Source organism: Engystomops pustulosus, chromosome 7 (assembly GCF_040894005.1).
Source record: "Engystomops pustulosus chromosome 7, aEngPut4.maternal, whole genome shotgun sequence".
Taxonomy (NCBI): Eukaryota; Metazoa; Chordata; class Amphibia; order Anura; family Leptodactylidae; genus Engystomops; species Engystomops pustulosus.
Genome location: NC_092417.1, coordinates 96,954,576 through 97,074,724, shown reverse-complemented (window position 1 = coordinate 97,074,724; position 120,149 = coordinate 96,954,576). Strand labels below are relative to the sequence as shown.

General features: G+C 43.7%; 2 protein-coding genes across 7 annotated transcripts; both read left to right on the top strand.

Annotated features, from left to right (window-relative positions):
- The first annotated feature begins 11,006 nt into the window (after positions 1-11,006).
- LOC140068899 (IST1 homolog) lies at positions 11,007-51,393 on the top strand. Its single transcript, XM_072114257.1, has 11 exons — positions 11,007-11,096; positions 11,882-11,972; positions 13,870-14,050; positions 23,284-23,375; positions 24,842-24,921; positions 27,323-27,397; positions 29,125-29,214; positions 37,149-37,238; positions 40,237-40,329; positions 50,265-50,298; positions 51,217-51,393. The coding sequence occupies exons 2-11, from the start codon at positions 11,891-11,893 to the stop codon at positions 51,333-51,335; spliced, it is 936 nt and encodes a 311-aa protein (XP_071970358.1). The 5' UTR covers positions 11,007-11,096; positions 11,882-11,890; the 3' UTR covers positions 51,336-51,393.
- Positions 51,394-67,633: 16,240 nt separating this feature from the next.
- LOC140070616 (IST1 homolog) lies at positions 67,634-90,619 on the top strand. 6 transcript variants are annotated; one of them, XM_072117319.1, is made up of 11 exons: positions 67,634-67,738; positions 71,263-71,363; positions 75,226-75,406; positions 76,411-76,495; positions 77,761-77,844; positions 79,759-79,869; positions 80,006-80,152; positions 81,414-81,515; positions 82,106-82,154; positions 82,535-82,604; positions 88,309-88,445. In XM_072117319.1, exons 2-10 carry the CDS (start codon positions 71,276-71,278, stop codon positions 82,555-82,557), a joined length of 870 nt encoding a protein of 289 aa, XP_071973420.1. In that variant the 5' UTR covers positions 67,634-67,738; positions 71,263-71,275; the 3' UTR covers positions 82,558-82,604; positions 88,309-88,445. The 6 variants fall into 6 exon arrangements, with proteins under 6 accessions (XP_071973420.1, XP_071973419.1, XP_071973417.1 ...); XM_072117318.1 differs by having other exon boundaries at positions 81,414-81,530; XM_072117316.1 differs by lacking the exon at positions 82,535-82,604 and having other exon boundaries at positions 88,309-90,619.
- Positions 90,620-120,149: the final 29,530 nt, after the last annotated feature.

The window sequence follows — 120,149 nt, the reverse complement described above, 5'->3', positions numbered from 1 at the left end:
AGTGTATACATACGGCAGAGTGTGCACTGGAGCATACCACAAATTTTTCTAGCCATATTCTAGTTACAAAATTGTGAGGAGTATAAATCAAGAGATATAAAATGAGGATTACTTACAGTTCGGTGGACTCCTCTTTTTCAAAATCCGCTTGTCTTATGTTCACAAGCCACTTGGAAACACAAGCTCAAAACTGAGTTGCAATCCCTTAATTTATCACCTGTGCACACTAATCCCTCCTCCCAATTAGCAGACCAGGCAAAGAAAGGAAAAAAAAAAACCCCAGGAACTTATAAATAAAGACCCAGGATGAGTATCTCCAATGACTCACTGCTAGCTTTAGATTCAAAAATTGCTTAAGGCTGCAAAGAGTTTGTATGTTCTCTCCGTGTTTGCGTGGGTTTCCTCCGGGTCCTTCGTTTTCCTCCCACACTCCAAAACATACTGTTAGGTTGTTTAGATTGTGAGCCCCATTGGGGACAGGGAACAATTTGCCATGCTTTGTGCAGCGATGCGTAATCTGTAGGCACTATATAAATAAAGAATTATTATTATTATTCACACAATGCATTTGAGTTACGTTCAGGATTGCAATTCAAACACAGAGGGGAGGAGTTTCTCACAATCGCATCTGCGGTTACACTGAAACACTTGCGGGAACATGTAATGTTCACCGCCTGTTTTGCATTGTGCACATGCGATCAGGACAAACTCCTTCCCACTGTTATGGAATTGTGTTTCTAAATGTAATTCAAGCGCAGTGTGTGAATATAAACACATACCTCCCAGCTGTCCCAGTCCCAGATTTTGGTCTCCGTATCACCGTCGGGTCTCTGCAGTATTAGTACACAGCAGAGCCTCGCAAGTGCAGTGACATCATCACAGTGTGCCGGCCGGGCAGTACTGTAGTACAGACGCGGTGCAGGAAGAGACAGGACGGCAACATGGAAACGAGGAAAGATGAGTACAGTTTATTTATTTTTATTAAACAAAAGATGGGTAGCAGAGAAGGGGGCATAATAAGGAAGGGGAGCACAATAAGAAGGGGAGCAGAGAGGGGGGCATAATAAGGAAGGGAGCAGAAAGGGGGAGCGCAATAAGAAAGGGAGCAGAGAGAGGGGCACAATAGAGAAGGAGCAGATAAGGGGCATAATAAGGAAGGGGAGCAGAGAAATGGGGACCATGAAAGGGCATGGGAAGCTGCGCAAGGAAACGGACCACAATAAGAGGGAATGGGGAATGGGGCATTGTACAAGGGCAGAATATTTGGTGTAAGAACCATTATTCTAGCTATTATACTGTGTGGACATACTAGGTGGGTGGGATAAGGGAAGGGTGGGGCAAGGGGCATGGTTTATTATGCAACAAATATTTCTGGGGCACTATCCTATTTTTTTGTCCCTCTTTCTTCAGACCAGAGGTTGGGAGGTATGGTAACCACAGGGAAACCTAAATGTGCCCACTAACCCTAAGCCAACTAAACCTAGCCCCACCAAGTACTGCCCCTAATAGTAATTGTGGTGCCCCAAGTAGCAAATGCTGCCTCCAGTAGAGAGGGCTTCACCCAGCAGTCACAGTGCTTCCCCGAGTAGCCAGTGCTGTGCCAGTACACAAAAAAACCCCTTGTTCCTCTTGGTGCCTTCTTCTTTCTCTCGCAGAAGAAACATGTGATGACATCAGCTTGCAAAGTAATCTCCGACTTTTGACCCAGCACAATGGACGTATCATTATACATCTCCTGAATCTCTCAGGTTCCTGGCATGCTGCCACTGTGTAGCAGTGGGGGGGAGGGGAGGGAAGCAAATACGCCCAGTACCTGCCCTATCAACACCTGACTCCCCCCTATCAAACAAAAGAGAGGGTTTTGGAGTAGCACTTGTGAATAAATATTAGCTGGTGCAGGTCTCCCAATGGACTAGACCAACAGCAATCTACAAAGAAAAAGTTTATGAAGCAGCACTATGTTATAAATGGTGATTTCTTTATTCCACCATTACTTTTGTACAGCCTGTCAAGTTGAAAAATGGCACCTACAAAGACTGACAAAGGGGGTTTCTTGGACTTGCCAATTTAAACCCATTAAGTTTTCGCACCCACACCATGACTGTGATGTCACTGAGATGAGGAGGTTTACCTGCTACTTCTTTCCTTAAGTAAGGTACCTTTTTGCAGAATTTTTTAAAATTAACCTCCATAACTCCTAATAGGGGGATAGAATAATTGGGTTTATGTCAAGAAACAGGAGTCTTAGGTGATTTAGTGGGGTTTTTTGAGTCCTATCTACTCCAAATTTGCAAGGATGATAGAGCTATCCACCCTGACCCTACCCTGGTAGTGGACTTATTATGGTTTATGTCCATTTTATTTGATAGATATTATTTTCCTTTGTCTGTTGTTGCACAGAATGATGACTAGAAAAGGTGGTTTATGACTGAATCTTATTCTGATCCTAAAAATAATTAACAGTGGAGGGAGGACTTTAACAATATGTTATGGTCTCATTTTGTATTATTACTACAAACTTTAAAATTTATTTAAGTACAGTGCGTTCTTAAGGCTAAGCAACTGTGAATAATGGCATCCTAATCTAGGAATTGAACCAAGAAAAATCTGATAGGGACTCAATCCTGTCTTTTTTACTGGACAATATCTGAGAGAAAAGAGGGCTAATGGTAGACACTCAGGCTATGGTTTCCCCGACTCCACCATTGCTTTTTAGCTACCACTACATTGTGGATGGTATGGTGTGACTATCCCTACAACTTAATGGGTCATAAATTCTCCCATGAAATGAGTACCTGTATATTTTTTTTTATTGCTATAGGTACTTAATGCAGACCACTTCTGAAAAATCTTTGTTGTATAGGTGACATTCTACCTGGATTCTGGGAAAGTTTCTGGCAAACCTGAAAATTAGCCAATGAACTACAAAACATACACTCCCATATTTGGCAATTAAATATAGTCAATAAAGTCAATGGAGAGCATACATTGGTCTTAGGTTCAGGGCACAGTTCATATATTCTCGAGTGTAGTTTTAGGCTGCCACACATGTGGTTGCACATCATCTCTGTTGGCTATAACCAAGTGTTATCTGGGCCATCATAAATTCCTGTAAAATCCTTGGTAAGCAAATTCCATTGAATGGCACTAGAGATGAGCGAGCACTAAAATGCTCGGGTGCTCGTTACTCGAGCCGAACATTTCCAGATGCTCGAGTGCTCGTTTCGAGTAACGAGCCCCATTGAAGTCAATGGGAGACCCGAGCATTTTTCAAAGGGACCATGGTTCAGGAATAAAATGTGTTATTTAATTGAAAAATAATGTCTTCTGATAATTTGCAAACATCTGCGATCTATTCTTCACTGTTCCGCGCGTATATTATCTCCCGACAAGTTAGCAGATGTAAAGAACAGTGAAGAATAGAATAAAAACAGTGAACACAGTGAACACAGTGAACACAGGATCATTTAAGATAAAAACACAGTGCAGAACACAGTGCAGAATAGATTACAGATGTTCGGCACATCTGCTTACTTGTCGGGAGATACGCGCGGAACGGCGCGAACAAAATAGCATGTGAAGAACAATATATATGTGTGTGAAGAACACATTGCAGATGTTTAAATACATCTGCAATGTGTTCTTCACACATATATATTGTTCTTCACATGCTATTTTGTTCGCGCCGTTCCGCGCGTATCTCCCGACAAGTAAGCAGATGTGCCGAACATCTGTAATCTATTCTGCACTGTGTTCTGCACTGTGTTTTTATCTTAAATGATCCTGTGTTCACTGTTTTTATTCTATTCTTCATTGTTCTTCACTGTGTTTTTTTTAATTAAATGCTCGATCTCGAGCAGGGGAAATACTCGTCCGAGCAACGAGCCGTCTCGAGTACCCTAATGCTCGACCGAGCATCAAGCTCGGACGAGCATGTTCGCTCATCTCTAAATGGCACCATTTTCTGGCTACATCTTCTGTTGTTGCTGGTCCTTGTAGAACTGTAACATCATGAGCTATTCCAAGAGCATACCTTGAATCTGTGTAAATGCTATCTGTCTTACCTTAAGCTAAGTGACATACTTCTACCAAAACTTTCAGTTCTGTTCTGCTTCTTGTGCAAACGTGTGGTGGAAGTGCTTCTGTTTTGACACATGGTAACTTGGTGTGTATCATTGATTGCATCTCTTATTTAAAATGTACCTTCATAGTAATAATAATAATAATAATGCCTAATACCAACCACAAAGAATATAAGGGAGGGCTCTGAATCTTGCTGTGTCTTTTCAACAGCTAGGGTGCCATGTCCTTTCTATGGATAAACTCTCTGCCCAGAGCTAAACTTCATTTGAGATCTCTTTCTAAATAATTGGTGTTAGGGTCTCTATCTATGACACACTTGTAACTAATAATATAGCAATCAGAATAAAAGACAAGAAAGGAGATGTATCATGGACCATGATAAAGCTATAAAGCAAAACAGCAGGTCTATTGTACCTGGAATACGTTTTGTGTCTCTATGCACACCGCTATGCTATATGCTTTTGTTGGAATAAGGAATTGAATTCGTAAATCTCCCGTGAGTGCCGGAATTTTTGCTTTCATGTTGTGCCGGAAGTCCTCAAGGTGCTTTTTCCAAGCATCGAGAGTTATTGCAAGGGGAGATGAGCTGAATTTTATTTTATTTTTTTATGCTGTAAACAAACAGAATAACAACCTTTACATAAAAGTAGCATTTCCAAAACTTGAACCTCATATCCTCCTTTACACATAGAGAAGAAACACCAATACAGCAATCAGGCACTTATTCTGGGTAGTAAAGTTCATGGACTGGCATGTGTACAAAGTTTCTGTCACTGTATACTTATATATATACCCAAAGTTACGGCATATGACAAATAAAGGTACATAGCTATTTAGTAAGAATAAATTTCTTACCTTATGCACATTTATCTGCCAGTCTAAAAAACAAAGAATCATTCAGTACAAATCACATACTTATATCATTGAATTAGAAGGATATTTAAAACAATAGGATGGTGTCTCAATCTTTGAAAAAATCCCCACCTATTTTACTTTCAATGGTTCATATAAACATAGGGGCATATTTATCTGGACCTCTGCGGCACGTCATTGGAGCAGAGGCCCTGAAATAATCGCAAATGCTGGCCGATTGCTAGCACTGCGGACTATTTAGTCCTCTCCACCACCTTCATGCCAATAAGGTGTGAAGGGGCGTGAGGGGGGGCGCGGCCGGCTGCGCAGAGTGGGCTGGCATGGGGCGTTACTGTCCCATACATATAGTATTCACCAGCTAAACAGCTTCTAACCTTACAGCTAGTACAAACATGGAAAAGTAAATGATTCTACAGTTAGAATGAATGTAATAAAATTCTACAGTACAAAGGAATGCAATGCAATTCTAGCAGTTTAAAATGACACAAACAATTTAGTTTTAAGTTTTAAAATAATAACTTCTTAACAGTGGCATTCCAATTCTCCAGTAAAATTTTGTACCCATTACGGAATGTCTTAAACACTGGAAACCCATCCTCATCCTGTATATATTTACGATATCGATTTATAAGTCGATATAACCATGTTCTATTAATGATTAAGTTTTACAGGTAAATGAATATACACTAAAATGCAATTTACCATTACAAGTATAATAAATTGGATTATATGCCCCACTATTAAGTATTGCAGTTTTTACTACATATGTACTATGACCTTAATAAAAATAAATGCCAGTGTGTAATCTCACTCAGTTTGAATGATTCAGCTAATATTGAACCGAACAATGATAGTGTCAAAGCAAACAGAAAAAAATAGTGAGGGAGATTTATCAAAATGCTAGTGAATAGAATAGTCCACATGGCCATCTGCTCACCCGGACCAGATCCCGGGCTTAGCACATGGCTGAGTGGAAAAGGTACAGAGAATGACTGCTCCTAACCCCTCCCCTTCCTATCGAAAGCCGTGACCGAGTGCCATAGACCTGTAGCCACAAATTCTGCAACCGGATCATGGGCCATCATATGGTCGTGTGTATGGGGCCTAAAACTCCATAAAATGTGTCACTGGCACATTATAAAAAATGGCCAGAAAACATACAAACTCTGGTCTTTCGCTCCCTGATGATGGGGACATCACTAGGGGCATTACTGGAGGGACTGTAAGGATACTAGGGGATGTCAGGGTTCAGGGTCAGTGGACACTCTGGACCACAGCGGAAGATGGTACTAGCTGACACCTGGGACCAGAATCTACGTGGCACCTGGTCTTCACCAGAGCCCGCCGCAAAGCGGGATGGACTTGTTGTGGGAGGGTAACACCAGGTCGTTCCACAGGTGCGACCAGCTCGCGGTGGCAGCCAAGGATGAGGTAAAGATACAAAGGGCAGTCTCGTAGAAGGCATTCTTTAAGGAAACCCAGAAGTGCCAGCGCCAATCAGCAGTGCGCTGACCCTTTAGATCTTTGAGCGTCGCTCCCTAGGGTGCGCGCGGGGTCCAGGCCAGACGGGAGCAGGAGCGTGGAGAGGTGAGTTTGGACCGGGGGCCATCCGTGACAGTACCCCCCTTCCGCCTTCCCCTCATCTTGGTTCCAAGAAACCTCTGGAGAAGGCTACGGTACAGAATATCAAAATCTGATTCACCCTCTCTACTTGACCATTCGACTGAGTGTGGTAAGCAGAAGAAAAGTCCAGATTAACTTGTAGCTGGTTACACAAGAAACGCCAGAACTTGGACACAAACTGGACCCCTCGGTCAGACACAATGGGGCAGATTTACTTACCCGGTCCATTCGCGATCCAGCGGCGCTTTCTCTGCGGTGGATTCGGGTCCGGCCGGGATTGTTTAAGGCAGTTCCTCCGACGTCCACCAGGTGGCGCTGCTGGAACGCACTGGAATACACCGAGCCGGGCTGAGTGAAGGTAAATGCAAGCTCCTCTTGCCGGGAGGTGGCTGTTGAAGATCCTCCAGAGCTGCATCAACAAGTCGTTCAGGAGAGATGATATGCCGAGGGACTAGGTCTTCACCAACAACATCCAAGGCACGGGACAGTGCATAAGCCTTGATATTCTTGTCCGCAGGACATCAGTAAATCAACAGTTTAAAGCGGGAGGAAAACAAGGACCAATGGGCTTGCCAGGGCTGTCTGGAGGTGCAAGAGGTTTTTGTGGTCAGTGTACACACACACACGGGGTGGAGAGCTCCCTACAGTAGATATTGCCATTCCAACAGAGCAAGCTTGATCACTAACAGTTCTCAGTCACCAATAAAATAATTTCTCTCCGCTGGAGAAAAAGTCCTAGAGAAGAAGCCACTTGTGAGAGTTTGGCCCTTAGGCCCTTTCTGGGTGAGCATAGCTCCAGCTCCTATGGAGGATGCATCCACCTCAAGATGAAAGGGTTTCTCTCTGTCAGGCCTAGTGAGAACTGAAGCTGAGGCAAAAGCGGACTTCAACCTGGAGAACGCCTCTTCAACCGCAGGGGGCCAGGTACGGGGGTTAGCTCCCTTCTTGGTAAGTGCCACGATGGGAGACACCAGAGTGGAAAAATGCGGAATAAACTTCCGATAATAGTTTGTGAAACCCAGGAGCCTCTGTATGGCTTGTAGAACTTTTGGGTGTGGCCACTGTAGAACTGCAAACAGCTTATCAGGATCCATCTGGAGGCCTCTGTCAGAAATTATATAGCAGAGGAATGGAAGGCTGCGTTGGTGAAACTGACATTTCTCCAAATCACTGTAGAGATGATTGGCCCGGAGGCGGCCAAGAACTTGCTGTAAGTGTGACTGATGGGTCTCGAGGTCTGGAGAGCAGGAGCTTACCATAGTCCAAATGGCATCACCAGATATTCAAAGTGGCCATCACGGGTGTTAAACGCTGTCTTCCACTTGTCACCCTTGCGGATCCGGATGAGATTTATAAGCACCACGGAGGTCCAGTTTGGAGAACACCCTGGAACCGTGCAGCCGTTCAAAGAGTTCAGTAATCAACGGCAGGAGATAACGGTTTTTAACCATGACATTGCAGAGACTCAGGGAGCTGTCCATTTTGGTGACAAAATAGAATGCTGCAGCAGCCTAAGAATAGGACTTGCGTATGAAACCTCTTTGCAGGTTCTCTTTGATGTACTCGGACATGGCAGCCGTCTCAGGAACAGAGAGAGGATAAACACGGCCTCTAAGGGGCGAGGTTCCATGCAGCAATTCCACAGGGTACAGGGCAATTCCACAAGGCAATTCTCGAGAGTAACCACCGGAATGTAATACTGGGAGACCAGAGCGGCATTCACAAAGTTCCCAGCAGAACTAGAGTCCAAGAAGGCTGAGAGTTGAACAGGAGTGCGGGTACCGACACCGTCACAGGAACTGTCAGGCATGAAGAAATTGTATTCACACCTAGGGATGCTTCTTCCAGGAGCCTTAGGTGCTGGCGTCTCCTGGACGTGGGGGAACGGACAGGACAAGCTCCAATGAAGTGCTTTGGACTGGCACAGTCCTTCTGACACAGGATCTTCTGACAACGTTTGGGATGTTGCTTGATGGTGAGTCGGGCTTTGTCGACTTGCGTAGGCTCCACTTCTGACTGTGCATCCGGAGGCTGGAGCAGCCTTTGTGAGACCGGAGCCAAACGAGGCAGATGTGGAAGTCGGGCCTGAGGTTGCTCGTGATGCAACTCTTCAGCACATTCCATGAACAGCACATCTATTTGAGTGGCCAGGGTGATGAGACCACTCAGAGTAGCCAGCAGGTCACGGGCGGGCAATGCGGCCAAAGGGACAGTCCCTTTTTGAATGTTGCGGACAGGTCTGCGTCATCCCAGGAGAGATCGGAAGCCAGGGTACGGAACTTGACAGCGTATTCGCCTACGGACGAGTCCCCTTGATGTAAGCTCAGCAGCCCCATTTCAGCTGAGGAGGCTCGTGCGCGTTCCTCAAATACGGACCGGAATTCAGCCAAGAATGCAGTATAGGTATCTGTGACTGGATCGCCATTGTCCCATAGAGGGGTAGCCCAGGCCAGGGCTTTCCCGTAGCGTAATCTGACAATGAGTGCCACCTTGGACCACTCAGTGACAAACTGGGATGGCATCAGTTCTATGTGCAGCGAGCACTGTGTAACGAAGCCAGTGAACAGCTTGGTATCGTCATCATACTTGTAAGGCATAGAGAGTCTGAGCCTTGGTTCTGCCGCTGGTAGACAAGAAGGAGTGCTGGTGCACAGAGGTAAACAGCTGTTGCAGTGCGGCAGTAACTTGACCAAGCAGTTCTCCATGTGAAGCAATCTGCCAAGACAACTCTGGAAATATCAGCCAGTATCGGAAGCGCCACCTCGGCGGGGTCCATGGCGGGATCTTAATGTCAGGGTTCAGGAACAGTGGACCCCCTGGACCACCACGGGAGATGGTACTAGCCGACACTTGGGACCAGAATTTAAGTGGCACCGGTCTTCACCAGAGCTCGCCGCAAAGTGGGATGGACTTGCTGTGGCCAAGGTCTAGGTAAAGATACATTGGGCAGTCTCGTAGAAGGGTACAGGCACATATACAGGGTAGGCGACAGAGACACATGGTCAAAGTTCAAGTCTGAGGTCAGCAACAGGAGATCAGCAGAAACGGGAACAAGGTGTCAAGGTTCTGAGGCTGTGGACCACCGCGGGAGATGGTATTAGCCGACACCTGGGACCGGAGTCTAAGTGGCACCAGGTCGTTCCACAGGTGTGACTAGGACACGGTGGCAGCTAAGGTAGCAATGCAGAAGACAGTCCGTACCCGGGGTGACAGCGGGAGAACAACACAGGAACGGACTGGCACACGGGACAGGAACCCAGGAGCAGGACCACGGATACACAGGAGCAGGAACTGGAAAGCAGGATACACGGGAACACACAGGAACCCTGGAGACACAGGAACGCTGGAGACACAGGAGGGCTTTCTCTTCACAGGGGGACATTACTGGGGGAAATATGTGGTACATTATATACTCGGTCTTCTGGTGACATTACTCAGTGTGGGCTGTGGGGGCATTACTAGGGGCTATGTGGGACATTATACACTGTGGGCTGTGGGGGACATTATATACTGCGGGCTGTGTGTGACATTAGTGGTGACTGTGGGAGGCATTACCGAGGGGGCTATGGGGATATTACTTAATGGGAGCTGTGGGCAACATTACTTAATGGGGGCTGTGGGAGAGACATTATTGCAGGGGCTATACGGGACAATTATACTCTATACCAGGGACTGTGGGGAACATTACTTACCGGGAACTGTGGGGACATTACTCACAGGGGTCTGTAAGAGACATGACTTACTGGGGGCTGTGAGGATCATGATTTCCTGGGAACTGTGGGGACATTACTTACTGGGGGCTGTGAGGGACATTACTTACTACTGGATGTGAGGGACATTACTTACTGGGGGCTGTGAGGGACATGACTTCCCAGGAACTGTGGGGACATTACTTACTGGGGAGCTGTGAAGGACATTACTTATTACTGGCTGCGAGGGACATTACTTACTGGGGGCTGTGAGGGACATTACTTACTGTTGACTATGAGGAACATGACTTACAAGGGGTTGTGAGGGACATTGTATATTAAAAAAGTTATTAGTGCCAGAAGATGGCAAAATGGTTTTATTTTTGTGCAGGAGGTTTTAATTTTTGTAAATGTATGAAAACATTATAAAAGCCCAATCACAGAAGAAAATGCATTTGGAATTTTTTTCCCACTTCCCAGTACAGGGCATTGAATATTAAATACCAGCTATGACGTGCAATTTGTTCCACAGAAAACAAGCCCTCACACAGTTCTTTACATGAAAAAAAGCTATAGATTTTTGAAGGTGGGGAGTTCAAAATGGAGATGCAAAAACAAAAAAGGGCCTGGTCGTTAAGTGGTTAAAACATTCTATTTTTCACTGGGTGATTTCCTTGTCAGGTTAATATTTGTATGTATAATAAACACACACATGGCAGACCTTTGCACTTATAACATTGCATATCTACAATTTCTCTATGCTCTATACCTGGACTACACCTTGCCCATCTTCTTGCATGCTACTAGGATCTTTTACAAGTTACTTGAGTAAGTTTGCATTGTTTCTAATCGGAGTATCTCCTTTTATAATTAGAATTGTGATTTTTAGTTTATTTTTAGTATATTTTAGAAAGAAAAATACCCAGTTTACATAATTTGATGTGATGATTTGTCACCAAAAATGTATTCACATTGGTGATGGGGTCTACAAAGGTGACACCTATTTGGACACAAAGCTCTACAAGAGTGAAGGGCTTCTTAAAACAAAATATGTGTCACTGACAAACACACCTGTATCCAGTTAGCTAAGCATATGTTACTGAAGAATTTATCTCGCAGAATGTTGTCTAGAATGGATGAAATTGTAACAATCTGGCAGCATTAATGGCTCGCTTTAATAATTTAGCCTTTGGATATAAACAATTTTTCATTCACTGACATAAAGCAGATATCTTACAAATGGAAAGGTTATAAGGTATCTTTCTATGGTCTATATTACAATCTATAGCAAGTAAAAATTTTCTATGTCATTGCATTTTATTGTATGGCATTCCTGAAACGTATCCAGAAATTGAACAACCTCTTTCATACAGAAAATACAAATTAAACAGTCTCATATTTGAGGGATACTTGCTCATATTTTATAAAATGATGCATAGTTAATGAGAAGTATTTTTGATTGGTTTAACTACTGTAGGTTAACAGAATTATGAGCATGAAGGCGCAGAATCCATTTTAATAGCCAATTGATTCGCCAGTCAGTCTGGCTTTAAAGTTAAAGAAACAGCAATTTAAAAGAAGATCAAGAGTATAAGATGTGTTATATTTTTCAGGTTTTAACCATGTGGAAATTTAAACCTCAGCATCTGTCTAGCAGCCTGAGAGACACTATAAACCAGATAGACAGACTAAAAGCTATCAAAAGTAAGTACAATTGTCTCCTATTATTAAAATTAAAGAGGTGTCTAGGAACGTCCTTTTTGAGCTATTTAGGTGATGAATAATATTGGCAATATATCACTCCCAGTACCCTTGCCATTGATCTAGAACTAGCACAGCTTTGTACACAGGATAAGTACAGCAAACCCAGACTGACCACTAAACACTGTATGGATAAGAATTGTCACAATGCCAAAACATGGAATTTGATAATAATACTAATTGTTGTATCACAATATTCAATATTAAAATGATACTTTACCTGAAAAATGTATATTGAACACCAACATATTAGTTCACCATTTTTCTGGATGTGTAGGGGACTATCAGAGCCACAGTGACCTAAGATGAATTCCTTATCCTTTGTACATTCCCAGCCACACAGGAAACATGGACAAAGACTCCCAGAATTTGCAGGCTGGAATTATGGGATATCAGGAGACAATATAGATATAGTGGTATTACAGGGAGAAATGGACTACTTGTCCCAGCATGCTAGGAGACAATACAGAGAAGGGTACAACACAGGAAGGAGACTACAACTTGAGCAAGACCAGGATGAAATAATGAACAGGGCACCGAAGGGACATAACAAGGGGAACTACAACTTCCATAAGGATTACAATGTGAGGTGGGAGACCAATGTCAGAAGGTTGGGTGAACAATGGGAACTGGAGTTGGGTCACAGTGACAGGAGGAAGTGGGGGGCACAATGTGAGGGGGCTACAATCTGAGGGAGGTGGGAAGCACAGTGAACAGTAAAGGGGGGGGGGGCACAGTGTCAAGAAGCCACAATGTAAGGGGGAGGCGAGAGGATACAAGGTGAGGGGCCACAATGTGAGGGGTTTATATAATGGCATTATAAATGGTGGCAGGAATTAATGGGGAATTATATGTGAGGGGGCAAAAGAAAATAGGGTATTATGAATGGGGAGCTACAAAAAAGAGGCATAGGTGGGGGGACTAGAGAACATGGGGTATTTTAGGTGAGGGCTAAAATGGAGGGGTGCATTTTATTTGATGATGGCCCACATTGGGGGTATTTTATAGGGGTCCACAGTATAGGAGCATTATATAGGATGGGGTTTCACAGAAAGGGGACATGATGCTATGTGGGGACGACTTAGAGGGGCAAATGTGGGAATAATAAGGATGAGATAAGGGACCAGGGAGAAGGGCATGCCTTAGGGCAGCATGTCCCTCACAGTCCACATATCACTGAGCTGTGATTGACTGCTGTATGTAATGCCTGATCATATCACCAGACAGTGACAGTGTTTCAATCCACAGAAAAGGCAGAACTGAATAACTCACAACAAAAGCTCCATAAAAGGATGTGCCTTATGAGGCAAGACAGTGTGCAAGAACTTGTTTGGTGGGCTCTGTTTACATCATGTTATGACTTGCTGTTTGATATGTTTGCTAGGAAAATGTCTTGAAATATACCATACCACCATGTAAGGTTGGACACATACAGTGGGACACACTTTGAAGCTTTTATTCCATGTCCTTAGTTGTGATTTAAAGAGGGACAAAGGGGAGCCTTACATGGAGGGTACAGGATAAAGGTGCTCCCTGGTATACATTTTCTAATGTATGATACATGATAAAAGTAACATAATGTAAAATTTGATGTATCAAATAAATCTTAGTAATTGTCATGTTTTATTGGGAACCATTGTATGTTTGCTCTGGTATAGTGCACATGGTTCTGTATTACCTGATTCAATCTACATTCCAGGTATATTGGGCTCTACGGAAGTGCCACGTGCTGGAAGAGGCACAGCTAGAGCAAAGTAAAGTGTACTTACTTATGTATAATCAGTATGTGATCTTCAGTGGTAGAGTAGACCACCATGTCACATTTCTTCTACCTTTACAGGTGAGATGGAGCATAATGCTAAGCAAGAAATTGTACAGCACTTAAATTCAAACAAGAAATCTAGAGCCAGAATCCAGGTGGAAAAAATTATTCAGGAGGAGAATCATGTGGAAGCCCTGGAGATCATTCAGATGTATTGTGATACATTGCATAAAAAGAGTGGATTAATCCAATCTATGGAGTAAGAAATCAACTACTTTATCCTTCACTTGCAAATTCCCCTTCCCCTGCCACAAAACAGATAACTATAGTACTACTGTAAGAATGCTGTTGTCTATTGCAAGTATAGAATTCACTGTGCTCATATATAGATTCACTATATTAGCAAGTTATTGCACATGTGGGCGGGTGCTCCCACAGAGTCATGCAGAAGTTTCATTTAGTGGGAAAGGGACCCACGGATTTTAGGAGGTAGTTGATACAGTCAGGGCAGTCGTTAAGGGGGTGGCAAACTGGGCAACCCTGCATGTGAACTTTTGTGGGAAGATAATGTATTGCTCTTTTAATACACCTTGGTTGATGCTTATCATCTATCTCCTGTCTATATATCTATCCCCTATAATTTGTCTATTTCCTATCTTAATATCTGTCTATCTAACTATTTACCTGTCTAGCTTTTTGTCTATCTACCTATCTATTATCTATCCATCTATTAATCAATCGAGCTTCTATCTCTCTTCTACTGTATTTATCTCTATGTAATCTACTTTATATTTATGCATCTATAAATCTATCTATTTATATAATCTTTCATATCTTCTATGATCAATATACCTATCATATTTCTATCTCCTTTAAAACTTTCCTAAAGTCCCATGTTACAGATTGCCTTACCATACTACTGTGTGTAAACAGTGTTATTATTGTGCGGGCCTAATGGGAGCCCCTTATTGACTGTGACTGTTCCTAAAATAGTTTTATTTTGGGGCTCCACCGTGCTGCCAGGAGGAGAAGAAGATGGAGCTGTGGGGAGAAGAAGCTGGAGGTAAGTATACAATTGTTTTTTTTAAGTTTAAGTTCTTTGGCAGCGGCCCGGGACTGGATGTTCAATGTCCTGCTCTTGGGCTTCAGTGCTTTACCAACAGAGGGAGGGCTGCAGCACTGTCTCAAGATGCCGCCCCCCCATCATCCAGAAGGGTTTTATCTCAAATTGATAAAACTTTCATCTCTATGCAAATTATCTTCTTGGTGAACCAGGGCAGAACCCTGCCTGCTGGTGCACCTTTTATTACTAATGGACGTCAACTATTTTGTAAAGATTTCTTGCCTAGATTTTTACATCAAATTGATATATGAAGCAAATGCTTTCATGTAAATTTAGCACATAATTATACTTGCTAACCTTTAAGAAGGAAAATGAGGGATTAAAATTAAAAAGGGGACACCTTTCCTTTTTGCCTGCTTATTGGTATGGCCAGGGGTTGGATTTTTATTTTTAACCCCATAGCGCAATAAGACGTAACCTCACGTCTTGCTGTGCATGGGGGAGTATGAAGAGGGCTCACGGGCTGAGCCCTCTTCATACTCACCGGGCACTTGCTTCATAATGAAGCAAATGCCCGTCACTAGCACCCTTAACCCTTTGATCGCCGCCGGCAAAGCTGCCAGCGGCATCTTGGCTCCGATCGTCGCTCCCCGTGACTTCATTGGGGATCGGCGATCCATTGCCATGACAGCCTCGGATCACACAAAGATCCAAGGCTATCATGATCTAGGCTATCTATTACAATGTGCGATTTGCACATTATAATAGATGGTATGCAAAATCCCCATATACTGCCATACTGTAGTATGGCAGTATATGATAGGATCAATCAGACAACCTAGGGTTAAAGTACCCTAGGGAGTCTGAAAAACAGTAAAAAAAAAAAAATATATATTAAAAAAACATAAAAATTCGAATCACCCCCCCTATCCCTAGAACTGATATAAATATAAATAAACAGTAAAAATCATACACACATTAGGTATCACCGCGTCCGAAAATGCCCGATCTATCAAAATATAATAACCGTTTTTCACTGCGTTTAACCTCGTAACGGAAAATAACGCCCGCAGTCGCAAATGGCATTTTTTTGCCATTTTGAAAAATAGAAAAAATTCTATAAAAATTGAAAACGTCATCAAAAGTCGCAAAAAATGATACCACCCACAGCTCAGTACACCAAAGTATGAAAAAGTTATTAGCACAAGAAGATGGCAAAATGAAGAATTTTTTTTCTGTACAGGAGGTTTTAGTTTTTGTAAATGTATGAAAACATTTTAAAACCTATACAAATTTGGTATCCCTGTGATCGTACTGACCCAATGAATGAAATAGACCTGTCATTTGGGGCGCACAGTGAAAGCTGTAAAAACCAAGCCCACAAGAAATGGTGCAAATGTGTTTTTTCATCATTTTCACTGCATTGTCCGGATATTGTGATGTTATAACTGCTATACTATGTATGTTATAGAAGTTCACTAGAGAATTTACAATCGCTGAGTGTTAGTGCCATATGTTGGGCGCATTACCCAATATTGACACTGCAGTAAATTGTACTATCTATCGTACCAAACTTGCAGGTGTTGCTATGGGGTTGCCGGCTAAATATCCGGACATAGCGCTGTTCGACTGATCACGCAGGCGCACTGACATATAGTCTAGGTTGGCTGACCACGCATGCTCATTGACGATCTGCCGGAGTTGGCTGCTCGCGCATGCGCATTACCACACTGCCTTTCGGCGCGCGAACCGGAAGTCGGCATCTCGCAGCATACACGTGTAAGTGACACATCGGCTGCCTGTGTACCTATTAAGATTACCATATAAAAGTGACTATATATATTGTCTCTTTATTGTCCTATGTTTGAAAAAGGGCGTAACGCCCGAAACGCGTCACGTTTGGACATCTAAGGTTTTTTAACATTTTATTAATTTATAGTTCTCTTTATTGTGCATTTTTATTAGATTCTTAAAGATTGTCTACAATTTTGCTTAATATTGTTGTATTTGAATTTTTTGGGGTAGTATATGTTTAGCGCCCCACGATAGCCCTGTTGTTTTTTCTTCCTAATCAAAATTCTGCATACCGGACCCCTAGTGGTGTTCCGGGGTACGAGGGCTGTGGGAGCTGTTCCAACTTTAATACTCCCCACAAATACACTTGGCCTAGTAGACCCACCCTATTTTCCCTTTGTCATCGGACTGGCTACAAAAGGGGTCCGGATTGAGACCTGATCAAGCAGGTGAGCACCCCTGATCTCTCTTCTACATCTTTATTGGACCACCAAACGATATCACCCGAGGCACCGTCCTCTGTTGTTTCTTTTTTGTTCACCTTGTTCCTAAAAAGTAATGAAACAATGATAAATTGAACAAGTGAATTACCGTAAAAAGTTTAGAGAAGGTTACATGAAGTTCATCTGTAAAGGTTGGAGTACATTTTTAGGTTCATCCTTAATTTTTACCAACAAGCCAAATATCCCCAACTTTTTGTGAGTACTATATATAGAACTCCCATTAAGTACCCAGAAAAAGTACCCTTTCACAATAATCAATTCTCTCTAACATTAAAAATCAAGCACAATACAGTACCAAAACCGAGCTTACTACATAGATTTAATACCAAAACTGAGCTCACATCAAACATATGTACTCACATGGAGACTTGGTACAGCCTAGTGTGAAAATGTGGGTAAAGAGTAGAGAGACCTCTGGGCATTGACATTTTGTGCAGCTGGAATTACAATGACTATGAAATTGTGTGTTGGAAGCTAAACCCAGCCTTTCCCCCAATCTTCTATATAGGTTGTAATTATGGAAGCAATATACTGTATACCCTGTTTACATACATAAATCCATACTTCAAAGCAAAAATGAGAAATGAATTCTGCTGGATGGTGGAGCGGATAGGTAGCAGCCAGAGACAGACCATTGTCCACACTAGGAGACAGAGTGAGAAACAACAGAGAGAGACAAACAAGCAGAGTCAAAACTAAGATGGCGGTGAAGAACAGAATCGAATAACTAGACACTGAGTAAACTATGCAGATTGTGTCGGATACACAAAATAGCAAAGTAATAGGCAGTAGTAAGGAAAAGGTGAAAAGGTATGAGGAGACTAGTAGAACCAGCAAGGTGTAATGAAACTATGAAGCTATATAAAGGAGTTCCTGGACGCTGACCCCAGCAGCTGACTAGACCGGCCAACCATCATTCAAGTTAACTGTTTGCTGGACAGAGCTAAGCTGCAGAGAAGCCAGGTATAGCTCAATCAATACCAACACAGCAGCAACCTTAGACCCAGTTCACAAGGAAAATACAGAGGAAAATTAACGCCACCTAAGCTGCACTCGCAGATATAGACTTTGTGGCAGACAGAACTTTCTTTAAGGGGGGGGGGGCATAAATCAGTTGCTTGGAGTCTTTGTTCATCTCCCTCCTCTACCTGGTATTGTCGGATCTTGATGGAGGAGAAAGGGTCATCGTACAAGCACCTTGTAATGCAAGTCCAGAGCAGGAAGCTGCATGTACTGCATTTTTTCCTAATTCCTCCTCTTCTACATTTCGGCTGCAGCCGCTTATTAGCTGTATTGTTACTATTGTTCTCTTCCCATGAGTGTCATGAGATGTAAGTCTGCATAACACATGATATCCAAAATGTGTCGCTCAATGTGTAATTGCGACCTTCCCGCTTCTTTCATTTCCCTGCTGGTCCTGACAGTCATGGACGCAGGGCCGGATTAAGGTTGGTGGGGGCCCTTGGGCGCAAAATCTGGTGGAGGCCCCCACTAAGTGTAGCGTACACACACGTCCTCCTGCTTCCTTTCCACTATCCCAGCAGTAACACAGCTACATACAGCCGCCTCACCCCAGTAACACTGCTACATACAGCCGCCTCACCCCAGTAACACAGCTACATACAGCCGCCTCGCCCCCAGTAACACAGCTACATACATCCGCCTCGCCCCCAGTAACACAGCTACATACAGCCGCTTCATCTCCAGTAACACAGCTACATACAGCCGCCTCCCCCCCAGTAACACAGCTACATACAGCCGCCTCGCCCCCAGTAACACAGCTACATACATCCGCCTCGCCCCCAGTAACACAGCTACATACAGCCGCTTCATCTCCAGTAACACAGCTACATACAGCCGCCTCCCCCCCAGTAACACAGCTACATACAGCCGCCTCGCCCCCAGTAACACAGCTACATACAGCCGCCTCATCCCCAGTAACACAGCTACATACAGCGGCGACAGCACAAAACATATATATATGTATATACACTCACCGGCCACTTTATTAGGTACACCTGTCCAACTGCTTGTTAACACTTAATTTCTAATCAGCCAATCACATGGCGGCAACTCAGTGCATTTAGGCATGTAGACATGGTCAAGACAATCTCCTGCAGTTCAAACCGAGCATCAGTATGGGGAAGAAAGGTGATTTGAGTGCCTTTGAACGTGGCATGGTTGTTGGTGCCAGAAAGGCTGGTCTGAGTATTTCAGAAACTGCTGATCAACTGGGATTTTCACGCACAACCATCTCTAGGGTTTACAGAGAATGGTCCGAAAAAGAAAAAACATCCAGTGAGCGGCAGTTCTGTGGGCGGAAATGCCTTGTTGATTGATGCCAGAGGAGAATTGGCAGACTGGTTCGAGCTGATAGAAAGGCAACAGTGACTCGAATCGCCACCCGTTACAACCAAGGTAGGCAGAAGAGCATCTCTGAACGCATAGTACGTTGAACTTTGAGGCAGATGGGCTACAGCAGCAGAAGACCACACTGGGTGCCACTCCTTTCAGCTAAGAACAGGAAACTGAGGCTACAATTTGCACAAGCTCATCGAAATTGGACAGTAGAAGATTGGAAAAACGTTGCCTGGTCTGATGAGTCTCGATTTCTGCTGCGACATTCGGATGGTAGGGTCAGAATTTGGCGTCAACAACATGAAAGCATGGATCCATCCTGCCTTGTATCAGCGGTTCAGGCTGGTGGTGGTGGTGTCATGGCATGGGGAATATTTTCTTGGCACTCTTTGGGCCCCTTGGTACCAATTGAGCATCGTTGCAATGCCACAGCCTACCTGAGTATTGTTGCTGACCATGTCCATCCCTTTATGACCACATTGTACCCAACATCTGATGGCTACTTTCAGCAGGATAATGCGCCATGTCATAAAGCTGGAATAATCTCAGACTGGTTTCTAGAACATGACAATGAGTTCACTGTACTCAAATGGCCTCCACAGTCACCAGATCTCAATCCAATAGAGCATCTTTGGGATGTGGTGGAACGGGAGATGCGCATCATGGATGTGCAGCCGACAAATCTGCGGCAACTGTGTGATGCCATCATGTCCATATGGACCAAAATCTCTGAGGGATGCTTCCAGCACCTTGTTGAATCTATGCCACGAAGAATTGAGGCAGTTCTGAAGGCAAAAGGGGGTCCAACCCGGTACTAGCATGGTGTACCTAATAAAGTGGCCGGTGAGTGTATATAGAGTATATACATACATTCCAAATACACAGTATATACAAAAACCACATCATTCACATATATATAAATGTACACACATATATGCGTGTATAAACACAGTAGATGCATAAATACACAGTATATGCGTGTATAAACACAGTAGATGCATAAATACACAGTATATGCGTGTATAAACACAGTAGATGCATAAATACACAGTATATGCGTGTATAAACACAGTAGATGCATAAATACACAGTATATGCGTGTATAAACACAGTAGATGCATAAATACACAGTATATGCGTGTATAAACACAGTAGATGCATAAATACACAGTATATACGTGTATATACACAGTAGATGCATAAATACACAGTATATACATATATATATATACAGTAGATGCATAAATACACAGTATATACATATATATATACACAGTAGATGCATAAATACACAGTATATACATATATATATACACAGTAGATGCATAAATACACAGTATATACATATATATATACACAGTAGATGCATAAATACACAGTATATACATATATATATACACAGTAGATGCATAAATACACAGTATATACATATATATATACACAGTAGATGCATAAATACACAGTATATACATATATATATACACAGTAGATGCATAAATACACAGTATATACATATATATATACACAGTAGATGCATAAATACACAGTATATACATATATATATATACACAGTAGATGCATAAATACACAGTATATACATATATATATATACACAGTAGATGCATAAATACACAGTATATACATATATATATACACAGTAGATGCATAAATACACAGTATATACATATATATATATACACAGTAGATGCATAAATACACAGTATATACATATATATATACACAGTAGATGCATAAATACACAGTATATACATATATATATACACAGTAGATGCATAAATACACAGTATATACATATATATATATACACAGTAGATGCATAAATACACAGTATATACATATATATATACACAGTAGATGCATAAATACACAGTATATACATATATATATACACAGTAGATGCATAAATACACAGTATATACATATATATATATACACAGTAGATGCATAAATACACAGTATATACATATATATATACACAGTAGATGCATAAATACACAGTATATACATATATATATATACACAGTAGATGCATAAATACACAGTATATACATATATATATATACACAGTAGATGCATAAATACACAGTATATACATATATATATACACAGTAGATGCATAAATACACAGTATATACATATATATATATACACAGTAGATGCATAAATACACAGTATATACATATATATATATACACAGTAGATGCATAAATACACAGTATATACATATATATATATACACAGTAGATGCATAAATACACAGTATATACATATATATATACACAGTAGATGCATAAATACACAGTATATACATATATATATACACAGTAGATGCATAAATACACAGTATATACATATATATATACACAGTAGATGCATAAATACACAGTATATACATATATATATACACAGTAGATGCATAAATACACAGTATATACATATATATATATACACAGTAGATGCATAAATACACAGTATATACATATATATATACACAGTAGATGCATAAATACACAGTATATACATATATATATACACAGTAGATGCATAAATACACAGTATATACATATATATATACACAGGATGCATGTTTCGTGCGGGGGACGGGGGGGGGTGAGCGAGCTGAGCGGGGAGCAAGGGGTGGTGAGCGAGCTGAGCGGGGAGCAAGGGGTGGTGGTTAGCGAGCGGAGCGGGGGTGGTGAGCGAGCGGGGGGTGGTGAGCGAGCTGAGCGGGGAGCAAGGGGTGGTGAGCGAGCGGAGCGGGGAGCGGGGGGTGGTGAGCGAGCGGAGCGGGGAGCAAGGGGTGGTGAGCGAGCGGAGCGGGGAGCGGGGGGTGGTGAGCGAGCGGAGCGGGGAGCGGGGGGTGGTGAGTGAGCGGAGCGGGGGGTGGTGAGCGAGCTGAGCGGGGAGCAAGGGGTGGTGAGCGAGCGGGGGGTGGTGAGCGAGCGGAGCGGGGAGCGGGGGGTGGTGAGCGAGAGGAGCGGGGGTTGTTGAGCGAGAGGAGAGCGAGCCGGGCGGGGAGCCGGGGGCGGTGTTTAGCTGGGATTAAGCGGAGCGGGAGCGGAGAGCGAGTGAGCGGACCAGGGGGCGGGGAGCCGGGGGCGGTGTTTGGCCGGGATTGAGCGGAGCGGGAGCGAGCAGGGTTGCTTGTCAACTGTGCCGGAGGGGGGGAGGCGCGGAGTGGCGGCTCCCCATGCAGCAGGATGAGTGGGCGGGCAGTTTATGCAGGGGCTGGATCGCCAGGGAGGCGCTCACCAATGCCCGGAGGCGGAGGGCGGCGTTCGGCTCATGAGGGGGGGGCACGGGAGGTGCGATCTGGTGGGGGCCCCTAGGGGGGGCAAGATGGTGGGGGCCCCGGGGCTAGAGCCCCGGGAGCCCCGCCTATAATCCGGCCCTGCATGGACGGGGTCTGTTTCTGTGGAATAAACCAATGTTATACATTCTGGTGCTAGGCTACAACAACAGCCAGCCACTCTGGTTCCTGGGAATCCAGCTGCCCCCACACTCTGGTCAGACCCCGGGGGATAACATTGCAAGTGCAGCTGTGTAAAGGACCGGCTGCAGTGAGTAGCAGGAATTTAATGAAGACAGCCCTGGGGTAGTGCTTTGTAGATGTTAATTAAAGTGGTAGAATTCTTTTAATCCTCCCCTGTGTACTATAGTGCAGCAACCGAGTATATGGTACAAAAACTTTATTCAGCTGTAATAACATTGCATTTTCCATAATTGTTACTGTCTTGTGTTCCTTACATGTAGGAGCCTTGACCCAAGCCTCTCAGAAGTTGTTTCGACTGTCATCTGGGCTTCCCCACATCTTGAGACTGAGGTCTCTGAGCTGAAGAAAGTAGGTAGAAATAATTTACTTTATAGCAGCGCAACAATAATAATGTGTTCTAATATTTTAATCCTACATCTTACCAATTATTAAATGAATACCTATTCTAAGGCAGGGCAACTAAAGAGAACATGTCCCCAGTTTTTACACCGTAAAACTATCATCCCCATCAGGTCTTATGCAAATCAGCTGAGATAGGTCACTTTTTGGGCTGCTATAACATGTTTTTCCAGTAGGCTGCTCTGCTACCAAATTATTTATTTTTACAAAGGGTTAAAGAAGAAAATGCATGTGCAACATCCCCCACCGGGGCCTAGCCTTTCTCGTGGCCTAGCCACGGAATGGGGGCTTTGTCCAGAGCTTGGCAGGTCTCCAGCAGGTGGTGTGTGCAAGAAAATGGAGGGAGAGGCTGATAGAATAGGCTTCTACCTGGGTCAACCCCGATGTGTAGGGATCCCTGATGGATCCCTAATGGTGGAGGATGGGGAGCTCGTGATTGTGAACAGCCTAATCCAGGGATCAGTGCAAAATAACTTACAGTTCTTTAACTGTAAGTTAACTGCAACAGAAATGGCTTTAACATCAGCAGAACTTCAGCTGGAAGGAGATAGCTGGCCGGAGTGCAGATCCGCAGGAAGATGGATCCTCACAGCCTGGATAATGACTTACCAGGCTTGGGTGGTAGAGATGGTGGATCTCTGTCTTTAGTCTCTTGGGACAGGCTAAAGTGTCAGGCAGCTTGCCTGTGACATCTCTGTTTCCTCGGCTGAGACAAACTCCTCTGAGACAAACTCCTCAGAGCATTTCATTGGTTGTAACAATTAAGCTGTAATCACTAAGTCTCCCATTTTAAAGACCTCCTTGTAAGGTGATCAGTCTCACCAGGTAGCTACTGACATGGACAGGGACACTTTCACACCCCTACCTATCGGCAGGGGTGTTGCAACATGCTTTATTTTGTTAGACGATTGGCTTTTGGAGAGCAGATTTTTCAGAAACAAATTTCAGGGGCTCTGTTGCATTTGCAGAGCAACTGATACTGCAGACAGCACTGGGTACTTCATTGGACCCCAGAGCTGACAGCAATCGCTAGCTATGGGCATCCTATGATGTAAATTTATATCCAAATGCATAAATGGGTTAATGACACTGTTCAGCACTATTACAATGTGTGTCATTAAGGGGTTCATTTTCATCAAAAATTGTCTAACATGCCTTGTGCCACAAGTGTTTTAGATTTTTTTTTAATTCAATTTTGGATTTAGAATGAAATGGAAAGAGAGCATGGCTTCCTTGCAAATGGCTTAGCGTATAGTGGGAGTGGTTAAAGTGGCAATCCTTTTTTGTAAACTAAGAATAACAACAGAGATGCAAGGTTGGTTGCTAGGAATAATGGAGAACATCATCCAATTTTATATCCTTTTTTGTTGTCACCACAATAATATTAAAAATTATTTGAAAAAATTAATCTACAGGTAGTTCATCAACTTTGCCTTAGATACAGCAAAGAATATGGTAATCTCTGCCGGGCAAACAATCTTGGCACCGTCAATCAAAAGGTAAGTAAAATATGGATAAAATGTGTCGAGTTATTTAATTGGGAATTTGCAAAATAGGAATCCTGTTGTCAGCTTAAAGGGATTAACCATCAATGCACACTATTAAAATAAAATCCCCATTACTAAAAACTTCCAAAAATATTTTCCATATTAATGAGGGCTGTGAGGGGGTTCTGCTGTACTATACATTCCTGGGGTACAACCATTGTAGGCTTGTAAGTGTTTACAAAAATTGTGTGTGTTTTGACAGAGAGCATAATTTATGTTCAAACATTGGGGCACATTAACTTACCTGTCCCGTCGCGATCCCCGTTGTGCATTGTCTGACGAGGATTCGGATCTTCCACGATTCACTAAGATTGTGCGCCCGATTTCCTGCATCTGTCGCTTCCCCCGCTGAGGTCCGCCTGAGTTCACCTTCTTCCTCCCTGTGCATGTGAGTGCTGATCTTGCAACACAATTTAGTTTGTCTGCGGTTTGTCCGAATCAGTCGGGTTGTCTGAGGTCCACGCCCCCCGATTGTTGTCGCATGCAAGCCGGCGCCAATACACCACAATCAGATAGGGTGCGCTAAAAACCCGGGGCAATTTAGGGCAAAACGATAAAAAATCGGGAAACCCAACTAAAATCCGCTGTTTGGATCCTTAATAAATATGCCCCATTAACTTGCATTCACAGACTTATGGGTATTTAAGACATGGGTCTGGCCTTCCCTTAGGAACTGCATACCCCTACAAACCTCCAATGAAAGCAGGCTATCCCATTTATATATTTATATTTTTATCACCTATGCACAAGCAGGGATCTATTTTAAGTTGATGTCACCCTAGTCACTAACAGTGCTTAGAGCCCCTATTGCTGCCATTAATCAAATGCCTCTGAATCAAACATTTTAAAGCATTAACCTCCATACAGCCGATTTGCAGCAATTTGCACTGTTAGCACCCATGATCCCTTTAACCACCACTGTGGGCGCTGCCATGTTGGTATGGATCGTCGGTCCCCGTGATGTCATCAGGGAGCGATGATCTATTCGCTAATGATCTTTCTAAGACCCGAGGCTGTCTCGTTTTAACCCTTTCATTACAATGTGCTACCAGCACATTGTAAAGAATGAGGAGGAAAATCTCCATATACACAGTAGTATGGCAGTATATGATAGGATCGATCAGACAACCTAGGATTAACATTAGGTATCGCCGCGTCCGAAAATGACCGATCTATCAAAATACAATAACGTTTTTTTCACTGCGTTTTACCCCGTAACGGAAAATAGCGTGTAAAGCCGAAAATGGCACTTTTTTGGCATTTTCAAAAATATTTAAAAAAAACAATAAAAAGTGATCAAAAGGTTGCACAGTCCTAAAAATGATAGCAATGAAAACGTGATCAAAAGTCGCAAAAAATTACACCACCCACAGATGATGGGAAGATGGGAATTTTTTTTTTTTTTGTACAGGAGCTTTTAATTTTTATAAATATATTAAAACATTATAAAACCTATACAAATTTGGTATCCCTATGATTACACCGCCCACAAGAAAATGCTGAAAATGCGTTTTTTCACCATTTTCACTGCATTTGGAATTTTTTTTCCCGCTTTCCAGTACACTGCATGGAATATTAAATACTGTTACTATGAAGTGCAATTTGTTACGCAAAAAATAAGCCATCACAGAGCTCTTTATGTTGAAAAATGGTGAGTGAAAAATGAAAGTGAAAAAAACTAAAAAGGGCCCAGTCGTTAAGGGGTTAAAGTACCCTAGAGGTCTATAGAAAATTGAAAGGGGATGGAAAAAGATTTTCATACAAATGTTATAATTTTGTTAAAAAGTATTAGAACAAAATAAGACATTTATAAATATGGTTTCCTTGTGATTGTACCGGCCCAAATAATAAAGGAGATGTGTCATTTGGAGCGTAGTGTGAAAGCCATAAAAACCAAGTCCACAAGAAAATGTGCATTTTTTCAAATTTCACTGCATTTAGAATATTTTTTTCCTGCTTCGCAGTACACAGCATAGAATATTAAATACTGTCAATATAAAGTAATATTTGCCACACAGAAAACAAGCCCTCATACAGCTCAATACATAGATTTTTGAAAATGGAGGAGGGAAGGGGTTTTTTTAATTTCTGTGAATGTACATATGGATTTTGTATGTGTTCTATGGTATATGTTTGCTTGTATAAAATATGTTTAATAAAGAATTTGAAATTATAGAAACAAAACAAAAAAGGGCCTATTCGTTAAGGGGTTAAAAATGTCCCCATAAGTCTCTTATATACATACATGCTTTGCCCACTTTCCTAAGGATAGGGAATAACCATAAAACTTGGGATAGCACCTTGGCAGTCATGGACAACCCCTTTAATCAACCCCTTTAATTTATTTCAACAGGTGATAGAGTTGCTCACTAGCAATAAGCCTACCCCAGATGTCATTGAGAAATACCTGTTCCAGATTGCCAAAGAGGTTAGTATTGGCATGGTTTGCCTTAAAGGGGTATTCTTACGAAGACAAAATTCTTAAATATACTCAGGATAACAAAATAATTTTATGATTCACTGTTATTTACAAAAATACAGCATTTCACAGTTAAAAATTATCTTTATTAATCATCACTAGGGGATTAAAATTTGAGAACTTTATATCCTCCCCACTGGGTCACATGTATCATAGTTTTTTGGCTGCCACTTTTTCGATATTCCTGAAGTTGGCCTACCTAATCATTGCAATGTATCTTAATGTTTTCCACTTTGTGATACATGTGATGAGTTCCCTGTTTAGTATCAGTTTTGCGACTTTTTGTGGTGTGCAACTTTTTGGTCCCAATAGTAGCTCCCAAAAGTAAGTCTGGGTCTAGCATGCTTTGTTTTGGGATTTATTAGGTGCAAGAATGGGACAATTTCAGAACCCAAAAGTCTCACAAGTTCAACAAACATCTGCGCTACAAAGATAAAAACAGCACTAAATTAAATCCTGGAGGCAGATAACTTTATTACACTGCTTGATTCTGCACCTAAAAAATTTCAAACTGTGAAAAGCCTCACAAAATGTCACCAAAAAAAGAAAAAGAAAGCAATAGGAGTGATACATGTCTCCCAATGAACATCTAGGTTGATATATGTCTGTTACTATCACTAATATGAACTACAAGGCCACAGTAAACTTTTTTAAAGGAAACCTGTCAGCAGAAATAGACCTAGTAAAACCTAATAAACCGTATAAAACAGATTATAAGGAAATTTACCATTTTATTTCATGCATTATAAACCAAACATTGCTTGAGAACGCTGTAGCTACACTGATTCTGAAACATATCTTATTTAATCCCCAAGTTGAGTGGTTTTCCCGAAAAAACTATTATAACATTCAGGACCTTGAGAAAACTGGATTGCATTCAGCCTCCCGTTCATAAACACATTACACAGTGCTGCCTGAAGTGTCCAGACACATCTAATCAAACTGAGCTGGATCACTCATACACAGCAGTTGGGGGATGTGCAGCGATTGATTACTTCTGCATGTCAAGCACAACACAGCGATTACATCATTCTCTGGAGCAGTGCATACTTAATGTAAGAGGAGAAGCACCGAGCCCCTGCACAGAAGCGACAGTTCCTCATTATCATAATTGTATAATTGTTTTTTTCAGCAAAACCAGCTTCAGCTCAGGGATTAAACAAGATATGTGCCTGCATCGGTGTAGTTACAGCATTCTCAAGGTATTTTTGGTTCATAATGCATGAAATCAAATGGTAGGTTTCCTTTTAATCTTCTAGATCGTGTTCCTTTTATAGACCAGCATGGTATTTGTAAGTTTAAGAGGGGATAAACCCAGGACTTAAGTCAAGCTCTCCCTGCCACCTCCACAGTGCTTGACATCCCTAAATTCTTCAGGTGACCTGGCTAATGACTTACTGGAAGCAAGGACATCAGGGAGAAGTGGCGTTATAAAGCAGGTAGTTCTTGACTTTAGTGCTGAGCTCTCTGTATCCATGATTTTATGCAACCAATTTGCAAGTTTCTACTAACAAGTTTATACTAAGTTTCTACTAACAGGGCTTAACATGAATAACTGTGTTATTAACTATGCTCTTATTTGAATACAATATAAAAGCAAAGTTCAAACTTTTCATTAAAAATGTAATGACTTTGTGTCCAATATATGAATTCATAGTTGTTTTTTTCCCCTTCAGGCTGGTGTCAAGATGGAGTACCCTGACCCTGGTGTGGATTCTAATACTTTTCAACAATCTAATGCATCTTGTCCATATCCGCAAAGCAAGGTGAGCATCAATTAGTAATTCTGTTAACCATCTTGTGGGTTCGTGAGTTTAAAGTATAAAACTGTAATGTCAGGGGACAAGAAAATAGTGCAGATTAAGTAATGTAACTGTAATACTAGCCTACATGCTTTATATTACATTTATTTTGGTGTTTTAGAAACTTCAGTTGTCTCCTCCATAAAAAAATCTATCTAGCATGAAAAACCAGGAACACTTAGATGATAAATCCAGGCACTGTGACTGTGGTAATCTTCATATATTCATCCATGGCCTCAGCGTTGGACTGGCCCACCGGAGAACCGGAGAAACCGGTGGGCCCCGACTAGGTGGTCACGTGGAAGGTAGGGCTGCTCACTGCTCGCAGCATGTGGAAAAAGTCTCCTTTCAATGGGGCCGGGAGCGACCATCAGGTGGTGAGAGAATCACATGGTACCGCAGCTCTGCTGCTGCGTATGAATACTGTTACTACTGCCAGCGTCACTGTGCTGGGGAGGAAAAGAAGGAGTGAGGTAGCTTTGGAGCAGGCTGCTACTTTTATTTATTTATTGCATGCAAGTAAGCTGGGGGCTGGGCTACTATGAAGGTATTTGAAAGGGTAATGGAGGCTTAGAAGCTGCAGGTCAGGACTCATTATTAGGCTCCTAGGGGAAGTGGGGTTCTGTGCTGTGAACCAAAGTGTACAGGCTACTGGCTGCAGCAGCACCTCACTATCCACAGACACATTGTCAGGGAAATATCCCCATATCTTGATGTAATGTGTGGTTCCAAATCATTGTATAGTACGAGCTGCTCAGTGAATCACTCAGACCTTCACATGTTTGAGAGAATTCCAATTTATTTAGGTTGCAGACAGTTTTTATAGGTTCTTGAGACAAAGGAACCTACTGACCATACCCACATTCCAATAGCCTCTGAAAGATGATCTGTGTACTGGGGGGATGGTACATAGGGGTCTTTTCTATCAATAGTGCGAAAGAAGAAGACACATAGAGGGAGAACACAATAGAAAATGGATTCTATTCCCTCACAATTCCTCCCTTTTGTGAATAATTTCAGGTACTGCTCAGGTGGTACATTGACATATGCTAATCACACATCCAGGACTTATCTAACCCTTCACCTGCTTCCCTCCTGAGCATCCTGAACATTACATCACAACACAATTCATGTAAATCCATTGTAAAGGGTAGAATCTGTACATCCTATTGGTGTATATACTTATACATGTCAGCCTACCAACCCCTGAGTACTATTAGACATGGTACAGCGCACACACTGTAGTAGGAGTGGTAGGAGTGATAATGTCCATAGCAGCATCAAGCTACACAGATTCATGTTCTGTAGTCTCTGGGTCCAGCACCATTCTTCTTCAGCTGTCGCAGTCTCGTTGTAGTTTCTACACGCTGATGTGTCAGAGGTACTTGGAATGACCCTTCAAAAGACTCTCAGGTGTCACATCAGGACCATCTCATCACCTGGGTGCAGGTCCTCTGCTCTAGCTACTTTAGGTTCTGGAACTGAAACAGATACTTGGTTATGCACCTAAGAAAAAAATGTATCTGCAGGTTTTGGACATCCCACCAATTCTCCATGACACCTCTGAACAACCTTAGGGAAGTATTTGTTCATCCATGGGGCAATTCTAAAAACAACCTCAGTAGGTGAAAAGCCTTTTTAATCCCTAGAGCTCTCGTCAACTATATTACTACCCCAATAGGGATTATTACTTTAGTCTCTAGAATAAGTGGAATAACATATTCCCCGATCCCTGGCTGTGGTCTTTACAGTTGCTTTAGTTACAGGATAGGGTTCAGATTACCCAGAAAAGAGGTCCACACACATAAGTACATTTTCGTAGCTACTTACCTTTGGTAGCTGTACTTAGCCAATCTGCAGCCTCTGGAAAGGGTAAAGCGGCTTCGGAGTATATATATGAGGGTCTTCACTACTCTCCTTACATTGTACTAAGCATATATAAACATACTTGTGTAAATGGACAGTAGCAAAAGTGAATCTAAGTGATACTCCATACTTATCCACCATGGAGCATATAGAGTCTTAGCCTGGTGCCTCACCCTGTGGGTGCACTGAACCATCATAGGGTAAAGGGCCCTTGGCAGACATTGCTTGTCACCTTTTTGCCATAGTCCACCCTCCATCCATGGGGTCCCAGTGTTACTCCAGTCTTGCTTCCTCACCTGTGAAGCCTGTTTCTATATAGACAGGAGTATAGATAAACCTACTGGGCCAGCGAGGGTCACGGACTGTACTGATCCAGGCTCCTTTCCCCTAGGCTTTCTAGTAACCAGTAACCGGTCACTTCATGTATTAGAGCTTTATAGGTTTTTCCTTCTAGGATGGACCTTTATTGTAACACTAAGGCCTCTATCAGCTATTTCAAAGCCTCATAGTTGTTGATAAACTTACTATATGAAGTTAGAAATCATAAGGAATCCCAAAAGACTCACATTCTTCCCCTCTGCCACTTTACACCCCTCCATCAGTGCCTTCACCTCCGCCTCCTGTACAGACAGGTAGGTCAGGAGCGGTTCTGCTGCTGTTACCTCATGTTGTGTGACCTCTGCACATCTGATGTAGAATTAACCTCATTCCTGGTTTCTAAAGCAATCTACAAAATACTCTAAATGCAGATGAATGATATATTCAGTTTTGACATATTAAAAGGTAACTGATTCATTTATCATTAAATTAATAGAAAATTTTAAATATAACCATACAACCTCATGTCTCCCCCCTTTGAATGTAGCGAAAATAGTGGAGCTGGATTCAATGTAATACATCATAAAGAGGGCATGTTATAACCAAGGTTTCTAGTCATGAAGAGATGAAATAGTAACAGGATAATCCAAAACTACTACAGACACAGGCAGCAGTAGGATACAAAACCAAGAAGGATCCAGGTTGTCATGTGACACACGATCCGCAGCTTCCGGCCTGTTTCCTCTCCTCTGAGGTGCTTGGCTTAAACTTAAATGAGAACAATAGAAAAAGCACAATATACTCCAGAAAAAACACAGTTTTGTGACCAATGCCGATGTATCAATGCTGTATAATAGGAGACATACAGCATACAAATTCCTTAGATCTTATTATAAAGCTATACAGTCATACTGGGGGCACATGCTGGGGGCACATGCTGGGGGCACATACTGGGGGCACATGCTGGGGGCACATACTGGGGACACATACTGGGGGACAGTGTTACTTAGCAGAAGCATCACTAGAGCCAGTGACGTAGAAGGCTTCTAGGGGTGTTATAACTTCTGCCTAAAAAGCTCCTAATAATAATCACCGTCATAGCTGCTGAATAGGACTAATAGTATGGGATCATAGGGAGCTTTTACTCCTGGTTAAAACAATAAAATTACAGATGTTGCACCGAATCAATCCCAAAATCTGCTTAGGGCCATGAGGGTTATCTTGAACACACATTCTCATTGTTTCTTTCTTCTATTAACATTCCAACATGTGCTCCCCCTCCCCCTCCTGTGTTCACTGAGACAAGGGGGGGAGGCAGCCCCCTCCTTCTCCCTGTGGTGTCTGTAGTACTAGGTGTCCCAGCATACCAAGAGAACAAAGAAAGAATCCAACACACCATTGTAACATCTAAGTTCGCTGTATCATCCTACACAAATTGCAAAAACTTTTGACCACACCCTACAAACTTTTAGGTGTATTATAAAGTTTTACACTACATGTCTGTTGTTTTTAAACATAAATCACAGGATTTCTCAGGTCCAAGCCTACAATGAACAATGTCCACAATTGTGTGCTGTGCTTTCCTCACATCTGGTAACTCTGATGAAATACCACTAGCACTATACATGATATAGACAAAACACATATTTATATCTTTGCCATAATCTGCAGGACTGTATGATGGAATAAACTCATAGAACATCTACAGTATCTGGCAAGGGTCAGCTCAGGGAATCCAATTGGGACTGCACAACCATCCAGGAGCTCTCCCCACAGAAGACTAAAATCCGTAACAAATATGTTACTAGCCGGGTTTTTGGACTTTGAAGTTCTGAGAGGTGACTCTTAGATAAGCAGGCACAGTCTCCTACATTTATTCCCTGGGTACTATATCTTAGTTGTCTTCTAAAGTTACAACAATAGCCAAATACAGCTGAGCGGACTGTGGGTGCAAATCCAAGGATCTTTAGGCAATGCATCATTCCCCATACCACTGCTCTATTAAAGTATATCAAATTGAGAAACATCTGCCCCCTACAGGAGAAACATCTGAAGACTATTTCTTTGTTCTGTGCAGAGCCCGCACTTTTTCTAATCTAGTCTTGACCGGATATATTCCAGTGTGGGGGTTGGGTCTAGGTGCCACATTGCATTCACATGTCTCCGCCAGTCTGTTTCTTTGTTTCCATACATCAATTCATCCACCATTTTAGGGTGGAGGCAGAACCTTTCCTGAATTTTGTCTTTTGTCTGTCCAACGTTTTTGTTCGTCATCGTCATAACACTCATACAACACACAATTTCCTATGGCTGTTTCTTTATAACCTCCTCTGGTCACTTCCTCTGTAACTTTCTTCTATCCACTTGCAATTTCCATCATATCATTATCATGCAACCAGCCTTTGTTCTTTTAAGAACCTTTCCATTTACCAACATACAAACAACCATCTTGTGATATACTTGTCCTTTTCCACATTCTCTGACATCCTTTTACAGCCTTTTTCTCATTCAAGATCCGTAATACTGGTTTCCCTCTGAATTGCCTCTCATCCTACCTAGCAATTTTTTCCCATAATTTTCTATATATCTCTAGTGCCGGCACACACTCGCAGTCACTCACTCTTCCATAGGGCAGTTTTAACCACTTCTAATTCTAAAATTTTTTATTCTTTTTTTTTTTTTTTTAAACGTTTGCCCGTCAAGAAATGACTGCAGTCCCCTTCCTTGAAGCAGCTCTGGATCCTACCACACAAAATAAATTTATAAAGTCCGACTGTCCAAACTCAGTCTACTTTGTCTCAAGCGAATTACGATCCAAAAACAGCTCTTCTAGGAGACTCTTTAGGTAGGGGCGATTCCAGGATGTTACTCTCTTAAAACCAGTACAGTACAGTATCACAATAGCGCTATCAAACACACATGTTTAAACTCACACAATACCCATATACACTACCACACATCACATGGATTTTCAAATAAACTAACAAGATTCTTTGGACTGGGCAATATAGGCATGCAACTCACCAGACGTGGAACAATCCAAACAAGGAGAGACAGAGCAAATTTGTAAGAAAAAGCTTCTTACCTTTTTGTGCAGCTGCATGGTCTGTCTGTCCTGAAAGGATGATCCCTAAATTCTCCGGTAGGCGTCATGCAAACTCATGTCGCTGTTCGAGCGCCAAGTTTTGTCAGGGAAATATCCCCATATCTCGATGTGTGTGGTTGTATAGTACGAGCTGCTCGGTGAATCACTCAGACCTTCACATGTTTAGAGAATTCCAATTTATTTAGGTTGCAGACAGTTTTTATAGGTTCTTGAGACAAAGGAACCTACTGACCATACCCACATTCCAATAGCCTCTGAAAGATGATCTGTGTACTGGGGGGATGGTACATAGGGGTCTTTTCTATCAATAGAGCCAAAGAAGAAGACACATAGAGGGAGAACACAATAGAAAATGGATTCTATTCCCTCACAACATTCACTGACACATAGCTGCTGCTCATGTCACTAGGACCCTGCTGGAGGTCTCTCCCGGGCTCCTATGGACCAGGAAGTGGCTGATAGACGGGGCAGAGGGGGAGGGAGGACAGAGTGTGCAGGCAAAATGTCTGGCCTGGGTAATGACTGTGTCTCCAGCTGCTTTAATGTTCCCCTCTTCTGCTATTGTCTTGCCTAAAATGTAAGTGTGCAGCTAATGCAATCAATGTAGAGTGCGTGTATATTGCGTATAATGGAAGTGTTCATGTGTATACTATGTCTTCACTATGTGTTCAGGTGTATACTATGTCTTCACTATGTGTTCAGGTGTATACTATGTCTTCACTATGTGTTCAGGTGTATACTGCATTTTTCTATTCTCACATGTCTACACTGTGTGTTCTGCATATGTGTTTATGTGTATAATGTGAATTTATACATGTATGTGTACATATGCATATAAATAAAGCATGTGTCACTATATATTTCTTTATATTGATGTACACCAACATATACATATATATATATATATATATATATATATATATATATATATATATATATATATAAAAATAGCAATACACTTTCAATATTCATGCTATTTCATATACATCTGCTTATATGTCTGAAATAATGACAGTAATGAATGCTATAAATGAAAAAATCATCATGTTATTGTTTAATATAATCATTATGGCAGTGTGGCAGAGCATAACCTTTGCATTGCGTCACACATTGTATTTTAATTCTGTTTTTTAAAAGCAACTGGAAGGGGCTTGACCAGAACACATATGCATATCCACTGAAAGGCATGCGTTCTGAAATGTACATTTTTAGTTGACAAATGTGTGGTGCTCAGTGGAAATTCATTTATGTTGTGGGTAATCCCCTTCCCTTTGTGTTGGAGGTGTGTGTTAAAACACAATGGCAGTAGTATTGGAAATGGGATCCAGTAAAGTGGCCCACTCAGAGTGGCATTAACAAGTGGAAATTTTTAATATAGGTCTAAAAATACAACGCATTTCGTGGTTAGGGAAACCCCTTTATCAAGTGAACAGAGACTATGGCGGAGAAGTGAATCGGGTGTTCGATTTCTTATGGCGGAGAAGTGAATCGGATGTTCTGATTTCTTGAAATCGGAACATCCGATTCACTTCTCTGCCATAGTCTCTGTTCACTTGATAAAGGGGTTTCCCTAACCCTGAAACGCGTTATGTTTTTAGACTTATATTAAAAATTTCCACTTGTTAATCCCACTCTGAGTGGGCCACTTTACTGGATCCCATTTCCAATACTACTGCCAAGCAAATCCTGAGTAGTGCGGCTACACCACACAGGAGTTTATCCACCAGGAGGCGGCACCAGACCATCTGTAACCATAATAACGTTATTTCATAGTCTTGTGCCTATCCCAGCACAACAACACACGGTGAGCTTAAAATTCACTATAATCCCAATGCTATCTCTAAGGGTGTTACACTATTAGCTCTTTCTTTCCCTGTCCACTCTTGCCACACTCTGTTAAAACACATTGGGGCAGATTTATCAAGCTGTCTGAAAGTCAGAATATTTCTAGTTGCTCATGGCAACCATTCACAGCTCAGCTTTCATTTTACCATTGCTCATGAATATTTTAAAGGGGAGCTGTGATTGGTTTCCATGGGCAACAATTACCTGACATAAATATATAAGTTTTCTAAAATAAGTCTAATGTACAATTTTTTAAAAAGGTTTTCTTATGATGACATTTGCAAATGGGAAAATACCCCTTACTAGCTTGTTAGCGTTCCATAATGATATATAGATATATATATATATATATATATTTATAAAGATCATGCAGAGTCCAATAGAATTGTGTTGCACAGCCCATTTCAAAGGTGTACCAAAAAATGTTGGTGCACTCTGTTGGAGCAGTGCATGGCGCGCCAAAAATCCTGAATCTGGTGCCCTCTGCACACTACACAGGCAAACTGCAACTAGTACAGACTGCAATATTTTTAGTAAATGTGGGGCATTGTATTTAGCCTTTTACTTATTGCTGCTTCCTATATGGGCAATGTAGACTTTTACCCATTTCCAATAGCGTAACTAGAGTCCTGTGGGCAATGTTTCTGATGGGGTCCCCCGCCATTTAGAATAAACTTGTATGCATGAAAACTTTTTGTCATACTTCTGATGTAATGAATTTGTGTCCAATATATGAATTCATAGTTGTGTTTTTCCCCTTCAGGCTGGTGTCAACATGGAGTACCCTGACCCTGGTGTGGATTCTAATACTTTTCAACAATCTAATGCATCTTGTCCATATCCGCAAAGCAATGTGAGCATCAATTAGTAATTCTGTTAACCGTGAGTTTAGAGTATAGAACTGTCATGTCAGGGGACAAGAAAATAGTGCAGATTAAGTAATGTAACTGTAATACTAGCCTACATGCTTTATATTACATTTATTTTGGTGTTTTAGAAACTTCAGTTGTCTCCTCCATAAAAAATCTATCTAGCATGAAAAACCAGGAACACTTAGATGATAAATCCAGGCACTGTGACTGTGGTAATCTTCATATATTTATCCATGGCCTCATTCCTTCTAAAATCAACTTTTAAAATGATTCTACTGAGCCACAATGGTGCCTGGGGGTGTTACAGGAGTCCCTCTGTGCTGCAGATTTACAGGCTGTTACTCACACTCACCCTTCCCCTGCTTGCCTCAGCACTTCCCCATGGCTCTGCCTAATATAATATCAACACAGTTGAGGAAGTTTCAGTACACAGTAAGAGGGGGAAGTGCACCGCCTGTGAATCAGCAGCATGGAGCGGCTCTGCTAACATCCTTATGAGCCCTTCTGACTCATTAGCATAATTTTTATTTTACAAGGACGGAGGCCATGGATAACATGGTCTTTGGAGCTATGAGTAAGTGTCCCTGGCTTGCTTCATTTTGATGATGGGTTTCCTTTAATCTACTGCCATGCACAAAAACAATTGTCTGACATAAATATATGTTTTCTAAAATAAGTCTAATGTACAATGATGATATTTGCAAATGGGAAAATACCCCTAACTAGCTTGTAAGCGTTCCATAATGATATATATATATTATATTTGTTTTATAATTTCTGCACCAAAAGGGGTGTTCCGGTGCTCAGTTGGATTGTGCGACACATTTATCATGCAGAGTCCAATAGAATTGTGTTGCACAGCCCATTTCAAAAGCGCACCAAAAAATGTTGGTGCACTCTGTTGGCGCAGTGCAGGGTGCGGCAGAAATCCTGAATCTGGTGCCCTCTGCACACTACACAGGCAAACTGCAACTCGTACAGACTGCACTGTTTTTAGTGGGGCATTGTATTTAACCTTTTACTTATTGCTGCTTCCTGTATGGGCAATGTTGACTTTTGACCGCGCTGCCGCTCTGATTTTATTCTCAGCTGTACTGGTACATATAGTACTCAGTGCTGCAGCATGGAGTACCACAGTGACGAGTGATGGGACCGGGCCTCCTTTTCCTAGCTATGCATGTACGGCACTGTTAGCGGGTGCAGGCCTGTCTCTGGGCACGTTTGCGGTCGCATCCCCTGTTACGCTCCTGCCCATGTCTTGAATTGGTAACTTTATTGTATCAGTCCATTCTGAATTTAATAACTGTGAAGATGACAAATGCTACATAATGCTTCACCATAAAAAAGAAAGACTTTGATGACTTTAGTTGTCACCGCAAAACGTTTTTTATGCTTTTATTACAGTTTATTTCTATAAACAAAATTTCATGAATGAATAGAACAGGTAAATAAAATAAATTTGTCCTATGTCTTATTAAAACAACTATGCTTCCTCCTTCCCTTCTTTGGTTACATTCTTAACTTGGCTTCTTGTCTCTAATGGCACCTCTGTCAATATTCTGCTTCACAAACAGAGGTCTATGGAGAGGGAAGGGGGAGAAGAAGGCTATTATCATATAGTATGCGATTTATTACCTTCTTTCTCTGAACAATACTAGAGTGCTATAAAAAATTCTAAGTATATAGCAAGGCTGAGAAACTGCAGTTCTCTATTTCAGCAACCCCAGTTCTTTTACTGTCTCGCCATAGACAGTAAAAAGAAAGCGAAAAGCAGACTAGTCAAACCTTATTGAAGAAGGATTCTTTAATTACCGTATATTCCGGCGTATAAGACGACCTGGTGTATAAGACGACCCCCCTACTTTCCTGTTAAAATATAGAGTTTAAGATATAGTCGCCGTATAAGACTACCCCTTTTCCAACGCATACAAAACACCGGTAAAAATTAAAATTATGCCCCCCTCCCAGAAGCCATAATTAATGTCCTGCCCCCCCTCAGTAGCTATAATTAATGTCCTGCCCCCCCAGTAGCCATAATTAATGTCCTGCCCCCCCAGTAGCCATAATTAATGTCCTGCCCCCCCCAGTAGCTATAATTAATGTCCTGCCCCCCAGTAGCTATAATTACTGTCCTCCCCCCCCCCCAGTAGCTATAATTACTGTCCTGCCCCCCAGTAGCCCTAATTAATGCCCCCCCCAGTAGCTATAATTACTGTCCTGCACCCCCAGTAGCCATACATAATGTCCCCCACCACCAAACAGGGCCCTATATATTTAAGCTAAATAAAAAACATAATTCTTACCTTATCCCGCTCCTCTTCGTGCTGCCTCTCATCAGGGGATCCGGCGCAGGCGACGGCTGATAACGCGTCTGCAGGTCAGGTGCCGGGTCATAGACCTCAGCAGACCTGGCGCAGGCAGGCGCGTCACATAGCCTGCGTCAGCGAAAGTGATGGTTGTCGACGGTGGGTAAGTAGTGTGAGGTGGGTGGGACGGGGGCGGATCGGGGGCCCGTTCTAATTTTGAATTATGACAGCTCCGGGCCCTCCCTGATCCAGCGCATGGACCAGATGCAGAACAGTCCGTGTGTTGTAACAGGCAGGCCCGCGGCTGTCACAATTCAAAACATCTGCTCGCTGTGCTGCGCCGAGTTATCAGCGCAGGGGTCAGGTGCGGGCCTCTGACTGACCGGCAGCGGAGCTTCGGTGGATCGCGGGAAAGGTGAGAAACATTACCAGCGTATAAGACGACCCCAGACTGGACAGAAGATTTTTAAGTCTTCAAAAGTCGTCTTATACGCCGGTATATACGGTAGATGTACTATTTTTGCATGAAAACGTGTTTTATAATTGGAGGTACGCTGTGAGCAAATGATTACAAATATTTTTACATAGCCTTATGGACTTTACACTATTGTAATATAGAACCCTGCACTATTTATGTGCCTGCTTCATGATATATTTGTGGGCTCCCTTACAGAAACATTTTCCAGATGTAAACGCGATTATAAGAGATGTTTGTGGGAACTCTCCTCCTAAGCCAACATTTGATGAGACTCCAGCAAGTAATTTGGTAAGTTCCAAACAGAAGCTTATGAACCACTTTCTTTTAGTATAGAAAATATTTTATTATTTTAAGTATAAAGTCGCATGCTGTTATATTCAGAATATATCAGACTTCGAAACTCCCATATTATTTCTATAAAAGAGATTATAAAATTCCTGTAGTCTGCAGCCAGGAGTAACAGTAGAATAAATAATGGAGAGTAACTTTAAAGAGGCTACCCCAAGAGGTAGTATTATATTATATGATCTTAGATGAGGAAAATATAATTATTTTTGTATTCAATTTTTTTAAAGGGAATTTGTCCGTTGGATTTGAGGTATCAGGGTTATGTCTTGCTGCTGCAGGGCACATTATACAAATAACATAAATGTATTTGTCTACTGGCTAGGTTTTGAGAAATTAGATGAAGAAAAGGCGATATCTCAGTCAAATGCAAGTTTATGTTGTGTAGAATGGGACATGCATGGCATTTTATTGACATGGGAAATCCTTCTGTCAGGTTCCCTTTAAATCCTATGTGTATCTTTTACTGTTAGGGCACCACTTGGTTCTTTTGATTCCATTTCATTTATGGTTTAATTTTGTCAATCAATTTGATTACTCAGAAAAAAAAGAAAGAAAAAAATACAATGCCTGTTGAGTATCATAGTTAAATACTCCCGTCTCTGCTCCGCCTCTTATTTTGCCCCATCTCTGCTCTCCCTTTTATTGTCTACCCCCTTCTCTGCTCCCCTTCTTATTATGGCTCCCTCCTTTGATCCCCTCTTACTGTGTCCCCATCCTCTGCTCCCTACTCTTATGTGCCCCCTATTATTATGGTCCCCTCTTTTGCTCCCTCTCTTATTGTGCTCCCCATCTCTGCTATGCCTCTTATTGTGCTTCTATGCTGTGCTCTCCCTATTATTGTGCCCCTCTTCTCTGCTTCTCCTCTTATTGTGCCCAGTCTATGCTGCACTCTTATTGTGCCCCCGTCCCTGCTACCACTCTTATTATCCCCCCTTTCTCTGCTCCCCTTCTTTTTATGGCTCCCTTCCCTGATCCCCGTATTATTGTGGCCCCACTATTGTAGTGCCCCCTGTCTCTGCTCTCCCTCTTATTGGGCACCCTATATCTGCTCTCCCTCTTATTGTGCCCCCCTGCATGCTCTCCCTCTTATTGTGCCCTCCTTCTCTGCTCCCCTTCTTATTATGGCTCCCTCCTCTGTTTCCCTCTTATGGTGGCCCCATCCTCTGATTCCCTCTTATTGTGGCCACATCCTCTGCTCCCCCCTTTTATTGTGCCCCCCTCTCATTATGGCCCCCTCCTCTGCTCCCCTTCTTATTGTGTCCCCCTATTATTATGGTCCCCTCTTTTGCTCTCTCTTATTGTGTTAACTGTCTCCGCTATACCTTTTATTGTGCTTCACTTCTGTGCTCTCTCTCTTATTGTACCCTGTCTCTGCTGCACTCTTATTGTGCCCTCCATCTCTGCTACCTCTCTTATTGCCTCTCCCTTCTATGCTCCTTTTCTTTTTATGGATTTCTCATCTGATCCCCCTCTTATTGTAGCCCCATCCTTTTCTCCCGCCACTTATTGTGCCTCCCCTCTCATTAAGCCGCCCTCCTCTGCTCCCCTTCTTATTATTGCCCCCTCCTCTGCTCCCCTTCTTATTGTGCCCCCACCTCTTCTCCCAGTCGTATTATGGCCCCTTCCTTTGCTCCCTCTCGTATTATGGCCCCTCCTATCTTCCCTTTCTTATTGTACCCCCTTTTCTGCTTCCCTCTTAGTATCCGAGGTTTAGGAGAAAAATTCTGTGGTCCCTTTTTACCTAGCTATGCTCCTGGTTAAAACAAACACTTAACATTTAGGGCACATTTACTTACCCATCCCCGAAAGTGCATTGTCTGACGATAATGCACTGTACCATGATTCACTCGTGCCTCCGATATCCTGCATTTGTTGCTTCCCAGCTCAGGTCCGCCGTAGTTCACCTTCTTCTTTGTGGTGCATGTAAGTGCATTGTCTTGCAACACAATTTGAAAGTTAAATCCTGCACTTAGTCGGAATCACTCCGACTGTCCAATGCCAGGGCAGACCCCTGTTAAATACCTGTCAAAGACAAGCAATCCCCAAAAAAGTCAGAAAGTCTGACGAAAGTGCGCACACGGACCCTTAGTAAATAAGCCCCATAGTATTGAGAGATTGACACATGGCTCCCCTAGACCCTTGTAAAATTGCATTCTTGGCTGGGCCAGATCTATCAATTCATTCTACAATTGCACAATGTATGGTAAAACTGGCTGCTCAGAATGGTGGTGCTTATTTGTAAAAGGAGGATAATAAAACATTTAGGACTAACAGATTTCATTGAAATAACAAGACAATAATGCATCTACAAGTATAAAGTATTGTACATACATAAAATAAGAGTTGGTCAAAAACCCAACAAAGTGATGGGAAAGATTGGAAAACATATGTATAGACTATTGTGTGAAAAATAAGTTTAAGCATACGCAGGACTGGTAATAGAGTGCCTGTTAAAAATCATAAGTTAACATTGCAAGTCCACAGAAAACAATTACGAAAGTAAAATATAGCCAAATTTCCTATAGCGGAGGCAAGATGAGGTGTGGGCGAGGGTAGATGACTGTCTAGGGCTCCCCCCACCCCTCAGACAGGGGGTGCAATTTCATGGCGTTTTTGCCACGATTTGTAGTGATTTCTGCTGGTACTAGGACCTGAGATTACATAATTATCCAGGTCCTTAAAGGGAACCTGTCATCAGAAATTGGACTCATGAACCATTACCAGTGTGTAGTCAGGCAGTTGAACCGCTTCTAGATCATCTTTCTTACATGAACAAGCTTGGTGGGATCATCCTGAAAATCAACTTTGAAGTTAGATGTACCGCATATACTCAAGTATAAGAAGACTGAATATAAGACGGGGTACCCACTTTTACAACAAAAAACTGGGAAAACTTAGTGACTCGAGTCTAAGCCGAGGGTGAGAAATTCCACAGTTACTGGTATCTAGTGGAGGTGTTTTATGGCAACAGTAGTGGTCCAATGTCCTACTTCTGCATCAATAAATATAATCCCCTTTCTCATCTAATAGATCAGCTTTCCTAGACTGTCACAGTCATATATACTGTGACAGTCTAGGAAAGATGATCTATTAGATGAGAAAGGGGACTATGCCTACTATGTAGAGTGATGCAGAAGCAGGAGATTAAACACCTCCACCAGACATATACCTATACAGTATGCAGCTGTGTGACTAAGCGCCATAGTCTCCATAGTCTCCACCTCCTCCCAACCCGCGGTGCATACCTACAGTATCAGGGGCGTAACTAGGAGAGGCAGTGCCCCATAGCAGACTTCTTAATGGGGCCCCCTTACTGCTTAAAAATATTACACTGATATATACACATATATATACAAGCATTGGACTAGGTCCTTTAAAATTTAACTTTTACTCAATCACTCTAAAAACAACAACAAACACTAAATGCAAAAAAAAAAAAAACAAATATTAAAAATCGAGCATTCTTACCAGGTGGAGTATCGGGCTGCAGGATAGGTATCCTTGAGAGACCTAAAGGGGAATCGTTTTTCTCCCTATATACTTAGTTGTCCCTATTGCCCCAATTGCTCCCGTCCTGACAAGGACAGTACCCAAGTCGTCCCTAGACCGGTGTACTATTATGCCCTAAAGGTATAGCCAAACAAGTGTGCTCCCCGTCCCTCCCTACCCTACGCGTTTCATCACCGTTCGCGGTGAATCATCAGGGGGATTGCTGAGGACTGACAAAAAAGTCCAGGAGGGGGAGAAGATAACAATCAAATCTGGGATTCCAGGAATCCTGGATATAGGTCACGCACAGGCCTTCCTGGAAAATTCCCCAGAAGAGGGGTCGGGTCCACCTACAATAAGTGGTATACCTTGGCTAGTGAGCATTAGCCAAATGAACACTCTTCCCTTATATCTGTGTCAAGTCCCACCCACCTGTCAACAAAAGGGGTGGTAGTCTCTTACCTCATTGGAGTTACTCGCCGCCCTGTTTCCGGGTGTGTTTAAGGAGTATGATCCACAGGTATGATCCGAGATGCGCGCCGTTTTCCATGTATCGCGCGTCATCCGCTGAACCGGAAGTTTATCCCGTGCGCCAAATGTCAAAATAAGTGGCGCATGCGTAATAGGGTGCTTTGTATCATCCACTGAACCGGAGGTTCACCCCGTGCGCCAAAAGTGGCGCATGCGTTCTGAGGTGCCTTGCGTTTCAGTACATGGCGCGCACTATGTTCATCCATTGTGCGCATGCGTGCCACTAGCATATTTTATAAGTTAATCAAAAATATGTGAAATGTCATTTTCAAGAGAAGACCACCCTGGTGGAGATTGATGGTTAAAAAGGAAGAAATCATTCTCATTTGTGTCACAAATACACTGTAGGCCAATCTGTAATTAAAGTGATTAATAATTCGATGTATCCCTTATTCTTCCATGGGTTAAATGGTATATCAACTAATCTCGCTGGAAGGTGGTATATCTTTTGAGGAATATATCTATACAGAACCTATCTATTTAGGGTATATGTATATAGTGTCAACTTTAGTGAAAGATGGCATTTGGTTGGACTTCGTATGTCCTAATTTTTAGCCCCTAATGACAACAAAGATTATTATCGATTAATCCAAATGTTGTTATAATTTTTGGGCATAAAAAGGGGGGAGATATGGATTATTTTGGCTGGTCCGTCTGAAGGGAGTCCCAAAAAGGGGGGGGGGGGCCTTCTAGTGTGTTTTACAGAAAGCATTTAAAATTCAGTTGTTCATTAAGCCCAGTAGGGCTCATTGTTTTTAATTCAAATATCCAAAATGTCTCTTTTTTTAGAGTCATTTGTTCCCAATTTCCCCCTCTCAGGGGTTGCTTCACTATGTCGATGCCTGTAAACGAGACCATCGAGAGGTCACCCGCATGATCTTGATTTATATGTCTTGCTATGGAAGTGTCATTATTCTTCTCAATGTCCAATAGGTGTTCCCCTATGCGTCTCCTCAGTTCCCTGTTTGTTTTTCCTATATATTCCAAACCGCATCCACATGTCATCTTGTAGATAACCCCTTTGGTTCTACAATTAATGAAATGTTTGATGCGGTAGTTGTGTCCTGTGTTCGTAGAGATGAAATCCTTACATGTTTGCATGTATGGACAAGCAATACACCCACTGCATCTAAAGTTGCCAGTGGGTGTATTTTTGTTCAACCATGTTGTCCTTTGGGGGAGGTGGAAGTGACTTTGTACTAGACGGTCCTTTAGGGATCTGCCTTTTCTAAAAGTGATTTGTGGGGTCTCACTCAATACATCTTGTATATCTGGGTCCATCAGTAAGATGTTCCAGTGTTTTTGGATGATTTGAGAGGCTTCTTTTGCCCCATTGTCAAAGGTCGTGATTAATCTGACCTTGTTGTCCTGTCTCAATTCATCTTTCTTTTTTAGTAGATCCCCGCGGTCTTTATTGCATGCTGCTTTAAATGCTTTTCTCAAGACATGGTCGGGGTATCCCCTTTCTTTAAATCTTGTCCTGAGATCCTTAGCCTGAATTTTGAATTCATCATACGTGGAGCAGTTCCTCCTCAGTCTATAGTATTGACCCTTAGGAATTCCGCTTTTTAAACGTATTGGGTGGTGGCTCTCCCATCTTAGAAGTGCATTTGTGGAGGTCGGTTTCCTATAGACCTTTGTATTTACTTCTCCACTCGTTTCCCTACTGATCTCTAGGTCGAGGAATGGGAGAGTCCCTCTTCCGACCTCAAATGTAAAGCCTAGATTAATCTCATTCTTGTTGAGATCTCTAACAAAGTCACTGAAAGATTCTTCATCACCCCTCCATATTACCAGGATATCATCGATATATCTGACCCACAACTCAATCCTGTTGTTGTTGGTTGTTCGTTGTTCGTTGAAGACCATCGTTTCCTCCCACCAGCCCAGGAGCAAGTTGGCATATGTTGGTGCACAGGGATTGCCCATGGCAGTGCCCCTGAGCTGGTGGTAGTATTTGTGGTCGAACAGGAAGAAGTTGTGGGTCAGAAGAAAGCCAAGAAGTTCCAAGATGAACTTATTGTCTGGAGTGAACTGATTGCCCCTGGAGTCCAAAAAATGTTTTACCCCCATCAGTCCAGCAGTATGGGGAATTGACGAGTAGAGTGCTTCCACATCAATTGAGCAGAGGATACAGTCCTCATCTATAGTGATCCCATCAATCCTACGAATTAGATCTGCAGTGTCCTGTATATAGGACGGGAGATAGAGTACACAAGGACGCAGGACTCTATCAAGGTATACACCAATGTTCTGGGACAGGCTGTCTATCCCAGAAACAATTGGCCTACCTTTCAATGGATTTAGGCCCTTGTGTATCTTCGGCAGACAATAAAATGTGGCCCTTCGGGGGAATTTTGGTAAGAGGAATCCCAGCTCCTCATCACTAATGAGATTGTCTTTCCTAGCCTGGACAATAATGTTTTTTAACTCTTTTTCATATTTTGATGTAGGGTCCCTTTCTAGGATCTCATAGCTGGTGGTGTCTTTAAGAATATCAGTACAGAGTTTCCTGTATGAATCAACATCTAAAACTACTGTGTTGCCTCCTTTATCTGAAGGTTTTATAATTAATTGTTTATTGTTCTCCAGATTATTGAGGGCTTCCATCTCTTGTTTTCTGAGGTTGTGTCTATAGTGACAGGGTACCATATTGGTCAAATCTTCAGTTACCAAGTTGAGGAACACATCTACCGGGGAGGTATCACCAATTGGTGGCATCATGGTACTTTTGTTCCTCAGATTAGTAAATGGTCCTACTCCTAATTCTGGTTGGGGTTCCTCATTGAGACTGAACAATAGTCTCACATCATTCAAGAGATCAGAGGGAATTCCTAATTCTCTACAAGTTTTCATTTCTTGTTTTTTAAAAAATTTGTGCCATTTAAGTTTTCTTATAAAGAGATGTATATCCTTCATCCAAGTAAAGTTATTAAAATCGGATGTAGGGACAAATGATAAACCTTTGTTGAGAATCTTTTCCTCAAATTCGCTTAGTGCGTATGTGGAGAGGTTAATTACCTGACTTGCCATTGTGGGTTGGGGTTTTGAGGTGGTGTAGGGTTGCGGTTTCTCAGGGGGTACGTTTGTTCTAAAAAACGTGTTTCTCCTGTCTGTTGGGTATCTATCTTTTTTCTACCTCGTCCTCCTCTACTGTTGTTGTTTTTAGAGTGATTGAGTAAAAGTTAAATTTTAAAGGACCTAGTCCAATGCTTGTATATATATGTTACTGTGGTCCGGACAGCATTAGTGCATAGTGCCAGAGGGATTTGGCTTTTTTGTGTTTTACTGATATATACACACACACACATTAAAATACCTATATACATACAGTTCTTCACTCATACACACCCAATTTTATACACTCTTACACGCATATACACATCACAAATATATATAAAGTGCCATACACTGATGTATATACACACATACAATATATACACATCATACACCATAGACAGATACAGCATATACACACCACAGATACACACATACAGAATATATACATATTATACTGTACAAAATGCGGCATAATATGTATATAGTGATAAACATCCTCCATTCTTTAGTGTCAGGTCAGATGTCGGGGCCCCCTAACACTGCGGGCCCCATAGCGGCTGCTATGCCTACTACCACTGTAGTTACGCCCCTGTACAGTATGTAACTGCGGGACTGAAGGTCCCTGAACCTGAACCTCTCTCCCACCCAGGGGCCGTGGCTGCATACTTCATCTCTAGAGTATGCAGCTCCCACCATTCTGTTCCCCCTTACCCAGGGGCCCCGGTAATAGTTAAGATGCGCTGCACAGCGCATACATTGGGGCAGATTTACTTACCTGGTCCTGACACGATCACCGAGGTGCGTTGTCCAAAAAGGATGAAGTCTGGCGCGATTCACTATCCTGCACGTGTCGCTTTCTGTCACCTTCTTCTTCCCTGTGTATGTGAGTGCGGGTAGGGATTTTTCAGCTCAAAAATTGGTGTTTTCTAATGCATTTAAAAATTTATTTTAAAAAAATTAACTATCCCCATAAAAGTCAATTCTGAAATCTCCACGAAAATACAGAAAACCGATTTACAAGTTGCATAATTTGTAAGTTATAAATGTTATTCAGCAACTTATTTAGGTGGTAAAACGATGAATTTGGAAAATGGCAAATTTTTCATAATGTTCATCAGTTTTTATTTTTTTTCATAAATAAACACTAAACTTATCAGCCAAATCTACTTATCACCCATCTATTGGGAGCAGGAACCCTACATTTACATAAAAATTAATTCTCTTAGGAGACTAGAGTAAAAACTTTAGCGCCATCTATTGGAATGTAACTATTCCACAAAATTAGAACAGTCTGGTTAAAGGGAACCCATCACCAGATTTGACCCCATTAAAGGGGTTATCCGGGTTTAATTTTTTTTTATGGCCGGGCTGGGGAGGGATAGTTAAACATAATAAACATGGACTTACCTCCTCCGGCGCCGCCGATGTCCCGCGCCGCGGTCACTTCGATCCGTGCCCCTGTAAACAAACAGGGGCACGGAAGCCGCGCACAGGGAGCTTCCGGTCCGCAATGTGGACGGCTCCTCCCATGCGTCCCTATCTCTCAGCATTGAAAGCGCTGGGAGATGGTGCGCATGGGAGCTTCCGGCCGGCCGGAAGCTCCCTGTGCGCCGGTGTAATGAAACCGGCGCACGGAGAAGACGGGCCGCGGCGCGGGACATCGGCAGCACCGGAGGAGGTAAGTAGATGTTTATTATGTTTAAATAGCCCTCCCCAGCCCGGACATAAAAAAAAATTTAAACCCGGATAACCCCTTTAAACTACTAGAACCTTCAGGTAGGGTATGAAATGTCCTTTCTAGAATTCCCTCTTTAAATATCCCATTTGCCTATAAAATCATCCCCAAAGTCTGGCAAATATGACTCTTCTCATCCCATTTTCACATAAGAGTCAAGTGCTTGCAGGGGGAGTGTCAATTCAAAAGCCCCTATCTTCTGTTCTATTGTACCTACAAACATGCTTTAAGTATCATATGAAAGATAAGAATCTCAACTTTCAGGTTATGGTGCTGTGATCTACAGAACTGGACATTAAGGCAGTTAATTAAATAGGCACGGGCATGGGCCTGCTGTTCTGCGCATGCGCAGACAGCAGATTCGTCGGATGAGGGCGCGCAGCTCCTCGTAGCTGCGCGCCGAAGATTTTCGGTAAGAGGAGAAAAGAGGCTACTGGGGCGTGGAGCAGCCACCCTGTGTAACCTCAGATGCGGCTACTCCACACCCCAGTAGCCGCATAAGAAAATTTGAATATAGAGATAATAAAAGTTATCGAAACCGTGTATGGACGTGAGGATTAGCCCTTAAAAGGGCTATCCTATTGATCCACCTACCACCCGATCTACCTTTATAGGTAGATTCGTGGTGGTAGGTGCCCTTTAATGAATCGGGCACACCAATCATTATACACAGGCAGTGCACTTTTAGTGCAGTTTTCTACATTCTTAGTACGGCCATTCACCACAATATAACATCACAGTACAAATCACAGCTAAAATTAGGTGCCAAAAAAACAACACCTAGCTCCAAAAATAATGGATGCCCCCATTATCTTTTGTCTGTGAAATGAAAACCTGCACTCAAAGTACTCACCAAATATTATTGACCAGTTAACAATGTATTAGAAATAACCCAATTCACCAAATGGGGCCTAGGTTTATGGTTAAATTAGCTACCTGTAACATAGAACCTTATCAGTATCTTAGCCATAATAATAAGCTTTTTGACGTAGCTGTAAAAAATTCATTTATGAACAAATAAGAGAACTATGTCTAAAATGTAATGCTTCTCTTTTCACAGTCAGACGTGGAAATACCTTTAGTGGATACTACTGGTAAGTACTGAATTGTAATATATACTAGCATTCCTTGAATGTTCCAGATAATGCAAATGTAAAACAAAGATTTTATTAGTGTGTGTCTATGCTGGTAGTCATTTTGCACGTGTCATAAATAGTGAACATTGTGGATTGAGGTGGGTGAACCCAAACTTCAGCCAGAGGTTCGGGTTTGGCATTCTGCTTCCCAGCGCTGGTAACATCGATGATCAGTGGTAACACTCTGAGGGGCATTTATTAATTTGGCCGCAGGGTCGCGCTAGAACCGTGCTATATTTTTAAGTTAGGTGTAAGTTTGAGGTGCAAGGGGTTAATGAATTGGCACACTAACTAAAAGGTTTAGGACTCCCTAGGCCAGCTTCTTCTGCTCTCACCACAAATTGTGCCACAATAGAGTGAGAAAAATAGAAGCATTAGAAAACTGTTGGATTCACAAGCAGAGCCACAATTTTGCCCCAAAAATAGAAAAAGTCAAGAGTGTCAGAAAAGATCAATATTGTGGCACCGACAATAAATGACCCCTCTAATTCTATAAATAGTAAGTGTCGTGTGGAATGATGGTGCTTAGGAAAATAGAGGCGTGCACACCACCAGAATTCAAAATTATTGGAATTATATTAAAAAAAGGGTGCAGATCAGTTCACAAAAATATGTCCAACAAGCAGACTTTGATAGACCAACCACATTCCACACTATGTGCACCAAAAGATACCACATATATTAACAATACAGGTGATTTTTAAATATATTTATACAACCTGTATAATATAATCATATAAAGCAGAATTAAATTATCTTGTAGTTTCAGGAGCATCTATGGCTCAGAAATGTTACCTCGTGAAAATGATGTTGATGTAAGCAATACAAGTATACATTACTGTTCATGCTATTGAGTTTCTTTTCTTTCATTGGTAGGCTTTGGATTTAAACTAGAATTGTTGAATGACAATGAAAACCTGAAGACTAACATCACAAAGTCTGACGTGAACCTAAATCACTCTGACGTTATGGGCCAAATGAGCAATCCACTGTAAATTTTAAGGAGATAAACTTGTTTTTGTTTTAATCCAAATGTTTTTGCATGATGGTTTATGAGTAGAGATGAGCGAACACTAAAATGCTCGGGTACTCGTTATTCGAGACGAACTTTTCCCGATGCTCGAGTGCTCGTCTCGAATAACGAACCCCATTGAAGTCAATGGGAGACTCGAGCATTTTTCAAGGGGACCAAGGCTCTGCACAGGGAAGCTTGGCCAAACACCTGGGAACCTCAGAAAAGGATGGAAACACCACGGAAATGGACAGGAAACAGCAGGGGCAGCATGCATGGATGCCTCTGAGGCTGCATAATCGCAACATTATGCCAAAATTATGGGCAACAGCATGGCCATGACAGAGTGACAGAATGAAGCTAGATAGCATCTAAAACATCCAATAATTGACCCTGACACTATAGGGGACGGCATGCAGAGGCAGCGGCAGCAGGCTAGAGAGTGTCATGGCGACATACCCTAAATGGACTCAGGCTTCAAACCAATGGGTGGCAGAGAGGAACCAAAGGAGGTGAGCAAGAAGCGCTCAAATAATATCGGTACATGATAAAAGTTTGCCAGTATATTTTGTGGATTACACAGCAGGGTGGCGACAAAGTTAACATGGAAGCCATGAAAACAACCCAAAATTCTGCCTGACACAGCTCGTTTGATAAGGGGACCATGTATGGAGGCAGTGAACTAGTAGTAGATTAAAGGTGCTGCAGTTAAAACTATGTTAGTTGGATCTTGGCATGGAGCTGGCGCTCCGCTGCCAGGCGAGCTTTCACCAATCCAAGCCCCTGTCTATAGGCTACTCCCCAAACAGCACTTCTAAGAACCTTTTGTATAAGATCAAGTGTAGTAGCGTTCTTATAAGTTTAGGATATGGCGGGTGAGGGGAATGTAAACAGATGCGCAAGAAGCGCTGAAATAATATCGGTAAATGATAAAAGTTTGCCAGTATTTTTTGTGGATTACACAGCAGGGTGGCGACAAAGTTAACAAGTTTGTTGTGGAAGCCATGAAAACAACCCAAAATTCTGCCTGACACAGCTCGTTTGATAAGGGGACCATGTATGCTTACAGTTCATGCCAGTCGCTGCACTGGCTGCCAGTCTCCTTTCGAATACAGTTTAAAATAATAATAACCCTCATCCTTAAAGCTCTGTATAATGCTGCACCCCCCTACCTCTCCTCTCTTATCTCAGTCTATCGCCCAACCCGTGCTCTTAGATCCGCCAGTGATCTTAGATTAACCTCTACCCTAGTGCGGACCTCCCACTCGCGTCTCCAAGACTTCTCTAGAGCTGCACCAATTCTATGGAATGCTCTGCCCCGGACTATCAGATTAATACCTAACCTCCAAAGTTTCAAACGTGGTCTTAAAACCCATTTCTTTAGGCAAGCCTATAACACTCATTAACTGCATGAAGTTTTAACTCTTCTACTAACCCGTCCTGTGTCGTCCTCCCATCTGTTATCCAGCAACCAACAGGCACCAGACTTCTCTGCAGTCCCATTCACCCTGGACCTGGTATATAAGATGACGGCTGAGTGGTTCAAGCGACAGCAATTCCATTTATTATATTTTGTTCTATTCCCTAAGAAGAATGGCTTGACCATTAAATATTCTTTTACCTCGTGTTACCCCATCATCTTCATAAACCGTAAGCTCTGGCGAGCAGGGACCTCACTCCTGTTGTTCCATACAAATGTTGTGCTCTGTTACATTACATTTGTATTTGTTTCCTATGATTTGTAAAGCGCTACAGAATATGATGACGCTATATAAATAAAGATTATTATTATTATTATTATGGAGGCAGTGAACTAGTAGTAGATTAAAGGTGCTGCAGTTAAAACTATGTTAGTTGGATCTTGGGATGGAGCTGGCGCTCTGCAGCCAGGCGAGCTTTCGCCAATCCAAGCCCCTGTCTCTAGGCTACTCCCCAAACAGCACTTCTAAGAACCTTTTGTATAAGATCAAGTGTAGTAGCGTTCTTATAAGTTTGGGATATGGCGGGTGAGGGGAATGTAAACAGCTGCGCAAGAAGCACTGAAATAATATCGGTTAATCATAAAAGTTTGCCAGTATATTTTGTGGATAACACAGCAGGGTGGCGACAAAGTTAACAACTTTGATGTGGAATCCATGAAAACAACCCAAATTTCTGCCTGACACACCTCGTTTGATAAGGGGAGGATGTATGGAGGCAGCTATATGGACGACTTTTGGAGGTAGCAATGGAGACAACGTGTGGAGGCTGCTATGGAGACAATTTAATTTGGATAGTGCCTGTATGTGGCAGTCCCAAAAAGTTTTCAAACCAGAGGAGCAGGTAGGTGTCCCTCCAGAAAAATGGAATAGATTGAGTGCATGTATGTGGCAGTCCCAAAAAGTTTTCAAACCAGAGGAGCAGGTAGGTGGCCCTCCAGAAAAATGGAATAGATTGAGTGCCTGTATGTGGCAGTCCCAAAAAGTTTTCAAACCAGAGGAGCAGGTAGGTGTCCCTCCAGAAAAATGGAATAGATTGAGTGCCTGTATGTGGCAGTCCCAAAAAATTTTCAAACCAGAGGAGCAGGTAGGTGGCCCTCCAGTAAAATGGAATAGATTGAGTGCCTGTATGTGGCAGTCCCAAAAATTTTTCAAACCAGAGGAGCAGGTAGGTGGCCCTCCAGTAAAATGGAATAGATTGAGTGCCTGTATGTGGCAGTCCCAAAAAATTTTTAAAACAGAGGACCGGGTAGGTGGCCCTCCAGAAAAATGGAATAGATTGAGTGCCTGTATGTGGCACTCACAAAAATTGTTTCAAACAGAGGACCGGGTAGGTGGCCCTCCAGAAAAATTAAATGCATTAAGTACTATAGCAAGAGCCAGTGGGCCCTGTCAAAAAATAGCCAGTTTCCTCTGCTTTACTGTACAAAGAGGAGGAGAAGGAGGAAAATGAGGAGGAGGAGGAGTGGATCAATTATTCAGGTTGAGCTTCCTTCACCTGGTGGAGATTGGAAATTCTGAGAAATCCAGCCTTTATTCATTTTAATAAGCGTCAGCCTGTCAGCGCTGTCAGTCGACAGGCGTGTACGCTTATCTGTGATGATGCCACCAGCTGCACTGAAAACCCGCTCGGACAAGACGCTAGCGGCAGGGCAGGCAAGAACCTCCAAGGCGTACAGCGCCAGTTCGTGCCACATGTCCAGCTTTGAAACCCAGTAGTTGTAGGGAGCTGTGTGATCATTTAGGACGATGGTATGGTCAGCTACGTACTCCCTCACCATCTTTCTGTAAAGATCAGCCCTACTCTGCCGAGACTGGGGACAGGTGACAGTGTCTTGCTGGGGTGACATAAAGCTGGCAAAAGCCTTGTAAAGCGTACCCTTGCCAGTGCTGGACAAGCTGCCTGCTCGCCTACTCTCCCTCGCTACTTGTCCCGCAGAACTACGCACTCTGCCGCTAGCGCTGTCAGAAGGGAAATACTGTTTCAGCTTGTGCACCAGGGCCTGCTGGTATTCATGCATTCTCACACTCCTTTCCTCTGCAGGGATGAGAGTGGAAAGATTTTGCTTGTACCGTGGGTCCAGGAGAGTGAACACCCAGTAATCGGTGCTGGAATAAATTCTTTGAACGCGAGGGTCACGGGATAGGCAGCCTAGCATGAAATCTGCCATATGCGCCAGAGTACCAACGCGTAAGAATTCACTCCCCTCACTGGCCTGACTGTCCATTTCCTCCTCCTCCAACTCCTCCAACTCCTCTTCTTCTGCCCATACACGCTGAACAGTGAAGGACTCAACAATGGTCCCCTCTTGTGTCTCGCCAACATTCTCCTCCTCTTCCTCCTCATCCTCCTCCACCTCCTCCGATATGCGCTGAGAAACAGACCTGAGGGTGCTTTGGCTATCAACAAGGGAATCTTCTTCCCCCGTCTCTTGTGACGAGCGCAAAGCTTCCGACTTCATGCTGATCAGAGAGTTTTTCAACAGGCCAAGCAGCGGGATGGTGAGGCTGATGATGGCGGCATCGCCACTGACCATCTGTGTTGACTCCTCAAAGTTACTCAGCACCTGACAGATATCAGACATCCACGTCCACTCCTCATTGTAGACTTGAGGAAGCTGACTGACCTGACTACCACTTCTGGTGGAAGTTGACATCTGGCAGTCTACAATCGCTCTGCACTGCTGGTAAACTCTGGATAACATGGTCAGTGTTGAATTCCACCTCGTGGGCACGTCGCACAACAGTCGGTGAGCGGGCAGTTGGAGGCGGCGCTGCGCTGCCCTGAGAGTGGCAGCATCTGGGCTGGACTTCCTGAAATGCGCACAGATGCGGCGCACCTTCGTGAGCAAATCAGACAGATTGGGGTATGTCTTGAGGAAACGCTGAACTATCAGATTTAACACATGGGCCAGGCATGGCACATGTGTCAGTCTGCCGAGTTGCAGAGCCGCCACCAGGTTACGGCCGTTGTCACACACAACCATGCCTGGCTTCAGGTTCAGCGGTGCCAGCCACAGATCAGTCTGCGCCGTGATGCCCTGTAATAGCTCTTGGGCGGTGTGCCTTTTGTCGCCTAGGCTCAGCAGTTTGAGCACCGCCTGCTGTCGCTTAGCGACGGCACTGCTGCTGTGCCTAGAGCTACCGACTGATGGCGCCGTGCCCACGGATGGTAGTTCGGAGGAGGAGGTGGAGGAGGGGTGGGAGGAGGAGGAGGCATAGTAGGCCTGAAACACCTGGACCGAGGTAGGCCCCGCAATCCTCGGCGTCGGCAGTATATGACCAGCCCCAGGGTCAGACTCGGTCCCAGCCTCCACCAAGTTAACCCAATGTGCCGTCAGCGATATATAGTGGCCCTGCCCGGCAGCACTCGTCCACGTGTCCGTGGTCAGGTGGACCTTGTCAGAAACGGCGTTGGTCAGGGCACGGGTGATGTTGTCTGACACATGCTGGTGCAGGGCTGGGACGGCACATCGGGAAAAGTAGTGGCGGCTGGGGACCGAATACCGAGGGGCGGCCGCCGCCATGAGGTTGCGAAAGGCCTCGGTCTCTACTAGCCTATAGGGCAGCATCTCCAGGCTAAGCAATCTGGAGATGTGCACATTAAGGGCTTGGGCGTGCGGGTGGGTTGCACTATATTTGCGTTTCCGCTCCAGCGTCTGGGGTATGGAGAGCTGAACGCTGGTAGATGCTGTGGAGGATCGTGGAGGCGACGATGGGGTTTTTGTGGCAGGGTCCTGGGCAGGGGGCTGACTATCAGCTGACACAGGGGAAGGAGCAGTGGTGTTGCCACTGAGTGGGGTGTTTAGCATTCATATGCCTGCGCATACTGGTGGTAGTTAAGCTAGTAGTGGTGGAACCCCTGCTGAGCCTGGTTTGGCAAATGTTGCACACCACAGTCCGTCGGTCATCCGGTGTTTCCTTAAAGAACCTCCAGACTTCTGAAGATCTAGCCCTCGCCGCAAGAGCCCTCACCACGGGAGCTTCACTAGTTGACACATTTGGCGCTGATGCACCAGCTCTGGCCCTGCCTCTCCGTCTGGCCCCACCACTGCCTCTTCCAACCTGTTCTGGTCGAGGACTCTCCTCCGTCTCAGAAGCACTGTGTTCACCCGGCCTCTCAACCCAGCTTGGGTCTGTCACCTCATCATCCTCCGATCCCTCAGTCTGCTCCCCCCTCGGACTTCCTGCCCTGACAACAACTTCCCCACTGTCTGACAACCGTGTCTCCTCATCGTCGGACACCTCTTTACACACTTCCACTACGTCAAGAAGGTCATCATCACCCACAGACTGTGACTGGTGGAAAACCTGGGCATCGGAAAATTGCTCAGCAGCAACCGGACAAGTGGTTTGTGACTGTGGGAAGGGTCCAGAAAACAGTTCCTCAGAGTATGCCGGTTCAAATGCCAAATTTTCCTGGGAGGGGGCAGACTGGGGGGGAGGAGGCTGAGGTGCAGGAGCTGGAGGAGTGGCGATTTCGGTGACATGGGTGGACTGCGTGGAAGACTGACTGGTGGACAAATTGCTCGAAGCATTGTCAGCAATCCACGACATCACCTGTTCGCACTGTTCTGGCCTCAACAGTGCTCTACCACGAGTCCCAGTAACTTCAGACATGAACCTAGGGAGTGTAGCTCTGCGGCGTTCCCCTGCTCCCTCATAAGCAGGTGGTGTCTCACCCCGCCCAGGACCACGGCCTCTGACCCCTGCAGTAGTTGGACGCCCACGTCCCCGCCCTCGTCCTCTACCCCTAGCCCTCGGGTTAAACATTTTTAAAATGAGAGTTGTAACTTTAATTTTTTTTTAACTTTTTTTTGTGTTTTTTGTTTTTTTTTGTGTTTTTTGTTTTTTTTTGTTTTTTTTGGGTTTTTTTGTGTTTTTGAGTTTTTAAAACCAAACGATGCTATCCTATTGCTATGGCTATTTTCTAGCCAAGTATGAAAGCACACTACTATGCCAGATGAGATGACACTGAGTTATTAAACAAAATAAACGTAAAATAAAAAAGGACAAATGGCAGACTGTGCCTAATTGAAATCCAACCCCTACTAAATTTTCCCACTTCGGTCTTTGCTATGGATATGTGCGTCACTAAGCGCAAAACACAGCGGTCGCAAGTCTCACTACAAATTGCTCAGAATTGGCTAGTACATGCACTGCAGCAAGTACAGCCACCAGCAGATCAACCAGAAATCAAATATATAACGCTACTGTAGGCGTAAGCCGTTTGGATTCTCCTATGGCTATTTTCTAGCCAAGTATGAAAGCACACTACTATGCCAGATGAGATGACGCTGAGTTATTAAACAAAATAAACGTAAAATAAAAAAGGACAAATGGCAGACTGTGCCTAATTGAAATCCAACCCCTACTAAATTTTCCCACTTCGGTCTTTGCAATGGATATGTGCGTCACTAAGCGCAAAACACAGCGGTCGCAAGTCTCACTACAAATTGCTCAGAATTGGCTAGTACATGCACTGCAGCAAGTACAGCCACCAGCAGATCAACCAGAAATCAAATATATAACGCTACTGTAGGCGTAAGCCGTTTGGATTCTCCTATGGCTATTTTCTAGCCAAGTATGAAAGCACACAGGGCCGCATCTGCCATGAGGCGAGATGAAAATCTCGCTTCAGGCGGCAGAATGCGGGTCCCTGTAAAGGGCGGCGAAATTCGCCGCTCTAAAGTGGGCGATTCGGGCGTCCATTAACGCCCGAATCGCCCACCAGCTAAATAAATCGCGCCTGTCTCTTTAAGACACAGGCGCGATTTATATGCGGAGCGACGCAGCGCCTTTCCGGCAGCTGCGTCGCTCCGTTCTAAGCAGGGACACAGGCGTCATGACGTCACGCGCCTGTGTCACTGTGCGGAGCCGCGTCTCACAGGAAGACCGGAGTGAAGGCCGCGTGAAGACCGGAGCCGCGCCGAGGGAGCAGCTGCCTCCAGGTGAGTGTGATTTTATTATTTTTCATGTATTTAATTAATTAAATGTGGCTAATAATTAGTAGTAATAGTAATAATAATAGTGGGGGGCGCTATATATATCATATGGGACCAGAATTATTTTACACTGGGGGGGGGGGGGGGAGGAATGATGGAATGCTATGTATTTTATTTGGGCTATAATTATTTTATACTGGGGGGGCGCTATATATATCATATGGGGCCAGAATTATTTTACACTGGGGGGGGGGGAGGGATGATGGAATGCTATGTATTTTATTTGGGCTATAATTATTTTATACTGGGGAGGGGGGGGGTGCGCTATATATATCATATGGGGCCAGAATTATTTTACACTGGGGAAGGGGGATGATGGAATGCTATGTATTTTATTTGGGGCTATAATTATTTTATACTGGGGGGGCGCTATATATATCATATGGGGCCAGAATTATTTTACACTGGGAGGGGGGGGGGGGAGGGATGATGGAATGCTATGTATTTTATTTGGGCTATAATTATTTTATACTGGGGGGGGGGGGGCGCTATATATATCATATGGGGCCAGAATTATTTTACACTGGGGGGGGGGGATGATGGAATGCTATGTATTTTATTTGGGGCTATAATTATTTTATACTGGGGGGGGGTGCTATATATTTTATTTGGGCTATAATTATTTTATACTGGGGGGGGGGGCGCTATATATATCATATGGGGCCAGAATTATTTTACACTGGGGGGGGGGGGGGAGGGATGATGGAATGCTATGTATTTTATTTGGGGCTATAATTATTTTATACTGGGGGGAATGCTATATATATATTATTTGGGGCTATGATTGTTTTATACGGGGGGATGCTATAGATATTATATGGGGCCAGAATTATTTTATACCAGGGGCGGGGGGGTTCTGTATATTTTATTTGGGGATTTGGGGCTATAATTATTTTATACTAGGGGGGATGCTATAGATATTATTTGGGGCTATAATAATTTTATACTGGGGGGGGTTGCTATAGATATCATTTGGGGCTATAATTATTTTATACTGGGGGGGATGCTATAGATATCATTTGGGGCTATAATTATTTTATACTGGGGGGGATGCTATAGATATTATTTGGGGCTATAATTATTTTATACTGGGGGGGATTCAGTATATATTATATGGGGCCAGAATCATTTTATACTGGGGGTGCTATATATATTATATCACTATATCACTAAGCTGGGGGGATGTATATGGGATACAGTATATTACTAAGCTGGGGGGATGTATATGGGATACAGTATATTACTAAGCTGAGGGGATGTATATCAGGTACAGTATATTACTAAGCTGGGGGGATGTATATGGGATACAGTATATTACTAAGCTGGGGGGCTGTATATGGGATACAGTATATTACTAAGCTGCAGGGGCTGTATATGGGATATAGTATATTACTAAGCTGGGGGGCTGTATATGGGGTACAGTATATTACTAAGCTGGGGGGCTGTATATGGGATACAGTATATTACTAAGCTGGGGGGGGGGGCTGTATATGGGATACAGTATATTACTAAGCTGGGGGGCTGTATATGGGATACAGTATATTACTAAGCTGGGGGCTGTATATGGGATACAGTATATTACTAAGCTGGGGAGCTGTATATGGGATACAGTATATTACTAAGCTGGGGGGATGTATATGGGATACAGTATATTACTAAGCTGGGGGATGTATATGGGATACAGTATATTACTAAGCTGGGGGGATGTATATGGGATACAGTATATTACTAAGCTGGGGGGCTGTATATGGGATACAGTATATTACTAAGCTGGGGGGCTGTATATGGGATACAGTATATTACTAAGCTGGGGGGCTGTATATGGGATACAGTATATTACTAAGCTGGGGGACTGTATATGGGATAAAGTATATTACTAAGCTGGGGGCTGTATATGGGATACAGTATATTACTAAGCTGGGGCTGTATATATGATATAGTATATTACTAGGCTGGGGGGCTGTATATATGATATAGTATATTACTAGGCTGGGGGGCTGTATATATGATATAGTATATTACTAAGCTGGGGAGCTGTATATGGGATACAGTATATTACTGAGCGGGGGAACTGTATATGGGATACAGTATATTACTAAGCTGGGAGGGGGCGGTATATGGGATACAGTATATTACTAAGCTGGGGGGCTGTATATGGGATACAGTATATTACTAAGCTGGGGGGCTGTATATGGGATACAGTATATTACTAAGCTGGGGGGATGTATATGGGATACAGTATATTACTAAGCTGGGGGGCTGTATATGGGATACAGTATATTACTAAGCTGGGGGGCTGTATATGGGATACAGTATATTACTAAGCTGGGGGGCTGTATATGGGATACAGTATATTACTAAGCTGGGAGGGGACTGTACATGTGGGGCAAGATTTTATCCCTTTACAATGAAGGGATGTGTTATATGTGGGGTAGCGTGTGGTCAGTTGTGTTGTGAGGGGTATATATTATTTAGGAGCACAGTGTTGTTATCCAGGAGACTTTATACTGTAAGTGACTGTGGTATTTTTAGGGACGCCGGGTGGAGATGCTGCACGGAGCTGAAGATATCCGGCCGTGAATTCAGCAGCGATACGTCATGGATTGGAGAACCCGGAATAAAGTCCTCCTGATGGAAGAGATTGTCATCTATAAGGTACTAGATGTCACTAATGCCTCCCAGATTCTGTAGTCAGTCACACAGTGTCAGGGAGCTGCCTGTTAGGGATGTTACTTGTTAATAAAGTTTAAGGATTTACGTAACAGGGAGCGGGGGGGGGGGGCAGCATTTTAATATTCGCCTCAGGCAGCAAATATGCTAGAATCGGCCCTGAAAGCACACTACTATGCCAGATGAGATGACGCTGAGTTATTAAACAAAATAAACGTAAAATAAAAAAGGACAAATGGCAGACTGTGCCTAATTGAAATCCAACCCCTACTAAATTTTCCCACTTCGGTCTTTGCAATGGATATGTGCGTCACTAAGCGCAAAACACAGCGGTCGCAAGTCTCACTACAAATTGCTCACAATTGGCTAGTAGATGCACTGCAGCAAGTACAGCCACCAGCAGATCAACCAGAAATCAAATATATAACGCTACTGTAGGCGTAAGCCGTTTGGATTCTCCTATGGCTATTTTCTAGCCAAGTATGAAAGCACACTACTATGCCAGATGAGATGACACTGAGTTATTAAACAAAATAAACGTAAAATAAAAAAGGAAAAATGGCAGACTGTGCCTAATTGAAATCCAACCCCTACTAAATTTTCCCACTTTGGTGTTTGAGGTGGATATGTGTGCCACTAAGAGCTAAACACAACGGTAGCAAGTCCCCCTGCTAATTCCTCACAAAATGGTACTAGATGCAAATAAAAAAAAAAAAAAGTAGAACGTTATTGTAGCCCTAAGAAGGGCTGTTGGGTTCTTGGAGAATCACTCCTGCCTAACAGTAAGCTAATAGAACACCCTAACGCTTTCCCTGACCAGCAGCAGCTCTCTCCCTAGCGGCATCCAGACACAGAATGATCCGAGCAGCGCGGGCAGCGGCTAGTCTATCCCAGGGTCACCTGATCTGGCCAGCCAACCACTGCTATCGACGTGTAAGGGTACCACGTCATGCTGGGTGGAGTGCAGAGTCTCCTGGCTTGTGATTGGCTCTGTTTCTGGCCGCCAAAAAGCAAAACGGCGGGAGCTGCCATTTTCTCGAGCGGGCGAAGTATTCGTCCGAGCAACGAGCAGTTTCGAGTACGCTAATGCTCGACCGAGCATCAAGCTCGGACGAGCATGTTCGCTCATCTCTATTTATGAGTAATTCTTTTTTTCCCAACATACCAGTACGTCCCTGATTTTTTTTTTTTTTTAATTTCTATTTTATTTTATGACCAAGGAAATTTGAGTACGGTATATTTACCTTCTATTTGCTGGCTTAGCATATGTCATAGAAATGCAACAAAATTTTGGAGTATTTGCATAATTTTTCACACACCCCTTACACCTCCTTTGTATTACTAGGCACTAGAGTGTCTAAAAACTCAATAAATGTGGTGCAAGGCATTTAAGAGCGTTTTAATTTTGGTAAACAGATTGTTGTCCTTATAGAGAGCATTGGAATTGAAAATTTCCAGCATGCCTTGTATTTATACTATATGCGAATGGAGTTACCGTGTATACACTGGCTGCAGGGCATTTCATTAGGGGGGGGGGGCAAATAATTTCATTAATGAGGGCTGCAGAGAATTTCATTAATGGTGGCCGCAGGGTATTTCATTAGGGGGACTGCATAGCATTACATTATTTGGGGGACTGCAGAGCATTTCATTTAAAGGGGACTGCAGAGCATTTCATTTATAGGGCGCTGCAGAACATTTAGTTTTTAGGGGACTGTAGAGCATTTCATTTATAGGGTGCTGCAGGGCATTTCATTTATAGGGCGCTGTAGGGCATTCAATTAATAGAGGGGCTACAGGGCATTTCATTAATGGGGAGGCTGCAGGGCATTTCATTAACAGGGGTCTGAAGTGCATTTCATTATTTGTGGGGGTACATGGAGGGGCTGCTTTAGGACATTTCTTTACTAGGGGTCTGCTTTAGGGCATTTCATTACTTGGGGGCTGCTTTAGGGCATTTCATTACAGGGTATGCATTGGGCATTTCGTTACTTGGGGGCTGCTTTAGGGCATTTCATTACAGGGTATGCATTGGGCATTTCATTACTTGGGGGCTGCTTTAGGGCATTTCATTACGGGGTATGCATTGGGCATTTCATTACTTGGGGACTGCTTTAGGGCATTTCATTACAGGGGGTACATTGGGCAAATAACTACTCGGGGAGGCTGCTGGGCATTAGAGTCAGTAAGTTATTTGGGATAATGCATTTTTTTGCACTTTTGAAAAGTAGGTTGGAAAGTTGCCATGGTTAGTCCGTAATGCAAGCTCATTGTGGGAAAGCAAACGCATCAGGAGAAGGACACTACTGAATGTACACTCACCGGCCACTTTATTAGGTACATCTGTCCAACTGCTAATTAACACTTAATTTCTAATCAGCCAATCACATGGCGGCAACTCAGTGCATTTAGGCATGTAGACATGGTCAAGACAATTTCCTGCAGTTCAAACCAAGCATCAGTATGGGGAAGAAAGGTGATTTGAGTGCCTTTGAACGTGGCATGGTTGTTGGTGCCAGAAGGGCTGGTCTGAGTATTTCAGAAACTGCTGATCTACTGGGATTTTCACGCACAACCATCTCTAGGGTTTACAGAGAATGGTCCGAAAAAGAAAAAACATCCAGTGAGCGGCAGTTCTGTGGGCGGAAATGCCTTGTTGATGCCAGAGGTCAGAGGAGAATGGGCAGACTGGTTCGAGCTGATAAAAAGGCAACAGTGACTCAAATCGCCACCCGTTACAACCAAGGTAGGCAGAAGAGCATCTCTGAACGCACAGTACGTCGAACTTTGAGGCAGATGGGCTACAGCAGCAGAAGACCACACCGGGTGCCACTCCTTTCAGCTAAGAACAGGAAACTGAGGCTACAATTTGCACAAGCTCATCGAAATTGGACAGTAGAAGATTGGAAAAACGTTGCCTGGTCTGATGAGTCTCGATTTCTGCTGCGACATTCGGATGGTAGGGTCAGAATTTGGCGTCAACAACATGAAAGCATGGATCCATCCTGCCTTGTATCAACGGTTCAGGCTGGTGGTGGTGGTGTCATGGTGTGGGGAATATTTTCTTGGCACTCTTTGGGCCTCTTGGTACCAATTGAGCATGGTTGCAATGCCACAGCCTACCTAAGTATTGTTGCTGACCATGTCCATCCCTTTATGACCACAATGTACCAAACATCTGATGGCTACTTTCAGCAGGATAATGCACCATGTCATAAACCTGGAATCATCTCAGACTGGTTTCTTGAACGTGACAATGAGTTCACTGTACTCAAATGGCCTCCACAGTCACCAGATCTCAATCCAATAGAGCATCTTTGGGATGTGGTGGAACGGGAGATTCGCATCATGGATGTGCAGCCGACAAATCTGCGGCAACTGTGTGATGCCATCATGTGAATATGGACCAAAATCTCTGAGGAATGCTTCCAGCACCTTGTTGAATCTATGCCACAAAGAATTCTGGCAGTTCTGAAGGCAAAAGGGGGTCCAACCCATTACTAGCATGGTGTACCTAATAAAGTGGTCGGTGAGTGTATATGGGTTGTGACCTAAATGCATGCCTTTGGTGAATAGCATCATGTGTATTGCATTATGATTAATGTTGAAAGGTGTATAAAGTGAAGCAATGGGGAGAATGTTTAGATCTGTCTATACCAGAAAACTGAAGTCATTTGCACCTGAAATAAAAGGCACCACATTTATTGAAGGTTTGAGACCATTTTTAGATTTAGTTTTCTGACTTGTCCAAAAAAGGGGCATGTCCTTGGTAGCTAGCTAGGGAGACATAAAATAGCCCATGCACCAGAAAATTCAATATTTGGGCACAGCAACTAGACCAAGTAATACAGCACCAGATTTATCATCCAGCATCTTTACAAGCAGTGGTCCATATCACCATAGATGAATAAAATTAAGGGAATAACAGTAGGCACTGTTAATTGTTTTACATTTTGCTTTATGTTTTTATATTTTAAAAAATTCTGCTTCTCATACTAACATGTATACCTGTAGCTTTGTATATGTAAGCATTGTAATAATTTTATACATGTACGATTTGTTACAATTTTTACAAAAACAATAAAAAGAAGGATACCAGAAAAATCACCCAGCATCAGACAATGGAGGTCATTTACTAAGGGCCCGATTCTATTTTCCCGACGTCTTATCCGAATATTTGCGCCGATTTTCCCTGAATTGCCCCGGGATTTTGGTGCACACGATTGGATTGTGGCGCATCGGCGCCGGCATGCAAGTGACGGAAATTCTGGGGGCGTGGGCGTAAAAAAACCCGACGGATTCGGAAAAAATGCTGCATTTAATAAAAAAAACAGTGTCGCTTCACACGCACTTACCTGCACCCAGCGGAGGACGGTGAAGTTCAGTGCAATCCGATGAACTTCAGCGCAGCAGTGACGCTGGTGGACGTCGGAGGAACTGCCTTAGTGAATCCCGGCCGGACCCAAATCCTCCGCAGAGAAGGCGCCGCTGGATCGCGAATGGAGATGTATCAATCTGTCTATGCCAGAAAACTGGAGTAATTTGCACTTAAAATTTTGTGTGCCACACTTATTGAAGGTTTTAAACCATTTTAGGCTGTTTTCTCAATCCTCCATAAAGAAGTGTGTCCTCTGAAAAAGGGGGTGTGGTCACACCAGAAAATAACCTGTGTGCCAGACAATTCAGTCTGTTCTCCAAAAAATTCAATATTGTAGTGCAGAACAACTAATCAGAGATGCAAAGCAGAACTCCCAGCTTTATACTTCACTAGATCAATCATCCAGCATCAGACACCATAGGGCACATTTACTAAGGGCTGTGCGCCAGTTTTCTGTCAGACTTTGCAAGTTCTTTCTAGTGCAAACTGCTTTCACATGTATTTTAGAAGTGTCTGTACTACATTAGTGTTGCATGCAATTATTTTGTGGTGCCGCTGCACTATACACTATGCGATGCAACATAAATTTTTACACGTTTTGGTGCTCAGTCAGACCGTGCACCAGATTTAACATGCAAACTCCATAAGAATTGTTTTGCATACCTGTTAAAGTTGCATAAAAAAAAGTGCACTCTGGTGGAGCAGTGCAGATGTTGCCAGATTCATGAAGAATCTGCACCAGAAATCCTGAATCTGGCGCCCTCTGCCCACTACACAAGTAATCTGTGTTTGCGTGGGTTTCCTGTGGGTCTTCTGGTTTCCTTCCACACATATTGGTAAGTTGATTACATTGTGAGCCCTATGGGGACAGTGACTGATTTGACAAGCTATGTGCAGCGCTGGAAAAACTGTGAGCGCTATATAAAAGAATTATTATTATTATTATTATTAAACTGGATATAAGTAAATGTGCACCAATGATTCATCTGGTGCAGCAGAAACCTGTCTAGTTCTACTCTGCACTGGTCTAAAGACCAGCACATTAATACATCTCCCCCAGTGTATTATACTTACAAATATGCCAATTTGGTCATATGTTATAAAAAAGGAGTAATATGCTTAACAAAGTTGTGAACTTTTACTATAAAAGTGCAAAGAACATGAGCTGCTAATGCTGCATCTGGCGCTCATTCTTCATGAATCTGATGCTCCCTGTACTGCTCCGGCAGAGTGCACCAACAAGATTCAGCATTTGTGACGCACGTTTTCATGAATCTGGCATGCAAAGTCAGACAGAAAACTAGCAAGAGCTTTATTAAATCTGGGCCAGCCATTGTTGTAATTTTTGAAAATGTATTAAAAAGCAATAAAACCTATATAAAATTGGTATCAACGGGATCGTAACAAACCAAAGAATAAGGTAGCGCACGGTGAAAGTCGCAAAAATGAAGAAAGTGACACATTTTTTTTGCCAATTCTACCAAATTTGGAATTTATTTTCCAGCTTCCCTGTACACAACATGGAATAATAAATAAGGTCATTGAAAAGTAACATTTGTTATGCAAAAAATGAGCCCTCACACAGCTCTGTACACAGAAAAATTAAAAAGTTGTTTCTGATGCTCCAAATAGGCTATGCTAAGCATGTACTATAGCACCACACCCAGGTAAGGTATGGTACAATGTGGTCATACAAATCACATGATCCCCACCCAGCAATGACATCACCGTACAGAACACGTGCCTCTCTCTGCGTTTCAGTAAATAGACTGAAATATCCTGTCAGACTGCTCAGTGCCTGGACTACTTCCTGACGCCTGCCTCTGTCCTCTGCTGCTGCCAGGAGAAGGCTCAGGTAAAAGTCTTCCATACTAACACCTGTATATTTCATTCTTCCATCCATTACAGTATAGAAAAGCATTTGTGATTGTGTTGGTGCGGGTGATTACCATATATGTTTTTGCTTTCACTATACAGTTAAAATAATACCGTAGATTGCCTTGTAGTGTAATTAATTGTAAGTATATAATTTTACAGTAAATGACTTTGTTTCTTTGAATCTGTTTTAATCGTATTTGCACTATAGTTTCAATATATATGTTGATAAAATGTCTGTTTGGTACTTAAATGAATAAAACTGATAAATTATGAAAAACTGCAAGTTACTAATACTTTGTGTTCAACAGATTCACCAACTTATCCATAGAATAGTATTATTTAAATGTATACCTTAGGAGTGTACTATTACATTGGAACTAAAAAAAATATAGCAAATAGAAAAGAGCAAAAATACTATAGAAATAGAAGGTGTTACCATAGAATTAACTATAGGAAGTTTGCCAATTGACTGTCTATAATTCTGTACATAACATATCCGATTCTCCAAAAGAAACAAGGGGTCCACTGCTCGGCTGGGCACTTCTGTTACTTTCTTTTAGTATAAGAGTCCCAGCACTCCTAATACATAAATCAAAATTTCTGAGATATCACTTTGACAAGTAAGACGTATGTAAAAATGACCTGATTGATTTCATAAGAACCATATTGGCTGGAACGCTGTTGTTTCAGAATTAGATATAGATAAAAACATTGATTCTTTTTTAGTGTTTGCTTCTAATGATAAAATGACTAGTACAGGTGAAGATTCAAAGCTTTTCCTGGACTATACAAACAAGTGGTAGCGGTGTCTGATTTCACAGGAGCGTTGTTGTTCATGACGGCTGATTTCCAGATGACGAGCCACACACTGGTCTTTCTGGTTTCAGGCCACTAGCCTCAGTCTTATCATTGACATGAGTTCAGAGTTTCACATTATAATGAGCTGGTAGAAACTGACACATAAACAAAGTCTTGCTTCATTGCTTTCCTGAATGCAAATAAGAAATGCAATTATTTTTTCCACTAGAGATAAATAGACACTCCTTCAACTTGTTGCACACAGGGGCAGTTCCAGGAACAATGCGGAACAAGGTTGTAAAAACAATATGTGGTGATCGAAAACTAGTTAAGAGTAAGTCACTAAAACTTAAGAAAGAAATGCTGGCTAGTCCGGGAAGTCGAGGAATAGAGAGGGAAGGTTATAGCAGTCAAAGAGCAAGAGATTGTCATAAGAGCTGGCTCTGTACATTTGTAAAATGATACAGTAATCAGGATACTAGAAAGTCTTTGTTAATTAAAAAAGGTGATTAATATGGATTTGACCTCTCCAAATGAGACTTTAGGCTCTTTAAAGCACTAGCTATGACCTATTTTGCAGCTAAGAAAACAAAAGATAGGAACAGGAATTGGGGTGATGTGGGAGGTGCAGCCTTTTTTCCCTCTGTCAACCTCTAGAGCAGTGGTGGCGAACCTATGGCATGGGTGCCAGAGGTGCCACTCTGAGCCTTTTTTGTGGGCACCTGGACCATCGCCCAAGCACACCAGACAGGACTCAAAGAATCTTCCTGCAGTTCCAAGCAACTTAAAAGATGCTGCTTTCAGTCATATTTTGATACTTACTTCGCTACTTGGGACTGTAGGAAGAGGGAGAATTAGACAGGGTTGAATTATTTTTGGAGGACCTCCTGCTGGCCCCAAGATTCTCTATGTACAGAGGGGAACTGGAAAGAAGCTAAAATTATGAAACTTTTCCATCTTTCTACTGTGTTGCTGTCCTCAGGAGGCCAATATGATTGAAAATTGTGGTACAGGGAACAATAAGTTACTGCTTTAATTTTTTGTTGCGATAAATAAGCAGGGTTTTGGGTTACAGTTTGGGCACTCAGCTGCTAAAAGGTTCGCCAACACTGCTCTAGAGTCTAGGAAATAGGCATTAGTAACAAGTTCAATTATTGGGTTTCGGTCCTATGCAATCAATGTATATTTGCGAAAAATAGGTTGTCCATCCTAAAACAAAAGCAGATCAAACTTTGACAGGTCAACTATGTATGTAGCATATCACCACGCTTCTTCCACTCATTCACAAAGTAATATAATCAGCATTTGAAGAGTATTGTGTGACAAGGAGAGGAATCATAAAATGTCTTCAGCACATAAGAATTGTGTCATAATTTACAAGGAAGCAGGACACCGTAGAAAGAGAGCTGCAAGAACTAGGGAAACAGGAAAGGGAAAACTGTCCCTTACTCTAAGGCTAAGCTAGTCACTGCCTGCAGGTGATGGTCAGCTTACCCGGGATAGCTCCGGACCCAACAACTTCTCTGTCTCTGAACATGAAGACCTATCCAGATAGTTGGGAAAAGGACTAAAGGAGAATAGTGTTTGGTGTACTAAATTTGCCCCCACCCTAACAAAACAATTGCTGCAAGTAAAAACTTGGCGAATTAGCAATCCCAGCATGCACACAAACACACAACTGAGACTAAATGGAGGAAGAAGGGCAATAGAGAGGATAGGAATAATGGTTAACAACCAGAGCAGGTCCAAGAATCACTCACTAAAAAAATAAACACAGACAAAGGGAACAGGCAGGATAGTGGTGAGTGAATACAAGAACAAGACAAACTTCACAGAATCTCTCACCACAGTCAAAGAAACAAGAAACAAAGTCAAAGAAACAATTAATTCAATTAATTAATGACCAACACATTTTTATACATCTGTATACAAAATACTTGCTTCTCCACTTGCTATTATTTCCCAGATAAAATTAGCTTCTTGCAAGACAGATAGAAGCTAATGGGGGTATCACATAACATAGAAGCTCTTTGGAGAGGTGAAGGGGAGCATTGAGTCACAACAATTAGGTCTCCGCCCACCAGTTCAGAGAAAACTGCAAATTAAAAATTGAACATTCAGAGGGGAAAACTGCTAGAAAATAGACTATATGATTAAAGACTATGGGGGAGATTTATCAGAAGGGTAAAACTGTTCTAGTTGCCCATGGAAAAGAAATAAGAGCTCAGCTTTAATTTTATAAACCGCTATGGGATTATGAAATCTGAGTTCTGGTTGATTGCTATGGGAAGCTATAACAGTTCTGCTATAAAGTCACATAATGAACAGAAATTATGTTATTCACACAATTTATTACTGGTTTATTCAAAGATATCTTTTAATAGATCATCTTAATAGCAGCTAACCACTGCCTATATGCAATAAATATACAAAAACACAGTGTCCCTGTTGTTCACTATGGCCTCTTAACCAGGTACACTACTTAACTCCCCAGAGAAACGGACAACACATTTATTATTGTCACACATACTAGCAAGAAAGCCACAACAATAGTTGTATAATAGTCAATCTGACCTAACTGATACCATATGACCCAAAGTCATAAAGTTATTCACTTTAACAAAACCATGGATGTATAAAGGCTTTTCAAAGATTTCTTTTTACAAACAGGATTGGAAAAATAACTTTGCTTTCTTTTCATAGAGGAAGGACCAACATGTTGAAGTCAGGGTTCAAGGGTGAGCGCCTGCGGGTCAATCTGAGACTTGCTATTAATCGTCTGAAGTTGCTGGAGAAGAAAAAAAGTGAGTATGGAATCACAGATTGCACTTCATTAGAAGGGGTTTCAGTGAACTGCAATGAAATATGGGGTGTGTTTCTAAAGTTTGCTTTTTATAGTGGTCATAAAGTTTACTTTGTACGGTGCCAAATCAGAAGAGGATGGCAGGACATCAGGGCCTGCTTGTGCCAGAGTTGGCCCAAAACCCAGGATTGGAAAAGCTACTTTCCTGGGTGTTTAACCCCCTAGACTCCACATTCAAATATGGACTGCGGTGTCTAAGTGGCTGCAGAGGCCACCCATCCCAGCAGCGATTACAGGGTGACATCACAGGCACACCAGGTGTCCACTGCGGTGCTTGTAAGAAACTGACAGTATAATACACTCCACAATGTAGGCAGGGCTGATTCTAGCCTTTATGTGGCCTGAGGTGAAAATTCAAATGGCGCCGACCCCCCCCCCCCATACGTTGTATACACATGCCTATTTAAAGGAAACCTACCACCATGGATTTACCTATTAAGGTAGATTTGATGGTAGTTGCCTCTAATGTATGTAAGGATAGCCCTTTTTTAATCTTTAATTGTGTTAATATGCTAATTTACCAAGGAGGCTACTGGGGCGTGGAGTAGCCGGATCTGAGGCATGCCTCCTCCTTGATCTAGATATATTCAGCACCCAGCTATGAGGAGCTGCGCGCACCCGTCCTTGAAGCCGGAGTTCTGTGTATGTACAGTAGCTCCAGCTTCGGACCCGAGACCATGCAGCCAGCGGCTTCATGGACCACGGTACGCAGCTCCTCATAGCTGCACACTGAAGATATCTGGGTGGGAGGATCAAATAGCCTTCTGGGGTGTGGAGTAGCTGCGCTGTGTAGCCTCAGCTCCGGCTACTCCACGCCCCAGTAGCCTCTTTGTTAAATTAGCAAATTATCATAAGTAAAGAATAAAAAAGATAAAGGAGATTAAAGGATTAGCCCTTAAAAGGGCTATCCTCACATACATTACAGGCACTGATAAACAGTCCTTAAAGGTGGCTTTCATATTAACCCTTTCATGGCTCCCCGGTATCGGGATGAGAGCACAAACTAAGACACACCAGTCTCTTAGAAGATGCATGAAAAAACTCCCCTCTTTATTAGCACACAGCCGCAAATATCAAACACAGAAAAATCGAAATGACAAGAAGATAAGGTGCTCAGATGCTATTGGCCATAATGAATTCACCAGGACATTCTCTGAAAAGGTTCATAAATTGTGCACTGTTTTCTCAGAGGCCCCGTTCACAGATATGTTTATATTATCCCAGCTACAAAATGTACAGAGAATGGCTTGAAAAGCTTCTTGCTAACCAAAACAAGATAAGGGGAAGAAAACAGGTCGAAGGATAACTAACTCTAAAAAAATGTCAAGGAGAAGCTGGCAGGCAAGCACCAGGAGGTGGAGGATACAGCTCACTCCAAGACCCGAGGTGCAGCACAGCCACAGCCTGCTCCCCTTCTTCTCTGACCTACAGTTATATCCTGCATTAACATGGAGGGGGAGGAGAGCTCTAAACAGAGTAAGAAAATGGGCAGAATAAGTGGCAGTTATTTGTCCTCTTTTCCCCAGTGGTCTGGTCTGTAGAGTATAAACAAGCCCCTGCTTGGCTCCTGCTATCACACAGGGCTAGAAACCTCTAAAAGCTCCTCTCTTTCACTTGGGACAGGAGGAGCTCACATGACTTCTACGGCCAGTTAACCCCTTAAAGACTAAGCCTATTTTGACCTTATAGTCACAGCCAGATTTTTCAAATATGTCATGTGTCGATTTAAATTGTAATAACTTTGGAACACTTTATACCACATATGCCAAGTTGATTTTGAGACACATTGAACTTCATGTTATTTGAAACATTTGAGTGATGTATTTTGAATTTATGAAAAAAAATGAAAAATAGCAAAACTTTGCAAAGATTTACTCTTTTTTAAACTTTGAACTCTTATAATTTTTGAACAAATAGTCATAACACAAAAATAACTTAATGAATAGCATTCACCATATGTCTGCTTTGTGTTGGCAACATTTATATATTTACTTTTTTTAATACATTTTATTTAAAGAAAAAGAAAGCATTACAGTTCAGAGAAACAACGTTGACAATCATAAACATGCCATGTTTAAACATCTGGTGTGACAGGTGAACACTTATTTTCCTTTACAAGCAGTTAGTAATCTAAATGGTATACATGTTACCGTGGTAGATCTGTTGGAAGTTGAACGTTGATGGTCAGTCCACCTGTTAAGTTAATTTTCCACTGCTTTGGTGTTATAGTAGATCATTAAATCAAGTAAATTTAAATCATTATATAACATGTTGTTGGCAACATTTTTTAAAATTCTTTTGTATCTGTAGGATGGTAGAAGGCTTTTATGTTTAGTAGCTATGCACTGCTGCCCATAACATTGGGAAACGTCATGGTGGCTTGAGGGGTTAATTGGCTGATAGCTTAAAGCAGTGATGGCGAACCTATGGCACTGGTGCCAGAGGTGGCACTCAGAGCCCTTTCTGTGGGCACTCAGGCCATCACCAGAGATGACTCCAGGTATATTCCTGCAGTCCCAGACAGCCCAGGACTTGCTGTGCACAGAGCTATTTTAAAGTGACAGCTCTACCTGGGATTATTTTCTGCTTTATTGGTGTCCTCAGGTGCTGGTATCAATGAAAGCTGTGACAGAGAAGGGAGTATAAATCACAAATTAAATTTCTGTGTTGGCACTTTGCGATAAATAAGCGGGTCTTTGTTGTAGTTTGGGCACTCGGTCTCTAAAAGGTTCGCCATCACTGGCTTAAAGGATCCTAAGTAAATAGTATATGACCTATGTAGGGGGAGCAGATATCAGGCAGCAGGAACTTCTGCTGGGTGATTGAACAGGTCACCGGCTGCCTCCTAAATCATCAAGGCTACCATTCTCCCGCCACTGATATCTGCCGCCTGAAACAAGATTTTCATCCTGCCTCATGGCAGATGCGGCCCTGTATGTAGGTAGTGCAATGCATTATAAAACAGATCAAATGATCTCCTGTCACTGCTCCCTTGTGTGGCAAAATAATAACAGAATGTATAAAAAAAAACACAACAAAAAAAGGTATATGTATCCAAAATGTGTAAAAATCAATACTACAGACCTTTATGCAAAAAATAAAGCCTCACACAGCCACATTGACAACAAATTAAAAAAGTTAATGTGATGATGGAAAAGGTTTTAATCCCCAAAAGGATTTAATTATGCAACTGAAGGTCATTAACAGTGGCGTAACTTGAAGATGATGCAAAGTCCGTACCAGGCCCCCGACCATAATGTATGGTTTATAGCACTAGTCTTTTCATATGGGAAAGTGACACCTTATGGGTCTCCTAAGCCTCTTGGCCCTGTTGCAACTGCACCCTCTCCACCCCCTTGAGTTACCCCCTGGCCATTAAAAGAAACCATATAAATTTTGTATCGCTGTATGAGTATTGACCCAGAGTAAAAAATGTTATTTAGGTTCCACAATAAATACAGAATATGACATTACATGGTAAAACAAAAAAGCATATCAGTTGAAAAAATAAGAATGAAAGCTGATGTGTTATGAAAGAGGAGAATGGAATGGAGGATAGGGGCGCCAGAAGTGATACTCCCCCTGCAGCCTGTAAACTTTGCTCATCTCAGGCAAATATGACTAATCTTTACATGACTTTAGAGGAGATCTGTGTGATTCCAATAAAAAATTTTGCTGTGCACTTTACGCATCAGAAGGCCCCGGCCTTAGAAGGGTTTAGCAAGTGTCACTTTTTAAGTGCTATTTCTAAAAACGTGTTGTTCCATTATGTCTATAATCACTGAACATTATTATCCATGTAGCTGAAATTGCATTAAAAGCTCGGAAGGAGATTGCGGACTATTTGTCATCCCGAAAAGATGAGAGAGCCCGGATCCGGGTGGAACATATAATCCGTGAAGATTATATGGTGGAAGCTATGGAAATACTAGAGCTGTATTGTGACTTACTTCTGGCTCGATTCGGATTGATTCAGTCAATGAGGTAAGGTTAGAAAAAAACACTAAGAATGCATGCTGGTTAAAGGGAACCTACCATCAGAAATGTACCTATAAAGGTAGATCTAATGGTAGGTGGCTAGTAACATGCTAAACCCTAATCTATTTTTACCTAATCTTAAAATACTTCCTAAACTTAACTATACTTTATTTAAGTAATATGCTAATTATTGGAAGAGGGCGTGGAGTAGCCTCTCCAGGTAGTGGGAGCAATAGCTAATCCACGCCCCAGTAGCCTCTGCCGATAACTATTAGCTAAATAAAGTGTTGCTTAGTTTAGGAAGTATTTTAGGATTAGGTAAAAATAGATTAGAGCTTAGCATGTTACTAGCCACCTACCATCAGATCTAGCTAAATAAGTAGATTTCTGATGGTAGGTTTCCTTTAATGTCCTCTAACCTGATGGCAACACAGTGATTTAGATCACAAATGTCATTCTGCCGCCTACAACTAAAAATAGTGAGTGTAGTAAAAATCCATCAGGGTTAGATTTCTGCCAATTTTCAGGGTACAGTAATGCTAACTTGTGGGCCCCAAACTGACCATAATCGTGTTGTAATGTCACATTACAATCTTATGCTTTGTGCATAAACAGCTGATGGTATGCAAATGTAGCCTAAAATCCACTGACAAGGCTCTGCAATTACAATGTAAAATTCAATATATATCAGGTCATTGTGGCCTGAATCCACATCCAACATCTGATGCCATAGACATAGAGGGGGATTTTTATTAGGGCCTCTGCGCCATGTCAGTGGCGTACAAGCCCTGAAATAATCACAAATGCTATCTTGTGACCATTATTTGCCACCTTCAGGCCGCACGTGTGCGGCACCGTATCACTCTGTGCGCCCATTGCCATCAATGGGGGGCATGTGTACGTTCCCTGACGTTTGTGTGAATGCAGCTTAAACCACAGATACCAAGCTGAGAAAAAACTGATGTGTGACTAAAAATGGTAGACTCATGACTAGTTTTATCTCTTTGCAGGGAGCTGGATCCAGGTCTGGCTGAAGCTGTGTCTACTGTGATCTGGGCTGCCCCACGTCTGACAGAAGTCTCAGAATTACACATAGTGAGTGAATTATGTGCTTGAAATGTTGAATGTTCTGAATATTTCAGTGGCAGAAGTGATGTGGATTATATGGTATATGATAATATCATAGACCTAAGAGACTTAAAGGGAACCTGTCACCAGGAGACCCATTTTTAGCACTCCCCCAGTCCCCACAGAGCATAGTACATACACTGCCAAAGTGTTTTTGTATTAAAAATTGGTTTTACAGAAAAAAAGATATGTTATATTATACCTTTCATTAGCATCTTCTGTGTGACTAGGCAGTTGCCAAATGGGAGGGACTGGAAAGGAGCAGTTCCCCCCCCACCCTTGGAAAACATGTGACCTTTTCAAATATATGAATAACTCCCCACACTCTGGATTGGCTGTAGAGGAGCAGGGGGCGTCGCTAAGCCCAGTGATGGGTGTTTTCATATATTTGAAAAGGTCACATGGAGAAGCAATTTCCCAAAGGTGGGGGGGAACTGCTCCTTTCCAGCCCCTCCCAAAAGGCAACTGCCTAGTCACACAGCAGATGCTAATGAAAGGTACAATATAACATATCTTTTTTTCTGTAAAACCTATTTTTAAAACAAAACCACTTAGGCAGTGTATGTACTATGCTCTGTGGGGACTGTGGAAGTGCTAAAAATGGGTCTCCTGGTGACACTTTCCCTTTAAGGAGAGGAATACACGAGCTTAAAGTGTCATTAATTTAAAGAGGACCTGTCACTCCAAAGTAAGCAGCTCCTAGTGCTTAAAGAAACGCCGCAGTGTTAAAATGATAGTGTTACTGGAAACCTCTGATAACGGTATCTAACACTACGGCAGAGTACAATGTAATCATCGGACTGCTCGCAAAGCTGTCCGACGTATTCCGAGGCGCTGCCTCTTCCCCGGACCACCACGCTCGCTCCGTAGACATCGGTGAGCGGTCCGACGTTTGCATTGTACTTCCCCACAGTGTTAGATACCGTTACTGGAGATTTCCGGTAACGCTATCACTCTAACACTGCAGCGTTTGTTTAAACACTAGGAGCTGCTTAGTTTAGTAATCAGCTCCTAGTGCTCAATTTATGGGTGACAGGTCCTCTTTAAAGTGTAACAGAACATATAACAAAATTGTATCAATCAATATTGCCGATGATAACTTTTATTATAAATTATATCTTAGTAGAACAATTACTATGACATTTCTTAATTTGTAGAATAATCTTTAATGCCTATTTATAATAGATGAGCAGCTTAATGGACTGGGTTGAGACTGTTCATTCTAATTACAGGTGGCTAATCAACTCTGTCATAAATACAGCAAAGAATATGGAAACCTGTGTAGGACAAACCAGATTGGAACAGTCAGTGAAAGAGTAAGTCATTCACATAAAATAAAACCGAAAAATGAAGTTTCCATATTAAAAACTAACTTGGAATATACAAAATCTCAAACATATGAGTTTGTTCACACGTCACAGATTTTCATTCATGTGATGTCAGTGCAATGGAGGATCCTCATTAGGGCAATATAGGCAGGCACCCGTGTATGTGTATATAGTTAGATGTACACATAGGCCCACATTGATCAAAAATAGTGGAAACTGACGGGTGCAACAGATTCATGAATTGTGGTGTACATTCTTCATTAATCTGGCGCTCCCTGCACTGCTCTGGAAGTAAGCACCATTTTTTTGTTGCACTTTGTTCATGCTGCAAAATTCTGCCGCACAGTTCGACTAAGCACTAACACCCTCTTTCGGTTCAAATTGTTTACATGTGCAAGTAGTTTTCACATTCTTTCGAGTGCAAAGTCAGACAGAAAACTGGTGCAAACATTTATAAAATAATGTGGGCCAATTTCTTTGAGAAACTGTAATTCTGCCAAAGTGCATTAGCCTAGTACATTGATAACGGCTACTTAGTGCTAATACCATCTGTTAACTTCTCAGACATCCTCTTATTCGGTGACATTCATGTTTTATTAAGACTGTGTGGTCTAAATGTAGCATTATCTGAAACTTTGCCTGTGAATAGTAAACTTTTTAGTTTGTTAACCCTGCTCTTTGGGGTTTGGATAACTGGATGAGACTGCGGATTTACTGCAAGGAAATTTTAGGGTTCTGTTACAGATGAAAGGATGAAAGGGGACCCTTATTTAATAAATCCCAGGGTACTGTTAATCCGCCCCTGTGTAGAAAGAATAGATGCTCTATTGGATTGAGATCTGGTGACTGTGGGGGCCATTTGAGTACAGTGAACTCATTGTCATGTTCAAGAAACCAGTCTGAGATGATTCCAGCTTTATGACATGGCGCATTATCCTGCTGAAAGTAGCCATCAGATGTTGGGTACATTGTGGTCGTAAAGGGATGGACATGGTCAGCAACAATACTCAGGTAGGCTGTGGCGTTGCAACGATGCTCAATTGGTACCAAGGGGCCCAAAGAGTGCCAAGAAAATATTCCCCACACCATGACACCACCACCACCAGCCTGAACCGTTGATACAAGGCAGGATGGATCCATGCTTTCATGTTGTGGACGCCAAATTCTGACCCTACCATCCGAATGTCGCAGCAGAAATCGAGACTCATCAGACCAGGCAACGTTTTTCCAATCTTCTACTGTCCAATTTCGATGAGCTTGTGCAAATTGTAGCTTCAGTTTCCTGTTCTTAGCTGAAAGGAGTGGCACCCGGTGTGGTCTTCTGCTGCTGTAGCCCACCTGCCTCAAAGTTTGACGTACTGTGCGTTCAGAGATGCTCTTCTGCCTACCGTGGTTGTAACGGGTGGCGATTTGAGTCACTGTTGCCTTTCTATCAGCTCGAACCAGTCTGCCCATTCTCCTCTGACCTCTGGCATCAACAAGGCATTTCCGCCCACAGAACTGCCGCTCACTGGATGTTTTTTCTTTTTCGGACCATTCTCTGTAAACCCTAGAGATGGTTGTGCGTGAAAATCCCAGTAGATCAGCAGTTTCTGAAATACTCAGACCAGCCCTTCTGGCACCAACAACCATGCCACGTTCAAAGGCACTCAAATCACCTTTCTTCCCCATACCGATGCTCGGTTTGAACTGCAGGAGATTGTCTTGACCATGTCTACATGCCTAAATGCATGTTGCCCCATGTGATTGGCTGATTAGAAATTAAGTGTTAACGAGCAGTTGGACAGGTGTACCTAATAAAGTGGCCGGTGAGTGTAATATATATATATATATATATATATATATATACATACATATATATATATATATATATATATAATATATTAAAACTTCTTTCCACAGCTGATGCATAAATTAAGCCCAGAAGCACCTCCAAAAATCCTGGTGGAGAAATACCTGATTGAGATTGCCAAAAATTATAATGTACAATTTGAGCCAGATGCAAGAGTAATGGTGAGCAGATCTGATCATATTTTACTTTTTAACAATATACTCCATAGGAGATATGTTTGTAATTTTTATAGATGTTATAACAACATATGTTTAGGGGAGGAATATGACCAGAGGCTAAGCAGTATCTCTTTTCCAGGCTGAAGCACCTTCTGGATTTGAAGTTGATGGAGGTCACACAAATTTTACAAATAGCAATAAAAAAGGAGGGCCGGGTGGCTGGGGAGGAGGAGGAGGTGGAGGTGATTTCAGTAGCAATGCCCGAGGTCCATATCCCCAGATAACAGTAAGTATTCTTATATGGCTGATATATACTTTTTTAATGTACACATGCTTTTAAAGGAAACCTACCATTTGGAAATGGTCATACTGACCCACCCTACCTGCACATAGGTGTAGCTGAGATGATGCAAGAGCATATCTTTGTTGAGCACATAAATCAGGCGTTTCATTATAAAATCGATTCTTATATTATGCTAATCAGCCACTTGGTGCTTATGTGTGCATAAACACAGGCCGATTTCAGGCATTAGCATAATTGGGCAGACACACGCAGAATGCCATCCCCGCCTCCCCCCACCCTTCAACTACCGTTGAAGTCTTGTGCTATCGCGAGTCTCCTCGCCGAGGTCTTGCGATAGTACAAGACTTTGGCAGTAGTTTGCGCAGGCGCCCTGCCAACCGGCTGCGAGACTTCAGCGGTCTTCTTCGCCGAAGTACGAGACTTCGGCGGTAGGTTGCGGTGCCGCCCTGTGATCCGGCCACGATACTACAGCAGTCTCCTCGCCAAAGTCTTGTGATAGCACAAGACTACAGCGGTAGTTCATGCCTCCGCCTTGCGAGCTGGTGGCTGCGCAAGCCTGCTATGTGCATGCCCTAGTGCTTCTGAGGGCTTGGTTGAATCATCGGCCCTCTGGGGAGAATAGGGAAATGCAGGGACAGCACGTTACGTGTCTGCCCAATTATGCTAATGCCCAAGCAGGGATCAGCCTGTATGATGCAGACAGAAGTGTCGAGTGGGTGATTAGTTGAATTTAAGAATCAATTTTATAACAAAACGGACGGTTTATGTGCCTAACCAAGATACGTTCCTGCATTATTTGGGATCAGTTACACCTATGTGCAGGTATGTGTGGGTCAGAATCTCCATTTCCAAATGGTAGATTTCCTTCAAGTTGTTGTAATATTATATTTTTTTCATTAACGGCCACAATTACCATACACATTTGTGGTGGTGAGGATTTAAGAAGACCTTAAATCTCTTATACAAGTCCCAATCCATTTGTCCACTACCAAGAGAAAAAGACTGAACTCTTCATAATTCTGCTTATTTCTGGAAGTTCTATATGCCAGAATTGAAATATTATTTTCTGGAGCAATTTATACAAAATCTTCCAGCCCAAGGCATTCTACACTGGCCAGCCCTGAATGCCACCCAGCTCTGCCAACAATGGTCTTCTGCACCTAATCGGAGGCACCAGAAAACTGACATAGTAACTTTAATTGATTTTTTTTTTAAGATAACTATCTGTTTTGTAACTTTATAGGAAACACAACCTGATGTAGGAATCTACGAGGAGTGTACATTTATACAACCACCTCCAAGAGGGAGACCGCCTGCCCCAGGCTTTCCTACATCCTATGGTTTAGTAAGTGTCAAAATGGTATGTTAGGAAGTACAACCTTACTAGGAGTATCTTAACTGGAGTATTTGACTGCCTACTGAAGAATGGTGGAAGGATTAAACACACATAAGTAGTAACTTCAGTCAGCTTTTAAGAGATACCTATAGGAGTGTTTCCTAATTGTACATGAGACTGGATTTCTCTTCAGGTGAGCTTGGATTATAGGGGAATTTACACCTTTTTGTCTCTAATAAGATCATTGCATATGCTTCATCTGAGATTCTGTGGCTGTGCAACCTTGTGTGTTTTAAAGGAGGATATGCAGAGTGTTTAGTGTGCAGTTTCTTCATATAACAGGGTAGATATGGCAATTCACACCAGCATGGAGCACAAATTGACAAGAATTGTCCCTGCTGAAGTCTAATTGTGGAATAACTGCTACATATACAATTAAATAGTAATTCACATACTATAACTTGATGCCCTGACGTTAATAGTTTGAGTGTATAGTAAATGTGCATATTTAGATGTGTGTTCAATTCAATCTCCTTACAGCCTCACCCACATAACTGAACACATGAATACAAAGTAATTTTGCTTTCTTGTTTCATCAGCTGAAACCCCCAGGACCAGACCCACAGGTTTTTCCTGCGCAGGATAATGGTAAGTTCAACCAATTTAGTCTTACTAATGACTGAGGCATTGTGAAAAAGCTTAGGGTGATGCCACACGTGGCATTTTGAACGCATTTTTGGTCCGTTTTTAAACAGTCTGTTAAAAAACGCATGTGTTAAAAAACTCATGCGTTAAAAAAAAACATGCCTGTTTGAAAAACGCATGCATTTTTTTGAAAACGCATCCATTTTTGACAGGTTTGACCGATTATCTTAATTCAAACAGGTCAAAAACATTTTTTTAACGCATGCATTTTTTGATGGATTGCTTAAGAAAACGGGCCAAAAACGCGTTCAAAACGCCATGTGTGACATCACCGTTAGGATGATTGTTAATGATACCTGCTAAATTTATCTATTGCTACACAGATAATAAATGTGAAAAGGAATGAGAATTAGAAAACTTATGCTTCACAACAAAGCCGGCAACATACAGTGGGTACGGAAAGTATTCAGACTCCTTTAAATCTTTCACTCTTTGTTTCGTTGCAGCCAATTGGTTGGATAAAAAAAGTTCTTTTTTTTTTGCTCATTAATGCACACTCTGCACCTCATCTTCACAGAAAAAAACAGAAATGTAGATATTTTTGCTAATTTAATAAACAAGAAAAATTTGTCATAAGTATTCAGCCCCTTTTGCTGTGACACATATTAACCCCTTAAGGACGCAGCCAGTTTATAGCTTAAGGCTCAGCCTCATTTTTAGATTCTGACCTGCGTCTCTTTATATGGTTATAACTTTTGAACACTGTTACTTATCAAAACGATTCTGAGATTGTTTTTTCCCCCATATGTTGTACTTCATGTTAGTTGTAAATTTTGGCTGATAAATTTTGCGTTTATTTACAAAAAAAAAGAAAAACTGTAGAATTTTTTTGAAAAATTAGCCATTTTTGAAATTCGAAATCATTGCGTTTTCAGACAGATAGATTTACCACCTAAATAAGTTGCTGAATAACATTTCCCATATGTCTACTTCACATTTTCATAATTTTTGAAATGTCTGGATAATTTATTTTGATGTCACACGGCTTACAAATCGAATATCGGTTTTCCGTATTTTCAGAATTGACTATTTTGGTGATAAATACAGTTTTGAATGAAATTTTACATATTTAACATCAAAAACCCCCTATGTATCAACCCATTTTCAAATCTGCACCCCTCAACCTATCAGAAATAGCTTTTAGGAAGATTGTTAACCCTTGAGATCTTCATAGTAATTGAATCAAAATGGAGGTGAAATTTAGAATGGTCATATTGTTCCCTTATACGTTCATTTAGCCCTAAAATTTACACATTTCCAAAAGATAAAAAGAGAAAACCCACCTTACAATTTATGTAATTTCTCCCGAGTACAGAGACCCCCCACATGTGGCCGTTACTTGCTTTATGGGCGCACATCGAGGCGGAGGAGGGAAGGAGCACCCTGCAGCTGCCAGGATTTTAGTTTTCACACTGGCCAGGCTATTAAATTTGGCATTTTATTTTGCGGTATGAGATGCTTTTTCCAGTGTTACCATTTTGGAGTTGGGGTTAGGAACTTTAATTGAGGGCAGGAAAAGAAAATCATCAATTCTGGAGTACATGTGTCTTTTGTTCACATCTTATTGCATTTTTTTTGTGGGATTCAATAGGTAAAAAATCATCATTTTTGGCAAGTTTTTAACAGTTTTTTTAGCGGTGTTCATCGTGCGTGTTCATTAATTATTTACTTTTATTCTACGGGTTGTTACAGATGTGGTGATACTATATATGTGGGGTTTGTGTTATGATTTAGACAGTTTTTTGCGTTATATCTCTGTTCATATGTTATGGGGCTTATGGGCATTTTTATAGATTTTTATTAACTTTATTTTTTTATTGAAAAACATTTTTTTAATACTTTTTTTTACTCGTTCCACCATGGGACATGAACAAGCAAACATCTGATTGCTTGTTCATGATAATATCCTGCAATACTGATGTATTGTAGGGTATTAGCAGTGTCAGCCTATGCACATGCATAGGCTGACACTGTGCCTTTAACATGACGTCAGAGACGCCATCTTTCAGGCAGTGCCTACAGGCAGCTCTGGGGACCTGATCGGACCCCAGGACTGCCATAGCTACGATCGGCGGCCCCGAAGGCATGTTAAATTCCGCGGTCACGCTGACCACGGCATTTAACGGGTTAAACACCCGCGATTGGAAACCACTCCAACCGCGGGTGTTACACTGGGATGTCGGCTGTTAGCCGGCACCCCATGTATCCCGATGCTGGTTCGGCTCTGATCCAGAGCTGAGCGGTATCAGCACCGCGGCGCATATATCTGCCACTGAGTGCTAAGTCACTGTGAGAGTGGGAAGGGGTTAAACTCAAATGCTGTCTATTTCCTTAAATAATGGCCTCCATTATCCTTAAATGGAAGAAGGTTTGGAAGACCACAGCTCTTCCTCGACCTGGCCATCCAGCCAAACTAAGCAATCGTGGGAAAGGAGCCTTGGCAAGAGAGGTAAGGAAGCGCAATGTAGCTGAGCTCCAGAGATGCAGTAGGCAGATGGGAGAAAGTTCCACAGAGTCAACAATCACTGCAGCCTCCACCAGTCGGGCTTTATGGCATGGTGTGCCGATGGAAGCCTCTCATCAGTGCAAGACATATGAAAGCCGCATACAGTTTTCAAAAAAACACATGATGGACTTTCAGATTATGGAAATAAGAGTCTCTGGTTTGATGAGATGAAGATTGAATTTTTTAGTCTTAAAGAAAACCTACCACTTAGAATGGCAGGGGTAAGCTGTAAGTACCGAGCACCAGCTCAGGGTGGGCTGGTGCCGGTACTTACTTTCGTTAGTGTTATAAACCGCGGTATCGCGGTTTTAACACTTTTTAAACTTTAGAGCAGAAGAGGCTTCAGCGCTGCGTGCGCACGATCGTGCGCGCGCCTACATAGGAAATAGCGGAGATGTTGCGCGCGCACGGCCGCGCAGCGCCGAAGCCCCTTCTGCTCTAAAGTTTAAAAAGTGTTAAAACCGCAATACCGCGGTTTATAACACTAACGAAAGTAAGCACCGGCACCAGCTCACCCTGAGCTGGTGCTCGGTACTTACAGCTTACCCCTGCCATTCTAAATGGTAGGTTTCCTTTAAATCTAAGCGGTATGTGTGGAGAAAACCAGGCACTGCTCATCACCTGACAAATACAATCCCAACGGTGACACATGGTGGTGGTGGCAGTATCATGCTATGGGGGTGGTTTACGAGGGACAGGCAGACTGGTTGTAATTGAAGAGCCAAGTACAGAGATATCCTGAATGAAAACCTGGCTGGAGTTTCACCTTCCAACAACACAATGACACTAAGCACACAGCTAAACCAGTGGCTTCAGAACAACTCTGTGACCATTACTGATTGACCCAGCCAGAGCCTCCTCCAATCCGGGTCTGAAAAACTTGTTGCATCATTCCCAAGAAGACTCATGGCTGTACTAGCTCAAAATGTGCTTCTACTCAATACTGAGCACAGGGTCTGAATATTTCTGACCATGTGATATTTTAGTTTTTCTAGTTATTAATTAGCAAAAATTTCAGTTTTTTTCTGTCAAGGTGGGTGCAAAGTGTACATTAATGAGCAAAAAAAATGTGAAGGGTTCTGAATATTTTTTGTACCCAGTTCCATACTTCTCTAAGATTAAGAAGAATATTCTCTTCTTCTACTACATTAGTTATTTCAAATTGATGTTCAATTCACTGTTATATTTATTTATTTAATGAATAGATTATTTAAAAAAAAAACCTGTGTTTGACACCTTAGCATTAATATAAAAGCCCATTTGGGAATTGTGAAATTTACTTGCATAGGATAATGCCCCCTGGTGTTCAAAGTGTATAGTGGACATTCTGACATGAGCTAGGGCTGATTATTAGGCCCCAATAGACCATACAAAGTTGATACATAGTTCAATAACAGGGCAGACAGTGTATCAACGTCCGTGGGATTATTTTTGCCACAATTATCCTCACTTGGAAGTGCATTGTTGTCCACCTCACCCCCCTTCAAACAGCAACGCTGTTTTAGCAGTCAGTTATGCTGTTAAGCTCTTCCAGCTGTGATTCCATGGCCCATCCACCGGCCCCAGGAGCAGAGATAAAGCTCCAAGATTCCCAAGAATTCTTATAGGAGAATGAGGATGTAGGGGGTGGTGGACTGTTAGTAGAGACCTATGATGATAATGAAACACAACTGACAACGGCTGTGGCTTTCTGTGATGTGCAGACGGAGACGGGCTTGGTGGTAGAAGAAGCAAGTGGTGATGATGAGGTACTCGACCTGATAAGTGTAGAAGGCAGTGATGCTTCAGAGGAAGAGGTTCTGGCCAGGAAGCCAAAGGTACCCGGCAGAACTAGCGAAAGCAGTGATAAGCCTGTAGCCACATCGTTGACAGCTACTGCCTGAGCCCAGGGACCCAGGAAACAAAGGCCCTCCCACAGGGTGTCTGCAAGGTGGCATTTTTTTCACACAATGCAGAAGACACATGTCACATGCACGCTGTGCCACTAGGCCATAGAGCATACCAAAGCCTTAACAATCTGAGTACCTCATATATGACCAGGCACCTGCAGAGTAAACATGCAGGTGGCTGAGACACCAAAAAAAGCTAGAAACACCTAAGGCTCCACATGCTGCTTCAGTTGGCACAGCCTGTTCCACCTCCTCCCTAGTCTTAAAGGAAACCTACCACTTGTAGTGGCAGGTTTCCGATGAAAATACCGGGCACCAGCTCAGGGTGAGCTGGTGCCGGAGCTTATTTTAGTTAGTGTTTTAAACCGCGGTATCGCGGTTTAAAACACTTTTTAAACGTTATAGCCGGCGCAGGCAGGTACGCGCTCGGCGCTTACCGTGCACGCGGCTCTCATTCACTTCCTATGTAGCCGCGTGCACGGTAAGCGCCGAGCGCGTACCTGCCTGCGCCGGCTACAACGTTTAAAAAGTGTTTTAAACCGCGATACCGCGGTTTAAAACACTAACTAAAATAAGCTCCGGCACCAGCTCACCCTGAGCTGGTGCCCGGTATTTTCATCGGAAACCTGCCACTACAAGTGGTAGGTTTCCTTTAAGGCCACTTGTCTCTCCACTAAGGGAGGATGTGTTTCATCACTACCATCACCAGCACCATTGCCAAACCTGTCCCAAGGTGCACCTCACAACTAACACGTGTACCAGTAATCATAGGCTGGCTGGCTCATGTTCTGCTCCCACCCAGGATTGCCAGACATGACTCCTAAATAAACTCTTTATTTTTATATATACGCGAGTATAAGCCGAGTGGGGCTATTTCAGCACAAAAATTATGCTCAAAAATGTCGGCTTATACTTGAGTGTATACAGGCAGTTACCTACAAGGTGGCTTCCATAGGTTTGTTCTTAAGTTGAATTTTTACGTAAGTTGAAACTGTATATTTTATCATTTTGGATTCTGACCAAAAATTTTTTTGCCCCAGTGATAATTGGAGTTTCTAAATTTTTTGCTGTAATGGGACCAAGGATTATCAATAAACACTTTATACGACACTTTATAGCTGATCATTGCAGTCTGGAACTATAGTAAAGCATCCAGAGAGCTTCACCAGGGGGTCGCAGTTGGCAGAGGGGTCCGTCTGTAACTAGGGATCATCTGTAAGTTGGGTGTCCTTAAGTAGGGGACCGCCTGTATAGAACTTTATTTTCTCCATAATTACAGATGATCATGAAAGATTGGGAGCACTGCAGTGCCCTACACAGGACTAGTGTACTCGCTGGTAGATGTCCTTTAACATAATGAGAGGTTATTACCGTAATAATTTTTGCTGGACCAACACTGTCGTTGGTTCGAAAAACAAGTAAGTGGTGATGTGTGGAATAAACATGAATTGTATAAATAAAAGTAAGACGGACAGAGCAGGCATGGTGGTTTTACTCAGTAATCAATTTCCTATATTACACACATTGATCGTATCATGCATCTTTATTAGACAGATAACAAATTCTAATCTGGACGGGGTAATCAGAAACAAGAAATTACAATTCTGGAATAAAAAGATTCTTTAATTTTACCTAAGCCTGACTAAACATTGAGCCATTAATCTACATCTGTGAACTTGACGTCAATTCTTGCCCCTCGCAGGTGCTAACATCAAACCAGGAACAAATATCACTGGGAAGTATGACAACCTACCATTACCAAAGCTTCCATCTGTACCAGTCAGCCCCGCCCGTTTGTCACCAACAACGGACCCTTCTCCATATGAGGATATAGACTTTGAAGATCTATCAAAAAGACTGGAGGATCTTAAAAAGAAGAAATAAAATATGTAATGATGGAGATGTAATACTATATACAAATCTTTGCCTTGGACTTTTTATTGACCCTGCTTGTATATTTTATTTTGGGAGTCAACAGAATACAATAGGTTACACTTAGTGCACCAATCAACAAAACAATCTTTTTCTTCATCAATTTTCTACATTACTCTCTGGCAGTCCCGATCATAGTCTCTGGGCTAGAACATTTAGAGTACAGCTGAAGTTTACCCCCAAAAGACTCTAGTCCTATTGACTTCTACGCAAGTAATGAAGATGAATGCATTTTTAGTACAACTTGTAAGTTTTTATACCTGCAACTTAATGGTCTAAAGGAATCTAAAGTTTATGGATTGTTTTTACAACTGGTTAATAGCATTTATTTAGATGTGGTTCTTGGAAAACTGTTTTCGTTTACTTCACATCATGGGGCTCATTTACTAAGGGTCGTGGATCGCACTTTTGTTGGACTGTTCATCTTCGGTGATCGATGGCTTGGACAGGTATTTAACAGGTGTCTGCGCTGAGATTGTGTCGTACATGATTGGTATTTGGCACAGCTGCGCTGGCTTCCATGGGACACAAATTGGCGGCGTGCCGTCGGACGATCCAACTGATTTGGACCGAGTGCGGGACTTACTTGCACCACTTAAAAGATGGTGAACTCTGTCAGACCTGAGCGGGGAAGCGACACATGCAGGATATCGGGCGCACAATCTTAGTGAATCGCGGCACAGTCCATTATCGTTGGTGAATTCCAGCAACCGTATTAGTAAATGAGCCCCCATATGTTGTGCTCAGTCACAATAGAACAAAAGCTTTAAAGAATTGGCAGTTGGACATAACTACAAAATTCTTAAAGGGGTATTCCCAATCCGGAAAATTAATGTTATTATTTGTATGATGAAAAATAATAAAATTTTCCAATATACTTCCTGTATCAATTTCTTACAGTTTTCTAGATCTCTGCTTCTTGTCATTGTGTAGAAAGCTTCTATGTTTACTTCCAATAGACAGAAATGGTCACACATGTGTATAACTTGTTTCTGGAAATAAACATAGAAGCTTTCTATAGATGAACAACAAGCAGAGATCCAGAAAACCGAGAGCAGATAATAACTGAAAGTATATTGGAAATTAGTATAACGTTTCCTTATTCAAACAATATCCATTACTTGCTGAAATGGGAAAACCCCTTTAACAAGGCCCCCACCTGCCATTTTTAATATTGGTGGTATCATCATAAATGCTAAGAGGTGTTTGGTTCCAACTAAGGCTCCAAGGCTGTGGTGCGACTGCTACCTCTGCATCTCCTATGAACATACTTTTTTTTTACAATATCTACGTCAACATATGTTAGTTGGTCAATATGGTACACCGCATAATACAGAAACAAAGTCCATTTATGTTACCTATTCATAAATGCAAGTGCAAGACAAAACAGATCTCTCACCAATTTGACAGACAGAATTTTCCAAGGACAAGTTAGAGAGATAGAAATCTGCTTTAGGCTACATTCACACAATGGGACACATTTACGAAGGGTCCGCACACCGCATTTCTGTCGGGTTTCCCGATCTTAGTGAATCGCCTGGACTTCATCCTTTTCGAACAATGCACCTCGGGGATCGCGACAGGACCGGGTAAGTAAATGTGCCCCAGTGTGTGTCCACCATACCGTAGTCGGTCCCGATGATTCCCCCCCCCCCCCCCACACTCCATAGTAATATATGGTAAACGGAAAGATAGAACATGTCCTATTTTCTCCCGGCTACGGAACGGTATGGTGCCACACGTGTGCTCCACCATCCCGCTCCCGTACGGCGCCGTGCACCCATTGCCGTCTATAGGGACGTATATACAACATATATACGTTGGCCGTATATATGTTCCCCATACGTTCGTGTGAATGTAGCCTTAGGCCACATTGCCACTTTTGCCATAAGTGACTCTACATTATATATTAATTTATTAAACATTGTTGTACATGTATACATTCATAGAAACAAATTCTGGTAAATAGACAAGAGCGATGACATTTGCTATACATATGTTTTTTAAAAAATTGCAATTTTATATAGTAAAATGTCTTTGGCTATTATATTGTTATTTACTGCTGCACTTGCCATTAATAAAACACCTGTTGAATAACATGGCTCCAGGTCTTTTCATCACCCTCCAGGCAGGTCCCCTTCGCCATTAAAAATACATAAATATTTGTACACATACATATTTACACAATCACAATCATTTATACACTCATACACGTGTACGCACAGATATACAGCATATATACACACATATCTAGTTTATACAATAAACACACAGATATACAGTATATATACACATATGCAGTACATACAACACACACAGATATACAGTATATATACACACACATACAGTATATACAACACACACAGATATACAGCATATATACACACATATGACATTTTGGGGAAGGATCATGTAATGCCAAAACATCGCTCTTTATGGATTAACCCCTGAATGAGCAGGCCCTTTTTTGTTTTTGCATTTCCATTTTTTACTCCCGACCTTCAAAAATGTAAAGACTTGTAAAGATCTAAAGTAAAGAGCTGTTTATGGGCTTGTTTTCTGCGTAACAAATTGCCCTTCTTAGTGACGGTATTTATTATTCCATGCCGTGTACTGTGAAGCAGGAAAAAAAATTCCAAAAGCAGTTGCAAAAAAACGCATTTGCAACATTTTCTTGAGGGCTTGGATTTTACGGCTTGCACTGAGTGCCCCCGGATGACATGTCTACTTTATTCTTTGGGTTGGTATGATCACAGTGATACCAAATTTATATAGGTTTGTCAGGCTTAGAGGTTGTGGATCCTCTGAACCACTGCGGACGATGGCACAAGCCACTACCTGGGACCGGAGTCTAAGTGGTACCCGGTTATCGCCAGAGCGGGTTAGACAAGCTGCGGCGTGGTACCACCAGGTCGTTCCACAGGCGTGACTTGTCCAAATTGGACCTTCGAAGGGCCTATAATCTTATCCGTATCCGTTAGGGAGAGTGGAAGACCGCTTTTAATACCCATGATGGTATTACAGTCAAACAATTCCGTAATCAGCGGCAATGGGTAGCGGTTCTTAACTGTGACCTTGTTAAGACCGCGGTAGTCTATGCATGGACGGAGTGACACGTCCTTCTTGGTCACGAAGAAAAAACCTGCACCAGCCTGAGAAGAGGACTTACGTATGAATCCCCTCTGCAGATTCTCTTGGATATATTCCGACATGGCTGCGGTTTCTGGTACAGAGAGCGGGTACACACGACCCCGCGGAGGGGACATTCCCGGCAACAGGTCCACAGGACAGTCATAAGGACGGTGAGGTGGCAACGTCTCGGCTTGCTTCTTCGAGAAGACGTCATAATAGTCTTTATAGCAAGCGGGAAGGCCCTCCAGGACCTTGGGAGCCACAGACGAAGCCAGGACAGGCACTGGATGAGGCATTTTCACAGAGCAAGACTGGCAGTCAGGTACCCACCAGGTCTCCCCCGTCCTCTAGTCAAGGACAGGGGGCGTGGAGCTGCAACCATGGTAGGCCCAACAGGATGGAGGACGTGGACCATGGAAGTACATAAAAGGACAGTCTTTCCTTGTCTAGAACTCCGACTTGCACGGACAGAGGCTTGGTGCAGTACCGGACCGGGTCGGAAAGGATTTGGCCACTAACAGAAGAAATGACCAATGGCTTTTCTAGACGAACCACAGGAATGTGATGCCGGGAGACGAGAGTGGCATCCACGAAGTTCCCTGCGGAGCCGGAGTCCAAGAAAGCAGAGACCTGGATCTGGGTGCTGGTGCCAAAGCTGAGACGCACCGGTATCATCAAGCGTGGAGAAGCTTTGCTTACACCTAGGGACGCTTCTCCCAAGAACCCTAGGTGCTGGCGTTTCCTGGATGCTGAGGACGGATAGGACAAGACCCCAAGAAGTGCTCAGGACTGGCACAATAGAGACAAAGGTTTCCCTGACGTCTTCTGATATGCTCCTGAGGAGAGAGTCTGGCCCTGTCACCTCCATAGGCTCCTCAGCAGATGGTACAACAGGAAACTGGAACGGTCTTTGGAAAGCAGAAGCCAGGCGAGGGAGACGTCGTGGGTAGAGATGAGTGAGCACTAAAATGCTCGGGTACTCGTTATTCGAGACAAACTTTTCCCGATGCTCGAGTGCTCGTCTCGAATAACGAGCCCCATTGAAGTCAATGGGAGACTCGAGCATTTTTCAAGGGGACCAAGGCTCTGCACAGGGAAGCTTGGCCAAACACCTGGGAACCTCAGAAAAGGATGGAAACACCACGGAAATGGACAGGAAACAGCAGGGGCAGCATGCATGGATGCCTCTGAGGCTGCTTAATCGCACCATTATGCCAAAACTATGGGCAACAGCATGGCCATGACAGAGTGACAGAATGAAGCTAGATAGCATCCAAAACATCCAATAATTGACCCTGACACTATAGGGGACGGCATGCAGAGGCAGCGGCAGGCTAGAGAGTGGCATGGCGACATACTCTAAATGGACTCAGGCTTCAAACCAATGGGTGGCAGAGAGGAACCAAAGGAGGTGAGCAAGAAGCGCTCAAATAATATCGGTACATGATAAAAGTTTGCAAGTATATTTTGTGGATTACACAGCAGGGTGGCGACAAAGTTAATGCCCTGTAATAGCTCTTGGGCGGTGTGCCTTTTATCGCCTAGGCTCAGCAGTTTGAGCACCGCCTGCTGTCGCTTAGCGACGGCACTGCTGCTGTGCCTAGAGCTACCGACTGATGGCGCCATGCCCACGGATGGTAATTCGGAGGAGGAGGAGGTGGAGGAGGGTTGGGAGGAGGAGGAGGTATACTAGACCTTTGAGACCTGGACCGAGGTAGGCCCCGCAATTCTCTGCGTCCGCAGTATATGACCAGCCCCAGGGTCAGACTCGGTCCCAGCCTGCACCAAGTTAAGTGTAGTAGCGTTCTTATAAGTTTGGGATATGGCGGGTGAGGGGAATGTAAGCAGATGCGCAAGAAGCGCATGATGCGCATGGAGCTGGCGCTCCGCTGCCAGGCGAGCTTTCGCCAATCCAAGCCCCTGTCTCTAGGCTACTCCCCAAACAGCACTTCTAAGAACCTTTTGTATAAGATCAAGTGTAGTAGCGTTCTTATAAGTTTAGGATATGCCGGGTGAGGGGAATGTAAACAGATGCGCAAGAAGCGCTGAAATAATATTGGTAAATGATAAAAGTTTGCCAGTATATTTTGTGGATAACACAGCAGGGTGGCGACAAAGTTAACAACTTTGATGTGGAATCCATGAAAACAACCCAAATTTCTGCCTGACACACCTCGTTTGATAAGGGGACGATGAATGGAGGCAGCTATATGGACGACTTTTGGAGGTAGCAATGGAGACAACGTGTGGAGGCTGCTATGGAGACAATTTAATTTGGATAGCGCCTGTATGTGGCAGTCCAAAAAAGTTTTCAAACCAGAGGAGCAGGTAGGTGGCCCTCCAGAAAAATGAAATAGATTGAGTGCCTGTATGTGGCAGTCCAAAAAAGTTTTCAAACCAGAGGAGCGGGTAGGTGGCCCTCCAGAAAAATGAAATAGATTGAGTGCCTGTATGTGGCAGTCCAAAAAACTTTTCAAACCAGAGGAGCAGGTAGGTGGCCCTCCAGTAAAATGGAATAGATTGAGTGCCTGTATGTGGCAGTCCAAAAAAGTTTTCAAACCAGAGGAGCGGGTAGGTGGCCCTCCAGAAAAATTGAATAGATTGAGTGCCTGTATGTGGCAGTCCAAAAAACTTTTCAAACCAGAGGAGCAGGTAGGTGGCCCTCCAGTAAAATGGAATAGATTGAGTGCCTGTATGTGGCAGTCCAAAAAAGTTTTCAAACCAGAGGAGCAGGTAGGTGGCCCTCCAGAAAAATTGAATAGATTGAGTGCCTGTATGTGGCACTCCCAAAAATTGTTTAAAACAGAGGACCGGGTAGGTGGCCCTCCAGAAAAATTGAATAGATTGAGTGCCTGTATGTGGCACTCCCAAAAATTGTTTAAAACAGAGGACCGGGTAGGTGGCCCTCCAGAAAAATTAAATGCATAAAGTACTATAGCTAGAGCCAGTGGGCCCTGTCAAAAAATAGCCAGTTTCCTCTGCTTTACTGTACAAAGAGGAGGAGAAGGAGGAAAATGAGGAGGAGGAGGAGTGGATAAATTATTCAGGTTGAGCTTCCTTCACCTGGTGGAGATTGGAAATTATGAGAAATCCAGGCTTTATTCATCTTAATAAGCGTCAGCCTGTCAGCGCTGTCAGTCGACAGGCGTGTACGCTTATCGGTGATGATGCCACCAGCTGCACTGAAAACCCGCTCGGACAAGACGCTAGCGGCAGGGCAGGCAAGAACCTCCAAGGCGTACAGCGCCAGTTCGTGCCACATGTCCAGCTTTGAAACCCAGTAGTTGTAGGGAGCTGTGTGATCATTTAGGACGATGGTATGGTCAGCTACGTACTCCCTCACCATCTTTCTGTAAAGATCAGCCCTACTCTGCCGAGACTGGGGACAGGTGACAGTGTCTTGCTGGGGTGACATAAAGCTGGCAAAAGCCTTGTAAAGCGTACCCTTGCCAGTGCTGGACAAGCTGCCTGCTCGCCTACTCTCCCTCGCTACTTGTCCCGCAGAACTACGCACTCTGCCGCTAGCGCTGTCAGAAGGGAAATACTGTTTCAGCTTGTGAACCAGGGCCTGCTGGTATTCATGCATTCTCACACTCCTTTCTTCTCCAGGGATGAGAGTGGAAAGATTTTGCTTGTACCGTGGGTCCAGGAGAGTGAACACCCAGTAATCGGTGCTGGAATAAATTCTTTGAACGCGAGGGTCACGGGATAGGCAGCCTAGCATGAAATCTGCCATATGCGCCAGAGTACCAACGCGTAAGAATTCACTCCCCTCACTGGCCTGACTGTCCATTTCCTCCTCCTCCAACTCCTCTTCTTCTGCCCATACACGCTGAACAGTGAAGGACTCAACAATGGTCCCCTCTTGTGTCTCGCCAACATTCTCCTCCTCTTCCTCCTCATCCTCCTCCACCTCCACCTCCTCCGATATGCGCTGAGAAACAGACCTAAGGGTGCTTTGGCTATCAACAAGGGAATCTTCTTCCCCCGTCTCTTGTGACGAGCGCAAAGCTTCCGACTTCATGCTGATCAGAGAGTTTTTCAACAGGCCAAGCAGCGGGATGGTGAGGCTGATGATGGCGGCATCGCCACTGACCATCTGTGTTGACTCCTCAAAGTTACTCAGCACCTGACAGATATCAGACATCCACGTCCACTCCTCATTGTAGACTTGAGGAAGCTGACTGACCTGACTACCAGTTCTGGTGGAAGTTGACATCTGGCAGTCTACAATCGCTCGGCGCTGCTGGTAAACTCTGGATAACATGGTCAGTGTTGAATTCCACCTCGTGGGCACGTCGCACAACAGTCGGTGAGCGGGCAGTTGGAGGCGGCGCTGCGCTACCCTGAGAGTGGCAGCATCTGTGCTGGACTTTCTGAAATGCGCACAGATGCGGCGCACCTTCGTGAGCAAATCAGACAGATTGGGGTATGTCTTGAGGAAACGCTGAACTATCAGATTTAACACATGGGCCAGGCATGGCACATGTGTCAGTCTGCCGAGTTGCAGAGCCGCCACCAGGTTACGGCCGTTGTCACACACAACCATGCCTGGCTTCAGGTTCAGCGGTGCCAGCCACAGATCAGTCTGCGCCGTGATGCCCTGTAATAGCTCTTGGGCGGTGTGCCTTTTATCGCCTAGGCTCAGCAGTTTGAGCACCGCCTGCTGTCGCTTAGCGACGGCACTGCTGCTGTGCCTAGAGCTACCGACTGATGGCGCCATGCCCACGGATGGTAATTCGGTGGAGGAGGAGGTGGAGGAGGGGTGGGAGGAGGAGGAGGCATAGTAGGCCTGAAACACCTGGACCGAGGTAGGCCCCGCAATCCTCGGCGTCGGCAGTATATGACCAGCCGCAGGGTCAGACTCGGTCCCAGCCTCCACCAAGTTAACCCAATGTGCCGTCAGCGATATATAGTGGCCCTGCCCGGCAGCACTCGTCCACGTGTCCGTGGTCAGGTGGACCTTGTCAGATACGGCGTTGGTCAGGGCACGGATGATGTTGTCTGACACGTGCTGGTGCAGGGCTGGGACGGCACATCGGGAAAAGTAGTGGCGGCTGGGGACCGAATACCGAGGGGCGGCCGCCGCCATGAGGTTGCGAAAGGCCTCGGTCTCTACTAGCCTATAGGGCAGCATCTCCAGGCTAAGCAATCTGGAGATGTGGACATTAAGGGCTTGGGCGTGCGGGTGGGTTGCACTATATTTGCGTTTCCGCTCCAGCGTCTGGGGTATGGAGAGCTGAACGCTGGTGGATGCTGTGGAGGATCGTGGAGGCGACGATGGGGTTTTTGTGGCAGGGTCCTGGGCAGGGGGCTGACTATCAGCTGACACAGGGGAAGGAGCAGTGGTGTGCACGGCCGGAGGTGAACGGGCTTGTTGCCACTGAGTGGGGTGTTTAGCATTCATATGCCTGCGCATACTGGTGGTAGTTAAGCTAGTAGTGGTGGAACCCCTGCTGATCCTGGTTTGGCAAATGTTGCACACCACAGTCCGTCGGTCATCCGGTGTTTCCTTAAAGAACCTCCAGACTTCGGAAAATCTAGCCCTCGCCGCAGGAGCCCTCGCCACGGGAGCTTCACTAGTTGACACATTTGGCGCTGATGCACCAGCTCTGGCCCTGCCTCTCCGTCTGGCCCCACCACTGCCTCTTCCAACCTGTTCTGGTCGAGGACTCTCCTCTGTTTCAGAAGCACTGTGTTCACCCGGCCTATCAACCCAGCTTGGGTCTGTCACCTCATCATCCTCCGATCCCTCAGTCTGCTCCCCCCTCGGACTTCCTGCCCTGACAACAACTTCCCCACTGTCTGACAACCGTGTCTCCTCATCGTCGGACACCTCTTTAGACACTTCTTCCACTACGTCAAGAAGGTCATCATCACCCACAGACTGCGACTGGTGGAAAACCTGGGCATCGGAAAATTGCTCAGCAGCAACCGGACAAGTGGTTTGTGACTGTGGGAAGGGTCCAGAAAACAGTTCCTCAGAGTATGCCGGTTCAAATGCCAAATTTTCCTTGGAGGGGGCAGACTGAGGGGGAGGAGGCTGAGGTGCAGGAGCTGGAGGAGTGCCGATTTCGGTGACATGGGTGGACTGCGTGGAAGACTGACTGGTGGACAAATTGCTCGAAGCATTGTCGGCAATCCACGACATCACCTGTTCGCACTGTTCTGGCCTCAACAGTGCTCTACCACGAGTCCCAGTAACTTCAGACATGAACCTAGGGAGTGTAGCTCTGCGGCGTTCCCCTGCTCCCTCATAAGCAGGTGGTGTCTCACCCCGCCCAGGACCACGGCCTCTGACCCCTGCAGTAGTTGGACGCCCACGTCCCCGCCCTCGTCCTCTACCCCTAGCCCTCGGGTTAAACCTTTTGAAAATGAGAGTTATAACTTTAATTTTTTTTAACTTTTTTTTGTGTTTTTTTGTTTTTTTTTGTGTTTTTTAGTTTTTAAAACCAAACGATGCTATCCTATTGCTATGGCTATTTTCTAGCCAAGTATGAAAGCACACTACTATGCCAGATGAGATGACGCTGAGTTATTAAACAAAATAAACGTAAAATAAAAAAGGAAATGGCAGACTGTGCCTAATTGAAATCCAACCCCTAATAAATTTTCCCACTTCGGTCTTTGCAATGGATATGTGCGTCACTAAGCGCAAAACACAGCGGTCGCAAGTCTCACTACAAATTGCTCCCAATTTGCTAGTAGATGCACTGCAGCAAGTACAGCCACCAGCAGATCAACCAGAAATCAAATATATATAACGCTACTGTAGGCGTAAGTAAGCCGTTTGGATTCTCCTATGGCTATTTTCTAGCCAAGTATGAAAGCACACTACTATGCCAGATGAGATGACGCTGAGTTATTAAACAAAATAAACGTAAAATAAAAAAGGAAATGGCAGACTGTGCCTAATTGAAATCCAACCCCTAATAAATTTTCCCACTTCGGTCTTTGCAATGGATATGTGCGTCACTAAGCGCAAAACACAGCGGTCGCAAGTCTCACTACAAATTGCTCACAATTTGCTAGTAGATGCACTGCAGCAAGTACAGCCACCAGCAGATCAACCAGAAATCAAATATATATAACGCTACTGTAGGCGTAAGTAAGCCGTTTGGATTCTCCTATGGCTATTTTCTAGCCAACTATGAAAGCACACTACTATGCCAGATGAGATGACGCTGAGTTATTAAACAAAATAAACGTAAAATAAAAAAGGAAATGGCAGACTGTGCCTAATTGAAATCCAACCCCTAATAAATTTTCCCACTTCGGTCTTTGCAATGGATATGTGCGTCACTAAGCGCAAAACACAGCGGTCGCAAGTCTCACTACAAATTGCTCACAATTTGCTAGTAGATGCACTGCAGCAAGTACAGCCACCAGCAGATCAACCAGAAATCAAATATATATAACGCTACTTTAGGCGTAAGTAAGCCGTTTGGATTCTCCTATGGCTATTTTCTAGCCAAGTATGAAAGCACACTACTATGCCAGATGAGATGACGCTGAGTTATTAAACAAAATAAACGTAAAATAAAAAAGGAAATGGCAGACTGTGCCTAATTGAAATCCAACCCCTAATAAATTTTCCCACTTCGGTCTTTGCAATGGATATGTGCGTCACTAAGCGCAAAACACAGCGGTCGCAAGTCTCACTACAAATTGCTCACAATTTGCTAGTAGATGCACTGCAGCAAGTACAGCCACCAGCAGATCAACCAGAAATCAAATATATATAACGCTACTGTAGGCGTAAGTAAGCCGTTTGGATTCTCCTATGGCTATTTTCTAGCCAAGTATGAAAGCACACTACTATGCCAGATGAGATGACGCTGAGTTATTAAACAAAATAAACGTAAAATAAAAAAGGAAATGGCAGACTGTGCCTAATTGAAATCCAACCCCTAATAAATTTTCCCACTTCGGTCTTTGCAATGGATATGTGCGTCACTAAGCGCAAAACACAGCGGTCGCAAGTCTCACTACAAATTGCTCACAATTTGCTAGTAGATGCACTGCAGCAAGTACAGCCACCAGCAGATCAACCAGAAATCAAATATATATAACGCTACTGTAGGCGTAAGTAAGCCGTTTGGATTCTCCTATGGCTATTTTCTAGCCAAGTATGAAAGCACACTACTATGCCAGATGAGATGACGCTGAGTTATTAAACAAAATAAACGTAAAATAAAAAAGGAAATGGCAGACTGTGCCTAATTGAAATCCAACCCCTAATAAATTTTCCCACTTCGGTCTTTGCAATGGATATGTGCGTCACTAAGCGCAAAACACAGCGGTCGCAAGTCTCACTACAAATTGCTCACAATTTGCTAGTAGATGCACTGCAGCAAGTACAGCCACCAGCAGATCAACCAGAAATCAAATATATATAACGCTACTTTAGGCGTAAGTAAGCCGTTTGGATTCTCCTATGGCTATTTTCTAGCCAAGTATGAAAGCACACTACTATGCCAGATGAGATGACGCTGAGTTATTAAACAAAATAAACGTAAAATAAAAAAGGAAATGGCAGACTGTGCCTAATTGAAATCCAACCCCTAATAAATTTTCCCACTTCGGTCTTTGCAATGGATATGTGCGTCACTAAGCGCAAAACACAGCGGTCGCAAGTCTCACTACAAATTGCTCACAATTTGCTAGTAGATGCACTGCAGCAAGTACAGCCACCAGCAGATCAACCAGAAATCAAATATATATAACGCTACTGTAGGCGTAAGTAAGCCGTTTGGATTCTCCTATGGCTATTTTCTAGCCAAGTATGAAAGCACACTACTATGCCAGATGAGATGACGCTGAGTTATTAAACAAAATAAACGTAAAATAAAAAAGGAAATGGCAGACTGTGCCTAATTGAAATCCAACCCCTAATAAATTTTCCCACTTCGGTCTTTGCAATGGATATGTGCGTCACTAAGCGCAAAACACAGCGGTCGCAAGTCTCACTACAAATTGCTCACAATTTGCTAGTAGATGCACTGCAGCAAGTACAGCCACCAGCAGATCAACCAGAAATCAAATATATATAACGCTACTGTAGGCGTAAGTAAGCCGTTTGGATTCTCCTATGGCTATTTTCTAGCCAAGTATGAAAGCACACTACTATGCCAGATGAGATGACGCTGAGTTATTAAACAAAATAAATGTAAAATAAAAAAGGAAATGGCAGACTGTGCCTAATTGAAATCCAACCCCTAATAAATTTTCCCACTTCGGTCTTTGCAATGGATATGTGCGTCACTAAGCGCAAAACACAGCGGTCGCAAGTCTCACTACAAATTGCTCACAATTTGCTAGTAGATGCACTGCAGCAAGTACAGCCACCAGCAGATCAACCAGAAATCAAATATATATAACGCTACTGTAGGCGTAAGTAAGCCGTTTGGATTCTCCTATGGCTATTTTCTAGCCAAGTATGAAAGCACACTACTATGCCAGATGAGATGACGCTGAGTTATTAAACAAAATAAACGTAAAATAAAAAGTAAATGGCAGACTGTGCCTAATTGAAATCAAACCCCTAATAAATTTTCCCACTTTGGTGTTTGAGGTGGATATGTGTGTCACTAAGAGCTAAACACAACGGTAGCAAGTCCCCCTGCAAATTCCTCACAATATGGTACTAGCTGCAAATAAAAAAAAAAAAGTATAACGTTATTGTAGCCCTAAAAAGGGCTGTTGGGTTCTTGGAGAATCACTCCTGCCTAAAAGTAAGCTAATAGAACACCCTAACGCTTTCCCTGACCAGCAGCAGCTCTCTCCCTAGCGGCATCCAGACACAGAATGATCCGAGCAGCGCGGGCAGCGGCTAGTCTATCCCAGGGTCACCTGATCTGGCCAGCCAACCACTGCTATCGACGTGTAAGGGTACCACGTCATGCTGGGTGGAGTGCAGAGTCTCCTGGCTTGTGATTGGCTCTTTTTCTGGCCGCCAAAAAGCAAAACGGCGGGAGCTGCCATTTTCTCGAGCGGGCGAAGTATTCGTCCGAGCAACGAGCAGTTTCGAGTACGCTAATGCTCGAACGAGCATCAAGCTCGGACAAGCATGTTCGCTCATCTCTAGTCGTGGGCGAACTTGGGGTTGTTCTAGGCGTGATTCTTCGGCATGCTCCCTAAATCGCACGTCAATTCGGGTGGCTAAGGTGATAAGACCACTCAGGGAAGACGGCAGATCCCGAGCGACCAGCGCGTCCTTAACTTGAGTAGAAAGTCCATTCTTGAAAGCTGCGGACAGGCGAGTTCCGAAGCCAGGGTACGGAACTGGACAGCGTATTCTCCCACAGATGAGTTCCCCTGGCGTAGATTCAAGAACGCAGTCTCAGCAGAAGAGGCCCTTGCAGGTTCTTCAAAGACTGACCGGAACTCTTCCAGAAAAGCTGTGAGATTAGCCGTGACCGGGTCGTCTCTATCCCAAAGTGGAGTAGCCCAGGCCAGGGCTTTCCCAGATAGGAGGCTGAGGATAAAGGCCACCTTGGATCGCTCTGTGACGAACCAGGAGCAGGAAGCATTGGGTTATAAAGCCCCTGCACAACTTGGGATCTCCATCATACTTGCCGGGCATAGACAGCCGAAGCCTGGGTTCAACGGCAGGAAGACAAGCCGGGGTTGCGGGAGCCACGGGGACAGGCTCAGGAACCTGTTGCTGTTGCTGGGTGGCTAGCAGCTGCTGCAGCATGGCGGTCACCTGTTCCAGCTGTTCGCGTTGAGCGACAATCTCTCGGGATTGCTGGACCACGATGGAAGCCAGAGTCGGCCGAGTGGGAAGCAGAACCTCAGCGGGATCCATGGCCGGATTTTACTGTCAGGCTTAGAGGTTGTGGATCCTCTGAACCACTGCGGATGATGGCACAAGCCACTACCTGGGACCGGAGTCTAAGTGGTACCCGGTTTTCGCCAGAGCGGGTTAGACAAGCTGCGGCGTGGTACCACCAGGTCGTTCCACAGGCGTGACTTGTCCGCAGTGGCAGCCAAGGTCGAGGTACAGAAACGGCAGGATATCTCGTAGTCGGGGGCAGGCGGTCAGGACAGGCAGCACAGAATCGGAGTCAGAGACGTAGCAACAGGTCAGGGCAGGCGGCAAAGGAGCGATGTCAGAAACGGAACCAGGGTCACAACGGGAATTCACAAGAAGAGCACAAGGCATCAGAAAAGCTTTCTCTAGGGTGCTAGGCACGAAGATCCGGCAGGGGCTTGCAGGAAGAGGCAGGCTTAAATAGATTTTGCAAAATGGCCAGCGCCAATTAATGGCGCGCTGGCCCTTTAAATTTAGAGAAGTGGCCGCGCTAAAGGGAGCGAGCCGTGGAAGGTAAGCAGCGCTGGCGACCCGCTGGCGGGGGCAGAGAAGCGCGGGTGAGCCCGCGACCCGCGATATGGGTCGCGGGACCACCCGTGACAAGGTTTTAGAACATTTACAAAAAATAAAATCTCCTGTACAAAAAAAATATTTTATTTTGCCGCTAATAACTTTTTCATATTTTGCTGTACGAGTTGTGGGTAGTGTCATTTTCTGTGACTTATGATGTTTTCAATGCTACCATTTATGGAACTTTATGACCTTTTGATCACTTTTTATTCAATTTTTTTAATTTTTCAAAATGGCAAAAAGTAGCATTTTCGACTTTAAGCGCTATTTTACGTTACAAGGTTAAACAGGGTTATATTTTGATATTTTGGGTGATACCTAACATGTTCATAATTTTTACTGTTTATTTATATCAGTTCTAGAGAAAGGGGGGTCAATTGAATTGAATAATTTTTTTTTTACTTTTTTTACTTTATTTTTTCACTATTTTTCAGACCCCCTAGGGTACTTTAACTGGTTCACGACCGCCCGCTGTGTATTCACGGTGGCGGTCGGGTCCCGCTGCATGGAGAGGGCTCACGGGCTGAGCCCACTCCATAGCCGGTAAGTCTTTGCTGCATATTGCAGTAAAGACTTACCAGTAACACCCGCGGTCGGTGCTAGCACCGATCGTGGGTGTTATCACAGTGATCGCTGCTGGCAAAGCAGCGCCACCATCTTGCCTAGGATCGTCGCTCCCCGTGTCGTCATCAGGGAGCGCCGATCCGTTTCCATGGTAGCCTCAGGTCTTCCGAAGACCCGAGGCTATTTTGTTTTAACCCCTGTGCTGATAGCACATTGTAATGAATGAGGAGTAAAATCCCCATATACTGCCATACTGTAGTATGGCAGTATATGATAGGATCGATCAGACAACCTAGGGTTAAAGTACCCTAGGGAGTCTGAAAAATAGTAAAAAGAAAAAAATTATAATAAAAAAACCTAAAAATTCAAATCACCCCCCTTTCCCTAGAACTGACATAAATATAAATAAACAGTAAAAATCATAAACACATTAGGTATCGACGTGTCCGAAAATGCCCAATCTGTCAAAATATATTAACGTTTTTTCAATGCATTTAACCCCGTAATGGAAAATAGCACCCAAAGTCGAAAATGGCACTTTTTTGCCATTTTGAAAAATATAAAAAAAATCTATAAAAAGTGATCAAAAAGTCATACAGTCCTAAAAATGGTTATCAAATGTTGCAAAAAATGACACAACCCACAGCTCTGTACAACAAAGTATAAAAAAGTTATTAGCGCCAGAATATGGCAAAATAAAAAAAAAATTTGTACAGGAGGTATTAATTTTTGTAAATGTATGAAAACATTATAAAACCTATACAAATTTGGTATCACCGTAATCATAACAACCCAAAGAATAAAGTAGACAGGTCATTTGGGGCGCTTATTGAAAGCCATAATATCCAAGCCCACAAGAAAATTGCGCAAGTGCGTTTTTTCACCATTTTCACTGCATTTGGAATTTTTTTTCCTGCTTCCCAGTACATGGCATGGAATATTCAATACCATCACTATGAAGTGCAATTTGTTACACAGAAAACTAGCCATCACACAGCTCTTTACGTGTAAAAATAAAAAAAATATATAGGTTTTTGAAGGTGGGGAGTGAAAAATGGAAATGAAAAAACAGGAAAGGGCCCGGTCCTTAACCGGTCAAGCCTAGGTTGTCTGATTGATCCTACCATATACTGCCATACTACAGTATACTACTTTATATGTTACTACATTTTGAGAAGGGATAATATCAACTAATATTCATGTTTTAACCCTTCTCTATGCAGAACTAATCTAAGAACATGCTTTCTTATTGCCTTTTATTTCGTGATAGTTTTTTTTGCGAATATTGACTGATACGATGAACATTCGATCCTCTTCGCCTAATGTTGCTATTATATATTTACACCGCGACCCAGAACATGTCCATAAAGCTATATGTAACACCTAAAACACACACATGTTCTGGAATAAAGTTTTTATTTCACACCATCCTCCATTATTTACACCTATGTTATGATGTTCTCACTCTCATTCTTAGGAAACGAGAAGGGTTCTGTTATTGTGCCTATAATACAATGGCGCACATCTAAAAGTGACTATTATTATCTCATTAGCGTGGTTTATGGATATATAGTTATTTATTTGGGTTACCATTGTGTTAGGGAACATACAATGATAGATCTGTGTGAAGCTCAGTGCAATTTTCTGCAATAATTGTTTGATGTCCCCTGTAGATTTAACGTTCCCTTTGATGCATATTTTGGTGAATATACACATTTACTAAGGGTCCGAATTGCGCACTTTTGGCGGGTTTTCCGATCGGATTTGTTGTGAATCCCGGCAGGTCTCATACCAAATCTGGAGTTATGACATTCCTGTAACAGCTGACCCAGCAAGGCCATCGGAACAAACAATTTACCCCATGGTGTTCAACTAGGGGCCCTGTCCTGAGTCTTCAGAATTAGACTCTCCTAAGTATCTAGGACTACCAACACAACTCCCCTTTTCAGCACAAATTCAGGTTTATCAGAAGTGGGAGTTACACTTCTAGACAGAGCATCCCCCCTAACTTTTTAGTCCCGGAACATAGGTCACCAAGAGCCGCAAAGAACAGTGCACATTGTCTAGCAGTTAAACGTTTTGTCCAAATAAATTAAGTTTTTATGATAAGGATCTGAACTGGATTTCTAGCACCCTCAAAAAAAATGTCTCCAGTGCTGCAAGGCCAATTTGTTTGCTAACAATTCTTGGTCACCAATGTCATAGTTGCATTTAGTCAGACAAAACTTTGAGAAAAAGGCACTTCTTGAACTGCAAATAAACATTTCTCTGGCTTAGCATACAAGGCATTCTCTCTGCCCAATCAGATGTCCTTGGAGTGAATCAAAATATCATGAAGATAAACCAGAACACCTCTACCTAGAACCGAACCTAAAACATCATTGTCAGGAGCCAGGAATAGTGGACCCATTGGCACCCGGTTTCTACCAGAGCCCGCTGCAAAGCGGGTTGGACTTGCTGCGGCGTGGTAACTTTCAGGGCAAGTTTTTTTTTCCCCAGCAGAGAAAGGTTTAAAAAAGAACCCACAGGTGAGAGTTCGGCCCTTGGGCCCTTTCTGGGTGAGCACCGGTCCAGAACCAACCGAGGAGGCGTCTACCTCCAGCTGGAATGGCTTCTATGTATCAGGCAGAAGCAAAGGCAGACTTCAGCTTGGAGAACGATTCTTTAGCCGCCGGAATATATTTAGCACGAAATCCCACTGGGCACGGCCACTGCCACAGACAACTTGGTAGGATCCATCTGTAGACCCCTGTCATAGATGATATATCTGAGGAACAGAAGGCTCTTCTGGTGGAACTGGCACTTCTCGAGTTTGGCATATAGGCGATTGGCCTTTAGGTGCCTGAGAACTTGTCATCCGTGGACCAAATGAGACTCCAGATCAGAAGAAAACTTTAGGATATCGTTCAAGTAGACAACGACACAAGTGTAAAGCAAGTCTCTGAAAATGTTGTTGACAAATTCCTGAAGCACTGCAGGTGCATTGCACAGTCCAAAGGGCATGACCAAATATTCAAAGTGCCCATCGACGCAGTTTTCCACTCATTGCCCTCAAAGACTGAGATTATAAGCTCCCTGAAGGTCCTATTTAGTGGAGACCTTGGCTCCACGGAGGCTGTCGAAGAGTTCTGTGATTAGGAGTAAAGGATAAAGGCTCTTCACCATAACTTTATTAAGTACATGGTAGTCAATGCAGGGGCAAAGAGAACCGTCTTTCTTGGCCACAAAAAAGAATCCAGCACCAGCAGGAGAGGAAGACTTGCAAATGAAGCCCTTCTGCAAATTTCCCTTGAAGTAGGCTGACATAGCCGTGGTCTCAGGCACAGAGAGTGGGTAAACTCGACCTCAAGGAAGCAATGTGCCGGGTGGAGAGCCATGAGGCAGTGAGACTGGCATCTAGGACCACAGCAAAGAACCTCCCCAGACTGCCAGTTGAGAACAGGAGCATGTTGCTGCAACCAAGGAAGGCCCAATAATATGGAGGATGTGGACCGGGGAAGCACATATAAAAACAGTATCTCCTTATGTAATGCCCCAACTTGCAGAGACAGAGGCTCGGTGCGATACTGGACCGAATGACAGAGAATCTGCCCACTCACAGAGGAGATAACCAGCGGATTCTCAAGGCGGACCACAGGAAAGTGATACTGGGAGACTAGGGCAGCATCCATGAAATTTCCTGCAGAGCTCGAATCCAGTAAGCCAGAGGCTTGAAACTGAGTACCTTTCCTGGAGATGAGTAGAGCAGGTATGTTAAGGCATGGAGAAGCTTTGCTCTCATCTAGGGACGCTTCTCCCAAGAACCCTAGGTGCGTGTGTTTCCCAGACGCTGAGGACAGACTGGACAAGACAGAAGAAAATGCTCTGGGCTGGCACAATAGAGGCAGAGGTTCTCCTGTCATCGTCTGGATCACTCTTGGGAGGTTAGCCAAGCTCTATCGATCTGCATGGGTTCCTCGGTAGTAGACACAGAGGGGGGTTGAGGTGGTTTTTGGAAAACTGGAGCCAAGTGGGGTAAACGTCGGACTCTGACTTGCTCTTGTTCAGCTCGCTGCTCCTCTGAGCATTCAGAGAAGTGGATGTCAATTCGTGTGGCCAAGGGAAAGGGATCAAGGGAAAGGTCAGGGCTGGCATCAAAGTCAGGAACAGAGCTGAGGTCACAATGTGAAATCACCATAAACGCAAGAGACATCAGGAGCAAGCTTTCTCTAAGACACAAGGCATGAAGATCTGGCAGGGGGCAGAGGAAGAGGCCGGGAATTTATCTGGGAAGGTGGTCGGCCAGCACTTATCATTGGTGCGCTGGCCCTTTAAATCTTAGATAGCCAGTGTGCGCGTGTCCTAGTAGGCGGGGATGCACATGCCGAAGAGAGGAGCTTGTCGCCGAAGCGCGGTGAGTTAAGTGAATCTACAGAGCTCTGGGGGCACAGGAAGGTACACGGGTGCGCCTGCGACCAGGAACATGGGTCACAGGGGCAATTGTGACAATCTGATGACATTTTGAAAAAAGGCTGAAGCATTAGTGAGAAACAAAGGGGAACAGAAAGGAAAGTGGTGACAAATTCAAGAGAACAGACAAACATCACTGAATCTCTCATGATCGTCAAAGAAAAAAGCTACTAGAAAGTATAGATGTTCCAACATAACAGAGCCAGGGATATTTAAAATGTCAGCGCACCACTAATTGATGTTGGCTATTCCCAGGAAATTTAATAAAAGCCGGCCTCTCCCATAATTCCCCACCGGATCTTTGTGACTAGTGCCTCAGAGAATCCTGTTCCATGTGCTTTACTGTGTTTCCGAATTCCCGTTGTGACCCCGCTTCCGTTATTGACTCTGATCCCAAGCTGCCTGTCCAGACTTTCCGCTACGTCCCTGACTCCTATCCTGTGCTGCCTGTCCAACCTGTTTTGCGCCTGGTTCTGGTGAAAACTGGGTACCACTTAGACTCCTCTCTCAGGTGTTGGCTTATGTCATCATCTGCAGTGGTACAGAGGATCCACTACCTCCAAATCCTGACAATAAGATCCAACCATGGATCCCTCCAAGGTTCCGCTTCCAGAACTGGCTGATCTTGCCACCATCGTGGTCCAGCAATCCCAGCAGATTGCCACGCAGGGTCATCAGCTAAGACAAGTTACGCCATGCTGCAGCAGATGATGGCTACTAAGCAACAGCGCCAGGTTCCTGCAACTTCTTCTGCTGCTCCGGTTTGCCTGCCTGCCGCTGAACCCAGGTTGAGACTTTCCATGCCATCAAAGTATGATGGGGAACCCAAGTTGTGCAGGGGCTTTATCACCCAGTTCTTCCTGCACATTGAGCTTATTCCGAGTCAGTTCATCACAGAACGGTCTAAGGTGGCATTTATCATCAGCCTCCTCTCAGGGAAGGCCCTGGCATGGGCTACTCCCCTCTGGGAAAGAAAAGACCTGGTTACAGCGGACATCACCACTTTCTTCACTGAGTTCCGGTCCATTTTTAAGGAACCTGCACGGGCATCTTCTGCTGAGACCGCACTGCTGAACCTACGTCAAGGACACTCATTGGTTGGTGACTATGCGGTCCAGTTCCGATCTTTGGTGTCTGAGCTAGCCTGGAACAAAGCAGCCCTGATTGGGACTTTCGGGACGAGTTAGAGACGCACTGTCTGCACGAGACCTGCCGTCTACTCTGAGTGGTCTCATCTATGTGGCCACTCGGATAGATATCCAGTTTATGGAGCGCTCTGAGGGCCTTCTTGGACTCCAGATCTGCAGGAAACTTTGTGGATGCTACTCTGGTCTCCCAGCATCACAACCCTGGGATCCGCCATCACAACCCTGGTCAGTGGCCAAATTCTCTCTGATCCAGTTGGAGCTCTACAAGACAGACTGTGCTTCTATGTGCTGCCTCGCTCCACCTCCTCCTTCCTGCTGGGCCTTCCATGGTTGCAGCTCCATGATCCTGTGCTTAACTGGAGGACAGGGGAGGTTCTTTGTTGGGGATCTGATTGCTAGTGTTGTTGTATGGAGGTTCCCCATCCAGTACCTGTCATGGTCTTCTCTATGGTTACCAAGTCACTGGAGAGCCTCCCAGCTTCCTATCAAGACTTTGCAGATGTCTTTTAGAAGAAGCAAGCAGAGACTTTGCCACTGCACCGTCCCTATGACTGCCCTATTGATCTGCTGCCGGATACATCTCCTCCACAGGTCAAGTGTACCCACTTTCTGTCCCCGAAACTGCAGAAATGTCAGACTACATCAAGGAGAACCTGCAGAGGGGGTTCATATGTGAATCATCTTCTCCAGCTGGTGCAGGTTTCTTCTTTGTGACCAAAAAGGATGTGTCACTCCTTCCATGTATAGAACCGCTATCCCTTGCCATTGATCAGTGAGCTGTTTGACCGTCTACGTGGAGCCAAAGTCTTCTCCAAACTGGACCCTCATGGGGCCTATAACCTCATCCTTATCCACGAGGGAGATGAGTGGAATACCGCTTTTAATAATCGTGGTGGACATTTCGAGTACCTGGTGATGCCATTTGGACTCTGTAATGCACCAGCCATCCTCCAGGAATTCATTAATGACATCTTTAGAAGCCTTGGTCACGAGGCTGGTGTAGGAGCAGTGGCTTATTTTCTTAACAAAAAAACTGACGGAGATAGACTGCTCGATTCCTTCATTTTGGATCTACTCAGTTTTGTGCTAAATCACAACTAATTTTCCCGACAGATTTCTGGGACTGCGATGGGTGCTAGGTGCGCACCCTCATACCCCAACCTATTTTTAGGTTGGAGGGAGGAGACACGTCTGCACCTGTCATGGTCATTTTGGGATCATGTCATCAAATGGTATAGAATTATTGATGATGTGGTAGTTCTTTGGGAAGACACAGAAGATCAATGCAGTGAATGTCGGCCAGTTTCTTAGACTGAGACAAAATTGCAGTGATGACCAAGATTTTAAAAGAAATGCACAAGACTTAACAGCAAGACTCCGTGCTAGAGGCTATCCGAAAAAAAATCATATCTCAAGCATACAGGAGAGCAAAAAACAGCACCAGGAAAGAGATCTTGCAACCGAAGAAGACAACCGGACAACAAGGTAAGGCTGATAACTAGAGATGAGCGAGCACTAAAATGCTCGGGTACTCGTTATTCGAGACGAACTTTTCCCGATGCTCGAGTGCTCGTCTCGAATAACGAGCCCCATTGAAGTCAATGGGAGACTCCAGCATTTTTCAAGGGGACCAAGGCTCTGCACAGGGAAGCTTGGCCAAACACCTGGAAACCTCAGAAAAGGATGGAAACACCACGGAAATGGACAGGAAACAGCAGGGGCAGCATGCATGGATGCCTCTGAGGCTGCTTAAATGCACCATTATGCCAAAATTATGGGCAACAGCATGGCCATGACAGAGTGACAGAATGAAGCTAGATAGCATCTAAAACATCCAATAATTGACCCTGACACTATAGGGGACGGCATGCAGAGGCAGCGGCAGCAGCGGCAGGCTAGAGAGTGGCATGGCGACATACCCTAAATGGACTCAGGCTTCAAACCAATGGGTGGCAGAGAGGAACCAAAGGAGGTGAGCAAGAAGCGCTGAAATTATTTCCTCTGTGAACAAAAGGTTGACGGTATATTTAGTCGATAACACAGCATGGTGGCGACATAGTGACCAAGTTCCATAACGTATCTGGTGAAACACCCGAAAAATTAGCCTGACACAGCTCGTTTGATAAGGGGACGACATTTGGAGGCAGCCATGGAGAGGACTTCCATGATTAAGAGCGACAGTATGGGGCATCCATATTGCGCTTCTATGATTGCAACTGCAGGTCTCCAGCATGGCGGCGACAGATGCGCCGAGTTCCACTATGTATCTGGTGAAACACCTGAAAATTCTGCCTGACACAGCTCGTTTGATAAGGGGACCATGTATGGAGGCAGTGAACTAGTAGTAGATTAAAGGTGCTGCAGTTAAAACTATGTTAGTTGGATCTTGGGATGGAGCTGGCGCTCCGCTGCCAGGCGAGCTTTCGCCAATCCAAGCCCCTGTCTCTAGGCTACTCCCCAAACAGCACTTCTAAGAACCTTTTGTATAAGATCAAGTGTAGTAGCGTTCTTATAAGTTTGGGATATGGCGGGTGAGGGGAATGTAAACAGATGCGCAAGAAGCGCTGAAATAATATCGGTTAATCATAAAAGTTTGCCAGTATATTTTGTGGATAACACAGCAGGGTGGCGACAAAGTTAACAACTTTGATGTGGAATCCATGAAAACAACCCAAATTTCTGCCTGACACACCTCGTTTGATAAGGGGACGATGTATGGAGGCAGCTATATGGACGACTTTTGGAGGTAGCAAGGGAGACAACGTGTGGAGGCTGCTATGGAGACAATTTAATTTGGATAGTGCCTGTATGTGGCAGTCCAAAAAAGTTTTCAAACCAGAGGAGCAGGTAGGTGGCCCTCCAGAAAAATGAAATAGATTGAGTGCCTGTATGTGGCAGTCCAAAAAAGTTTTCAAACCAGAGGAGCAGGTAGGTGGCCCTCCAGAAAAATGAAATAGATTAAGTGCCTGTATGTGGCAGTCCAAAAAAGTTTTCAAACCAGAGGAGCAGGTAGGTGGCCCTCCAGAAAAATTTAATAGATTGAGTGCCTGTATGTGGCAGTCCAAAAAAGTTTTCAAACCAGAGGAGCAGGTAGGTGGCCCTCCAGAAAAATGAAATAGATTGAGTGCCTGTATGTGGCAGTCCAAAAAAGTTTTCAAACCAGAGGAGCAGGTAGGTGGCCCTCCAGAAAAATTGAATAGATTGAGTGACTGTATGTGGCAGTCCAAAAAAGTTTTCAAACCAGAGGAGCAGGTAGGTGGCCCTCCAGAAAAATTGAATAGATTGAGTGCCTGTATGTGGCAGTCCAAAAAAGTTTTCAAACCAGAGGAGCAGGTAGGTGGCCCTCCAGAAAAATTGAATAGATTGAGTGCCTGTATGTGGCAGTCCAAAAAAGTTTTCAAACCAGAGGAGCAGGTAGGTGGCCCTCCAGAAAAATGAAATAGATTGAGTGCCTGTATGTGGCAGTCCAAAAAGTTTTCAAACCAGAGGAGCAGGTAGGTGGCCCTCCAGAAAAATGAAATAGATTGAGTGCCTGTATGTGGCAGTCCAAAAAAGTTTTCAAACCAGAGGAGCAGGTAGGTGGCCCTCCAGAAAAATGAAATAGATTGAGTGCCTGTATGTGGCAGTCCAAAAAAGTTTTCAAACCAGAGGAGCAGGTAGGTGGCCCTCCAGAAAAATTGAATAGATTGAGTGCCTGTATGTGGCAGTCCAAAAAAGTTTTCAAACCAGAGGAGCAGGTAGGTGGCCCTCCAGAAAAATTGAATAGATTGAGTGCCTGTATGTGGCAGTCCAAAAAAGTTTTCAAAACAGAGGACCGTATAGGTGGCCCTCCAGAAAAATTAAATGCATAGAGTACTATAGCTAGAGCCAGTGGGCCCTGTTGTCAAAAAATAGCCAGTTTCCTCTGCTTTAGTGTACAAAGAGGAGGAGAAGGAGGAAAATGAGGAGGAGGAGTGCATAAATTATTCAGGTTGAGCTTCCTTCACCTGGTGGAGATTGGAAATGATGAGAAATCCAGGCTTTATTCATCTTAATAAGCGTCAGCCTGTCAGTGCTGTCAGTCGACAGGCGTGTACGCTTATCGGTGATGATGCCACCAGCTGCACTGAAAACCCGCTCGGACAACACGCTAGCGGCAGGGCAGGCAAGAACCTCCAAGGCGTACAGCGCCAGTTCGTGCCACATGTCCAGCTTTGAAACCCAGTAGTTGTAGGGAGCTGTGTGATCATTTAGGACGATGGTATGGTCAGCTACGTACTCCCTCACCATCTTTCTGTAAAGATCAGCCCTACTCTGCCGAGACTGGGGACAGGTGACAGTGTCTTGCTGGGGTGACATAAAGCTGGCAAAAGCCTTGTAAAGCGTACCCTTGCCAGTGCTGGACAAGCTGCCTGCTCGCCTACTCTCCCTCGCTACTTGTCCCGCAGAACTACGCACTCTGCCACTAGCGCTGTCAGAAGGGAAATACTGTTTCAGCTTGTGCACCAGGGCCTGCTGGTATTCATGCATTCTCACACTCCTTTCCTCTCCAGGGATGAGAGTGGAAAGATTTTGCTTGTACCGTGGGTCCAGGAGAGTGAATACCCAGTAATCGGTGCTGGAATAAATTCTTTGAACGCGAGGGTCACGGGATAGGCAGCCTAGCATGAAATCTGCCATATGCGCCACAGTCCCAACGTGCAAGAATTCACTCCCCTCACTGGCCTGACTGTCCATTTCCTCCTCTTCCAACTCCTCTTCTTCTGCCCATGCACGCTGAACAGTGAAGGACTGAACAATGGTCCCCTCTTGTGTCTCGCCAACATTCTCCTCCTCTTCCTCCTCATCCTCCTCCACCTCCTCCGATATGCGCTGAGAAACAGACCTGAGGGTGCTTTGGCTATCAACAAGGGAATCTTCTTCCCCCGTCTCTTGTGACGAGCGCAAAGCTTCCGACTTCATGCTGATCAGAGAGTTTTTCAACAGGCCAAGCAGCGGGATGGTGAGGCTGATGATGGCGGCATCGCCACTGACCATCTGTGTTGACTCCTCGAAGTTACTCAGCACCTGACAGATATCAGACATCCACGTCCACTCCTCATTGTAGACTTGAGGAAGCTGACTGACCTGACTACCTGTTCTGGTGGAAGTTGACATCTGGCAGTCTACAATCGCTCTGCGCTGCTGGTAAACTCTGGATAACATGGTTAATGTTGAATTCCACCTCGTGGGCACGTCGCACAACAGTCGGTGAGCGGGCAGTTGGAGGCAGTTGCCCTGAGAGTGGTAGCATCTGTGCTGGATTTCCTGAAATGCGCACAGATGCGGCGCACCTCCGTGAGCAAATCAGACAGATTGGGATATGTCTTGAGGAAACGCTGAACTATCAGATTTAACACATGGGCCAGGCATGGCACATGTGTCAGTCTGCCGAGTTGCAGAGCCGCCACCAGGTTACGGCCGTTGTCACACACAACCATGCCTGGCTTCAGGTTCTGCGGTGCCAGCCACAGATCAGTCTGCGCCGTGATGCCCTGTAATAGTTCTTGGGCGGTGTGCCTTTTATCGCCTAGGCTCAGCAGTTTGAGCACCGCCTGCTGTTGCTTAGCGACGGCACTGCTGCTGTGCCTAGAGCTAGCGACTGATGGCGCCATGCCCACGGATGGTAGTTCGGAGGAGGAGGTGGAGGAGGGGTGGGAGGAGGAGGAGGCATAGTAGGCCTGAAAGACCTGGACCGAGGTAGGCCCCGCAATCCTCGGCGTCTGCAGTATATGACCAGCCGCAGGGTCAGACTCGGTCCCAGCCTCCACCAAGTTAACCCAATGTGCCGTCAGCGATATATAGTGGCCCTGCCCGGCAGCACTCGTCCACGTGTCCGTGGTCAGGTGGACCTTGTCAGAAACGGCGTTGGTCAGGGCACGGATGATGTTGTCTGACACGTGCTGGTGTAGGGCTGGGACGGCACATCGGGAAAAGTAGTGGCGGCTGGGGACCGAATACCGAGGGGCGGCCGCCGCCATGAGGTTGCGAAAGGCCTCGGTCTCTACCAGCCTATAGGGCAGCATCTCCAGGCTAAGCAATCTGGAGATGTGGACATTAAGGGCTTGGGCGTGCGGGTGGGTTGCACTATATTTCCTTTTCCGCTCCAGCGTCTGGGGTATGGAGAGCTGAACGCTGGTGGATGCTGTGGAGGATCGTGGAGGCGACGATGGGGTTTTTGTGGCAGGGTCCTGGGCAGGGGGCTGACTATCAGCTGACACAGGGGAAGGAGCAGTGGTGTGCACGGCCGGAGGTGAACGGGCTTGGTGCCACTGAGTGAGGTGTTTAGCATTCATATGCCTGCGCATACTGGTGGTAGTTAAGCTAGTAGTGGTGGAACCCCTGCTGATCCTGGTTTGGCAAAGGTTGCACACCACAGTCCGTCGGTCATCCGGTGTTTCCTTAAAGAACCTCCAGACTTCTGAAAATCTAGCCCTCGCCGCGGGAGCCCTCGCCACGGGAGCTTCACTACGTGACACATTTGGCGCTGATGCACCAGCTCTGGCCCTGCCTCTCCGTCTGGCCCCACCACTGCCTCTTCCAACCTGTTCTGGTCGAGGACTCTCCTCCGTCTCAGAAGCACTGTGTTCACCCGGCCTCTCAACCCAGCTTGGGTCTGTCACCTCATCATCCTCCGATCCCTCAGTCTGCTCCCCCCTCGGACTTCCTGCCCTGACAACAACTTCACCACTGTCTGACAACCGTGTCTCCTCATCGTCGGACACCTCTTTACACACTTCTTCCACTACGTCAAGAAGGTCATCATCACCCACAGACTGCGACTGGTGGAAAATCTGGGCATCGGAAAATTGCTCAGCAGCAACCGGACAAGTGGTTTGTGACTGTTGGAAGGGTCCAGAAAACAGTTCCTCAGAGTATGCCGGTTCAAATGCCAAATTTTCCTTGGAGGGGGCAGACTGGGGGGGGGGGGGGAGGCTGAGGTGCAGGAGCTGGAGGAGTGCCGATTTCGGTGACATGGGTGGACTGCGTGGAAGACTGACTGGTGGACAAATTGCTCGAAGCATTGTCGGCAATCCACAACATCACCTGTTCGCACTGTTCTGGCCTCAACAGTGCTCTACCACGAGTCCCAGTAACTTCAGACATGAACCTAGGGAGTGTAGCTCTGCGGCCTTCCCCTGCTCCCTCATCAGCAGGTGGTGTCTCACCCCGCCCAGGACCACGGCCTCTGACCCCTGCAGTAGTTGGACGCCCACGTCCCCGCCCTCGTCCTCTACCCCTAGCCCTCGGGTTAAACATTTTGAAAATGAAAGTTATAACTTTAATTTTTTTTTTACTTTTTTTTTGTGGTTTTTTTTTTGTTTTTTTTTTTGTGTTTTTTAGTTTTTAAAACCAAACGATGCTATCCTATTGCTATGATAGCGATGAGATGACGCTGAGTTATGAAAAAATAAACGTAAAATAAAAAGTAAATGGCAGACTGTGCCTAATTGAAATCCAACCCCTAATAAATTGTCCCACTTCGGTCTTTGCGATGGATATGTGCGTCACTAAGCGCTAAACACAACGGTCGCAAGTCTCACTGCAAATTCCTCACAATATGGTAGTAGATGCACTACAGCAAGGCCAGCCACCAGCAGATCAACCAGAAATAAAATATATAACGCTATTGTAGGCCTAAGTAAGCCGTTTGGATTCTCCTATGGCTATTTTCTAGCCAACTATGAAAGCACACTGCTATGCCAGATGAGATGACGCTGAGTTATGAAAAAATAAACGTAAAATAAAAAGTAAATGGCAGACTGTGCCTAATTGAAATCCAACCCCTAATAAATTGTCCCACTTCGGTCTTTGCGATGGATATGTGCGTCACTAAGCGCTAAACACAACGGTTGCAAGTCTCACTGCAAATTCCTCACAATATGGTAGTAGATGCACTACAGCAAGGCCAGCCACCAGCAGATCAACCAGAAATAAAATATATAACGCTATTGTAGGCCTAAGTAAGCCGTTTGGATTCTCCTATGGCTATTTTCTAGCCAAGTATGAAAGCACACTGCTATGCCAGATGAGATGACGCTGAGTTATGAAAAAATAAACGTAAAATAAAAAGTAAATGGCAGACTGTGCCTAATTGAAATCCAACCCCTAATAAATTGTCCCACTTCGGTCTTTGCGATGGATATGTGCGTCACTAAGCGCTAAACACAACGGTCGCAAGTCTCACTGCAAATTCCTCACAATATGGTAGTAGATGCACTACAGCAAGGCCAGCCACTAGCAGATCAACCAGAAATAAAATATATAACGCTATTGTAGGCCTAAGTAAGCCGTTTGGATTCTCCTATGGCTATTTTCTAGCCAAGTATGAAAGCACACTGCTATGCCAGATGAGATGACGCTGAGTTATCAAAAAATAAACGTAAAATAAAAAGTAAATGGCAGACTGTGCCTAATTGAAATCCAACCCCTAATAAATTGTCCCACTTCGGTCTTTGTGATGGATATGTGCGTCACTAAGCGCTAAACACAACGGTCGCAAGTCTCACTGCAAATTCCTCACAATATGGTAGTAGATGCACTACAGCAAAGTCAGCCACCAGCAGATCAACCAGAAATAAAATATATAACGCTATTGTAGGCCTAAGTAAGCCGTTTGGATTCTCCTATGGCTATTTTCTAGCCAAGTATGAAAGCACACTGCTATGCCAGATGAGATGACGCTGAGTTATCAAAAAATAAACGTAAAATAAAAAGAAACTGGCAGACTGTGCCTAATTGAAATAAAACCCCTAATAAATTGTCCCACTTTGGTGTTTGAGGTGGATATGTGTGTCACTAAGAGCTAAACACAACGGTAGCAAGTCCCCCTGCAAATTCCTCACAATATGGTACTAGCTGCAAATAAAAAAAAAAAATGTATAACGTTATTGTAGCCCTAAGAAGGGCTGTTGGGTTCTTTTTGAATCACTCCTGCCTAACACTATTCTAATAGAACAGCCTAACGCTTTCCCTGACCAGCAGCAGCTCTCTCCCTAGCGGCATCCAGACACAGAATGATCCGAGCAGCGCAGGCAGGGGCTAGTCTATTCCAGGGTCACCTGATCTGGCCAGCCAACCACTGCTATCGACGTGTAAGGGTACCACGTCATGCTGGGTGGAGTGCAGAGTCTCCTGGCTTGTGATTGGCTCTGTTTCTGGCCGCCAAAAAGCAAAACGGCGGGAGATGCCATTTTCTCGAGCGGGCAAAGTATTCGTCCGAGCAACGAGCAGTTTCGAGTACGCTAATGCTCGAACGAGCATCAAGCTCGGACGAGTATGTTCGCTCATCTCTACTGATAACCTCATAAAATAACCAATGGGGAGATATAGATGCCATACTGAAGAAAAATTGGCATATATTGTTAAGTGAATCCAAACTGACAGAACATATCACTGACAAACCAGCTCTCATGGCTAGAAGAGCAAATAATTTAAAAGATCAATTAAGTCAGAACTTCATCAGATCAAGTGAGGGCACCACAGGAGGACATCGATTGAAGGGAACATACGTGTGGAGAATACAATATATGTCAATATATGATCTCACGAGCAGTCTTTGAAGACCCATTAGATGGTAAGGTACATCATCTTAAACATTGGGGCAGATTTACTTACCCGGTCCTGTCGCAATCCAGTGGCGCGTTCTCTGTGGAGGATGCAGGTCTTCCGGCGATTCACTAAGGTAGTGCGCCCGATGTCCACCAGGTGTCGCTGCTGCGCTGAAGTCCGTTGGAGTTCATTGGAGTTGACGAGTGTCAAGCGACCCTTTTTTTAAAAAAAATACGCAGTTTTTTCCGAATCCGTTGGGTTTTCTGACGGCCACACCCACCGATTTCCGTCGCGTGCATGCCGGCGCCCATGCACCACAATCCGATCATGTGCGCCATAAACCGGGGGCAATTCAGCGAAAATTGTCGCAAAATGGTAATATTCGGGTAAACCGACGGAAAAACCGGATTCGGGCCCTTAGTAAATGACCCCCACTACGTTAATTGTAAAACCAAAGATGTGGTATACAACATAATTTGTTCCTGTCCTAAAATTTATGTAGGGAAGACAACATAGGAACTCTTTCTATTATCAATACAGCGCGTACATATTATGAAAATGACAAGAACCTTACAACAGTGGCCAATCACTTCCTTCAATACCATAGAGGGAAGTACAATGATGTATGAATTGTAAGTTTGGAAAGAATATTCTCCAATATCAGAGGAGGCAGCATGACCCCCAAACTGTTACAATGTGAATCTAAGTGGATTTATTCAATGCAATCGATGGCACCTCAGGGATTAAATGAAGAGTTATTATTTACAGCCTTTTATAAACAGAGGTAAATATAGGTCTACATTCTAGGTGTGAATGGGAATGGGATGGTATTCAACACTAATTTGATTCTTTTTCAGTTCACCATGGTAAGCATTAGGTAAGTAGTCTTGGCACTAATTGGACACGGCTTTTGTTTGCGGTGTACGGTGATTTGATTCTCATTTTCACCCCCTCCTTTTTTTTCTTTTTCTTCCTTTCTTTCTTTTTCATCACATTTATATGACAATATAGCATATAATACATCACTTTTTATTGACCCCGCCTATTGACCTAATTAAAACTTTGAGCACATCACAATAGCATTCACATATAAAACTTTTTCCCACTCATCCTATTGCACATTTCTTCTTTTGGGTGTAAATATGACCCTTTAGGTAATCATCACTGTTAACTAAATTGGAGCACATCCATAGTGGTACACCAGTTAGACTCTTATATATCTGTCATATGGTTCTATAATTAATTTTTGATCCTCTTCATCTTTTACTTTAGTTAAAACTGTGGTGTCTGTCCTTATTCAATAACAATGGCCATCAACGTTTACCTAGATGAAAAGAATGCTGAAACATCGGAGCAATACCC

Coding starts and splice junctions, on each gene's coding strand:
- LOC140068899 (XM_072114257.1), top strand. CDS start 11,891: ATGTGGAAATTTAAACCTCAGCATCTGTCTAGCAGCCTGAGAGACACT. Junction 24,922..27,322: donor TTGGCACCGTCAATCAAAAG/GTAAGTAAAATA, acceptor TTATTTCAACAG/GTGATAGAGTTGCTCACTAG. Junction 37,239..40,236: donor GTCCATATCCGCAAAGCAAT/GTGAGCATCAAT, acceptor GCTCCCTTACAG/AAACATTTTCCAGATGTAAA.
- LOC140070616 (XM_072117314.1), top strand. CDS start 71,276: ATGTTGAAGTCAGGGTTCAAGGGTGAGCGCCTGCGGGTCAATCTGAGA. Junction 71,364..75,225: donor GTTGCTGGAGAAGAAAAAAA/GTGAGTATGGAA, acceptor TTATCCATGTAG/CTGAAATTGCATTAAAAGCT. Junction 79,870..80,005: donor AGCCAGATGCAAGAGTAATG/GTGAGCAGATCT, acceptor TCTCTTTTCCAG/GCTGAAGCACCTTCTGGATT.